Source organism: Salmo salar, chromosome 27 (genome assembly GCF_965601325.2).
Source record: "Salmo salar chromosome 27, fSalSal1, whole genome shotgun sequence".
In the NCBI taxonomy this organism is placed as follows: Eukaryota; Metazoa; Chordata; class Actinopteri; order Salmoniformes; family Salmonidae; genus Salmo; species Salmo salar.
Genome location: NC_138317.1, coordinates 23,541,142 through 23,676,923, shown reverse-complemented (window position 1 = coordinate 23,676,923; position 135,782 = coordinate 23,541,142). Strand labels below are relative to the sequence as shown.

The window sequence follows — 135,782 nt, the reverse complement described above, 5'->3', positions numbered from 1 at the left end:
AGTAACTTTTTAGATTTATGACATGTCACACTTTAATAAGGTAGATCTATGTTCTGACAGCGTTGGCCTCAACACACACATGCACGTTAGTGTTGCGCGGTTCAGCTGTTTGTTAACCTGCAACCGCCCGCAATTGCTAATAACCCATCAACAACCGCACAACTATATGTGATAAAGTGAAAATCTGAGGCCTTCACTCAACCCTCACCCACTAATACAGAACATGTACTGTAGGCTACAGTCAAAGACAGCAAAAACAAAATATTGACATGGGGTGCAGGATTTTTAGTTGTTGCCTGATTTAGATATGTTTCTGATTATGATTTCTGAAATTTGGGTAGGCTATTTGTTAGTCAGCTTCTCTTTGTCATTATATGTTGACCTAGAAGACCAAATAAACCCTTGCACAACAAAATGATGTAATAGGTCAATAGAATGAATACTTCAATCTAATTGATATCGGTCAAGTTTTCTCTGTCAACATCTTTCGCGGAGCAAAGATGTTTAGGGACCGGGGAGAAAACGCAATAATGTAAAAAAAACTGGAAAGATTTTTTGTGCAAAATGTCAAAATGACATCAGCTTGACTGGTTGTAAGAATATATTAGCTATGAAAATGACTCAAAGTGTTTCTGTTAAGATTTCAATTCGGCTTCGTTGCATATTTTGTGGTTGAAATAATATCAGCTTTTATGATGCTGACAGCATCTCAAGATGCAGAAAGAAAGAAATCATATTCCTCCGCTCCTGTTCCCAAGTCCAAATGTAGCCTACATTTGGTGTATCATTTTACTGCAATAAATGCTTAATTCTCCAGGAGTTAATATTAAGGTTATGTGAGAAGTTATAGACCTACAGTCAGTGTCCAGATTTCAGTTTCCATTTAACCCATCTGAACAGTAGGTTACAGTTCCCTTGACGTGCCATAGGCCTATTTGAATTCCATCTTGTGACTGTGGAATTTATATAGCTACTCACAATCATCACATAACATAGGCTGCACTGCTATCATCCTCTTTTACCACTTCACCAAATCTTTTCCCAACATAACTTTTCTGGCCCTCTCTTCTCTTTTTCAACTCTCCTTTAGCAGTTTTTGTCTTATTGACTGAAACTTCGACATTGTCCTTTTTGCCTCCATGGATTGACATGGACTTTTTTTGCAAAAGCATTATTTGGCAGTTTCCTGTGCAGGCAGGGTTGCCAGTTCAAGCAAAAAATTCTTGCCCAATAACTACTCAAACGCTGCCCAAAAGGCCTGACAACTAAACCATTTTCCATAACGTCATCTAGCCAATTAAGAAATAATATCATAGTAACTTGTAATGACATCAAATCAAATCAAATGTTATTGGTCACATACACATTGTTAGCAGAGGTTATTGCGAGTGTAGTGAAATGCTTGTGCTTCTAGTTACGACAGTGCAGAAATATCTAACAAGTAATCTAACAATTCCACAACTACCTAATACACACATACATCTAAGTAAAGTAAAGGAATGGAATAAGAATTTATATATATATAAATATATGGATGAGGAATGACAGAGCGGCATAGGCAAGATGCAATAGATAGTATAAAATATAGTATACACATATGAGGAGTAATGCAAGATATGTAAACATTATTAAAGTGGCATTATGAAAGTAACTAGTAATCTATTTATTAAAGTGGCCAATGATTTCAAGTCTATATGTAGGCAGCAGCCTCTTTGTGTTAGTGATGACTGTTTAACAGTCTGATGGCCTTGAGATAGAAGCTGTTTTTCAGTGTCTCAGTCTCAGCTTTGATGCACCTGTACTGACCTCGCCTTCTGGATGGTAGCGGGGTGAACAGGCAGTGGCTCGGGTGGTTGTTGTCCTTGATGATCTTTTTGGCCTTCTTGTGATATCAGGTGCTGTTGGTGTCCTGGAGGGCAGGTAGTTTGCCCCCGGTGATGCGTTGCGTAGACCGCACCACCCTCTGGAGAGCCTTGCGGTTGTGGGCGATGCAGTTGCAGTACCAGGTGGTGATACAACCCGACAAGGTTGCTCTCAATTGTGCATCTGTAAAGGTTGTGAGGGTTTCAGGTGACAAGCCAAATTTCTTCAGCCTCCTGAGGTTGAAGAGGCGCTGTTGGCGCTGTTGCGCCTTCTTCACCACACTGTCTGTGTGGGTGGACCATTTCAGTTTGTCCGTGATGTGCACGCCGAGGAACTTAAAACTTTCCACCTTCTCCACTGCAGTCCTGTCGATGTGGATAAGGGGGTGCTCCCTCTGCTGTTTCCTGAAGTCCACGATCCTCCTTGTAGGCTGTCTTGTCGTTGTTGGTAATCAAGCCCACTACTGTTGTGTCGTCTGCAAACTAGATGATTGAGTTGGAAGCATGCATGGCGTGCATGACGCAACATCAAGAAAGTCGTGAAGAGGGCCTTTTCCCCTCAGGAGACTGTTCTACATCTGCACCATCGAGAGCATCCTGATGGGTTGCATCACCGCCTGGTATGGCAACTGCTCGGCATCTGACCGTAAGGCACTACAGAGGGTAGTGCGTACAGCCCAGTACATCACTGGGGCCAAGATTCCAGCCATCCAGGACCTATATACTAGGCGGTGTCAGAGGAAGGCCCAAAAAATTGTCAAAGACTCCAGTCACCCAAGTCATAGATTGTTCTCTCTGCTACCGCACGGCAATCGGTACCGGAGTGCAGGGTCTAGATCCAAAAGGCTCTTTAACAGCTTCTACGCCCAAGCCATAAGACTGCTGAACAATTAATCAAATGGCCACCCGGACTATTGCATTGACTCCCCCCCCCCCCACTTTTTTTGCACTGCTGCTACTCGCTGTTTATTATCTATGCATAGTCACTTTACCCCTACCTATTACCTTGACTAACCTGTACACCCGCACATTGACTCAGTACTGGTACCCCCTGTATATACTCATTATTGTTATTTTATTGTGTTACTTTTATTTAGTAAATATTTTCTTAACTCTATTTTCTTAAGTAAGCATTTCACGGTAAGGTCTACACCTGTTGTATTAGGCGCATGTGACAAATACAATTTGATTTGATATTGGCCATATACAGTACCTCAAACCTCTGAGGTGCCTTATTGCTGTTAGAGCAGGAAAATAAATGTTTTGACATACCCATGGTATATGGTCTGATATACCATGGCTGTCAGCCAATCAGCATTCAGTGCTTGAACCACCCAGGTTCTAATTGTAAATAAATCACTTTGCGCATGCGCATAACTATAGATAAATCAGACAGGAGAGTTTGAGTGATGAAAGCTGGACAGTAGATTTTGAAAAATCTGAGCAAGAAACACTTGGATGAACATAAACCACTATTTTAATTGTGTTGATATTATGTGCCAGATGTTAAGACTACAACCTGTTATAAATGGCCCATATGCGAGATTGACTTGTCATTTCAATAGACATTGGCTACAGACTAAAATCTGGGTTTATGATTCAAATAACATTTTACCAGTTTGCTTAGATAAAGGCAGGTAGCCTATAGCCCCTGATAGGCCTACATCTAATTTCAGATAGTCTACAGTAGCCTAGACAATATGTAAACTGAACGATTTAGCAGCTTGCTTGGTTCAAATTAACAGACTCATTTATTCAACATGAAAAGCGAGGCGATTTCGCAATAAGAAGTGCTTGTTTCCCCAATAGCCTGCTGAAATCGGCTACTGAGGATGGGGTCATAATTTAAATCACTGAATGAAATATGAATAATATGTATATTAATTGAATATGCTTGTCAACAACAGCCAGTGTTTATTTGTATTCATTTGTTTTACCTGTAGCCTAATCTGACTACTGTTACCGTCAACTCCGCGTTGCATGGTGCCGAAGAACAGCCCTTAGCCGTGGTATATTGGCCATATACCACACCTCCTCAGGCCTTGTTGCTTAATTAGGCTACTTGATGGCCAACAGAGGCAAACTTATAATTATCCACTTTTAGCCTAATGTCAGTTTCATTGAGGACTTTTCCCCATAAAAAGAACCACGCGAGGGAGTTCCACAACTTCCATTTCCAATGTCCACTCAGGCAGCCCCCGAGACTCAAGAACTGAGCATGCATAAAGCACTTCGCTTGATACAGTTTTCTTTAAGCAGTCAACATTAGAATGCAGTTTAAACCATCTCCAAGGGATTTATGTAATGCGCTCTGGTGCGCCCAAAGTCGTTTTCCAGTGCTTTGTCTCTATTATTTCTTGATGTACATCACTTCTAGCGTATGAACATGTTTAATGGAAAAATATTAGGAAATAGGTGTCTCCATAATGACAATCTAAATAGCCTACCTACAACTGGTAAAAAGTTGTCACAATGTGCGTGTGTGCTGCTCTCTCTCCTCTTGCTCAAGTGACTCAGACAATAACTGTAGTGCTCCCTCACACCCACCCCTCCAGCCCTCCTAACCACTCACTCACTCATCCACTCACACAGCAACAGCTTGCCTCACTGCCTGACAGTCAGCAGCAGGTCACACTGAAATATACACTATCGTTCAAAAGTTCGGAGTCACTTAGAAATGTCCTTGTTTTTGAAAGAAAAGCACATTTTTTGTCCATTAAAATAACATCAAATTGATCAGAAATACAGTGTAGACATTGTTAATGTTGTAAATGACTATTGTAGCTGGAAACAGCAGATTTTTTATGGAATATCTACATAGGCGTACAGAGGCCCATTATCAGCAACCATCACTCCTGTGTTCCAATGGCACGTTGTGTTAGCTAATCCAAGTTTATCATTTTAAAAGGCTAATTGATCATTAGAAAACCCTTTTGCAATTATGTTAGCACAGCTGAAAACTGTCGTTCTGATTAAAGAAGCAATAAAACTGGCCTTCTTTAGACTAGTTGAGTATCTGGAGCATCAGCATTTGTGGGTTTGATTACAGGCTCAAATGGTCCAGAAACAAATAACTTTCTTCTGAAACTCGTCAGTCTATTCTAGTTCTGAGAAGGCTATTCCATGCGAGAAATAGCCAAGAAACTGAAGATCTGGTACAACGCTGTGTACTACTCCCTTCACAGAACAGTGCAAACTGGCTCTAACCAGAAAAGAAAGAGGAGTGGGAGGCCCCGGTGCATAACTGAGCAAGAGGACAAGTACATTAGATGTCTAGTTTGAGAAACAGACGCCTCACAAGTCCTCAACTGGCAGCTTCATTAAATAGTACCCGCAAAACACCAGTCTCAACGTCAACAGTGAAGAGGCGACTCCGGGATGTTGGCCTTCTAGGCAGAGTTGCAAAGAAAAAGCCATATCTTAGACTGGCCAATAAAAATAAAAGTTTAAGATGGGCAAAATAACACAGACACTGGACAGAGGAAGATTGGAAAAAAGTGTTATGGACAGACGAATCTAAGTTTGAGGTGTTGGGATCACAAAGAAGAACATTCGTGAGATGCTGAAAAAATGTAAAGATGCTGGAGGAGTGCTTGACGCCATCTGTCAAGCATGGTGGAGGCAATGTGATGGTGCTTTGGTGGTGGTAAAGTGGGAGATTTGTACAGGGTAAAAGGAATCTTGAAGAAGGAAGGCTATCACCCGATTTTGCAACGCCATGCCATACCCTTTGGACGAAGCTTAATTGGAGCCAATTTCCTCCTACAACAGAACAATGACCCAAAGCACAGCTCCAAACTATGCAATAACTATTTAGGGAAGAAGCAGTCAGCTGGTATTCTGTCAATAATGCAGTGGCCAGCACAGTCACCGGATCTCAACCCTATTGAGCTGTTGTGGGAGCAGCCTGACCGTATGGTACGTAAGAAGTGCCCATCAAGCCAATCCAACTTGTGGGAGGTGCTTCAGGAAGCATGGGGTGAAATCTCCAGATTACCTCAACAAATTGACAACTAGAATGCCAAAGGTCTGCAATGCTGTAATTGCTGCAAATGGAGGATTCTTTGACAAATGCAAAGTTTGAAGGAGACTAAAAAATAAAAAAATCATTGTTTATAACCTTGTCAATATCTTGACTATATTTTCCATTCATTTTGCAAATCATTTCATGTATGTTTTCATGGAAAACAAGGGCATTTCTAAGTGACCCCAAACTTTTGAGCGGTAGCGTATATATTTTTACGTGAAACGCCAATGGCGACCGCCAAAAACCTGAAAACCCACGAACAATATATTATCAACCGCGACATTGTTTTCAAAGTAGCCCAATTTGCCTGGAAATCAGCGAACATGGCAAAACTGTGTGTAGGCTATTTGGCACATGCAATGTTGAGCCCTGAAGTTTAGGCTTATGCACTAATGCCCGATAGTCTAAAATAATGAAAGAAAACGTCAATGTAGCCTGTAGATATAAATTACACAATAATTAAACATTTACAGATTTTTTTAAGGTACAGTGTATTCCGAAAGTATTCAGACCCCTTGACTTTTTCTACATGTTGTTACATTATGGCCTTCTACTGAAATGGATTAAATAGTTTTTTCCCTCACCAATCTACACACAATACCCCATAATGACAAAGCAAAAACGTCTTGCAACAATAACAAAAAAATAACAAAAAAACGAAACACATTTACATAAGTATTCAGACCTTTTACTCAGTACTTTGTTGAAGCATCTTTGGCAGTGATAACAGCCTCAAGTCTTCTTGGGTATGACGCTACAAGCTTGGCAGATCTGTATTTGTTTCTCCCATCCTTCTCTGCAGATCCTCTCAAGCTCTGTCAGGTTGGATGGGGAGCGTCGATGCACAGATATTTTCACGTCTCTACAGAGATGTTTGATCAGGTTCAAGTCCGGGCTCTGGCTGGGCCACTCAAGGACATTCAGAGACTTGTTTCACCGTAGGGATGGTATTGGCCAGGTCATGAGCGGTGCCTGGTTTCCTCCAGACGTGATGCTTGACATTCAGGCCAAAGAGTTCAATCTTGGAGTTCAAACCAGAGAATCTTGTTTCTCATGTTCTGAGAGTCCTTTAGGTGCCTTTTGGAAATTTCCAAGCGGGCTGTCATGTGCCTTGGCCAGGCTTCCGTCTGGCCACGCTACCATAAAGGCCTGATTGGTGAAGTGCTACAGAGATGGTTGTCCTTCTGGAAAGTTCTCCCATCTCCACAGAGGAACTCTGGAGCTCTGTCAGAGACCTTCGGGTTCTTGGTCACCTCCCTGACCAAGGCCCTTCTCCCCCGATTTGCCAGGCGGCCAACTCTAGGAAGAGTCTTGGTGGTTCCAAACTTCTTTAATTTAAGAAGGGGACGTTCAATGCTGTTGGTACCCTTCCCCAGATCTGTGTCTCGACAGAATCCTGTCTCTGAGCTCTATGGACAATTCCTTCGACTTCATGGCTTGTTTTCTGCTCTGACATGCACTGTCAACTGTTGGACCTTATGTAGACAGGTGTTTGCCTGTCAAAATCATGTCCAATCAATTGAATGTACCACAGGTGGACTCCAATCAAGTTGTAGAAACATCTCAAGGATGATCAATGGAAACAGGATGCACCTGAGCTATATTTCAAGTTTCATAGCAAAGGGTCTGAATACTTATGTAAATAAAATGAGCACTTTGTCAGCCTTCCCTGTAGCTCAGTTGGTAGAGCATGGTGTTTGCAACGCCAGGGTTGTGGGTTCGATTCCCACGGGGGGCCAGCACAGAATTTTTTTTAAATGAAATTGTATGAAATGTATGCATTCACTACTGTAAGTCGCTCTGGATAAGAGCGTCTGCTAAATGACTAAAATGTTTTTTTTTAAAAAGTAAAATGTAATTATGGGGTATAGTGTGTAGATTGATGAGAAAAAATCCAGAGGGTGAGTGGGCAAGCGTCTTTGAACAGGGTATGGTAGTAGGTCCCAGACGCACTAGTTTGTGTCATGAACTGCAACGCTGCTGGGTTTTTAACATTTAACATTCAACAGTTTGTGTATCAAGAATGGTCCCCCACCCAAAGAACATCAAGCCAAGTTGACACAATGGAGGCAACATGGGCCAGCATCCACAACTGTGGAACGCTTTCGAGAACTGGGCAGAGTCCATGCCCCGATGAATTGAGGCTGTTCTGAGGGCACAAGGACCCGGGGGGGGGGAGATACTAATTGTACACACACAGACACACACAGGTGCGAGGGTGGACAAAATAAATTTGCATTTTTTTCAAACACCTGAAACAGCATTTTTCTGCAATCTAGAATCAAATCAAATTTATTTATATAGCCCTTCTTACATCAGCTGATATCTCAAAGTGCTGTACAGAAACCCAGCCTAAAACCCCAAACAGCAAGCAATGCAGGTGTAGAAGCACGGTGGCTAGGAAAAACTCCTTAGAAAGGCCAAAACCTAGGAAGAAACCTAGAGAGGAACCAGGCTATGAGGGGTGGCCAGTCCTCTTCTGGCTGTGCCGGGTGGAGATTATAACAGCACATGGCCTAGATGTTCAAATGTTCATAAATGACCAGCATTGTCAAATAATAATAATCATAGTAGTTGTCGAGGGTGCAACAAGTCAGTAACACAAGAGTAAGTGTCAGTTGGCTTTTTCATAGCCGATCTTTGAGAGTATCTCTACCGCTCCTGCTGTCTCTAGAGAGTTGAAAACAGCAGGTCTGGGACAGGTAGCACGTCCGGTGAATAGGTCAGGGTTCCAGCAGGTCTGGGACAACGGGTCTGGGACAGGTAGCACGTCCGGTGAACAGGTCAGGGTTCCATAGCTGCAGGCAGAACAGTTGGAACTGGAGCAGCAGCTCGGCCAGGCGAACTGGGGACAGCAAGGAGTCATCAAGCCAGGTAGTCCTGAGGCATGGTCCTAGGGCTCAGGTCCTCCGAGAGAGAGAAAGAAAGAAAGAGAAAGAGAGAATTAGAGAGAGCATATTTAAATTCACACAGGACACCGGAAAAGACAAGAGAAATACTCCAGATGTGACAGACTGACCCTAGCCCCCCGACACATAAACTACTGCAGCATAAATACTGGAGGCTGAGACAGGAGGGGTCAGGAGACACTGTGGCCCCATCCGATGAAACCCCCGGACAGGGCCAAACAGGTAGGATATAACCCCACCCACTTTGCCAAAGCACAGCCTCCACACCACTGGAGGGATATCTCCAACCACCAACATACCATCCCGGGACAAGGCCGAGTATAGCCCACAAAGATCTCCGCCACGGCACAGCACAAGGGGGGGCGCCAACCCAGACAGGAAGACAACGTCAGTGACTCAACCCACTCAAGTGACGCACCCCTCCCAGGGACGGCATGGAAGAACACCAGTAAGCCAGTGACTCAGCCCCCGTAATAGGGGTAGAGGCAGGGGAAACCGGCCAGGCAGAGACAGCAAGGGCGAACTACACTTAATCATAGGACCTACTGAAGAGATGTGTCTTCAGTAAAGACTTAAAGGTTGAGACTGAGTCTGCGTCTCTCACATGGGTAGGCAGACTATTCCATAAAAATGTAGCTCTATAGGAGAAAGCCCTGCCTCCAGCTGTTTGCTTAGAAATTCTAGGAACAATTAGGAGGGCCCGCGTCTTGTGACCGTAGCGTACGTGTAGGTATGTACGGCAGGACCAAATCGGAAAGATAGGTAGGAGCAAGCCCATGTAATGCTTTGTAGGTTAGCAGTAAAACCTTGAAATCAGCCCTTGCCTTAACAGGAAGCCAGTGTAGGGAGGCTAGCACTGGAGTAATATGATACAATTTTTGGGTTCTAGTCAGGATTCTAGCAGCCGTATTTAGCACTAACTGAAGTTTATTTAGTGCTTTATCCGGGTAGCCGGAAAGTAGAGCATTGCAGTAGTCCAACCTAGAAGTAACAAAGGCATGGATTAATTTTTCTGCGTCATTTTTGGACAGAAAGTTTCTGATTTTTGCAATGTTACGTAGATGGAAAAAAGCTGTCCTTGAAACAGTCTTGATATGTTCTTCAAAAGAGAGATCAGGGTCCAGATTAACGCCGAGGTCCTTCACAGTTTTATTTGAGACGACTGTACAACCATCCAGATTAATTGTCAGATTCAACAGAAGATCTCTTTGTTTCTTGGGACCTAGAACAAGCATCTCTGTTTTGTCCGAGTTTAAGAGTAGAAAGTTTGCAGCCATCCACTTCCTTATGTCTGAGACACAGGCTTCTAGCGAAGGCAATTTTGGGGCTTCACCATGTTTCATTGAAATGTACAGCTGTGTGTCATCCGCATAGCAGTGAAATTTAACATTATGTTTTCGAATGACATCCCCAAGAGGTAAAATATATAGTGAAAACAATAGTGGTCCTAAAACGGAACCTTGAGGAACACCGAAATTTACAGTTGATTTGTCAGAGGACAAACCATTCACAGAGACAAACTGATATCTTTCCGACAGATAAGACCTAAACCAGGCCAGAACTTAGAATCATAATCATTATGTTTAATACTATATAAAAAAATATATATATAATATACCTCTTCAACTGTTTTTTATCTTCCTGACTGTTTTTTTTTTATAAGCAACTAAATATACTTCTCTGCCTCTCTGCTAAAATGTAGGTAAAAAATTGAAAGGAATGTGAGTCTCCTTCAGTACATTTAGTTATTTCTTGCTTTTCTAAAGTCTACCAACCTAGCCAGCAGGCATGCCAGCTAAGATATAGACAAGCTACTCTAACTAGATTAATAGCCTGCAATGGCTTCTTGGTATCTAGTTATGAGGTTGGCAGATTGGAAACCTCTCTGGGCTAGCTAAAGACAACTTCATAAAATTGCTAGTTGGCTAGTAGTATTACATGTTGAGGGGGCACGTGCCCCTGTGTCCCTTATGGGAATGATTTCTCTGCACACACACTCCACCCCAGCAGTATGACTAATATCCAGTCAGTTTGCCCCGGAGATATTACAGTAAAGATTTACTTAAGTGGCTCTGTGACATTTACAAGGAGATTTGAATATTTCTCTCTGCTTTCCTTCCTTCCTTCCTTCCTTCCTTCCTTCCTTCCTTCCTTCCTTCCTTCCTTCCTTCCTTCCTTCCTTCCTTCCTTCCTTCCTTCCTTCCTTCCTTCCTTCTCTCCCTCGCTCTGTACTTTCTCTCTCTCCATCTCTCTGTACTCTCTCTCTCTCTCTTTCTCTCTCTCTCTCGCTCTCTCTCTCTCTCTCTCTCTCTCTCTCTCTTAATTGCTGTGGATAATGCCTAAGATATCATCTCAGTATGGAAGAGGTGCTTGAGTGACCTTTTCCAGGCTTACCGTGTTATGACAGTTTTTCTCCCTCTTTATTGCTCAGTGTCTGTGTGTGTGTGTGTGTGTGTGTGTGTATTTATGTTTGTGCGCGAGTGCGTGCGTGTGTGTGGATAAAGACACTCATTATGAGAGAAACTCCTGAAAAGGTTCCTAACACCATCAAGTCTCCCTCTTCACAAAGCCATGTTAATGACTCTCTCTCTCTCTCTCTCTCACACACACACACACACACACACTCGCACTGGGGAGAATATTAGTCCAACCTTTTCGCCATGCTTGCAGAATTCCATAGAAAGGACGCGAATTAGACCTTTTTTTATCTCAGTTCTAATCTATCTCAGTTTTTATCTATCTCAGTTCCAGTATATTGCTCTGTTTAGAGTTGTGCATCATACTCACACAAAGAGGTTCTGTCCTTTGTGCTACCTGTCAAATTTACGACCTCATAAAAGGTAAATACATTGAGGTACAAGGCCGTCCTGATACAGGCTAATGATAGTCATCCTATTAAAGCTTTATGACAGGAGTAATTCACACAGACAGACTACACAGGACCATCTACACACATACGTGTGTGTGCGTGTGTGTGTGTGTGTTGTGTGTTGTGTGTTGTGTGTGTGTGTGTGTACATGTCTCTTCCAGGGCCACATTCCCTTGCTGCCTTGTCCAGTAATGGGCCTTACATCCAGATGAAGCAGATTCTAAGATACATATACAGTGAGGGAAAAAACGATTTGATCCCCTGCTGATGTTGTACGTTTGCCCACTGACAAAGAAATGATCAGTCTACAAGAAGAAGCACATTAAGGTCCTGGAGTGGCCTAGCCAGTCTCCAGACCTTAATCCCATAGAAAATCTGTGGAGGGAGCTGAAGGTTCGAGTTGCCAAACGTCAGCCTCGAAACCTTGATTACTTGGAGAAGATCTGCAAAGAGGAGTGGGACAAAATCCCTCCTGAGATGTGTGCAAACCTGGTGGCCAACTACAAGAAACGTCTGACCTCTGTGATCGCCAACAAGGGTTTTGCCACCAAGTACTAAGTCATGTTTTGCAGAGGGGTCAAATACTTATTTCCCTCATTAAAATGCAAATCATTTTATAACATTTTTGACATGCGTTTTTCTGGATTTTTTTGTTGTTATTCTGTCTCTCACTGTTCAAATAAACCTATCATTAAAATTATAGACTGATCATTTCTTTGTAAGTAGGCAAACGTACAAAATCAGCAGGGGATCAAATACTTTTTTCCCTCACTGTATATGGTGTTTATCTGTTGTAGCAGGTACTTCTTTAAGCCTCTTACGCAGTTATATGTTTCACAAAAAAGCAACAGGAAAGAAATTGACTTGAGATCTGTAATCCTGACAATGCATTGCCATCGAATATCCAGGCTGTCGCTAAGTACAAACACAAATTGTCGATTGCTTACTTTCAAGGTATGTCAAAATAATATTCAAATGTGTCTGAGCTACCTCTGGAAGAGAACAACATGGCCTAATTCCTTCCCCATAGTAGGCCCAGAGTCAAAGCATATGTTCTATGTCTATTTCTATGGTTGTCTATCTATACTGTACAAAATGTACTGTACACACACACACACACACACACACACACACACACACACACACACACACACACACACACAGAGCAGACGGCCTTCAGGAAGCTGATTGATAAATGCAGGCTGGAGTGTGTGTGTGTGTGTGTGTGTGTGTGTCATTTAGGGAGCACTATCTCCTGCAGGGACATAAAGCAGTCACCTCAGAAAGGACACTGTGCAGCGCGCCCAACCACCAAACACCATCTTTCTCATTCCACCAAGGACAGCAGCATGACTTATGTCACCTCCACTTCCCCTTCTCTTTTCTCTCCACTTCCTCTTCTCTTTTCTCTCCCCTTCCTCTTCTCTTTTCTCTCCACTTCCTCTCCTTTTCTCTTTTCTCGTCTCTCCTTCTTCACTTCTCCTGCCCTAGTGCTTTAGCTTCCCTCAGCAAGAAGGCAACAACGAATCCCAAAGAAACAAACAAGCCTTCATAGTGTACTGCACTGTTCTTACTGTGTAACAACAGTTTCACAATGTTAATGTACCTGCTTGTTTGTGTGCTGTTAAATGGTGCTGAGCAAAAAGCTACCGAGTTATCATGCTAGAGCTCAAAGTGAGTGAGTGCCAATGCCCTCTGCGTCTACACAGCACACAGCCGAGAAATAGGATTTCTATCAGCAGATTGATACTCCTCTCTCTCGGTCTCTGCTCTTGTTATCTTAGTCTACATTTCGCTCTCTTTTCCCTCAGTCTATCTCTTGATATTTCTTCTCTGTATCCTTTCAATAACAGACATATTTTAATTCTCCAAACTACTTTCAACAATTTAAGTTCCTGTCATGACTTCAGCCAAAGTTGATGCCTCTCCTTGTTCGGGTGGTGTTCGGCGGTCGACGTCATCGGTCTTCTAGCCATCGCCGATCCATTTGTCATTTTCCATTTGTTTTGTCTCGTTTTCCCACACACCTGGTTTTCATTTCCCAATTATTGGTCATGTATTTAACCCTCTGTTTCCCCCATGTCTTCGTGTGTGATTGTCATTTGTTCAGGTCGGTATGTTCCGGCTGGTTTGTACCGGCTGCTGTTTATCACCCATGCTTTTTTATTTATTTATTTTATTTCACCTTTATTTAACCAGGTAGGCTAGTTGAGAACAAGTTCTCATTTGCAACTGCGACCTGGCCAAGATAAAGCGTAGCAATTCGACACATACAACAACACAGAGTTACACATGGAATAAACAAAACATACAGTCAATAATACAGTAGAACAAAAGAAAACAAAAAGTCTATTTACAGTGAGTGCAAATGAAGTAGGATAAGAGAGGTAAGGCAATAAATAGGCCATGTTGGCGAAGTAATTACAATATAGCAATTAAACACTGGAATGGTAGATGTGCAGAAGATGAATGTGCAAGATACTGGGGTGCAAAGGAGCAAGATAAATAAATAAATACAGTATGGGGATGAGGTAGGTAGATAGATGGGCTGTTTACAGATGGGCTATGTACAGGTGCAGTGATCTGTGAGCTGCTCTGACAGCTGGTGCTTATAGCTAGTGAGGGAGATATGAGTCTCCAGCTTCAGAGATTATTGTGGCAACCGTTCTTTTTGCACTTTGTAAATTGTTTACTTTGTGCTGTCGAGTAAAGTGCGTTGTTTCACTCATCTCTGCTCTCCTGCTCCTGACTTTATACACCAGCTACACCCACCATCCTGACAGTTCCAGGTTATGCAGCTCTTCTAGGTACGTACTTTAGAGGTTACATTCTTACGTCCATGCTGGAAGAGTCTTGCAAAGGCCAATGGTCTGTTCCTGTAGTTAGCTATACCAAACTATCCACATGAATTCATTCACATAGTTCTAGAACCCGTGTTGCCTTAATACAGCCTTATACTTGTTTCTGTGCATTTCAGAGGCTTACAATGCCTCATTGCCTACAGCGACCCCTATCAGCGGCCCCTATCTGTCCAAGTTCCCTAGTTGACGTATGACTAGTTTAAGGGAGCTATAGTTGTCAGGGCGTGACTAGGGGGTGTTCTAGTCTTTTCTATGTTGGTGCTCTTGGTATGGTTCCCAATTAGAGGCAGCTGATGTTCGTTGTCTCTAATTGGGGATCATACTTAAGTTCTCCATTGTTCCCACCTGGGTTGTGGGATATTGTTTTGTGTTAGTGTGTTGATCACTACGACTTCACGTTCCTTGTATGTTTGTTGTTTTCTTAGTTTCACTTTAATAAAATATGTGGAACTCAAATCACGCTGCGCCTTGGTCTGACCTTTTCTACGAGCGTGACAGAATATCCCACCACAAAAGGACCAAGCAGCGCGCAACAGAGGGAAAAGTGAGTTGGACCTGGGAAGAGATCATGGGAGGATGCGAGACCATTCCTTGGCGGGAGTCGCCAGGAAATCAGGAAGGACAGCGACGATGCCGGGGGCCGCGGCCACAAAAACCCCAAGATTGTTCTTTTTTTTGGGGGGGGGGGGGGGCACGAGGGGTGGTTGGCTGAGCAGCGGAGAGTGCCAGAGCCCGAATGGGAGTCGATGGAGGAGTGCAATGAGGGATACAGGAGAGAAGAGTTAGCGAGGAGTAGGCTACAGCGCAAGCGTGTCTTCAGTCCACTGCCACAGAAACCCCAAGATTCTTTTGGAGGGGGGCACATGGAGCTGGCGGCTGAGCAGAGGGAAGAGCCAGAGACCGTCAGGGAGGCGATGGAGAAGTTGGGGGAGAGAGAGAGGAGAGAGATGTTGGTCAAGTGTGTTCTACTCAACATTTGACCTGAAGAGCCTGTCAGCAGTCTGGTGAAGTCTGTGCCGGTTTCACGCATCTGGCCTCCAGTGCGCCCCCCCAGTCTGGTACGTCCTGTGCCAGCTCTCTGCACCCTCCCTGAAGAGCGTGTCACCAGTCCGGTGCCACCTGTACCGGCTCCACGCACCAGGCCTCCAGTGCGCCTCCCCAGTCCGGTACGTCCTGTGCCAGCTCCCCGCACTCGCCCTGAAGTGTGTGTCACCAGTCCGGTGCCACCTGTACCGGCTCCACGCACCGGGCCTCCAGTGCGCCTCCCCAGCCCGGTACGTCCTGTGCCTGCTCCCTGCACCCTCCCTGAAGTGCGTGTCATCAGTCCGGTGCCACCTGTGCCGGCTCCATGCACCAGGCCTCCAGTGAGCATTCCCAGGCACGGCATCCAGTCCCGCTCCAAGGCCGGAGCCTTCCTCTGCGCCAGTGCCCAGTCCAGGCACGGCGTCCAACCCAGCTCCATGGCCGGAGCCCTCCTCTGCGCCGGTGCCCAGTCCAGGCACGGCATCCAGTACCGCTACAAGGCCGGAGCCTTCCTCTGCGCCGGTGCCCAGTCTAGGCACAGTGTCCAGTCCCATGCCACCTGTGCCGGCTCCATGCACCAGGCCTCCAGTGAGCATTCCCAGGCATGGTGTCCAGTCCCGCTCCCTGGCAGGAGCCTTCCTCTGCACCGGTGCTCAGTCTAGGCACAGTGTCCAGTCCCGCTCCATGGCAGGAGCCTTCCTCTGTGCCGGTGCCCAGTCTGTCCAACCCACGGCGTCCAACCCAGCTCCATGGCCGGAGCCCTCCTCTGCGCCGGTGCCCAGTCCAGCCACGGTGTTCAGCCCGGCGCCATGACCGGATCCGGGGTCTGGGCGGGGACGGCGACGCGCACCGGAGCCGCCACCAACACTAGTCACCCCCCCTACCCTCCCCATTTGGTTTCAGGTTCTGCGGCCAGAGTCCGCACCTTTGGGGGGTGGGGGGTACTGTCACGCCCTGACCATAGAGAGCCCATGGTTCTCTAGGGTGTTGTAGGTCAGGGCATGACTAGGGGGAGTTCTAGTCTTTTCATTTCTATGTTGGTGCTCTTGGTATGGTTCCCAATTAGAGGCAGCTGATGTTTGTTGTCTCTAATTGGGGATCATACTTAAGTTCTCCATTGTTCCCACCTGGGTTGTGGGATATTGTTTTGTGTTAGTGTGTTGAGCACTACGACTTCACGTTTCACTTTAATAAAATATGTGGAAGTCAAATCACGCTGCGCCTTGGTCCGACCTTTTCTACGAGCGTGACAATAGTATGCTGCCATACTGCAGCTATACTAGCCCTTGTGTGTGTGCAGAGTCTCAGAGTCATGACGAGGTTACTCTGTCTCACTTTCATTTTCCTCCTGCCAGCCGTTTGCCTTAGCACTGTTATTAAATCGCCGTGGCAACGTGGGGTTCTAGCTTCTCTCCATGACCTGTCTTTGATAACAGATCTTTTTGCAGTAAATTTCCCCCCGTCTCACACACACACCCTCCCTAATACCATCTGCTGGCCCGACAGTGGCACGCCCACTCACAACCTCTAAAAATAGGCCGTCTGATTGACTTTCGAAGAGAAGGGGGTCCACATCACACCCCCGGCATAAAAACCCTTCAACACTCATACATAATTCAATCTCTCAGGGTGTAGGTTATCTCTGTTTTCACCTCCTTCCCATCCCAAACACTCCACACAAGTCATTTCACTAATTTGGTGCAAATCTAATGAAGCTGGTGTGTGTGTGCGCGTGCGAGTGTGTGCAAGAGAAAGATAGAGAGAGAGAAAAAAGAGAGAGGTAGAAAATATTGAGAGGGTGAAGGAAACTGACAACTTTCTCATTTGAAAATCTCTCCCATGTTGGATGGATGCATGGAGCACATTCCATATAATTGGCTCCTGGCTGCTTGTTTTACAGCCCTACTTCATCACGCTGTGATTGGTCAGGTGCAGATTTATAATTTGCTGATTGGTCAGGTGCTGATTTGAGGGGCGGTGCTTTTCAAAGTTCATGTGGTGGGCTGCAGTATGAGGTATGAGTAGTGTAGGTAGAGATGTTGGACCCTGAGGCATATATTTTAAGTCTGGTTCCACAGATGTTAAAGCTAAGTGGTTGAGTTTCTGTTAGGAGGTGGAGATAGTTATAGAAGAGTTATTGTTTATTTTATTAGGATCCCCATTAGCTGTTGCAAAAGCAGCGTCTACTCTTCCTGAAAAACATGGCATAACACATGCTCACCACAAGCTGCATGTACGCAGGGACAACAGACACCCCCATTGCCACTACAAATAGTTTTAACTACTCTTAAAAGAACAAAAACAGCTTTAGACCTACACTTGAATGTGATTTGATGAGTGTACGAAGAGTAAACGTCATTCCAGTTTCCAATATGTTTGTCACTGTACTCTACTCTCCCTTAACCGACCCTTTTAGACTACTGTGTTGGAAAGGCTGATATTTCAGTGCCCTCCAAAGTGCAACAGAACTTTTTCATATCAATGCAATGATGCTGATAAAACAGCGAGCTCCTTTGAAAAAAGCTGAAGAAATCTATAATAATCCCCTTCTAGCCAGAGCCCATATCTGCACACCAGCTCGGCTCTCTCTGCACATATTTAAAGGTCATCTCTAGATTTACAAGGGAAGGCAATGGTTGTTCCTACATTTCCATGAATTGGCTGATCTGTCAAGGAGGGCTTGTTTATGAGCCGTTTGTTCCTCCTGCTGCTCCTGCCTGCTCCCCATACCGCTCCTGTATCATTCCCGCCACCTCACGCTGCTCCCGGCCGCACCAGCAGAGCTCATTCCATTGGTCGTAAAATACACAATTGCTCTGATTCATCACTGAATTAGTTGGAGCCTGACAGCCCACTGCCAAGCCCAGCCGCAGGGCTGAGGATCGGTGATCCAGGTAGGGCTACAGTCACAAACTATTATTATAATAACTGATTAGCAAAGACTGTCCTGTCAACCCTGGCCTGGGTAGCTAACTCTGGAGTTATGCACTGTGCTGCGACATGCCAGAGTCTATGGTGGGAGTGGGCAGAAGCATAGACCATGCTATACTATACTTAAGCAATAAGGCCTGAGGAGATATGGTATATGGCCAATATACCACAGCTAAGGGCTGTTCTTAAGCACGACGCAACGCGGAGTTCAAGCCCTGAATGCCAATCAGCATTCAGGGCTTAAACCACCCAGTTTATACTACAGTCGTGGCCAAAAGTTTTGAGAATGACACAAATAATAATTTCCACAAAGTTTGCTGCTTCAGTGTCTTTAGATATTTTTGTCAGATGTTACTATGGAATACTGAAGTATAATTACAAGCATTTCATAAGTGTCAAAGGCTTTTATTGACAATTACATGAAGTTGATGCAGAGTCAATATTTGCAGTGTTGACCCTTCTTTTTCAAGACCTCTGCAATCCGCCCTGGCATGCTGTCAATTAACTTGTGGGCCACATCCTGACTGATGGCAGCCCATTCTTGCATAATCAATGCTTGGAGTTTGTCAGAATTTGTGGTTTTTGTTTATCCACCCGCTTCTTGAGGATTGACCACAAGTTCTCAATGGGATTAAGGTCTGGGGAGTTTCCTGGCCATGGATCCAAAATATCGATGTTTTGTTCCCCGAGCCACTTAGTTATCACTTTTGCCTTATGGCAAGGTGCTCCATCATGTTGGAAAAGGCATTGTTTGTCACCAAACTGTTCCTGGATGGTTGGGAGAAGTTGCTCTCGGGGGATGTGTTGGTACCATTCTTTATTCATGGCTGTGTTCTTAGGCAAAATTGTGAGTGAGCCCACTCCCTTGGCTGAGAAGCAACCCCACACATGAAGGGTCTCAGGATGCTTTACTGTTGGTATGACACAGGACTGATGGTAGCGCTCACCTTGTCTTCTCCAGACAAGCTCTTTTCTGGATGCCCCAAACAATCGGAAAGGGGATTCATCAGAGAAAATAACTTTACCCCAGTCCTCAGCAGTCCAATCCCTGTACCTTTAGCAGAATATCAGTCTGTCCCTGATGTTTTTCCTGGCCTTCTTGACACCAGGCCATCCTCCAAAAGTCTTCGCCTCACTGTGCGTGCAGATGCACTCACACCTGCCTGCTGCCATTCCTGAGCAAGCTCTGTACTGGTGGTGCCCTGATCCCACAGCTGAATCAACTTTAGGAGACGGTCCTGGCGCTTGCTGGGGTTTCTTGTGGCAGGGCTAAAATGTAGTGGAAATGTTTTTGGGGGATTCAGTTCATTTGCATGGCAAAGAGGGACTTTGCAATTAATTGCAATTCATCTGATCACTCTTCATAACATTCTGGAGTATATGCAAATTGCCATCATACAAACTGAAGCAGCAGACTTTGTGAAAATTAATATTTGTGTCATTCTCAAAACTTTTGGCCACGACTGTGTACTATACTTGTCATAGGCGTTGAAAGGGACAGACCAAAACGCAGCGGGTATAGTGCTCATCTTCTTTTATTACTTAATAAAGTGAACACTTAAATGATAAACAATAAACTGACAATCAACAGTTCTGCAAGGTATACAGACTATGCAGAAAGCAACCACCCACAAAAACACAGGAAAAAACAGGCTGCCTAAGTATGGCTTCCAATCAGAGAAAACGAAAGACACCTGCCTCTGATTGGAAGCCATACCTGGCCACACATAGAAAAAGAAACATAGAAATGGAAAAGTAGAACCAAAATCCCCTAGACCCAAAAACCCCAAAACACACAAAACAAACACCCCCTGCCACGCCCTGACCATACTACAATTACAAATGACCCCTTTACTGGTCAGGACGTGACAATACATTACTAATAGTATACTATACTATACTAATACCAATACTATACTAAACTTTACTAATACCATACTATATTATACCATACTAGGTAACAATTTACTTGACACCCAGCGTCATAACACGTTATAGCATGGTCATAACCGTGTCAAAATATGTCATATGTCATAGCAACTAGCATTTGGGCGGCAGGTAGCCTAGTGGTTAGAGCATTGGACTAGTAACCGACTCCCCAAGCTGACAAGGTAAAAATCTGTCGTTCTGCCCCTGGACAAGGCTTAACTCACTGTTCCTAGGCCGTCATTGAAAATCTCTTCTCCAAGAGAAAGAGAGAGAATTAGAGGGAGCATACTTAAATTCACACAGGACACCGGATAAAACAGGAGAAATACTCCAGATATAACAGACTGACCATAGCCCCCCGACACATAAACTATTGCAGCATAATTACTGGAGGCTGAGACAGGAGGGATTGGGAGACACTGTGGCCCCGTCCGACTATAACCCCACTCACTTTGCCAAAGCACAGCCCCCATACCACTAGAGGGATATCTTCAATCACCAACTTAATACCCTGAGACAAGGCCTAATACACGCCCTGTATATAGCCTCGCTAATGTTATTTTATTGTGTTACTTTTTATTACATTTTTTACTTTAGTTTATTTAGTAAATATTTTCTAAACTCAATTTTTTTAACTGCATTGTTGGTTAAGGGCTTGTAAGTAAGCATTTCACGGTATGTAGGTGTCATAACCAGCCATAAAGTCTACCTGTAGTATTTGGCGCATGTGACAAATAAAATTTGATTTGACTTCATTTGATGTACAGTACGTGATAGGCCTATCTGGCTTATATGACTATGATGGCCATAATGCTTCTTGACGGTGTCATAAAATGTATTTTCTAAGTCTAAGTAAAGGAAAGTGACACCGCATGGTGCTAATGCTTCATGACAGTGTCATAAAGTGTATTTCTACAAGTTATTTAAAATATCATGAAAAACATGACTGTAAAGAATTCATAACAACAATAACAAAGGAATTAAGAAACAAACTTTCAAACGAAAGTAAACTTCTTTGCAGGGAAAAAACATTTAAATAAATGTGGGTTTTGACACCCTTATGTACAGTATATTAATAATAATACTAATGCTTATAATATACTATACTGTACTGTACTAAAACTATACTATACTGTACTGTACTTTAGCAATACTATATTGTACTTTACCAGTACTATACTATACTAAAACAATACCATACTATTCTTATACTTAAACTATAAGAGGGCAAGGCTTGCAAACATCATATAGTTCTGTATTTTTTCATGATGACAGACCATACACTGGTAACTCATGCCAGGGTAGTCTTCAAGACAGATATTGACTAATTCCATTTGAGGTTAACATTTCAGCACATACTAAATCACACACACTAAGCAGAGCAGGCCCATGTAAATACTTATGTAAACGTGATATTTCAGTTTTGTAGCAAAAACAAAAACAAAAAAAAATGTTTTTGCTTTGTCATTATGGGGTATTGTGTGTAAAGGGGAGAAAAACATTTAATCCATTTTAGAATAAGGCTGTAGAGTAACAAAATGTGGAAAAAGTCAAGGGGTCTGAATACTTTCCGAAGGCACTGTATATTACATTGTGTTGTTACCTACAGAGAGCTGTAACCTACCCTAAGTGGTATCCCTCTGATGAGGATGTAATACAGTCCTGGGTTGCTCCTCCCATCCACCAATACACGTTCTTACCCACACCAAGCTCCACAGAAGCTGACAGTGAAGAAAAACACCCATTTAAGGTGAGAGTGGTTGCCCTGGTGTTGCCGACAGATACGGATGCTTAGCCCTTCTCTCTGTGTATAATATTCGGAAGGGTCATTCTTCTTTACCCTGCGTTTGTTTTTTTACTACCATTCTGCTCTATCTCTCACCTCCAGCTCTGCGGTGTGGCGATAGCGCTAGGTTAAAGGTACGCTAGCTGGTAATTTCTCTCAGTATTCTCATCTTTATCTTGCATTCCTCTGGTCTCTCTCTCTCTCCCTCCATCTACCCCCCTCTCTCTCCCTCCATCTCCCCCTCTCTCTCTTTATCTTCCATTCCTCTGGTTTCTCTCTCCATGAGATGAGCGTGTCCTACACACACCCGTCGGTGTAATCTCCCTAGTGGAGCGCCCCATTTAAATAATTCTTTTTTCAGGATCATCACCCCCTCCTCTCTCTCATAGACACCTCTCTCTCACACAAACACACCTCACACAAACACACCTCACACAAACACACCTCACACAAACACACCTCACACAAACACACCTCACACAAACACACACACACACACACACCACCACCACCACCACCACCACCACCACCACCGTAGGTTGGCTAATACAGCCATTTACACCCTGGATTTTCACTCTCACAGGGCGTTATTCTGACTTAATAAAAATGTCTCCTGTGGACATTTTGAGTAGGTGAGACACGAAAAAGCAGGATCTGAAAACCCTATCAAACCACTATCTGCGGTTTACTGAATTCCGCCTTTGTGTCATCTATCCCAGTCATCATTTCATTACATTCTCTTAATCTGTACTTAGACTGGAGGACAGTAGACAGATACATATGGCAGACAGGTGAAAAAGATACCTGGATTCTTATCCATCATACAGTTTGACACCTGTCTTTCAGTATCATCATGTCCTATTGGCCAGTCGATCATATGACTGGGAAAAGGCTGTCATTACATTGGCTAGTCTGGCACCTGTCTGTCATGGCTGGTAAAAAGCTCACCCTCCTGTTGGCCAGTGTGGCTTCCTCTCTCTCAGCCACACAATGAGGGCCATCAGAGCCTTTCAGTGGATGATTTGGGCTGGAACAAAACGAAAGGCACAGCGAATGCCATGGCATGGCAGTATCCCCCTGCCCCTCCTTCCTGCCAGCTGACAAGCCCCCAACATCCATACAACGTTTCCACAGCATCTCTGCAACGTTAGAGAGCAACCAATGTCATAGAATTGTCATAGTCACACAGCCTTAGGTGAAGTGGCGAGAGAGAAGAAAAGCACTTGAGTATTAAAATGAGCTGGATGGTAGACAGCTGGCTTCAAACCTCCTCCTGATCGCAGGCGAGAGAGAGAAAAGCTTACTTTTGGACAGACTGGCAGACAAATCACATGTCTCTGCACCCTGAACGTCTGAACTGAATAGGATAAGGCTTCATTACCATACGTTTATTACCTCCTATTGAAACAGCTGCTAAAACAAAAGACCAGTTGATTATTTTGTTTGATCATTGTAGCATTCAAGGGTCTGTCTGAAAGGGAGAGAGAACAATGGGATAGGCTCACAGGGGAAGGGGAGGCTGATGTGCATACAAGGCAAGGAGGATGGGAGGAAGGCTCTGACATCCACGGGATCTGCCTGCTGCCTGCCGGACTGTCCAATTGAACACAATGGGCCCACAAGACAGAGACAGACACACACACACACACACACAATAAAGCTGAGACTGTCAGTCCTGTTCCTCCCCTGTCCATCCACTGCCATGGCTACTGTCCCCTGGGAGCATGGACTGACTCATATCTGAGTTTTTCCTGATTCATAAAATACATTTTGACTGATGTGGCAATTGATATTTGATAGGTTTCATATAATTGATAGAGCTGTCTGTGGCCCAGGTATCAATGCAACAGTAGGCTCTGATGGGGGTTACTCAAGCCTTGAAGCAATACAATTAAATCTACAGAAAATATTGGTGGTAATTGTGTTCACTGACAAATTATGTTTATACCAATGTGAACATGTATTAGCATTCTGTCTTCATCTTGTCTCTGAAATACCACCCTTACAAACAAGTAAAACATATCCATGTTACTAAAGCACAGCGTACTAACATAAGCACTTTGTCACTAATTCAGTATTTCAGTAAATCCAGTAGATAAACTCCAAAGAAGCCCATATTTTCCACTTTGGTATACAAGCATGAAAATGGGCACATTTTTCCACGCTTCTATACCAAAGTGATCAATGTTTGAGCTTATCTACTGGACTATCTCAGTGTGAGAATAGACACTAAAGTGAGGAAGTGTGGGTTTAACCTCTGAGCCTGGACTATGTGTCCTGAGTGCTGATTGGTTGGGTGAAGAGGGCTCTGATTGGGGCCAGCTCTCACTAACTAGCCAGTAATTGGGGAGCTGATTGCTCTGAGTGTGAAGATGAAACTAACCTGTCTGCCTGTACTCATCTCTGTCAAGTTTAGTTTGCAACACTTTGTGCAGGTATAATGCTTTATAATTAGTTTTTTTAATGCATTAAAACAGCATCATTATGCATTTTACCTGAAGTATTTAAGTAAAGTGTTAGAGTTCAGTAAATGAAAGTCAGGAGGGTGTTGTTGCCACTTGAATCTCTGTCCGTAGCATTTGTGTGTTGTTGTAATGCAAGTACATTGAGTACATCAACTGATAATGCTACATAGACCTATCATTTACTGTATGACTAATATTGGTAGTAATTGATTTGATCGAACCTCACTGTATTAGCTTTGTTCCATTGGTTCTATATTAGAATGACAGATTAGTATTATTATGCATGAAATATTGGCTTTGAATAATATGGAAACAACAACACTACTAAGACAGACAGAAAACAGAGGATTACAAGAGGCTTTTTGCTCAATAATTTGATTTGAAAAGAAAGAGTCTTACCTTTGTTCCATGTTTCCCAGTAAGGCTGGTGGGAGGTGGAGATTAGCTCAGAGAATGGAGTTTGTCTGAAAGCCGATTAGCCAGAATTGAAACAGGCCCAATTGAGTTCTCTCTCTGTTTAAAAAAAAGGCTGCTTGCTGTGTGTTCAATCAAAAGTAAGAACTCTGAGAAGTCATTCATATCATAATGAATGGCATTCCTACGTTGTGGTCTTATGCTATGTTAATGCCCAGATGACATGCATTACATTGAATATTAGCAGATGTAAATTGCATGCTTAAAAGGAACATGATATTTGTTCCATTCCACTACGTACTATGAATGCATTACATTTTCAGAGACATTTTAAATAAACCATCTTCTACATTTTAAAATCATTTAAATCTCATGGGATCTAGTTCTAAACACCGAATTGCTTTAGTTGACTCTTTTTTGGTCCTACATTGCCACCTAATGGATACAAATAGTACAAACCTTCCTTTTGAATTATTAATATTATTAGATTTTTTATGTAATCCAAAATCCCTTTCGTTGCCTTTAAAACACAAATTCTAATTCCAAATGTTGGAAATTGTAAGGCCTACATAACTTCCCCTTCAATGTGTTGCTTGAATTGTGTGTCTAAACCTGTCAGCGTGTAGTTATGACAGGCCTAAGAGGTACAGCGCACCCCTTGACTTTTCCCACAATTTGTTACGTTACAGCCTTATTCTAAAATTGATTAAATAATCACTTTTCCATCAATCTACATACAATACCCCATAATGACAAAGCAAAAACTGGTTTTTAGAAAATCTTGCAAATGTTGTACAAATAAAAAACTGAAATACCTTATTGACATAAGTATTCAGATCCTTTGCTATGAGACTTGAAATTGAGCTCAGGTGCATCATGTTTCCATTGATCATCCTTGATGTTTCTACAACTTGATTGGAGTCCACCTATGGTAAATTCAATTGGACATGATTTGGAAAGGCACACACTTATCTAAGTTAGATCTCACAGTTGACAGTGCATGTCAGAGCATAAACCAAGCTATGAGGCTGAAGGAATTGTCCGTAGAGCTCCGAGACAGCATTGTGTCGAGGCACAAATCTGGTGAAGTGTACCAAAACATTTCTGCAGCATTGAAGGTCCTCAAGAACACAGTGGCCTCCATCATTCTTAAATGGAAGAAGTTTGGAACCACCAAGACTCTTCCTAGAGCTGGTCGCCCGGCCAAACGGAGTAGTCCGGGGAGAAGGACATTGGTCAGGGAGGTGATCAAGAACCTGATTGTCACTCTGAAAGTGCTCCAGAGTTCCTCTGTGGAGATGGGAGAACCTTCCAGAAGGACAACCATCTCTGCAGAACTCCACCAATCAGGCCTTTATGTTAGAGTGGCCAGATGGAAGCCACTCCTCAGTAAAAGGCACATGACAGCCTGCTTGGAGTTTGCCAGAAGACACCTAAAGGATTCAGACCATGAGAAACAAGATTCTCTGGTCTGATGAAACCAAGATTGAACTCTTTGACCTGATTGCCAAGCATCACGTCTGAAGGAACCTGGCACCGTCCCTGCGGTGAAGCATGGTGGTGGCAGTATCATGCTGTTGGGATATTTTTCAGTGGCAGGGACTTGAGACTAGTCAGGATCGAGGGATAAACGGTGCAAAGTACTGAGAGAACCTTGATGAAAACCTGCTCCAGAGCGCTCAGGACCTCAGACTGGGGCGAAGGTTCACCTTCCAACAGGACAACGACCCTAAGCACACAGCCAAGACAACGCAGGAGTGGCTTCTGGACAAGTCTCTGAATGTCCTTGAGTGGTCCAGCCAGAGCGTGAACCCGATCTAACATCTCTGGAGAGACCTGAAAATAGGTGTGCAGCAACACTCCCCATCCAACCTGACAGAGCTTGAGAGGATCTGCAGAGAAGAATGGGAGAAACTCCCTAAATACAGGTGTGCCAAGCTTGTAGCGTCATACCCAAGAAGACTCAAGGCTGTAATCACTGCCAAAGATGCTTCAACAAAGTACTGAGTAAAGGGTCTGAATACTTATGTGACATATATATTTATAAAAACCTGTTTTTGCTTTGTCTTTATGGGGTATTGTGTGTATAGTGAAAAAAGGATTTAATCAATTTTCGAATAAGGCTGTAATATAACAAAATGTGGAAAAAGTCAAGGGGTCTGAATACTTTCTGAATGCACTGTATATGGTGCCAGATGCAAATCCTTAAGAGAAGCCAGCATCCGTACTCAAAGGACAAAAACTACAATTCTGCGACAATATATGAGGTCAGCTGGTAAATATATACATATATAGACAAAATGTAACGTAACGATATAAGACTTCATTCCTGAGTGTCTTCATTTAAATACTTCAGACTAAATCGACAGGGTTTTTGAAGTTTGGATATATCCAAATATAACTGAACCGTGACCCACTGTCATCCACCATTCTGCATGTTTCAGCCTCCGTAATGTGTTTGATTGAGGCTATTTACAGTCCATGTAACAGTGCTTTTCTGTAGCCTGTACTGAATTGCATGGCACCCTGTACCCTGCTCCTCAGTCACAGTATAAACACTCATATACTCCTCAAGGCCACAGCTATGAAAGAGCTATCTTATGCATGTTTCTCAAAGGGTGGGGTGCCGGGTGGGATTAGAGTAAAGGGGTAAGTGAGACGTCCGGATGGGGGTGTACTTGTTGGCGCTGTGTTCCCAGGAGAGAGACAATAACCTTCCTTCCTTTCCCCTCGCTATGACAGCTAAGTCATGGTCACCCACTAACTAATGGCTGTGGGGCAACATTTATCTTGTCAAGGTTGTACTTTTCACCATAGAGACTCCTAGCAAATTTAAGGCGTTTGATTTTTTTTCATTTTTTTTACGTCAGACACATAAGATACATTCACGCCCTTTGACCTCGGTACCTCTTAAAAGGTGTAGATCACCTCTACCGATATTTGTTCCCCCCTCCACCCTTTTTTTTTTACATCAACCCTTCAGCCATTCACATGCGCCCTCTTCCTCAACCTCTATCAATCAATTCATCAATCAATCAATCCTCAGTCAGGAAAATGTTACACATGCAGTATGTCGTTATTGAGATTCCAGAATCTACCCTGAAGCATACAGGAGATTGTTTGAAGTAAATTCCCACTTTACTGCTGTCGTAGAGAAGGGTGTATCTACAGCTCTGACAGAGAGAGCGAGAAAGGCTGAATGTTGAAGATTTACATCTTACATCAGTTTTACGTCGGAGTCTTACATAGCAAAGCTTAGGGTAGGCTAAGGAAGGCTGCTCTCTTTCGAGAAAGCAGGTGGCGGTCATGTCATCGTTGCCGGAATTTTGATTCTCGTTGTGGTTTACGATATAAAGGCCTCCCACACACACACCAACTTCTACGGTCATGTATGAAGCCGGTGGATGTCTCGTTAAAACGTCATTAAAGGTGGAACAGATTCATTACCAGTTTAAAGGCGAGCACTTGGGGTGGGATGTCACTTTATAGGCTTAAACGTTTTATTCATTCAAAGAACTAAAACAATTAGTGTGTTGTTTCATTTCCAGGCACTCACCATCGGTGCCAGAAAGGTATTTGCTGGAGTACGGGTGCCAGTTGTGGTGTGAAGTACTGTAATGGTTTATTCAGAGTAATGTGTTTGAGATCAAGTGCAATCTCTTCTATAGTGGCCCCTTTCTATCACTAGAGAACACTCTGCTTTTACATAGTGACCCCTCGAAGACGGCTAGATAATATACCGTGCATACAAGTCTTAACCTACCTTGCTGTGAAAAGAAATAAAGGTGTCAGCGTGTGCATTTCCAAAAGGTATGTATATGATATATACTTGTAAAACTTTTGAAATAAGTGGTGTGAGTGGGCCTCATTTGTCATTCACACACAACTCCAGAGGAAGTGCTTTGGTTCTTCTGATAACTTTATTTAAGACACGAGATCTCTACGTTAAAATACTAAATAATCATCAGCCGCGCACGGCCGGTACACAACAATAGGTGTGGCATCGCATCATCAGGTCCAGTCAACTGAGAACAGTGGACAGACTAACAGTAGGCCTAGAAGTACTGTGCACTTGGTGAGCACGCTCATCACCTAGCAACACTCTCCAATAACATCTTGAGCACACACCAAGGGAATCGTGAGCAAAACAGAAGAAACACAAATGCCCTAAAGGTTTCTTAAGAGCCTTTTTACTAGATGTTTCTACATGTTTCCTATGGACTAATCTTGCAACATTGGTTTCTACCTAACACAGATCACATTCTAAGTGTTGTAGTGTGGTTGGTTGCGGTACACAGGAAGATGTTTGCATTCATCTTTATACCGCTGGGGTATTGTTATTGTAACATGTTCCTGACATTTTCTTTCATCTTGTTTCCTCTCAATGGCAGGTCAAAAACAGTCATTGTCCCTTACACCACAGGAGATTGGTGGCACCTTAATTGGGGAGGACAGGCTTGTGGATAATGGCTGGAGTAGAATTAGTGAAATGGTATCAAATACATCAAACACATTGTTTCCAAGTGTTTGATGCCATTCCATTTGCGCCGTTATTATGAGCCCTCCTCCCCTCAGCAGCCTCCTGTGCCTTCCACACTCTCCTCCTTCTATAACTTGGCCCCAATCAATGATGGTCAGAATAACACACAAAGTGGACAGTCACATCAGCAACCAATCCTTTAATTGTGTTTGTGTATGACCTTTGACCCCACAGGTCCAATAAGGAGCAAGCTGATTGGATGAGCTGATGAACACTGATGACTGCTAGCCAAAAGCTATGTGCTCTGGTGACACGATATTCAGCGCTGGTTCGTGTAGATGAATGGCTTTCTCAAACACACTGTTAGGTTTTTCACACTACTGAGCCAAACTGGGCCGAGCTGCGCTGGCCTGGTTACGCATCCATATAGTTGCTGGGAACTAAAATATCCTAGCCAGCATAAGACAGGTCAGCCCTATAGTGTGAATCTGGCTTATGTGCCGATTTGGCTCTACATTGATGAAGATGATGCCAATAATTACATGACATTGTAAAATATTTAAGTTCAGAAAGACATGGACTGAATAAGGACAGTTTACCCATTTTCTTTGAAATCCAATGATGAAACATCTACCAATTCTGCAGATGAACTACACCAACTAGCTCCTCTCTATCCAAACCTGAGGGCATAAATATGAACGTTTGGACATGACTTGATGAGCCTTCTCGACCCCAAAACCAGTTAAAATCTAATGGAATGTCTTATGAATCAATAGTAAAGCATAGTTATGTGGTTTATGTAATATTTAAACCGTTTCAGACTGGATATCACCGGAATGTAACCAATCATATGCTGTTTCTCACTTCATGGTCTTCTTTTATGTGATGTTACTTGCAGGCCAGGACTTCACTAGGACCAGTCAACACAGACTGGCCTGAAGTGGCTACCTGACCTTGACCACAGCACGACGGCAGCAGAGGGTCCGACGACCACACAGAATCGTCAGGCGTTGACAGTCATAGCCGTTATAGACTTCTCTGAAACATTTCAGAACTCGTCTCAACAAGCACAGCCGTTATCTCTCACAGTGGGCCTGGTTTGTTGCTAGTCACTCATAATTGCAACCAAGACACCAAACAACACAGTCAACCTTTAACCTCTGCTGTCAGCCAAGAACAGGTCAAGTCTTGGGACAGCACATCATAACGCCGCGGAATGTCTAGGGGGAATAAAATGTGCCGAATTTCTGGAATGGAATCTGGAATGAGGAAAAAGCTAAGGAAATAGAGTGATCTGTTCTGTTTCAAGGAGGAAATGCAGCCAGAGTCAATCTGTGTCATGGAATATCTGCATATTCCAAATGACTTGAGTTTAGACCCCGTTTGTGATATATACCTGAAGGCCAGACGCAATGGACACTTTCTTCATGTCCATGTCTTTTTCCCTATTCATGCTGTGGGTAATGTCAGAACAGAACACAATTAACACATAAATTAAAGATATTCTCTGGTACTTCTATATAATTTTTAGCCAGTAGTTCCGAAAGTAGAAGTCACAAGCCAAAATTGGTCCCCGAAAATATCTCTGTCTCTCGCTCTCTGGGCCTGCCTCTCTCTGTCTCTCTCTCTCTGTGTCTCTCTCTCTGTGTCCCTCTCAGTCTGTGTGTGGTGTGTGTGTGTGTGTCTCTTTGTGTGTGTCTCTCTCTGTCTCTCTCTGTGTCTCACTCTCCCCCTTTCTGTTTCACTTTCCCTCTCTCTCCCTGTTTCTTTCTCGCTCTGTTTCTCTGTCTCTCTGCGTGTGCGTGCCTCTCTCTGCGTGTGCGTGCCTCTCTCTGCATGTCTCTCTCTCTGTTTCTCTTTCTCTCTCGGTGTGCCTCTCTCTCTGCCTCTCTCTGTGTGTGTGCCTCTCTCTGTGTGTGTTTCTCTCTCTCTGCGTCTCTCTCTCTCTGCGTCTCTCTCTCTCTGCGTCTCTCTCTCTCTGCGTCTCTCTCTCTCTGCGTCTCTCTCTCTCTGCGTCTCTCTCTCTCTGCGTCTCTCTCTCTCTCGTTCCGTCTCTCTGCGTCTCCCTCTGCGTGGCTCTCTCTCCCTCCGCGTGGCTCTCTCTCTGTGTGTGTGCCTCTCTCTGTTAGTGCGTGTTTCTCTCTCTGCGTCTCCCTCTGCGTGGCTCTCTCTCCCTCTGCGTGGCTCTCTCTCCCTCCCTCTGCGTGGCTCTCTCTCCCTCCCTCTGCGTGGCTCTCTCTCCCTCCCTCTGCGTGGCTCTCTCTCCCTCCCTCTGCGTGGCTCTCTCTCCCTCTGCGTGGCTCTCTCTCCCTCTGCGTGGCTCTCTCTCCCTCTGCGTGGCTCTCTCTCCCTCTGCGTGGCTCTCTCTCCCTCTGCGTGGCTCTCTCTCCCTCTGCGTGGCTCTCTCTCTCTTTCCGTCTCTCTGCGTCTCCCTCTCTCTCTCTCTCTCCGTCTCTCTCTCTCTCTTTCCGTCTCCCTCTCTCTCTCTCTCTGTGCGTGTCTCTCTCTCTCTCTCTCTCTCTGTGCGTGTCTCTCTCTCTCTCTCTGTGCGTGTCTCTCTCTCTCTCTCTCTGTGCGTGTCTCTCTCTCTCTCTCTGTGCGTGTCTCTCTCGCTCTCTCTCTGTGCGTGTCTCTCTCTGTGTGTGTCTCTCTCTGTGTGTGTCTCTCTCTCTGTGCGTCTCACTCGCTCTCTCTGCGTGTCTCTCTACCTCTGCGTCTCTCCCTCGCTATGCATGTCTCCCTCTCTGCGTCTCTCTCTCCCGCTCTCTCTTTCTTTGTGTCTCTCTCTCTCTCTCCCTCTGCGTCTCTCTCCCTCTGCGTCTCTCTCCCTCTGCGTCTCTCTCCCTCTGTGTGCGTCACTCTCTCTCTCTCGGTGTGCGTCACTCTCTCTCTCTCGGTGTGCGTCACTCTCTCTCTCGGTGTGCGTCACTCTCTCTCTCGGTGTGCGTCACTCTCTCTCTCGGTGTGCGTCACTCTCTCTCTCGGTGTGCGTCACTCTCTCTCTCGGTGTGCGTCACTCTCTCTCTCGGTGTGCGTCACTCTCTCTCTCTCGGTGTGCGTCACTCTCTCTCTCTCGGTGTGCGTCACTCTCTCTCTCTCGGTGTGCGTCACTCTCTCTCTCTCGGTGTGCGTCACTCTCTCTCTCGGTGTGCGTCACTCTCTCTCTCGGTGTGCGTCACTCTCTCTCTCGGTGTGAGTCACTCTCGCTCTCCCTCTCAGTGTGCGTCACTCTCTCTCGCTCTGCGTCTCTCTCGGTGTGCGTCACTCTCGCTCTCTCTCTCACTCGGCGCGTCACTCTCGCTCTCTCTCTCACTCGGCGCGTCACTCGCTCTCTCTCTCTCTCTCTCTCTGCGTCACTCACTCACTCACTCTCTCTCTCTGCGTCACTCACTCACTCTCTCTCGGCGTGCGTCACTCACTCACTCTCTCTCTCGGCGTGCGTCACTCACTCACTCACTCTCTCTCGGCGTGCGTCACTCACTCACTCACTCGGCGTGCGTCACTCACTCACTCACTCGGCGTGCGTCACTCACTCACTCACCCTCTCTCGGCGTGCGTCACTCACTCACTCACTCACTCTCTCTCGGCGTGCGTCACTCACTCACTCACTCACTCTCTCTCGGCGTGCGTCACTCACTCACTCACTCTCTCTCGGCGTGCGTCACTCACTCACTCACTCTCTCTCGGCGTGCGTCACTCACTCACTCACTCTCTCTCGGCGTGCGTCACTCACTCACTCACTCTCTCTCGGCGTGCGTCACTCACTCACTCACTCACTCTCTCTCGGTGTGCGTCACTCACTCACTCACTCTCTCAGTGTGCGTCACTCACTCACTCACTCTCTCTCGGTGTGCGTCACTCACTCACTCACTCTCGGTGTGCGTCACTCACTCACTCACTCTCGGTGTGCGTCACTCACTCACTCACTCTCGGTGTGCGTCATTCACTCACTCACTCACTCACTCTCTCTCGGTGTGCGTCACTCACTCACTCACTTACTCTCTCTCGGTGTGCGTCACTCACTCACTCACTCACTCTCGGTGTGCGTCACTCACTCACTCACTTACTCTCTCTCGGTGTGCGTCACTCACTCACTCACTCTCTCTCGGTGTGCGTCACTCACTCAGCAGTTATGCCTACCTCAACCTCATTGGATAACGTGGGCAGGCCTCACGCTAGCTGTCACTCAAATGTGAGGGGCTGAAGCTCATTGGCTAGAACTCTAATCGCTATGGGGCTGGCCCAAGTGGGGGGAAATAAGAGAAAATGTTGCTGCAAAGCTTGAAGAAAACAGTCGCTTTCAAACTAGGGATTTCAAGGCTAATTGAGGTTAGACAGTAATTCTGATTGTAGATTATGCATGTATGAACTATACTATTGACACAACCAGCCCAAAGCGGGAGGTTTAAAAAAAATACTTTTAGTCGCCAAAGTACGGGAGCATGTCTTTAATCTTAAACACACTACTGTTTTAAAATGCATGCCCCCCCCCCCACATCCAAAGTGTCTCATTTTCTTCCCATCCACCCAATGACATCATCCAGCATCTCTACTTTTTACATGCTGTTAAAGATCACCATGTCTATCCCTGACAGGAACAGTGCCTTAGGAATACGCTAGGAACATGTGGTAGACTTGTCTTTGTTTTCTCCATTTGTTGTTGTTGTTGCCTGGGACATTGTTGCTAATGCTACGCCATGCAGAGTGTTTAGAGTTCAGCAGAGACAGAGAGAAGAGGAGGTCCTTTAGTGAAGGAAACAGGACCTCAGTGATGCTGATGATACTGGGGGCGTAATAATCATATTATTCAGAAGAAGAAGAACCACGTGTCAGAGGCCAGCTCTGCCCAGGTCTAGCTGATGGCCAGGCAGTCTGTCTGGGGGGCAGTCTCTGGTGGCGAGGTGGGCGTTGGAGTGGCAGCCTCCTCGGGGGTGGGAGCGTCGTCTGTGCTGGTGGAGGTGTGGACCTGAGTGGGGAGGACGCGGCAGAATGCTGACGTCATTGAGCTGGGGCCGGCCTCGGGGTCGTCGTCGGGGTGAGAGGTCACAGAGAGGTGCAGGGCGCCGGGGGTCAGTCTGACAGGGCAGAAGGCAGAGCCGGTGGAGATGAAGTTGACCTTGTTCTTGTCGGGGCAGGAGAAGAGAGGGACTGACGCTGACTGCCTGGAGCTGGACAGACAAAAGGGAAGAGACGGCGTGTTAACTCCTTTCATGACATGTATATACAACTGACCTTCAGTATCAACGACTTTGGTGTGATAAAAGAGATCCTAAAAGATCCCTGGTCTCTTGCTGTGCTTACCTCATTTCCTCAAACACCTTGATCTTCTCACAGCCCTCTGGGGGTTCTCTCTTGAACATGTAGCTGTTGTTGGGTTTAGGAGACGAGGCAAACTTTGGCAGCGGAGAGCTACTGCCACTGTCTGGAGACAGAGAGACAGAGACAATGGTCAGAAAAGGTCAGAAAATAAGATTACAGTCCCCGGACAAGACAGTCCACATTGGAAGTTCAGAGCCTTGCTCAAAGGCACAACGGTAGGATGACCAATGGAGGCCTTGCCCCAGGTCTGAGAGAGCATCCTGACAGTCCTACCTTTATCCCTGTCGTATGGCAGATCGTCGGTGGAGTAAGGGCTGCCCTCATGTGAGCCGGACCCCGGGGGGCAGGCAGGAGAGGGACAGGGGGACAGGCTGGAACTACTGCTGGAGCGGCCGGGGGCAGAGGGGGTCTGTGTGTCCACGCTACGGGTACTGCTGCTGCGCTGCTGTGGGGGGAAGGGGGCTCGTCGCCCGTCTGGTACCTCCAACACCTGGGGGAGGGCGAGGAGTGAAGGAAAAAGAGATGTCTCGTCACTGAGTACGGCAAGTCATTGGATTTCAGGTGACACAGCAGGCGCATGAGTGGTTGTGTGCATGTCTTCTCAGCTCCCTCCAGACACACGAGTTTCAAGTTCCAAGTTGTAATGTCACGTGCACAAGTACAGTGAAATGCCTTTCTTGCAAACTCTAAATGTAGAGAAAATGGTGCGGCACAGTTTCAAGAAAACAGTCACTTTCAAAGTAAGGATTCTGTGGCTAATTGAGTAAAGACAGTAATTCTGCTTATAGATTATATATGAACTACACATTGACACATGCAGCCCATGACAGATGTCTTGCTTAACTGCGAGTGGCCACCGCTAGTATTGTGTGAGAGTGCATATTGTAAATATGTGATTGGATGCATCTACCAGTCCGTCCCCTCACCTTGAGCTCCTCTTTCTCTCCGTTGTTGTCTCTGATGAAGACCTTCTCCAGCTCGTGGTTGATTCCCTCCATGCTGCTGGGTACTCTGGTGATGGAGGACTTGGGCACCGTCATGTTGGACATCTGGGACGACTTAGACATGCAGGACCACTGCAGACATTCAAAAACAAAACCTCAATATTACACATGTAAACAGGGCAGAGTTCTGTTGATTAAGCTTCCCTGGTGTGTTAGGTTTGCACTTTGGGGTCGATTGCCTTGATTCCATTCCGTTCAGCAAGATAAATCACGCATACCCCTAAAGCATGACTAGATACACACACACACACACACACACACACACACACACACACACGTCTGGATGGCAGTATTGTGCCTTACCTGTGCTTGGTTGGACATGGTGTTGATGGTGGTGTTGATAGGCCCCTGTAAAGGAGATGAGCTGTCTTTGTCTCTTTGACACAGAGACGGACGACCTCCCTGCTGCTGCTTACTACCGCCACGCAGCTGCTGCCGGAGCTTGGCTATCTGCTGAGGAGAACAGAGGAGGAAAGGAAGTGGAAAGAGGGACAGGAAAAGAGAGGGAGAGTAAGACAGAGACAAAGAAAAGAGAAAAACACAGAGAAAGAGAGAGAAAGGACCAGTAACATGTTAACAGATGAACCTCTGTCTCATGTAATGTAGCCAATTTAATCTTAGCACGTTTTGACATAACCCCATATATCCACCAGAGGTCCCCATAGCTCAGGGCAGGCAGCTCCCAGTAATGAATGCATCAGATTACATGTATAGCTGGAGCTGTGCAGTCCCTAGGTACATCTAAAAGGAGATAGTCACATTCCTTTCAGACTATCTGGCAGGCTAGTCATCGATCTAATCTCTAAAGGAAGAATCTATGAATCGTAAAAAAACACATCATAAAAAGGCCATTTACAATATAGGTAATGTCTTTCATTTGCATGGTGCTGTTCAAACCTTTGAAAGACCCACAGACTGTGCTAAACTGTGCATCTAACAGAAGAGATGACTGTGTATTGGCTCTGACCAATAAGGACTAAAGGGCTAGAACTCCGGTCCTGTGTGGCTCTAGGTATATCTTTGACCCACATTGATATGTCTTCATAATTCTGCATTCATATTAGCCCACAGAGGGAAGTTTCAATTGCTAAGAGTATTTTGAACTCTCAGACAAGTGGGGGCCTTTTGTGTGTCAGATAGAAGCACAGTACAGTAAAAGCATATCAGATGAATAGTTGTGTGGGGGCCTTTTGTGTGTCTGATAGAAGCACAGTACAGTTAAAAGCATATCAGATGAATAGTTGCTTATGTATCGTAACCCCAGGTGTAAAATAGTAAATAATAACTACTTCTCAGAAAGTATTAAACTGTCATGAGGAGTAAATAATAATTGTAGCCCTCTGAATTCATATTCACAAGGTTGTCCACTATCGGCTTATCTATTTGTTAACTATTAAAATCAGATCCAACAATAATAATATCCAGGGGCTAGATATCCAGGGCCTAAAAACAAAGGTGACATTGTACGTTGATGACATGTTTTCTTTTAAATGCGCAATATTGATCCCTGCACAGCTTCAGAGGATCTAGATCATTTCTCAAACCACTTTGGATTACAAACCGAACTATGATAAAGTGTACCATATTACATATTGGATTACTAAATCATTCAAATTTTACATTGCAGTGTAGTTTACAAATAAAATAGTCTGACGGTTAAGTGGACATACTCGGTATTCATATCCCGAAATAAATTCATTCTCAATACAATACATTTTAATAGAAAGTTAGCAAAAATAGATAAGATCTTGCTACTATGGAAAGGTAAATACTTGTCCATTTGTGGAAAAATCACCGTGATTCATTCTTTAGTCACATCCCAGTTTACGTTTTTACTGATGGCCTGCCTACACCGGACAACTTGTTCATTTCTATTTTATGAGTAAAACAATGTTCCACTTTATTTGGAACGGTAAGTCAGACAAAATTAAAAACGGGCCTATTTATATCATTAATATGAATTCGGAGGGCTACAATTGTTGAATATTAAAGAATTGAACCTCTCACTAAAGGCTTCAGTCATACAAAAGTTATACCTAAATCCAAACGGGTTCTCCAGCAGATTAGTGAGAATGGCTCACCCTCGTGAGAATGGCTCACCCTAGTGAGAATGGCTCACCCTCATTTTCCATTTATTCAAAATACAACCTCTCACTTTTGGTTATTTGAAAATGAAATCTCAAAAATATCACTATTTTTAAAACAAGCCATAGAAAGCTGGTTGCAATTTCAGTTTAATCCACTAGAAAAGACAGAACAAGTATTACTACAAATATTAAAAAGGTTAAAACGCAAATATAATAATTGATTAAAAAAATAACATTTTTGGAGAACAAAACAATATAGTCTTTGTTAATTATATCATACATAGGACTGGGTGAGTGGTCACCAATGCGGCTACCAACAATATATAGAAAAGTCTGCTCTATCCACAATTATAACCAGCTGATTGCAGCATTACTGCAAAAATGGAGGCTAGTGGAAGTTGTCTGTCGGCCCTGCATTAAAGACCAAAATTGCAAATGTATATATATATAAATAGGAACGTATACCAGTTCCATTTAAGGACCAAAACATTGACAGCTGTGCCGTACAGGTTGCAAAATAGTTGGGAAGAGATTTTTGATGTGCAGATCCCATGGCACAGGGTTCATGAACTGATACACAAAACAACACTGGATTCAAAAAACTGAGTTTTTCCATTTTAATTATACAAAATTCTTGCAATCAATAGAATGTTATGTATATGGGGGATACAACCATCCCAACTCTGCAGATTTGGCTGCGAAGTGTTTTGGTACTGCCCATATGTAGCCTGTTTCTGGTTGCAGGTTAAGGAATGGCTGAACAATCACACCGCTGCGCGCTTTTAGTAAAGGTGTTCATCTATTATTTAGAATCTGTTGAAACTATGAGAATAGAAAGGTTCAGAACTTTTGTGAAACATCATGCAGTACCACAGCTGAAAAATATTTGGCAAGTAGAAGAAGTCAAGACGGGATGTTTTTTTTAAGAGATCGATGGGAGGGGTTGAGGGTAGCTGAAGGGTGAGATAGATAGATAGATAGATAGATAGATAGATAGATAGATAGATAGATAGATAGATAGATAGATAGATAGATAGATAGATAGATAGATAGATAGATAGATAGATAGATAGATAGATAGATAGATAGATAGATAGATAGATAGATAGATAGATAGATAGATAGATAGATAGATAGATAGATAGATAGATAGATAGATAGATAGATAGATAGATAGATAGATAGATAGATAGATAGATAGATAGATAGATAGATAGATAGATAGATAGATAGATAGATAGATAGATAGATAGATAGATAGATAGATAGATAGATAGATAGATAGATAGATAGATAGATAGATAGATAGATAGATAGATAGATAGATAGATAGATAGATAGATAGATAGATAGATAGATAGATAGATAGATAGATAGATAGATAGATAGATAGATAGATAGATAGATAGATAGATAGATAGATAGATAGATAGATAGATAGATAGATAGATAGATAGATAGATAGATAGATAGATAGATAGATAGATAGATAGATAGATAGATAGATAGATAGATAGATAGATAGATAGATAGATAGATAGATAGATAGATAGATAGATAGATAGATAGATAGATAGATAGATAGATAGATAGATAGATAGATAGATAGATAGGATACTGTGTCCGTAAAATGTATATAGTATGAATAAACTGGAAGTAGAAGCCTGAGTACTGTTGTCCATTAGTTTACTCCAATTAGGTGAGGGTCAGCAGAAAATAATGAAAGAAAATATATTTTAATGGGGGATTGGAAATGATACAAAAATTACATTGATAGCTTGGTAGCTATGAAATGCTTGCCACATGGTAGCTATTTTATGTATGTAGCATCTCACGACCAGACAGGACAAGCCCAGACATGTTATTGTCCCTGTGCCTTTACACAGAAGTCATTGTAGGCTCAGTCATTGCAGTAATTTTACCATAGCAACACAACACAGGTCCCCTCTTACACCAGAACCACATGCTATTTTCACAATGCATTTACACAAACCGTCCTTCAACTTGTCCTCTTCCACCAAGTCATTTTACTATAGCAACACAAACATCCAGCCTAACAGGTCCTTATCAAAGGAGGCTCTGTCTGAATGGAAAGGCTGATATGTGATCCACTTTCTTTAGCCATAGTGGGCCTGGTGCACTCAATAGTTCGTCAGCTTTCCAGATAACTCAAGAATCAGTAGGCGATAATAGGCACATCACAAATTTCTCTTATGATGCTGGGCCCAAAATAAAGACAGTAATGTAAGAAAAGCCTACATAAACTATAAAACAGTGTTGCTCGACTGCTTTATTCCAGCAACAACATCGCTCCTGAATACACCAACTCAAACACACATACTGAAAACTCACTCAAGCTCTTATGTGCGACTTGTTTCGGGAAACTAGCCATATGTCACGTGTCACTACTTCACAGGAGAGGCATTTTAATGTATTTTTTTATCAAAATGCGTTTTTAGGAGAAACGCCTTATGGAACATGTGAAATTTCATGTGCCTTAAAACTTGTATGTCATCTGTAAATGCAATAAAAATAGTTAATTCACGAGCCCAGTTGGTTTAGCCACGGAAAAAGACAGGAAACATCCTGCTAGCCGTGATTGGCTGAGATAATGGATGGACTGGACATGCCTAGGAGATGAGTTGGAATAGGTCTGTCTATAACATTAGCTGGTCAGTATGTCTAGGTAATCCTTTCTAACGCTGCTTTTTTTTAAACGATATCACGAAGAACTGCAAAAGTGTTGCTCTCCACTTTCTGGAGGACTGAGTTTTTAAATCAGTGGAATGCCCGGTGGAAGCAGAGTGTGATAGCTAAGGAGATGGAGAAAATTCTGCCATTTGATTGCAAATATGCAGAGGGAGTCGAAAAGAGAAAAGCGAAGGCTGTTGTATACCTGTCACTGAATTACATCTTCAAACGAAGGGCAACCATGGCATCCGTGACAGAGAGGGAGAAGTGTTCATCCATGTTCATCCACGAGTAAGAGTCTAGCTAGCTACATTTTCAGATATCATACATTTCTAATTAAACGTATAAATTAAAGTGTACTGTTAGCTAGCTCGCTGGCTCGATCACTAACGTTACGTGTATGACCTGTGTAGTAATATTATTCGTATCTCAGAGCCATTTGCTTTGCTAGTTATAGCCTAATGTTAGCTAGCTAACATTGAACCTAGTTGGTTAGCTATTTGCAGATTCATGCAGGGTAGTAACATTATGAGTTGGGATTATGGTGCATTGTTTAGCTAGCTTGCTGTCTAAAAAGACTCTACTATGTAAGTAAACATTTCACTGTACCGTTTACACCTTCTGTATCCTGTGCATGTGACAAATAAACTTTGATTTTATTTGATAAAGTGTGTGTTTACCAGAGATGGTAATGTGAAGAACATGACCTGCAGCAAAGTCAAGTTAGGATATAACGTTAGGCCAATGAGACAGTGTCCAAGTCCTGAAATCCTCCAGTAGAATGCCCTGCTTTTGTTTCGTAAGCTTTTTTCTATAATTAGCTTGCCATTCATTTATAAACCCACAACAAGATCATTTTTTACTTTACTGTAATAATTAACACAAATTAGCTAAAGTGAAGATGCTGTCAGCTATATGATAAGGTCATTATTTGAACTGGCTAGTCAGCTAACAAGCTAGAAACAAACCAAAACATTGTTAAGAAAGTTGCTTCTAGTTTCCTGGTTTGCGAGATTAACATATACTAAATTCATTTTTAAAACAGGTGGGTTTTAAAAAGTTATGCTATTTTGGACCACTAGGCTGCTGATGTCATGCTGCCTTTAGTTTGTGTTTTTTCATAACGACAACGACAAGTTTGATGTCGGACGACAATAGAATGTTCATGTCTCACTGCGACAAATGTCTACAGATTAACACAGTATAAACCAGTCTTTAGTCTTGAAATCTTTGGTTGTTTACTACACTACCGTACTCACTCTGTATAGCACATGGCCTCACATGTGAATCCTTAAAGAGATGGGTGGGTCTAAGGCTTAAGAGGGTGTGAACGATGTTGATTGGGTGTAGACAAAGAAGAGCTCTCAAGTAGGTGTACCAAAACATTCAAGGACCATTTCCTCAAAAGTGAGGTTACAAGTTTATCAACTTTAAAAGCAGAATTACTTTCCCATTGTTCCTCAAATGCAGTGTATTATAGAGCTAGAAAATGGCCTGAGTCTATACAATGTAAAAAACACATTTTAATTTTGCTACATAAGACCAAATCGAGACAGTCAGTCACATGGTTATTCTTTAAAAGTGCTTTCCTCACCATCTTAAATAAGCATGCCCCATTAAAGTAAAATGTAGAACTAAGCACAGATATAGCCCTTGGTTCACTCCAGACCTGACTGCCCTTGACCAGCACAAAAACATCCTTTGGCGTACTGCATTAGCGTCGAATAGCCCCCGTGATATGAAACTTTTCAGGGAAGTCAGGAACCAATATACACAGGCAGTTAAGAAAGCAAAGGCTAGCTTTTTCAAACACAAATTTGCATCCTGTAGCAAACTCCAAAAAGTTCTGGGACACTGGCACCCCAATGGTGGAACAAGCTCCTTCACGACACCAGGACAGCGGAGTCAATCACCACCTTCCGGAGACACCTGAAACCCCACCTCTTTAAGGAATACCTGGGATAGGATAAAGTAATCCTTCTACCCCCCCCCCCCCCCCCAAAAAAAAACAATATATAGATGTACTATTGTAAAGTGGTTGTTCCACTGGATATCATAAGGTGAATGCACCAATTTGTAAGTCGCTCTGGATAAGAGCGTCTGCTAAATGACGTAAATGTAAGAGCACCTCCTCCCAGCTGCCCACAGCACTGAGGCTAGGAAACACTGTCACCACCGATAAATCTACGATAATCAAGAACTTCAAAAAGCCTTTTTCTACAGCTGGCCATGCTTTCCACCTGGCTACCCCTACCCCAGTCAACAGCTCTGCACCCCCCACAGCAACTTGCCCAAGCCTCCCCCATTTCTCCTTCACCCAAATCCAGATAGCTGATGTTCTGAAAGAGCTGCAAAATCTGGATCCCTACAAATCAGCTGGGCTAGACAATCTGGACCCTCTCTTTCTAAAATTATCTGACGCAATTGTTGGAACCCCTATTACTAGCCCGTTCAACCTCTCTTTCGTATCGTCTGAGATCCCTAAAGATTGGAATGCTGCCACGGTCATTCCCCTCTTCAAAGGGGGAGACACTCTAGACCCAAACTGTTAGACCTATATCTATCCTAACCTGCCTTTCTAAAGTCTTCGAAAGCCAAGTTAACAAACAGATCACAGACCATTTCGAATCGCACTGTACCTTCTCCACTATGCAATCTGGTTTCCGAGCTAGTCATGAGTGCACCTCAGCCACGCTCAAGGTCCTAAACGATATCATAATCGCCATCGATAAAAGACAGTACTGTGCAGCCGTTTTCATTGACCTGGCCAAGGCTTTTGACTCTGTCAATCACCACATTCTTATCGGCAGACTAAACAGCCTTGGTTTCTCAAATGACTGCCTCGCCTGGTTCACCAACTACTTCTCAGAGTTCAGTGTGTCAAAACGGAAGGCCTGTTGTCCGGACATCTGGCAGTCTATGGGGGTGCCACAGGGTTCAATTCTCGGGCCGACTCTTTTCTCTGTATTACATCAATGATGTCGCTCTTGCTGCTGGCGATTCTCTGATCAACCTCTACGCAGACGACACCATTCTGTATACTTCTGGCCGTTCTTGGACACTGTTAACAAACCTCCAGGCGAGCTTCAATGCCATACAACACTCCTTCTGTGGCCTCCAACTGCTCTTAAATGCAAGTAAAACTAAATGCATGCTCTTCAACAGATCGCTGCACGCACCTGCCAACCCGTCTAGCATCACTACTATGGACGGTTCTGACTTAGAATATGTGGACATCTACAAATACCTAGGTGTCTGGTTACACTGTAAACTCTCTTTCCAGACTCACATTAAGCATCTCCAATACAAACTTAAATCTAGAACCGGCTTCCTATTCTTGACTTCGGCGTTGTCATTTTACAAAATAGCCTCCAACACTCTACTCAGCAAATTGGATGTAGTCTTTCACAGTGCCATCCATTTTGTTATCAAAGCCCCATATACTACCACTGCGACCTGTATGCTCTCGTTGGCTGGCCTTCGCTTCATATTCGTCGCCAAACCCAGTGACTCCAGGTCATCTATAGGTCTTTGCTAGGTAAAGTCCTGCATTATCTCAGCTCACTGGTCACCATAGCAACACCCATCTGTAGCACGCGCTCCAGCAGGTATATTTCACTGATCACCCCAAAAGCCAACTCCTCCTTTTCTTCCAGTTCTCTGCTGCCAATGACTGGAACGAATTGCAAAAATCCTGAAGCTGGAGACTTATATCTCCCTCACTAACTTCAAGCATTAGCTGTCAGAGCAGCTTACCAATCATTGCACCTGTACATAGCCCATCTGTAAAATAGCCCACCCAGCTACCTCATCCCCATATTATTATTTATTTATTTATTTGCACCCTAGTATCTCTACTATACACAGTCATCTTCTGCACATCTATCACTCCAGTGTTTAATTGCTAAATTGTAATTATTTCGCCACTACGGCCTATTTATTGCCTTACCTCCCTAATCTTACTACATTTGCACACACTGTATACAGATGTTTCTATTGTGTTATTGACTGTACATTTGTTTATCCCATATGTAACTCTGTGTTGTTTGTGTCGCACTGCTTTGCTCCATCTTGGCCAGGTCGCAGTTGTAAATGAGAATGTGTGTGTGAGAGAGTTAAGACATTCAGCTAGGCTGGGCAGCACTTTACACAGGGTTGAAAGTAGAGCAAGTACATCCTCTATAATGCTGAGGAAATAACAACACAAGAGTTAAGTGAGGAAGTGTTGGTAAATAATGAGGTCTACAAGATTAGGATTATGGTCGCTTAACAACCCTGGGATCTAGAGGTTATATAGGCCTACAAACAATCACGGTGTAACTGAAGGGGACCTCAACCCCTCTGCACTACAGCTCCAAGCTCCATTACCGTTACTAAGGAACATGCCTGAGCACTACTATTTTAACTGTTCTCCCTGCTGCTAAACTAGGGAGGGAGAGGGAGAGCGCGAGAGAGAGCCCGCTATAGGCAGACCTGGCTCTCAAGAGAGAAACAGGCTGTGCACACTGCCCACAAAATGAGGTGGAAACTGAGCTGCACTTCCTAACCTCCTGCCAAATGTATGACCATACCAGAGACACATATTTCCCTCAGATTACACAGACCCACAAAGAATTAAAAAACAAATCCAATTTTAATAAACTCCCATATCTACTGGGTGAAATACCACAGTGTGCCATCACAGCAGCAAGATTTGTGACCTGTTACCACAAGAAAAGGGCAACCAGTGAAGAACAAACACCATTGTAAATACAACCCATATTTCTGTTTATTTATTTTCCCTTTTGTACTTTAACCATTTGCACATCAGCAGTTCCTTTGAAACTTTTGTGAGTGTAATGTTTACTCTTAAATTTGTATTTCACTTTTGTTTATCTATTTCACTTGCTTTGGCAATGTAAACATATATGTTTACCATGCCAATAAAGCCCTTTGAATTGTAGAGAGAGAGAGGAAGAAACAGAGAGGCAGAACGAGAAAGAATGAGAGAAAGAGGCTGAAAGAGAGAGAGGAATCTGAGGTCTGCCTGGCTATCTTTTCTGTCAATAAATTGCCTGCTGGGTTATGGCTGGGTTATGGCTGGGCTGGCGGTTGGTTTCTGGTTAGTTGCGAGTGAGATAAACAGTGTTATCTGCCTCCTCCCTGCCTGTGGCCGTATAGCACCAGGGTGGAGCGGAGAGGGGATGATAAGACAACGACCGCCCGCCCCGGCACTACGTCTCTGACCCCCAGCATTAGAACAGAGAAGCCCTGAGCATGCGGACGTCATACAGGAAGTTATATATAGAAGGTGGCGAGAGGGAGAGGGCATGTCACGGCATGTCACGACATTCTAGTCGTCATGTCAACTTCAAGTCATCTCAACCTGGCAGAATCTACGTCTCAACCTGGCAGAATCTACGTCTGGGTTAAAGGAGGATGACAGCAGTGAAACTGACGCACAGTGTGCTAGGATAACAGATTACATCAGTTTTACATGGAGGCCTACTGTACAGTATGGTGTCATTGCTGATCTGATAACACCTTGATCCAATCGTCATTAGGAAAGTGCTGCAAGTTGTGTTTTCTTACAAAAGGTTAGGGTTTCTAATGACGTTTTAGTGTGGTGTGTGTGTGTGTGTGTGTGTGTGTCGTGCATGCATACACAAGCGTGAGTGAGTGTGTACCTCTTTGAGCTGGTCGGCGCTGCCCCAAGAAGCAGAGCGCTGGTGTGTGCTCCTCCTCTCTCCTGCTTCTTCACTCCAACATCCAGGTGTCTGAAAACAACAAGGAAACAACCAATAATATCATTATCTAATTACCAACCTCATATTCTCATCAGCTATGTCATTCATCGTGATCCTCATGTAGGGAATAAAAGTCTGCAGCCTGGGAGAGGGGCCTTTGACCCCAGCCTAAGCAGTGCACTACTTTGCCATTTCAGATTTGCCGTTGCGACACAAAACCTCAGACAGTTATGTGAACTTGGTCTCTCTACCATGCAGTAGTGGCAGGTTTGACATGGATGCTTTGCTGTGCATACATCATGTATAACGAGATCTAAAATGGAGCTTCAACTAGCCGTGAGTGCTCTGTTGTGTGTCAGAGCACAACAGAAAAAGGAGAGGCCTCTAAATGCTGCAGGCTCAGCTAAAGCTACTGTGATGAATAAGTGATGTCAACTGGAGAGAGAGAGATAAAGTAGCCCTCGCTTCGTCCCTTGGTTACCCCTGGTCTGCTACTGGAGCTGAGAGAGAAGGAGGAGGAGAAAGACAGAAGGAGGAAGACAAGCGCAAAAGGAAATGAGAATAAAGTAAATCAAATTTTCCTGGTCGCGTACAAATATGTTATCGCGGGTGCAGAGAAATGCTTCTGTTTTTAACTCTAACAGAGCAGTGACACCTAACACTAGACACAAATCCCCCAAATAACAAGAAAGAAATATCAGAACGAGCACTGTCAGAGTCTGGAATACACAGTTGAAGTCGGAAGTTTACATACACTTATGTTGGAGTCATTAAAACTCGTTTTTCAACCACTCCACAAATGTCTTGTTAACAAACTATAGTTTTGGCAAGTCGGTTAGGACATCTACTTTGTGCATGACACAAGTAATTTTTCTAACAATTGTTTACAGACCGATTATTTCACTTATAATTCACTGTATCACAATTCCAGTGGGTCAGAAGTTTACATACACTAAGTTGACTGTGCCTTTAAACAGCTTGGAAAATTCCAGAAAATAATGTCATGGCTTTAGAAGCTCCTGATAGGCTAATTGACATCATTTGAGTCAATTGGAGGTGTACCTGTGGATGTATTTCAAGGCATACCTTCAAACTCAGTGCCTCTTGGCTTGACATCATGGGAAAAATCAAAAGAAATCAGCCAGGACCTCAGAAAAAACAATTGTAGACCTCCACAAGTCTGGTTAATCCTTGGGAGCAACTTCCAAACGCCTGAAGGTACCACGTACAACAATAGTACGCAAGTATAAACACCATGGGACCACGCAGCCATCATACCGCTCAGGAAGGAGACTCATTCTGTCTCCTAGAGATGAACGTACTTTGGTGCGAAAAGTGCAAATCAATCCCAGAACAACAGCAAAGGACATTGTGAAGATGCTGGAAGAAACAGGTACAAAAGTATCTATATCCACAGTAAAACAAGTCCTATATCGACATAACCTGAAAGGCCACTCAGCAAGGAAGAAGCCACTGCTCCAAAACCGCCATAAAAAAAGCCAGACTACGGTTTGCAACTGCACATGGGGGCAAAGATCGTACTTTTTGGAGAAACGTCTTCTGGTCTGATGAAACAAAAATAGAACTGTTTGGCCATAATGACCATCTTTATGTTCGGAGGAAAAAGGCGAAGGCTTGCAAGCCGAAGAACACCATCCCAACTGTGTAGCATGGGGGTGACAGTATCATGTTGTGGGGGTGCTTTGCTGCAGGAGGGACTAGTGCACTTCACAAAATAGATAGCATCATGAGGCAGGAAAATTATGTGGAGAAGCAACATCTCAAGACATCAGTTAGGGTTTTAAAGCTTGGTCGCAAATGGCTCTTCCAAATGGACAATGACCCCAAGCATACTTCCAAAGTTGTGACAAAATGTCTTAAGGAAAACAAAGTCAAGGTATTGGAGTGGCCATCACAAAGCCCTGACTACAATCCTACAAAAAATTTGTGGCAGAATTGAAAAAGCGTGTGTGAGCAAGGAGGCCTACAAACCTGACTCAGTTACACCAGCTCTGTCAAGAGGGATGGGCCAAAATTGTGGAAGGCTACCCGAAACGTTTGACCCAAGTTAAACAATTTTAAATGCAATGCTACCAAATACTAATTGAGTGCATGTAAACTTCTGACCCACTGGGAATGTGATGAAAGAAATAAAAGCTGAAATAAATCATTCTCTCTTCTATTATTCTGACATTTCACATTGTTAAAAAAAAGTGGTGATCCTAACTGACCTAAAACAGGGAATTTAGACTAGGATTAAATGTCAGGAATTGTGAAAAACTGAGTTTAAATGTATTTGGCTAAGGAGTATGTAAACTTCCAACTTCAACTGTATGTATGTATGTATGTATGTATGTATGTATGTATGTATGTATGTATGTATGTATGTATGTATGTATGTATGTATGTATGTATGTATGTATGTATGTATGTATGTATGCATGCATGCATGTATATAAGTGATGCACCGATCGATAGATATCTATACACACACACACACACACACAGTAGTGTGTGCAAAGCTGTCATCAAGGCAAAGAGTGGCTACTTAGAAAAATATAAAATATATTTTGATTTGATTAACACTTTTTTGGTTACTACATGATTCCATGTGTTATTTCATAATTTTGATGTCTTCATTCTACAAAGTAGAAAATAGTAAAAATAAAGAAAAACCCTTGAATGAGTAGGTGTGTCCAAATCTTTGTCTGGTACTGTATATATATAATTTTTTTTTTTTGTTGTTGCTCGTAAAAGTTGGAGGGCCAAATAAAACCACCCACGGGCCAACAGCGGGGAATCCTGGTCTAGAGTGTCGACGATAGGTGGAGGTGATATGATCCTTAACCATCTCCCAAAGCGCTTCATGATAACAGAAGTGGGTTCCACGGGGCGACAGTCATTTAGTTCAGTTACCTTGGCTTTCTTGGGTACAGGAAAAATGGTGGACATATTGAAGCAAGTGTGGACAACAGACTGGGATATGGAGAGATAGAATATGTCTGTAAACCCTCCAGCCAGCTGGGATGCACATGCTCTGAGGACGCAGCCTGGGATGCTGTCTGAGCGGCATCCGCTTAAAATGCCTTACATCGCCACAGAGAGTGAGAGCTCGCAGTCCTCGTGAGTGGCGGTGGCCCGCGTTGGCGGCTCTGTTTTTCTCGAAGCAGGGAAAGGTGTTTAGTTTGTCCGGGAGAAGGACTGTGTCCGCAATGTGGCTGGCTTTTCCTTCATAATACGTGATTGTCTGGAGTCCCTGCCACATTTTTTAAAATTTTATTTTAACTTGATTTAAATAGGCAAGTCAGTGCAGAACAAATTCCTATTTACAATGACGACCTACCCCGACCAAACCAGGACAACGCTGGGCCAATTGGGAATCCCATAGGGCGGCTCACAATCACGGCCGGATGTGATGCAGCCTGGATTTGAACCTGGGACTGTAGTGACGCCTCTTGCACTGAGATGCAGTGCCTTAGACCGCTGGGCCACCCATGTCCATGTTCCCAGTCACCTTGTTGTGGTTAAATGCGGTGGTTCACGCTTTCAGTTTTGCGGCAATCCACAGTTTTTGGTTTGGGTAAGTTGTAATTGTCAGTGGAAACAACATCCTTTATGCACATCCTAACTGTCACAGTGTAAACAACATCTTTTATGCACACCGAGTCAATGTATATGTTGATACTATTCTCAGAGATAACTCAGACCATTTCCTAGTCCGCGTGATTAAAACAATCTTGAAGTATAGATTCCGATTGGTCAGACCAACATTGAACAGTCCTTGCCACGGGTACTTCCTGATTAAGTTTCTGCCTATAGAGGGGAGGAGCAAAATTGAGGTGTGATCTGATTTGCCGACGGGAGGGCGGGGGAGGATCTTATAGCCGTCCCAGAAGGGGGAGTAGCAATGGTCAAGAGTGCTCGATACGCATGTAGCACAGGAGATATGTTAATACACTATATATACACACACACACAAAAGTAGGTGGACACCCCTTCAAATTAGTGGATCTGGCTATTTCAGACACACCCCTTGCTGATAGGTGTATAAAATCGAGCAAACAGCCATGCAATCTCCATAGCAAATATTGGCAGAAGAATGGCCTTACTGAAGAACTCAGTGACTTTTAACATGGTACCGTCATAGGATGCCACTTTTCCAGTTTGTCAAATTTCGGCCCTGCTAGAGCTGCCCGGTCAACTCTAAGTGCTGTTATTGTGAAGTGGAAAGGTGCAACAACGGCTTAGCCGCAAAGCGGTAGGCCACACAAGCACACAGAACGGGACCGCAGAGCGCTGAAATGCGTAAAAATCATCTGTCCTCGGCTGCAACACTCACTACCGAGTTTCAAACTGCCTCCGGAAGCAACGTCAGCACAACAACTGTTTGTCGGGAGCTTCATGAAATGGATTATCATGGCCGAGCAGCCGCACACAAGCCTAAGATCACCATGCGCAATGCCAAGCGTCGGCTGGAGTGGTGTCAAGCTTGCCGCCATTGGACACTGGAGCAGTGGAAACGCGTTCTCTGGAGTGATGAATCACACTTAACAATCTGGACGAATCTGGGTTTGGCGGATGCCAGGCCTAATCGCCCAACATCAGTGCCCGACCTCACTAATGCTCGTGGCTGAATGGAAGCAAGTCCCCGCAGCAATGTTCCAACATCTAGTGGAATGTCTTCCCAGAAGGGGGGGGACCAAATCCATATTAATGCCAATGATTTTGGAATGAGATGTATGTAAAACAGAGTATGTTATAGTCCCTGATGTCTCTCTGGAATGAGATCCTCACCCTGACCTTGTCTATTGTCCAGGGACTAAACGTTAGAGAGTCATATACTTGGAAGCGGTGGATGGTATGCACGCCTCCTGCGTCTGAATAGGAGCCCACTCCTCTTCTGGAGCAGCCCCCGGGATGAATGGAACTGCCTCGGGGAGTTCAAACAAAGGATCCAATTCAGGGAAGTCAAATTTGTGATGAGTGACCACGGATGTAATATCCAAAAGTTATTTTCAGATGCATGTAATAATGCAAGAAATGTTCTGAGCAAATAATGTAAGAAATAACAGAAGCTATAAACAGGGCGAACATGTCAGGCAGCGCCATATTGTACATTGCCGGGGTATTTCAACACATGGCAGGCATCAGACAGGAATTAAATGGAGTGTGTGCTGTGATAAAGAATAGGCCAACTCTGTGTGTCTGCTTGAGAGAGGGCAAAGAGAGATAATAAAGAGAGAGAGAAAGGGAATAAAGAGAGAGAGAGAAAATAAAATCCCAAGTTCAAGAACATTGGGAAACAACGGCTCTCCAAAATGTTTTTTTTTTGTGAGTAGAATACTTTTTATTTTCTGCAGTTATGCCTTCATCACAGCATCTGTGTATATATACTGTAAGGGCCAATGGAAGTGCTAGGCCAAAGCTGTAGCCAGAAGCGGTAGTAAATATTGTAAAATGGTGAGTTCTTCTGTGGAGACATCACATTGTTGTCTTCTGTAACCAGTTCAACACCATCACCAAGCCAGGCAGGAAACAGAGAGAGACAGCTTTGAACATAGCCTTTTTCATCTCCTCTTTAAAGAGAAGAGTACACACACACACACACACACACACACACACACACACACACACACACACCATATCCTCTCCTCTTACAGTGGTCCATGTGTGACCGCATACCGTTCCCTGCCCTGCATGTGTTCGGTAAATGAACAAACACTCCAAAGGAAATTCCAGTTTTTCCGTTGGTTAGGGTTTGGACCGTTCGGCATATGAAAAGTGTCCTTATGGCACAAGCCATAAACCTTTTTCCGATGCTGAGGACGAGAGCAGGTCCGTACTGCACATGTGGATATGTCAGATTTTTCTATGCATGTGGACAAAGGAGAAGTGGAATGGACGGGCTGATTCATATAGTAAACCGGCTGCCAGGTTGACTCCACAGTAATATGGTTTTTGAGATGATCTAGAAATGTGGCTATTGGCCGGGCTGAGGAGGTTATTAGGCCCCGGTTGCCAAGCAGTGCAGTAAAACAGAATGTAGGAGGTCATCAGGGGCTGACACTGTCATGGTTCATGTGGGGTCGAATGACATTATGAAGGGCAGCTCAGAACAGCTGAAGATGGATTATAAAGAACTGATTGGGCCACTACTTGACACCAACAAACGGCCCATAATAGCTGGCCCTCTGCCCTCCCTAAATTGTGCCATTGAACATTGTAGCAGACTTTTAGCTCTCCATAACTGGCTACGAGACTATTGCAGCTCTGTTGACAATTTTGATACCGTCTGGAAACAAAGCTCGTATTATAAAAAGGAGGATGGGCTCCACCCAAATCATTTGGGTTCCTGGATCCTTTCACAGGATTATAAGGCTGTGTTGAGACAATGACTTAACAATGACCCAAGTGCAGCTTATTTAATCCCTACCATCATGTCGCTGAGTTGTCATGATGCTTCAGCAAATATACATTATCCCAGGGGTTTGGAACTGTTTGCACTGAGGTGGTGTGCCCCAGCAGGAAGTCCACTGTGGGCAGCTCACCCTGTACTAACATAAAATAACCCGAGCATGTCTACCTCTGTTTTTCTTGCTTTACTGGAAAGCTTAGCAATCAAGAATCCCAGAAAAGTGTAAAAAATAAATAAATCCCATGTTAGCAAATGTAGCTTAAAAAACAAGGTTCCTGAAATTACGAATTTTTTCTAACAGATTACATTTATATTCTGACAATCTCTGAAACTCACTTAGATAATATTTTTGATACATGGTTATAAGATCTACAGAAAAGACAGAAATGCCAAAGGTGGAGGTGTGGCTGTTTATATTCAGAACCACATTCCTGTAAAGCTTAGCGAGGATCTCATGTTAAATACTGTTGAAGTAATATGGCTACAGGTTCATCTGCCTCACCCATTCTGGTGGGAAGCTGTTATAGATCACCAAGTGCTAACAGTCAGTATCTGGATATCATGTGAAATGCTTGATAATGTATGTGATATCAATAGACGGGTATATTTTCTGGGTGATTTGACAGGCTGCTCACTCAAGAAAAAGCTTCAAACTGTAACTAGTGCCTGCAACCTGGTTCAGGTTATCAATCAACCTACCAAGGTAGTTACAAACAGCACAGGAATTAAATCATCAACATGTATTGATCATATCTTTACTAATGCTGCAGAAATGTGTTTGAAAACAGTATTCAAATCCATCAGATGGATGTAGTGATCACAATATAGTAGCAATATCTAGGAAACCAAAGTTCCAAAGTCTGGGCCTAATATAGTGTATAAGAGCTCATACAATACATTTTGTGCAATTCCTATGTTGTTGATGTAAAGAATATTTGTTGGTCCGTGGTGTGTAATGAGGAGCAACCAGACGCTGCACTTGACACATTTATGAAATTGCTTATCTCAGTTACTAATAAGCATGCACCCATTAACTAAATTACTGTAAAAACTGTTATATCCCTATGAATTGATGAGGAATTGAAAAACTATGGTAGAGAGGGATGAAGCAAAATAAATGGGAAATAGGTCTGGCTGTACAACCGATTGGCAAACGTACTGCAAATTGAGAAATCATGTGATTAAACTCAATAAAAAGAAGAAACTACACTATTACTCAAAGATAAATGACAAAGAATGATAGTAAAAAGCTTTGGAGTAACTTAAATGAAATTTTGGGCAAAAAGGCAAACTCTGCTCCATCATTCATTGAATCAGATGGCTCACTCATTACAAAACCCATTGATATTGCCAACTACATTAATGATTTTTTCATTGGCAAGATTAGCAAAATTAACAAACGCTGACAGTACACATCCAAGTATATCTGACTAAATTATGAAAGACAAGCATTGTTTTTTTTTATTCTGTAAAGTAAGTGTGGAAGAGGTGAAATGTTTTGTTGTTGTCTATCAACAATGACAAGCCACCGGGGTCTGACAAATTACTGAGGATAATAGTGTATTATACTACCACTCCTATTTGCCATATCTTCAATTTAAGCCTACTGGACAGTGTATGCCCTCAGGCCTGGAGGGAAGCCAAAGTTATCCCCCTACCTAAGGATAGTAAAGGCCCCTTTACTGGCTCAAACAGTTGACCAATAAGCCTGTTACCAACAATTTGTAAACTTTTGGGAAAAAATTGTGTTTGACCAGATACATCGCTATTTCACAATAAACAAATTGACAGACTTTCAGCATGCTTTATAGGGAAGGACATTCAACAAGCACAGCACTTACAGAAATGACTGATGATTGGCTGAGAGATATTGATGATAAAAAGATTGTGGGGGCTGTTTTGTTAGACTTCAGTGCGGCTTTTGACATTATCAATCATAGTCTGTTGCTGGAAAAACGTATGTGTTATGGCTTTACACCCCCTGCTATACTGTGGATAAAGAGTTACCTGTCTAACAGAACACAGAGGGTGTTGTTTAATGGAAGCCTCTCCAACAAAATTCAGATAGAATCAGGAATTCCCCAGGGCAGCTGTCTAGGTCCCTTACTTTTTAAAATCTTTACTAACGTCATGCCACTGGCTTTGCGTAAAACCAGTGTGTCTATGTATGCGGATGACTCAACACTTTGCACGTCAGCTACCACAGCTACTGAAATGACTGCAACAAAGAGCTGCAGTTAATTTCAGAATGGGTGGCAAGGAATAAGTTAGTCCTAAATATTTCAAAAACTAAAAGCATTGTATTTGGAACAAATCATTCACTAAACCTCAACTAAATGTTGTAATGAATAATGTGGTAATTGCTTGGAGTAACCTTGGATTGTAAAGTGTCATGGTCAAAACACATTGATACAACAGTAGCTAGGATGGGGAGAAGTCTGTCCATAATAAAGCGCTAATCTGCATTCTTAACAGCACTATCAACAAAGCAGGTCCTACAGGTCCTAGTGACACCTGGACTACTGTTCAATCGTGTGGTCAGGTGCCACAAAGAGACACTTATGAAAATTGCAATTGGCTCAGAACAGGGCAGCACGCCTGGCCCTTGGATATACACAGAGAGCTAACATTAATAATATGCATGTCAATCTCTCCTGGTTCAAAGTGGAGGAGAGATTGACTTCATCATTACTTGTATTTGTGAGAGGTATTGTCATGTTGAATGCACTGAGCTGTCTGTTTGAACTACTTGCACACAGCTCAGACACTCATGCATACCCCACAAGACGTGCCACAAGAGGTCTCTTCACAGTCCCCAAGTCCAGAACAGACTATAGGAGGTGCACAGTACTACATAGAGCCATGATTACATGGAACTCTATTCCACATCAGGTAACTCATGCAGGCAGTAAAATTAGATTTTGTAAAAACTGATAAAAATACACCTTATGGACCAGCGGGGACTGTGAAGCAACACAAACATAGGCACAGACACATGCATACAAACGCGCTATACACACACACAGACTTTGTGTTGTGGATATGTGGTAGTAGAGTAGGGCCTGAGGGCACACACGTATTAATATGTTGTGAAATCTGTTGTGAATGTATTGTAATGTTTTTTTTTTAAATGTATAACTGCCTCAATTTTGCTGGACCCAAGGAAGAGTAGCTGCTGCCTTGACAGCAGTTAAATTGGGAACCATAATAAAATACAAATAATGGGATGTCATCTCTGACTGGCACCGGCTGCGGTGGTGTCATAACCCTGCTAGCTCGCTCTCACTGAGACTGGCTACTGCACACAGTGGTGTAAAGTACTTAAGTAAAACAACTTTAAAGTACTACTTCAGTAGTGTTTGGGGCTATCAGTACTTTACTATTTATATTTTTTACAACTTTTATTTTACTACAATCCTTAAATCAATATTGTACTTTTTACTCCATACATTTTCCCCGACACCCAAAAGTACTCGTTATATTTAGAATGCTTAGCAGGAGAGGAAAATGGTCCAATTCACACGCTTATAATTAGAACATCCCTGGTCATCCCTACTGCTTCTGATCTAGCGGACTCACTAAACACATATGCTTCATTTGTAAATGAAGAGTGTTGGAGTGTGCCCCTGGCCAAATCTACCCCTTTAAATGACCAGTTTGAGGGATCCAGAATATTGGGCTGCCACTGTACAATCATGTTCAATGCAGAAAGCAGAATGTCCATTAAAAGGCCTTTTTGTCCAGTTGGGAAGTAGGTTTAACCTAGGTCAGTGAAACTGGCCCAGTACACTACCTAGCCTGCACAATCAATCTTCCACACACTTCTACTTATTGCTCTCAGTATAATCTTAGTGCTATGTGTTTGGGCATGTCTGTCATAACCTGAAAGGATGGTGTGGGTGTTGCAGGTCACAGCAGTATACAGAATAGGACCAGGAAGAAGAGAGGGGAGGAGGAAGAAAATTCCAGTTCACAGACACAATGGCTGAAAATTACAGAATAGAACAAGGAAAGGGTGAGGAGGGGAAGAAGGAGAAAGAAAAGCAGGAGGAGGAGAAAGACATGGAGGAGGAAGGGAAAATTCCAGCTACAGCTGGACTGGCAGCAACATCGTTCTGTACAAACAGTTGACTTAATCTGACAAGCAGAAGCCATGTGTCACTCAGACAGACAGGAGCTCACATGTTCTCCACAATGGCACCTTTGTGCTTCCATGACACCTAGGGCCTACTTGGTCAATACAAAAAAGCCAGGCATTTAATACAGTGAGCCAGGCTGGTTAATCTATAGTAAGGCTAGACAGGCCCGCAGATGTGTAGGTTGTAAATGTCAAAGTGACTGGCGGAAACAGGGTGTGTAGACCTGAGAAAGAGGGCAACAGAGGCTAACTCATATCTGTGTGGGTAAGTGAATCAGTGACTGAGTACTGTACAATCTGGATTGCCACCAGTAACTTGAAAGAGCCCACTTCCCTATGGTGATGCAGCACAGTACTCAGCCATTTCATTTGATCAAATTTGTTGCTGAGAATTCTCCAGCCAGCTAATAGCCTAACCACAGATCAAGAAACATTATGGTCTAAATGTTCAAATCCTGTTGATGCAGGATTATTTTGCTGTGACAAGATAAGTAAAATTAAGATCGTACATCTGTAGCACCTGTCCTTCACCTCAGTATACTAGTTCAAAACAAGCATGCTTTGCAGCAAACCAGAGCTATCAATAAACCAGAGCTATCAATAAACCAGAGCTATCAATAAACCAGAGCTATCAATAAACCAGAGCTATCAATAAACCAGAGCTAATCAGAGCTATCAAACCAAAGCTATCAATAAACCAGAGCTGACAATAAACCAGAGCTAACCAGAGCTAACAATAAACCAGAGCTAATCAGAGCTATCAAACCAAAGCTATCAATAAACCAGAGCTAACAATAAACCAGAGCAATCAATAAACCAGAGCTATCAATTACCAGAGCTAATCAGAGCTAACCAGAGCTATCAATTACCAGAGCTAATCAGAGCTAACCAGAGCTATCAATAAACCAGAGCAATCAATAAACCAGAGCTAAATCAGAGCTAACCAGAGCTATCAATAAACCAGAGCAATCAATAAACCAGAGCAATCAATAAACCAGAGCTAAATCAGAGCTAACAATAAACCAGAGCTAACCAGAGCTATCAATAAACCAGAGCTAACCTAAGCTATCAATTACCAGAGCTAATCAGAGCTAACCAGAGCTATCAATAAACCAGAGCAATCAATAAACCAGAGCTAAATCAGAGCTAACCAGAGCTATCAATAAACCAGAGCAATCAATAAACCAGAGCTAAATCAGAGCTAACAATAAACCAGAGCTAACCAGAGCTATCAATAAACCAGAGCTAACCTAAGCTATCAATTACCAGAGCTAATCAGAGCTAACCAGAGCTATCAATAAACCAGAGCAATCAATAAACCAGAGCAATCAATAAACCAGAGATAAATCAGAGCTATCAATAAACCAGAGCTATCAATAAACCACAATAAACCAGAGCTAATCAGAGCTATCAATAAACCACAGCTAACCAGAGCTATCAATAAACCAGAGCAATCAATTACCAGAGCTAATCAGAGCTAACCAGAGCTATCAATAAACCAGAGCAATCAATAAACCAGAGCTAAATCAGAGCTAACCAGAGCTATCAATAAACCAGAGCAATCAATAAACCAGAGCTAAATCAGAGCTAACAATAAACCAGAGCTAACCAGAGCTATCAATAAACCAGAGCTAACCTAAGCTATCAATTACCAGAGCTAATCAGAGCTAACCAGAGCTATCAATAAACCAGAGCAATCAATAAACCAGAGATAAATCAGAGCTATCAATAAACCAGAGCTATCAATAAACCACAATAAACCAGAGCTAATCAGAGCTATCAATAAACCACAGCTAACCAGAGCTATCAATAAACCAGAGCAATCAATAAACCAGAGCTAAATCAGAGCTATCAATAAACCAGAGCTAAATCAGAGCTATCAATAAACCAGAGCTAAATCAGAGCTATCAATAAACCAGAGCTAAATCAGAGCTATCAATAAACCAGAGCTAAATCAGAGCTATCAATAAACCAGAGCTAAATCAGAGCTATCAATAAACCAGAGCTATCACTAAACCAGAGCTAATCAGAGCTAACCTAAGCTATCAATTACCAGAGCTAATCAGAGCTAACCAGAGCTATCAATAAACCAGAGCAATCAATAAACCAGAGCTAAATCAGAGCTATCAATAAACCAGAGCTATCAATAAACCAGAGTTAATCAGAGCTATCAATAAACCACAATAAACCAGAGCTAATCAGAGCTATCAATAAACCAGAGCTAATCAGAGCTATCAATAAACCAGAGCTAATCAGAGCTATCAATAAACCAGAGCTAATCAGAGCTATCAATAAACCAGAGCTAATCAGAGCTATCAATAAACCAGAGCTAATCAGAGCTATCAATAAACCAGAGCTAAATCAGAGCTATCAATAAACCAGAGCTAAATCAGAGCTATCAATAAACCAGAGCTAAATCAGAGCTATCAATAAACCAGAGCTAAATCAGAGCTATCAATAAACCAGAGCTAATCAGAGCTATCAATAAACCACAGCTAACCTAAGCTATCAATTACCAGAGCTAATCAGAGCTAACCAGAGCTATCAATAAACCAGAGCAATCAATAAACCAGAGCTAAATCAGAGCTATCAATAAACCAGAGCTATCAATAAACCAGAGCTAATCAGAGCTATCAATAAACCACAGCTAACCAGAGCTATCAATAAACCAGAGCAATCAATAAACCAGAGCTAAATCAGAGCTATCAATAAACCAGAGCTAAATCAGAGCTATCAGTAAACCAGAGCTAAATCAGAGCTATCAATAAACCAGAGCTAAATCAGAGTTATCAATAAACCAGAGCTAAATCAGAGCTATCAATAAACCAGAGCTAATCAGAGCTATCAATTACCAGAGCTAATCAGAGCTAACCAGAGCTATCAATAAACCAGAGCAATCAATAAACCAGAGCTAAATCAGAGCTATCAATAAACCAGAGCTATCAATAAACCACAATAAACCAGAGCTAATCAGAGCTATCAATAAACCAGAGCTATCAATAAACCAGAGCTATCAATAAACCAGAGCTATCAATAAACCAGAGCTAAATCAGAGCTATCAATAAACCAGAGCTAAATCAGAGCTATCAATAAACCAGAGCTAAATCAGAGCTATCAATAAACCAGAGCTAAATCAGAGCTATCAATAAACCAGAGCTAAATCAGAGCTATCAATAAACCAGAGCTAATCAGAGCTATCAATAAACCAGAGCTAACCTAAGCTATCAATTACCAGAGCTAATCAGAGCTAACCAGAGCTATCAATAAACCAGAGCAATCAATAAACCAGAGCTAAATCAGAGCTATCAATAAACCAGAGCTATCAATAAACCACAATAAACCAGAGCTAATCAGAGCTATCAATAAACCACAGCTAACCAGAGCTATCAATAAACCAGAGCAATCAATAAACCAGAGCTAAATCAGAGCTATCAATAAACCAGAGCTATCAATAAACCAGAGCTAAATCAGAGCTATCAATAAACCAGAGCTAAATCAGAGCTATCAATAAACCAGAGCTAAATCAGAGCAATCAATAAACCAGAGCTAAATCAGAGCTATCAATAAACCAGAGCTAAATCAGAGCTATCAGTAAACCAGAGCTAAATCAGAGCTATCAATAAACCAGAGCTAAATCAGAGCTATCAATAAACCAGAGCTAATCAGAGCTATCAATAAACCACAGCTAACCAGAGCTATCAATAAACCAGAGCAATCAATAAACCAGAGCTAAATCAGAGCTATCAATAAACCAGAGCTATCAATAAACCAGAGCTAAATCAGAGCTATCAATAAACCAGAGCTAAATCAGAGCTATCAATAAACCAGAGCTAAATCAGAGCAATCAATAAACCAGAGCTAAATCAGAGCTATCAATAAACCAGAGCTAAATCAGAGCTATCAGTAAACCAGAGCTAAATCAGAGCTATCAATAAACCAGAGCTAATCAGAGCTATCAATTACCAGAGCTAACCAGAGCTATCAATAAACCAGAGCAATCAATAAACCAGAGCTAAATCAGAGCTATCAATAAACCAGAGCTAAATCAGAGCTATCAATAAACCAGAGCTAAATCAGAGCAATCAATAAACCAGAGCTAAATCAGAGCTATCAATAAACCAGAGCTAAATCAGAGCTATCAATAAACCAGAGCTAACCAGAGCTATCAATAAACCAGAGCTAAATCAGAGCCATCAATAAACCAGAGCTAAACCAGAGCTATCAATAAACCAAAACTAACTAGAGCTAACAATAAACCAGAGCTAACAAGAGCTAACAATAAACCAGAGCTAACAAGAGCTAACAATAAACCAGAGCTAACCAGAGCTAACAATAAACCAGAGCTAACCAGAGCCATCAATACATCTAGTTTCTTCTAGCTGGAATATCATCAGTTCTTTCTTGTTGAATAAATGCCACTTGTATTCATCTCTGTAGGAGGACCGAACAAAGCGTGACACATGAAGGGTAGGGGGACAGGAAGTGAGGAAGCCCCTACCCGAGTGGATTTCTCTTTAATGCACAAAGCATAGTGTACATTCATTAATTCATTCAATCTCAGCGGGGGGGACCCGATAAAACATGAAACATAGGGGACAGGAAGTGAGGGGACAGGAAGTGAGGGGGCACCTACCTGAGTGGATTTATCTTTCATGCACGAGGGGTAGTGCACATGGTGGTCGCGAGGCCACTGGCCAGTGAGGTAGGGGCCGGTGATGGTACCCAGGGAGGAAGTCCGCCGGATGGCTCCTGAGTTACGCACCTGCTGCTGGGGTTTGGACCTCTCTACTGGAGTGGGAAGAGACATTTTAATTGAGGAGGTTCTCAAAAGGCTATGCCTGACCTAGTCCAATACTTTGTGTTAATAATATATTAACAACTGATCAGATTACTATGCCAATCCACCTTCACATTCTGTACAGTCACGAGCAACCCCCACAATCTCTTCTCTAGAGGCAATATGTGAGGATGCAGACTGAGACAACGTCATGGTGTTGTTTTCAGAGACTGCAGGTTGACTTGGTTACCCTTGGAGCAGCCGAGAGCAGCCCAGCCTGTCCTCCCTCACAGTGAGGCAAAACCTGATAAAAATACCTCACACATACCCGAGGATCTGGGTCAAGGGTTGTGTGTTTGTTCTAGCAACACTCTCTGGTGTGTGTGTGTGTGCGCATGAGATAGAAACAACCATATTTACACCCTCCTAACCCTGTGGCTTTGTATGGGGCTAGAATTTTCAAAAGCAAAAGGCTTCAACTCACTAGGTGCTAGTTAATATATAAGGCATTTAGCAAAGTTGACCAAACAGGCCAGGTTTCTAAGAACAACATTCCAGTATGAAATGAAACAGATTTGTGCTGTGTACCGTAACACCTCTGATTTATAGAGGACTTGATCTATGCTGAAGTTTCTCATAACTAGGAAGTATTGAGTAAATGTTAATATTTTTTTCCTGCGCTACAAAACCTCAATGTATGGCTATGATCGCAGGATTTGAGTGAAGTATTTCACGTTTTTCCAAAAGACCCTAGGACAGCAGTGGTGTCCTCAAGCATACTAGGTGGACTTAGGGCAGCGGGCCCCCTTACCCTGCCCCTGATGTGACTGACAAGCCCTGTTTAGTGGGATCAAAGCCCACTGACAAAGGCACTGGGCAGGGTCACCTGGGGCAAATCCACTGGATTACAGGTAAACACTACTACATTCTCAGAGAACTAATAATAAGGCCTTGGATGTGATCTGACACAGTGTCAAGCAGCAGTTTGCCGACCTGACACAGCTGAGGTCTGAAGAAGAACAGGAAGTAAGAAAGAGGAAATAATATGCTGAGCTCTTTTTGAAAGATGCTGCTTGTGTTTTATCTCAGAAAGCTAAGTCAGCATGTCTGGCTTGAAGTCTTTTTCAGACTAAACACAAAAGCTCTGGGAAGCTTTGGAATTGTTGCATTTTAACACTAGGGCTACAAAATGTATCTAATTCACATTCAAAAATCACAATATTGATGTGTAATATCCATTTCGCAAGAAACCCATATAACATGCAATATTTTGAAACTCCACTCAGCCGTGTGCAAAGTCCATTTTTAATGATACCCAAATCTTAGAATACCGTAGTACCGTTTTATATGATGCGACCAAATTTCTCAGATCTAAAAGAACCAGCTGACGCCTCTTATAAAATGTTTATAAAGTCAGTTGTTTATACATTGTTAAAAATTTAAGCAACAGCAACTAATCTCTTGTACAGCGCATTCGGAAAGTATTCAGACCTTTTGACATTTTCTATTTTGTTACATTACAGCCTTATCCTAAAATGGATTAAATCGTTTTCCCCCTCAATCTACACACAATACCCCATAATGACAACGCAAAAACAGGTTAATAGAAAAATAAAAAACCTGAAATATCACATTTACATAAGTATTCAGACCCTTTACTCAGAACTTTGTTGAAGCACCTTTAGCAGCGATTACAGCCTCGAGTCTTTATAGGTATGACGCTACAAGCTTGGCACACCTGTATTTGGGGAGTTTCTCCCATTCTTCTCTGCAGATCCTCTCAAGCTCTGTCAGTTTGGATGGGGAACGTCGCTGCACAGCGATTTTCAGGTCTCTCCAGAGATGTTCGATCGGGTTCAAGTCCAGGCTCTGGCTGGTCCACTCAAGGACATTCAGAGATATGTCCCAAAGCTTCTCCTGCTTGGCTGTGTGCTTAGGGCTGTTGTCCTGTTGGAAGATGAATCTTCGCCACAGTCTAAGGTCCTGAGCAGGTTTTCATCAAAGGATCTCTGTCCTTTTCTCCATTCATCTTTCCCTCGATCTTGACTTGTCTCCCAATCCCTGCCTCTGAACTTCCCCACAGCATGATGCTGCCACCGTAGGGATGGTGCCAGGTTTCCTCCAGACGTGACGCTTGGCATTCAGGCCAAAGAGTTCAATTTCAGTTTCACCAGACCAGAGAATCTTGTTTCTCATGGTCTGAGGGTCCTTTAGGTGCCTTTTGGCAAACTCCAAGTGGGCTGTCAGGTGACTTTTACTGAGGAGTGGCTTCCTTTTGGCCACTCTACCATAAAGGCCTGAATGGTGGAGTGCTGCAGAGATGGTTGTCCTTCTGGAAGGTGCTCCCATCACCACAGAGGAACTCTGGATCTCTGTCAGTGACCATCGGGTTCTTGGTCACCTCCCTGACCAAGGCCGTTCTCCCCCGATTGCTCGGTTTGGCCAGGCAGCCAGCTCTAGGAAGAGTCTTGGTGGTTCCAAACTTCTTCCATTTAAGAATGATGGAGGCCACTGTGTTCTTGGTTTTCACTCTGACATACACTGTCAACTGTGGGACCTTATATAGACAGGTGTGTGCCTTTCCAAATCATGTCCAATCAATTGAATTTACCACAGGTGGACTCCAATCAAGTTGTAGAAACAAATCAAGGATGATCAATAGAAACAGGATGCAACTGAGCAAAACGTTGAGGCTTATAGCAACGGGTCTGAATACTTATGTAAATAAGATTTTTTTTTCTTGACTTTTTTTTATACATGTGCAAAAACAAATGTTGCTTTGTCATTATGGGGTATTGTGCATAGATTGATGAGGGAAAAAAATGTATTCAAATCCATTTTAGAATAAGGCTGTAACGTAACAAAATGTGGAGATAAAAAGTATTCAGACCCCTTCCCTAAATGTGCCGGTCCAATGTCCACTTCACTTTTATGCACATATCACTTGGCAGCTGTAATAGGCCAGATGTATCCCCTACCAGCTATCACTCACCTGCTTCTCATCTGCTACTCAAATCAAAGTTTATTTGTCACGTGCGCCAAATACAACAGGTGTAGACCTTACAGTGAAATGCTTACTTACAGGCTCTAACCAACAGTGCAATTTAAAAAAAAAAAGTATTAGGTGAACAATAGGTAAGTAAAGAAATAAAAACAACAGTAAAAAGACAGTGAAAAATAACAGTAGAGAGGCTATATACAGACACCAGTTAGTCAGGCTGATTGAGGTAGTATGTACATGTAGGTATGGTTAAAGTGACTATGCATATATGATAAACAGAGAGTAGCAGTAGCATAAAAGGGTTGGTGGGTGGTGGGACACAATGCAGAAAGCCCGGGTAGCCATTTGATTACTTGTTCAGGAGTCTTATGGCTTGGGGGTAAAAACTGCTGAGAAGCCTTTTGGTCCTTGACTTGGTGCTCCGGTACCGCTTGTCATGCGGTAGTAGAGTAAACAGTCTATGACTGGGATGGGTGGGTTCATTGACAATTTTTAGGGCCTTCCTCTGACACCGCCTGGTATAGAGGTCCTGGATGGCAGGCAGCTTAGCCCCAGTGATGTACTGGGCCGTACGCACTACCCTCTGTAGTGCCTTGCGGTCAGAGGCTGAGCAGTTGCCGTACCAGGCAGTGATGCAACCAGTTAGGATACTTTTCCTGCACATCTATTCCTCCATCCCTCACCTGCTTCTCTCCTTCCACTCCTCCTGCATATCTATTCCTCCACTCACCTGCTTCTCTCCTTCCACTCTTCATGCATACCTATATCAGTTTTTAAATCAGAATTGAACCGTGATGGCGAGTGGGGTTGCAGTCCCTGATGAGTCTTCTGTTACATTTTGTACATTTGATACATTGGAGCAGAGTTTGATAAAATGTATTTCCTCACTGGTATACGAACACAGGGTAGTCTGAGTAGGCTTTACAACAGGCATGTTTGTAGCTTTACAGCAAAGAAAACAACTTGCCTAGTTAAAAACGATTTTTAAAAATGACTCATATGACAAAAACTACCTTTTTTCTTCCATTTAATATAATTTCACAAACCATGTCACGAGTTGTTTTAAATTAATCCCAGGTCACTATTTATTGGTTTTAGAGGTCGGCCGATTATGATTTTTCAACGCCGATGCCGATTATTGGAGGGCCCCCCCCCCCCAAAAAAAGCCGATGCCGATTAAATCGGCCGATTTTTTTTATTTGTAATAATGACAATTACAACAATACTGAATGAACACTTATTTTAACTTAATATAATAGATAAATACTATCAATTTAGCCTCAAATAAATAATGAAACATGTTCAATTTGAAAGTAAAAGTGCAATATGTGCCATGTAAAAAAGCTAACGTTTAAGTTCCTTGCTCAGAACATGAGAACATATGAAAGCTGGTGGTTCCTTTTAAAATGAGTCTTCAATATTCCCAGGTAAGAAGTTTTAGGTTGTAGTTATTGTAGGAATTATAGGACTCCTCTCTCTCTCTCTCTCTCTCTCTATACGATTTGTATTTCATATACCTTTGACTATTGGATGTTCTTATAGGCACTTTAGTATTGCCAGTGTAACAGTATAGCTTCCGTCCCTCTCCTCGCTCGAACCAGGAACACATCGACAACAGCCACCCTTGAAGCAGCATTACCCATGCAGAGCAAAGGGAACAACTACTCCAAGTCTCAGAGCAAGTGACGTTTGAAACGCTATTAGTGCGCACCCCACTAACTAGCTAGCCATTTCACATCAGTTACACCAGCCAAATCTTGGGGGTTGAAGTCAAAAACAGAGCAATGCTTGAGGAATTGCGAAGAGCTGCTGGCAAACGCACAAAGGTGCTGTTTGAATGAATGCTTACGAGCCTGCTGGCGCCTACCATTGCTCAGTCAGACTGCTCTATCAAATATCAAATCATAGACTTAATTATAACATAATAACACACAGAAATACGAACCTTTGGTCATTAATATGGTCGAATCCGGAAACTATCATTTCGAAAAACGAAACGTTTATTATTTCAGTGAAATACGGAAATTCCGTATTTTATCTAACAAGTGGCATCCCTAAGTCTAAATATTCCTGTTACATTGCACAACCTTCAATGTTATGTCATAATTATGTACAATTCTGGCAAATTAATTACGGCCTTTGTTAGGAATAAATGGACTTCACACAGTTGGCAATGAGCCAGGCGGCCCAAACTGCTGCATATACCCTGACTGCTTGCACGGAACGCAAGAGAAGTGACACAACGTCACTTCCCTAGTTATAAGAAATTCATGTTAGCAGGCTATATTAACTAAATATGCAGGTTTAAAAATATACACTTGTGTATTGATTTTAAAGAAAGGCATTGATGTTTATGGTTAGATACGTTGGTGCAACAGTGCTTTTTTTGCAAATGCTCTTGTTAAATCATCACCCGTTTGTCGAAGTAGGCTGTGATTCGATGAGAAATTAACAGGCACCGCATCGATTATATGCAACGCAGGACACGTTAGATAACTACACATGGTTGATGATATTACTAGTTTAACTAGTGATTATGTTAAGATTGATAGTTTTTTATAAGATAAGTTTAATGCTAGCTAGCAACTTACCTTGGCTTCTTGCTGCCCTCACGTTACAGGTAGTCAGCCTGCCACGCAGGCTCCTCGTGGAGTGCAATGTAAGGCAGGTTGTTAGAGCGTTGGACTAGTAACCGGAAGGTTGCAAAAACGAATCCCCGAGGTGACAAGGTAAAAATCTGATGTTCTGCCCCTGAACAAGTCAGTTAACCCCTGTTCCTAGGCCGTCATTGAAAATAAGAATGTGTTTTTAATCTGACTTGCCTAGTTAAATAAAGGTGTAATTTTTGAAAAATAAATAGGCAAATCAGTGTCCAAAAATACCGATTACCGATTGTTATAAAAACTTGAAATCGACCCTAATTAATCGGCCATTCCGATTAATCGGTCGACCTCTAATTGGTTTAATAACAAACAACGTTGTTCAGTCATTTTACCTAGCTAGCTAACAACCTGGTAACTTGACAATAGGAAAAAGGGTCTGCTTCACTACATATGCTTCAAAGGTAGGATTCATATAGACCTAATGTAGGCCTGAACTATATCAAACATCTATCTCTTTCTGGTGCTCCTTCAATTCTGTTTGGTGCCTAACCTTCTTAAAGTTGGGAGCAGTGTGTATGTGTTTGTGGGAGAGAGAGAGAGTATGGTGTGTGTGTGTGTGTGTGTTTATGAGAGTGAGGGAGACCGAGAGAATCTGTGAGGAAAGGTGGTAGAGTGTGTGTGTGCTTACTGAAGAGAAAATAATGTTTCATGCAGTGTTTTCCCCTTACTGCCAAAATGAGATGCAGATCATTCTGCATGTACAGTATATTCCTTCCTCCAGCCAGATCACAGGTAGGCCTTTGCAAATAGGAGCAAATCAGACATTCTATGCAGTATCTATTATACAGTGTAAAGTTAAATTCTATATGTGTTGTACTGAGTATATATATATATATATATATTGAGTGTGAATATCAGTAACAGGTTTTGTGTAGCACATGTGCATAACATTTAGAAAACAGGAACAAACGTCGGTGGGACAGGGCAAACAGGACACTAGGCCATTCAGAATTTTGGTATCGCGATACTACTCGGTATCGTGATACTTGACCTGGTATCATTAGAAAAATGTTGGTATCGTGACAACACTACTTCCAAAGGGTTCTCCAATGTGGACAGCTGGTCTTCCTCACACCATTATATATATATATATATATATATATAAAAAAAAATTTTTTTACACACACACACACACACACACATACATATAGATGCAGGGACCGGTTTGGGTTTTTACTTTACCTTCTATAACGGTTTGTTAAATGTGATATGCCGTGTGTAACGTCCATGTGTATAGTTTACTCTGCTACTTGAGTCATCCCTCTCCGCTCTCTCCATGCTGCTTTCCACACAGACCTAGCTCCGCCCCCGTCACTCAAGCAGCGCATTTGTTGTTGCTTGACCACGAGACACTTTCGTTCAGTCTGCATGGTCAATGCAGCACATGCAACAATGTTGATGACAACGATGTTGTTTCCACTTTGACCTTAATATAAATCCACAAGCGTTCTATAATTACGATATTAGTTTGTCTTTCTTACATCTGCAAACAGCTAGTTTGTATTTTCTTAGCAAGTTAAGCTAAATCGTATTAGCCACTAATGCTAATATGTAGTTAGCTAACTAGCTGATAAAAGTAGTGAGTCAGAGCAAACGTAGCTAGCTAATACAGCCTGATACCAGTGCTGGTGGAAGCCTAAATCAACATGTTGTTTGTGAAACCATATCTTATAAATCAAACAGGAATAGGCAAAGCATGAATAAAGATTTAATGTAGCCAAAGACTATAGGGTCCCCTAGGAAACACTGAACATCACTTTGGTTCCTACCCTGTCACAAAAACTCATCCATGGCATTTTCCTTTGTTGGTATTTATTATTATTATAAATATTCTAACTATAGAATAAACATTATATTTCCATATGTTCACCCAAGTGTTTTGCTCTAAATCGCAATTGCAACATTTGGTTAAAAATAAGGCCTAGTATTTTTGCCCATATCGTGGCAGTGAGGAAATGATCTCAAATTTGTGCAGGAAATGCAGAAATTGATGGAAATTATTTTATTTTAGGTTGAAGTTGAATTGAACAGTATAAAACAATCAGAATGGAATAAGACCCATTTAAATAATTTAGAATAAATATGTGTGTGTGTGTTGCCACCCTAGGATCACGCACTACTCATAAAGCAAATGTAGAACTTGTATTAATCAAAAACATTAAATACCGTCACTTTTATAAAAAATAAAATAAAAAAACATATTTTGATATTTTGGCCATATCGCCCAGCATCTACTAGTAGGCCCACAACATTAGGTCTACTGGACAGGTCTCTTCTACTCCTATAGGCCCACAACATTAGGTCTACTGGACAGGTCTCTTCTACTCCTATAGGCCCACAACATTAGGTCTACTGGACAGGTCTCTTCTACTCCTATAGGCCCACAACATTAGGTCTACTGGACAGGTCTCTTCTACTCCTATAGGCCCACAACATTAGGTCTACTGGACAGGTCTCTTCTACTCCTATAGGCCCACAACATTAGGTCTACTGGACAGGCCTCTTCTACTCCTACAGGCCTACAGCGTTAGGTGTCTGCCTCCTGGCACAGACACATTTCCCTCAGTTTTTCCCCAGGTTCCTGAGACCAGATGAGAGTGAGATGAGCATGACTCTGCCAGGAGCTGTCCCAGAGCAGACCACTGGCACCATCACAGCACGTTGCTTGCATGTGTCTTTTTGTGTGTGTATAAACATGAGTTTGTATGTGAACTGGAGAATTTAATGAAGGAAAGAGAGCCAACCAGACTGAATGATGATCTCACGATAGAAACGTAGTCAAATCTGTTTGGTTCCCATGCTAGGCCAACCTGCAGTCAGTTTTAAAAATAATAGTTAACAGTGCTGGAAAATATAGAACACGATACTATATAAAATTGGCCTACTTTAAGTAATAATTTCAAATAAAATACAGTGCTAATCAGGGTCTACAACTAATGAAGCCATGACAGTTACAAAGACTGTTCTAAGCCCAACATACTTTCTCCCCAGGCCATAGGCTAACACCTACAGTAACAACACAAACTGCCATAACATAGCCTTTGACACACACATAAATGCACAGTGCAACCTTCCAGTTAACCCTAAGCTGCTTAACAATGGTGAGGCATGGACCAACTATGGATCAAATACACACAAAATGATTTAGATGAAGGTGATCGATGGCAATTACCAAGGGAACAAACAGAGAAAGGACCAGTGTTGACTGACAGAGAAACTCTCCCACATCACACCAGAACAACGTTTGACGGAACACCTTACATATGGAACACCTATCCTAACAGGAACATGCCACAGGTTTAGGCCTAGTTACATATGTGACAGAAACAACAGCTAAACCATGTAATAACCATCAGTCTCAGGTCATTTAATAACCCTAATATGGTTATGGCCTCCATTTCTATAGCACATTGACTACAGCATGACCATTCACAGGTTTACATTATGTGACCACTAACATAATACTGTGACTAAAACAACAACTAACCTAAACATTGAATGATTCAATGAAACTGGCCCAGATAACTTTTCAAATAGAGGTTTGATGATACTTGGAAATGATTGCCGATCTCTGGCCTATACATACAAACAAACTATAAAATCAGTAGCTCTGGATAAGAACTTCAGATGAACTACTATTTTGGAAAGAGAACTTCCTGCCTCTACATTGAGAGCTCCCGTCATCATGCCATCAAAAGATAAAGAAAAACACATATTGCCATTTTGGAACAAATGCCCTGTGTGCATATGCTTTCCGGCAATTTCAATGATTTACAGCCAGACCAAAAATTCTAAATGGAAAGAATAAGTTGAAATAGCCTAACATTTGGGTCTGGTTGCAGATACAAGCTTCTCTAGCCAAGCTGTAGGCTTAGCCGTTGATGTAGAAGCTAGGGGACACTTATTTGACAGTTGTGACAGAAAAGTATGGGATGATTCATAATGATAGTTCTTAAATAATGGTGTAGATGAAATCACTCTCACTGTGCATCCGAACAGCGTTGAAAGATTTACAAAGGGGGTTAATAATATAATAATACATGCCACTTAGCAGACCCTGTTATCCAAAGCCACCTGCAGTAGTGTGTGAATATATTTTGAGTGTGTGCAAGTGATCCCTGCAGGAATTTAACCCACAGTCTTTGTGTTGCCAGAGTTTGAATGCACAGCATTCACACAAGATACACAATCCCTCTCCATCTGCACAAGCAACTCATTCATTCAATCCCTTACTATTTAAAGGCAACATGGACCTGTATTGGAGTTTGGGAGAAAGACCGGTTGTGTTCACTGTTCAAGGTGATGAGGTCACCTATTAATCAGTCATAATAGCGCTCTCATTAAGTGTGGCTGACAGTTCAGCACAGGGTCACACAAGGAATGTCACTAGCAGAACAGGCTCTTTGCATGACAGATCCCTACGGAGCTGTCCAAAAGTAGTACACCAGGTGCCATTTTGGAAGCCTGCGGCTCTGGTCAAAAGTAGTGCACTAGCTTAATATAGGACGTAGCTCACAGATTTGCAGTATGGATACTTTCATCAGGAAGCAGATGGTTGTTGTGGTGTTGTTGTTGTGTTCCATTTAATGCCAAGCCTATTACAGGAAGCTGCCTTGACTCTGTTTTACAGCTTCACGAGAGCATAGTGGACTGGCTAATTAACTGATGCGTCACACACACACACACTCACTTTTCAGCGTAGTTTACAATCCTCTCTCTCTGAAGTTATACCTGGAGAGAGTTCACAATGACTGCAAGTGTAGTTAATGACTTCAAGTGTCAAAAGGAACATAGATTAGATAACACCTACGCAAACATATTCACTGTCCCATTGTTCATAACTTGACATGAGGGGACATTTTCTCGGGCACAGAACCGCCCCACCTGAAGATAAAACAGTTCAATTTTCACCATTAAAGCCATTCATGCCAGAGTAACGTAATCTAAATCACTCCCAGCCTGCAGTCCTCCATAAGCCTGCTTTACAAGCAATATGCTTAAAGACCTGTAACCATAACGGCACAACTTTACAGCTTCACCACTTCTCGTCTCACGAATCCTCCTTTTGTACAACAAGAGATTGATTCTTCTATACATAATGGGATATGAGCCCAGATTACATATGCTATGGAAATGCAAGCAGCAGATGTACTCTGCAGAACACCCCGCTCAAAATCAATGCTTCAACAGAATGCCCCTGTAGCAATGAGAGTTAGGCCGGTCTCTACTCCAACAAACAACTGACAGATTGTCAGCCACCTTCAAACAGATGGTTTTAAACACCTTCCGGTTATTTCTGGTTGATATAAGCTAGATTTCAGCTAAAGGTGATTTGTTAATAGGGCCTTTTGAGTCACGATGAATGAGAATGTTGTGGGACCATCACTCTACAGGGGTTCACCAAGTCTAAGGTTCTGAGAGATGACGTCGCCTTCATCATGCTTAAAGTTGCACTATGCAGTAATTGCTCCACCATTTCCTGGTTGGTAAACATCTAGTTTGCTTAATTTCAGTTTATGTAACAAAATAAGCTATTATAGTGTAGAAAATCATTGTACCATCTAAACAGCTGTGAAGTATATTTTCCATAAGCAAAAATATTGTTGTTTCAGCTGTTTGAAGCTGATGTACAAAACAGACACAAAAACTAAACTTAAACGGGAAGCATATAAATAACGCACATTGAACAGATCTACCGCTTCTTAGACTTGCTTTCAAGTAGAATGACAGCTCTATAACTTCTATGTGAATTTGGTCAGTCGCCCCAAAAAGTTACATATTGCCACTTTAAAAGGTAATTAATGTGATGGAATGTCAGAATATGTCACCATGGCCTGAACAGCTGAACACTTTCAGCTGCAACCAACCAGAGTGTGAGCAGGAAGGAATGAATAGCCTGTCTCCTAACAGACCTGCCTGTCTCCTAACAGACCTGCCTGTCTCCTAACAGACCTGCCTGTTACCCATTATCAAACAAACACCATTTATGCACAGACTAGTGCATGCTGCATAACCAACACACACAGGACCCAAGGCACTACCTCAATGCTAACATAGGAACAGGATAGTGTTAATAGAGGAGTACTAATGACTGCATAGCCCAGCATACTAACACAGAGGACATTCATATTATCAAATGACTTGTACTATTTCATGTGGTTGTCACTTGTCATTCTTTGGAGGAGACTAGAGCCTACATGTTTGTCCTGACCTCGAATTCAAAATGACTACAGTACAGACGACAAACTGTTACATCTGAGAAGTCTAGCCTTCAGAATATCATATGCTTTCTATGAGATTGTAGGATAAGACGGCTCGTTTTGGGGGGCTTTTCCATTCTGTGCGCTGCAATGCAGAATGGGATTCAACCCAAGTCATGGGGTCACCTGTCCAATGCCCTGCACCTAAAATGTGCAGAACATCTGTGGTCACCAGTGACTTCTCCATATTGCATCCATCATCTCTGGCTTGACACAGAGAAAGGTCAAGGGTCAAGGCTTTCTAGGGGGTCTGGATCATGGTATCCCATTGTCAAAGCAGTAGTACTACCAGCAGGCAGTACTACTAGACCTGCAGAATTTGCATTGCACACCTGGGTACTGTAGTCATATTGGGGTCTCCTATTTTGAAAGAGGGTGAATATAGACAGCATATTGTGGACCTGGTAGCTAGTGAAATGCATTGGAATACCCTGTCTCTACCTCTTCTAGAATCCATGCAATCATAAGTGCTGGGAAAGAATAGCACTCCAAAATAGCATTTCACCTCTTAGATGGATGTATTTATCTGTCAAATATAGTACATTGTACTCTCCTGTAAGGTGTCAAATAACAGTGCAGCTTTAGAAAAACGTATTTGCAACGAGCAGGAGCAGCACTTGCAATAAAATTATCGTGTTTACGTCTCGAAATGCACTCGCTCCTGCTAGGCCTCAGTGTTGCCATAAGCGAACGACCTTCCCTCAACTACGTAATTCTTTCCATTCCTTAGCGCCGGCAAACAAGCGTACATTTGACAAAATACCTAAATAAATGGACTGTCACACTAATCATGATTGGTATTTAGTTAATCATTTTAACATGTCCAATAAGTATGTGGTTGCCGTTGCCAGTATTCTAGAAATGTAACCCGTATTGAGCTTAACAGGCGCGCGCTGGCCTGCAGGTACAGTAACTGCATCATCACCATATTAATATAATAGCCACGGAGACATACATCGAAAGCCCAAAGCAATTGTTTTAAAATTAAACAGTTAATATGCATGTCTGCTTTCGAAGTATCCCCTCGATGCCAATTCATTATTTGAACATGACAGCATTTGGCTACTGGGTCCATAATCATTCATACGACACACGCAATAAATTACAGCATTTTCAGGGTTAGGTATGTTATTTGCTATATCTGGATTGGCTTATAAACACACAATGTTGAGCAAAATAATGTTTGCGTGCTAGTGATGCTGATGCGTCTAACAGAGACCCCCGATCTGACCGAATTAGCTTGCTAGTTATAGGAACATATTGCATATTTAGCTTTGGAAGCAATAAATTATGGACAAGCGGGTACTACTGCACCTTTGAAAACAGGCGAGTTCGGACACTGCTCAGGTGAACTCTTGCTGTCCGGCGGCGATCGTCTTTGCCTTGCGACCAGCCTGCCCTCCACTGAGCCGTTTCGAACCGAATTCGCGAGCAGCAGCTGCGTCGGACTGCCAGGACTGTTGCAACCGGACGTCGATGTCGGTCCTGTATTGTTCGCGACTGTGAACGAAGAGGAGCAGGAGCGGGTTGGGCTGTGCTGACTTCCACGCAAGAGCTGGTACGGCACCGTGGCACGAATAGGCTGCAACCGGATCGTGGTGGTGTTGCAGTTGCTGCAGCCGGCTGGAGAGATAGTTGGAGAGCCGTCACCGCTGCGCTTGACCCTCTTTTGCTGTTGTTGGGTTGAATTGGTTGCTGATGATGCTGTCGACATGATGTTGACTGCCACAGTGCAACTCTTCCAGTTGAAAAACTTGCCAAAATTACAAAGTAAAGTCTTGAATAAAACTCAAGTTACCGGAAAGTATTTTCGTTGGCTTGCTCAAGTATATAAATGTGACATAAAGCAAGTTGGTAATTTCCCCCCAAAAAAGTTATCTGGAACATTTGTTTTTGTAAAAGTCTAGTTGAACGTAAACTGCTTAGCTACCTATATTTTTCGCACTTTTTCTGCTACTTGTCATTTTTGAAGTGTTCTAACAAGTATGGATTAAACGTCTTCATATTGAACAAAAACGACTTAAACCACGAACTTTACTTATAAACGCGCAATCACAACATAGCTAGCTAGTTTTGTCTCAATGTTGTCTGTCTTTCCTGTGTTCCTCCTCCTCTGTCAAAACTACTGGCTGACGGAGCAGGGCGTGGCAAAAATCACTCACTGGAAAGCTCTGATTGGTCATTATAATACTGTAAGGTCGAGGTCATTGGTCAAATTCTAAGCATCCACCAATCGATTCATTGAAGTTTGCTGAAGATTCAACGTAGACTGCTCTCGAGATAGCATAAAAAAATCAATGTATTTAACCTTTAACTAGGCAAGTCAGTTAATTAAGAACAAATTCTTATTTACAATGACGGCCTACCCCGGATAAGCCCTAACCACCCTTGGTCAATTGTGCGCAGCCCTATGGGACTCCCAATCACGGCCGGTTGTGGTACAGCCCGGAATCGAACCAGGGTCTGTAGTGACACCTCTAGCACTGAGATGCAGTACCTTAGACCGCCCTGAGTGGCGCGGAGTTAAATTGATGTGAAGTTAAATCTCAGAGAAATGGGTTGTGCAAAATATTCAGTAAAAAAAAGAAAGGTTGTCTGGGTTTCTGTTAACAACTTCACTGTTGCCCTAATGTCGAGTGAAAAACAACTGGGAACTCTGAAAAATGAGGTCAAATCATGAAGTCAGTGATTTTCAAGCCTGAAAGTCAGAGCTCTAGAAAGACGCAGAGTTCCCGAGTTCGATGACCAATCAAATCCATTTTTCTTGACGCGGCTTTAGACCAGTCATCGTCATGGCATTGACAAGTTTGAGTAAATTGAAACAACCACTACACAGTTTAAAGTTTAAACTATTGTATCTAGATCCTTCCTAAAAATCCACATATTGCTGTTCAAACACATCTATTACAGATTTACAAAGTAGTAAACCTGCACCATATGTATTTTCCCTACCAACAAGACAAGAATCATCACAAGTTTACATATTTTTTTAATAGTCTGCTTTTGTACAAATTTGATCAAGTTCTTTCACCCACATTCAAACAAATAAGATTATGTATAGCTGATTCACAATCAAATGCATATACAATTAAAACACAAAGAGGATACACAACCAAAATAAAGGCATTGGACAAGGACTGAAAAGGAAGTAAAGCTGAAGACAGGGATCAGAATAATGGGGTGTAAAACTTGGCAGATATACCACAAGGTAAAATGGTTTGCTTTTTAAGTGGCATTCAAACTTCTTCAGAGGTAGGCACATTTTCAAAGTATGCACAACTGCATGTTCAGAGGTTTACCGGATGTACTATTGCATGTAACATCCTCCATAACTCTTAATATCAATTTGAAGTTACAGTACTTGCAGTGTTGGGGAGTAGTGAAGTACTGTACATGTAGTTCAACTAGTGATTTAATTACATTTTTGCAGTAGCTTGGTGGTAGTTGAACTAAATTCAAATCAAGGTAGTGTTTTCAGTAGCTAAGTACCTTTTTGCCATTTAGTGGTGTGGCAAACTACTGGAACTACGTTCTACTACACTTTTTCCAAAAATAAAATATGGGTGAAATAGGCAATCATCTCCTTTCTTTTTCAGCGTCAGACCTCCCAAATTCTCACTTGAATTTTGTTGTTGTTGTGATTCATTGGATAAATGACATATTTTAACATCTGACTACAGAGTGATCTGTTCTTGAAAATTGTTGTCTATGGCATTTCAGATTTACATATGATAAAGGACTTTGGATGTAGTGAACTACCTCAAAATAAACTTTAGTTAAATATATAGTTTAAGCGTAACTTAACTTCTTCCAGTGTGAAGTAAACTATATTTTCAAAGTAGATTCCCCAACACTGAGTACATGATACCAGGATAACGTGTAAATACTTGGTTGATGGTCAGGTACTAGCATTATGAAAACAGAAGCAGGTAAGTAGGGCAGATAGCATGTAAAACATATACCTGCTAACCCAATATGACATATAGTGCATTCTGAAAGTATTCAGACCCCTTCACTTACGTTACAGTCTTACTCTAAAATGGATCAAATGCATTTTTCCCCCTCCTCAATCTACACACACTACCCCATAATGTCAAAGCAAAACAGGTTTAGACATTTGTGCAAAATTATAAAAACTTAAACAGAAATACCTTATTTACATAAGTATTCAGACCCTTTGCTATGAGATTTGAAATTTAGCTCTGGTGCATCCTGTTTCCTTTTATCATCCTCGAGATGTTTCTACAACTTGATTGGAGTCCATCTGTGGTCAATTCAATTGATTGGACATGATTTGGAATGGCACACACCTGTCTATATAAGGTCCCACAGTTAACAGTGCATGTCAGAGCAAAAACCAAGCCATGAGGTCGAAGGAACTGTCTATGGAACTCCAAGACATTATTGTGTTGAGGCACAGATCTGGGGAAGAGTACCAAAAAATGTCTGCAGCATTGAAAATCCCCAAGAACACAGTGGCCTCCATCATTCTTAAATGGAAGAAGTTTGGAATTAACCAAGAAACTCTTCCTAGAGCTGACCGCCTGGCCAAAATGAGCAATCGGGGATAAGGGCCTTAGTCAGGGAGGTGACCAAGAACCCGATGGTCACCCTGACAGAGCTCCATAGTTCTTCTATGGAGATGGGAGAACCTTCCAGAAGGACAACCATCTCTGCAGCACTCCACCAATCAGGCCTTTATAGTGGAGTGGCCAAAAGGAAGCCAATCCTCAGTAAAAAAAAAAAAGGCATATGACAGCCTGCTTGGAGTTTGCCAAAAGGCACGTTAAGAACTCTCAGACCATGAGAAACAAGATTCTCTGGTCTGATGAAAGCAACTCTTTTGCCTGAATGCCAAGCATCAAGTCTGGAAGAAACCTGGGACCATCCCTACAGTGAAGCATGGTGGTGGCAGCATCATGCTGTGGGGATGTTTTGCAGCTGGAGGGACTGGGAGACTAGTCAGGATCGAGAGAATGATAAACAGAGCAAAGTACAGAGAGATCCTTCATGAAAACCTGCTCCAGAGTGCTCAGGACCTCAGACTGAGGTGAAGGTTCACCTTCCAACAGGACAACAACCCTAATCACACAGCCAAGACAACGCAGGAGTGGCTTCGGGACAAGTGTCTGAATGTCCTTGAGTGACCCAGCCAGAGCCCAGACTTGAACCTGATCGAGCATCTCAGGAGAAGCCTGAAAATATCTGTGCAGTGATGCTCCCCATCCAACCTGACACAGCTTGAGGATCTGCAGAGAATGTGAGAAAATCCCCAAATACAGGTGTGCCAAGCTTGTAGCGTCAAACCCAAGAAGACTTGAGGCTGTAATCACCACCAAAGGTGCTTCAACAAAGTTGTGAGTAAAAGGTCTGAAGACTTATGTAAATGTGATCAGTTTTTCATCATGGGTTATTGTGTGTAGATTGAGGGGGGAAAAACTATTGAATTACTTTTAGAATATGGCTGTAACGTAACAAAATGTGGAAAAAGTCAAGGGGTCTGAATACTTTCCGAATGCACTGTATTTCCTATGTACCAGCTACTACTAATAAAAACATAGTACTCGTGCTTTTACATGTCAACCATCTTTAGGGAAACCCCTCAGTTAAAAATGACAAGATAAATGAAAACATTGTATTGTTAATAGCAAACATGCACAACAACCACACCGTAACTAAACCCACCAAAATACATCCAAGTAAACCAAACAAACTAAGTTACTCAAACCCCTCCCAAAATACAAAGTAAACAACTGTAGCCTTCCACGCCAGTGAATCCCCCACCCCCAAAAATGCAATGTTAGGTCAGTGATTGAATTACAAAGAGAGGAAGAGGCCTGGGGAAATCCACAGTATCGTTTATCACACAGATATAAATACACTTGGTTTCCAAGTATACACAGCAAAGGATTGTCCAGAAAGGGTAAATCCCAAATATTTCATAATGTATGCAGTAGTAAGGCCACGATTACACATGCAGCCCAATTCAGATTTTCTTGCACAATTATTGGCAAAAGAACTGATCAAATAAAATAATAATTTGGCTGCGTGTGTAAATGCAGCCTCTATGGATGATTTCACATGTGGAATACCACAACATTGCACTGATAATAACAGCAACTTATGAGCCATCTTTTCAGGTTCTTGAGTGGTTGTCTTAGGAGTTAACTCATAAGGAGTTTACTTAAAATTAGTCCTAAAAAGTATTTTAACTAAATATAATTGGCATTTTCTTGCCCTCTCACATTTGTACAGCAGTCAGAGGCAACTGAACGCATGCGTTCACAAGATAATTTGTTCACCAGTGTGCAATGAATGCAGTATACGTGACAGGATACCATGAAATACTGTCAAATCTAAACTGTGCCATGAAGACTGGGGGGGAAACGTGGTTTGTTCAGAATAAATAACAATAAATACAACGTTTGGGAAGTTACAACACATGATGCGTTCATTAGAGCCATGCTGATGATGATCAAGAGAAAGGCCACATAAGAGTCACCATATCGAGTGAGTCCTAATAATACATGTTGAAAAATAGGGGATATATATTCTAACATTTTAAAATAGGTCATCAAAAAGCTACATAGTTCCTCTATAGAAATGCTTATGCTACACAAATGTTTTTTTCAAATGTCTTGTTAAAGCGTTCTTAACTTCATTTGCAAAAGTGAGGACAGCAGAGAAAGAAAACAAAATCGTAACCAGATAAAGAATATAATGCGTGTAATTTCCTTTAAGATTTGAAAACTATCTGAAATCTGTCTCATCTGTACATTAGTGCAAACCCAAAGGTCAATCAGTGACTTCTAAACTAACAGCAACAACAGGTGAATCTACAGACCCAGACACTGTTGAAATGAAAACACAAAGCTATGATGAAGCATGCCAATCAGACATGAAGCTAGCGCTCTTCTGATACACACAGTTCTGAAAACAGTGAACCAGCACTACTATGACATGCACATCAGAAAGTGATTCGCCTTGATCTAGTAGTCTACAATCTTAATGGTGGAACTCTGCGTACCCATCTACCTACATACTGTGTGTAACCTACATCACTGCCAGCAGGTGCAGTTCTGACCCCACCTGACTCACACCTGTTTTCTAACTCTGTTCATCACCAGAACCAGGTTTACCATTAATTATAGTACTACCATTCTCAGACAGAGCCTATAGAACTGAAACTAGAACTGAATGGTAACGAGCCAAGACAGTCCAAGGTAGTGTTCAGTAGGGCAAACGTAGCTAAACACTTTGGAAAGAAAAACAAACATGTGCCTTTCTTATTGGACAAGCCCAGGTAGTCCCGCCTTGTTTCAGTACATTTATCTGTTTACTGCCCAATGAACACGACCCAGGGTTGACATAGGGCTGGTATTGGAAGGGAGATTGAAAGATCAAAAGGTCAGCGGTCATAGTCAGCAAGTAGACCATCTACAGGTCAATGGTCACCGAGCACAGAGTTCTCCAGGGTGAAGTCGTAGGTGAAGGAGGCCAGGTTGTGGTGGATGTCTTGGGGGGACATCAGCATCTCAGAGAAGAGGGGGAACCCAGGACCCCCTGTCTGCATGGCCAGGACATGGGGGGCCAGGGTGAATGGGACATCTCCTAGTAGCTCTGGGAGAGACGGGGCTGCCTCCACTATGGGCGCGGGGGGCTTCCACATAGGCCCTGGTGATGGGGCGATCACTGAAGGTGGAGCAGGGGCTGGAGAGTGGTGGGCCTGGGTAGGTGTCGTACTGGAGGACTAAGGAGAAGAGGTGAGAAAATATCCACCTTCAGACATTGCATTTAGAAACAAGTGTAGGCTACACAATAAAAAAGGAACACTTAACCTGGCTAACTTTTTTCAAACATGAAAACAGAGTGATGCCGATGAGGTTTCAGAACTGGGCAACGTCCACGGAAGGAAGTCACTAGGGTGCTGTCCCAAACCGTAACCTTAGCAACTCAACTAGTGTACCAGTAAGTGTACTACTAAACACAAGCAAGCATCACACAATACAATTATTCTTGCCTGTCTACCATGATATTAAAATCGGCCTACTATTTGTACTCTTCAATTGACTTATTCGATTCAAAAGGATTTGGTGTAGACATAAAGTACTAGATTGGAGACTTAAGCAGTGCTTCGGGCCTTGGAATAAAAGCTTAAATGCAGAGAAGATGTTACAGGAAATGGCTTATTCCTCTTAAATTAAGAGAGCATTCGGTTGGGACGTAACCACGGAAACATCCTTAAAGGAATGAGTGTTTGTTCTCTCAAACACGGTGGTGACGAGGACTCACCTGGGAGCATGATCAGCAAGCAATGTGTGGTGCTTTCCTTTTTCATGACTTCTAGCACTTAACAGAAAGTAACGCTACATCTTAACCACTGTGTAATAACCAATACAAAATGCTGTAGGTAGTGGTCCTGCCATCTGGCCCTCCTTATTTTTCATATATTGCCCATAACACAGGTGAGTGTGTGAAGCAGGACAGGTTTATATTGGTGGAGGTAGGAGTTTGTACATCATGTAGGTGAAAGGTGCGCAACATGGGGGCAAAAGCACTGTAGATAACTCATTGAATGGGAGCCAAGCTGCAGTGCCATGTCACCATATGCAGCTTACGCTTCAACACACACACACACACACACACACACACACACACACACACACACACACACACACACACACACACACACACACAGCTGCCATTGACATATTGGCCTTGATTAAACCCATAATAATGACCACAGGCGACGTCAAGGACTAGTAGGACCAACCAGATGAGACAGAGAACTAGCAGCAACACAATAGAGCTTTTCTACAGCCGCCATATGTCCAGACTTCAGTCCAGACTTCAGTCCAGACTTCAGTCCAGACTTCAGTCCAGACCCAGTGTAGCAGGCATGGAGCGTGCTGAATGGTAGTGGCATGTGATGGTCCTCAAGTCTCTGTGTGTGTGTGTGTGTGTGTGTGCAGGATCACACCCATGCCACTCAGCATCTGTCACCAACACAGCAGCAGCAGACTGTAGACAGACTATATGATGGGAGGATGAGCCAGTCAGTTAGTCTCACTGCTGTCTGTCTAAGTCTACAACAGTTGTGTTTCCTGGTACTGAGGACAGCATTTGAGAGACGAACCACTTCGTAGTTTTGAGTAACATCACCCAGGTTGGGTCCTAAATGACACTCCATTGGCCTTTCTCCTACATAGTGTTGTAGTTTAGACCAGAGCCCATAAAGAGTGTTATACTGCATGTTCTGCAGAGCACTGCCCCCTGGTTATAAAAGACAATCACCTTTGATGGTTGCACAATAACGTTACATGATGGTTTGCCGATGTTAGCGTTCTGGATCTTCTTCCTCTGTTCTTCCACAGTTTCTCCTGGAGAGGAAAAAAAATGAAAGAATCTTTCATTATACACCACGGGCCTAGGCCTGGATTCTTCATCAACGTACACGAGACCCACTACAAGCCCCATCTACAATGGCCTACTTGCCCTGTGGTCTTCAGAACAGAAGTCATTAGTATTTTTTTCCCTCTTCGGGAAAAGCAGGTCAGTTGGGTGATTAGATGTGGTTTAACGAGTGGAGTGGCATTCTGATCACATAATGGATTACACAGCATTAACACAGTTAGTAACACAGTAATACTGTTCCACAGAGCACTATGTGGACCAGAGCATGCCTACAGCTCTCTGGTGTAACCAAGCCTGTGTTCCCAACCCCATTCCTCTCTCTGATGTAGCCTAGCCTGTGTTCCCAACCCCATTCCTCTCTCTGGTGTAACCTAGCCTGTGTTCCCAACCCCATTCCTCTCTCTGGTGTAGCCTAGCCTGTGTTCCCAACCCCATTCCTCTCTCTGGTGTAGCCTAGCCTGTGTTCCCAACCCCATTCCTCTCTCTGGTGTAACCTAGCCTGTGTTCCCAACCCCATTCCTCTCTCTGATGTAGCCTAGCCTGTGTTCCCAACCCCATTCCTCTCTCTGGTGTAACCTAGCCTGTGTTCCCAACCCCATTCCTCTCTCTGGTGTAACCTAGCCTGTGTTCCCAACCCCATTCCTCTCTCTGGTGTAACCTAGCCTGTGTTCCCAACCCCATTCCTCTCTCTGGTGTAACCTAGCCTGTGTTCCCAACCCCATTCCTCTCTCTGGTGTAGCCTAGCCTGTGTTCCCAACCCCATTCCTCTTGCATCATGTCATCTGGGGGACAACTATTGGACCTTAGTAACTAGACTAATTAACTGCACATTGTCAATGTCCTCTCCTCCCTCGCTCACTCACTCACTCCTTCGTCTCCTCTGTAACCATTGCCATCTCCACTCCTCTTCTCCCTTTCCTCTGGGACTGAACTCTTTCTGCAGCATGACGTCATCCTCCCTGATCTCACCAGATTCCTTTGATCTGAGCTCAGTGTCTCCAGTCACCCAATGTCTCTCTGTATAGAGGGTAAATGATCTCCATGAAAGGGACCGGAGGCCCAGAGCCCCATGATAAAACAGAGGTTGCGTTACTCTGCACAGGATCGATATGGGATCTGTCAGCTTACTCTAGTCTAGTAGTACAATGTCCATCAGCTTCAGTAACCTCAAATTCAGATTATTTTTTATTTAAAAAGATGCACTATGCAGAAATCATTTCCTGGTAGCTAAAATTCTAAATGGTTCACTTAATTTCAGTTTGTGACAAAACAAGCACGTATTGTGTAGAGAATAATTGTACCACCTAAACCGCTGTGAAATATATTTTCCATAACCAAAAATATTGTATTTTCTTTTAGCGGTTTGAAGCTTGTGTACAAAACCTAATGTAAAAGACACAAAAACTGAACTTAAAAACGGAAGCACAGAAATACTGGACATAGAACAGATCTACAGTTATTTAGACTTGCTTTCAATGAGAATGACAGATCTATAACTTACATTGTGCATGTGAATTTTATCAGGTTGCCCAAAAAGTTCTACATATTGCAGCTTTAAAATCTGTTTAAATAAAAATATTTTGTCTTGTCTTACTTTGCTATTATCATTTTCATATTTCCATCAATGTTTGAGGCATATAAGTATGCAACATTAATTCATTCTATTTAAAGCTTTGATTTGCCCCCTTTAGTCCAACAGGTACAAAAAAGTAACTTACAAAAGTAAGTTCCCACAATTTCATCACAAGATTTAGCCCACATTTCCATCCACATCTGTGAATGAATTCTTGGCATGGTAGGTATTGTTCACCTCCAGAGCAAGTCCTCTAGGATAACAGGGGCACCTAAATAATGCCATGTAAAGTAAGCCTAGCCTGTGTTCTCCTCGTTATGTGTCGTCAGCATTGTACATGCATGGCCTTGTTTCTGGGCTCAGTCAGTTAGACAGAGGCCCCTCCTTCCTGTTCTCTCAGTCAGTAACACACAGAGCATGCATCCGTCATCTGCTCAATAGCGTGCAGGAGTTTATCCCTCCCAATCACTAAATCCTTCAGGAGGAGAGGGAGATAACCAGGAAAAAAAGCAAGAAAATACACACACACACACACACACACACACACACACACCTCTGCTTGATGATACAGAGGACAGGTCATGTCAGTTGTACTTGTAAGGCTGCATGTTTTCACATTCACCATCGTGAAAAGACTGTGTTTGGATAACTGCAAGTGAACCTGGACTAGCAAACGTGTGTACACTACTGTTCAAAAGTTCGGGGTCACTTAGAAATGTCCTTGTTTTTGAAAGAAAAGCAAATTTTTTGTCCATTAAAATAACATCAAATTGATCATAAATACAGTGTGGACATTGTTAATGTTGTAAATGACTATTGTAGCTGGAAACGGCTGATTTTTAATGGAATATCTACATTGGCGTACAGAGGCCCATTATCAGCAACTGTCACTCCTGTGTTCCAATGGCACGTTGTGTTAGCGAATCCAAGTTTATCATTTTAAAAGCCTAATTGATCATTAGGAAACCCTTTTGCAATTATGTTAGCACAGCTGAAAACTGTCGTTCTGATTAAAGAAGCAAAACTGGCCTTCTTTAGACTAGTTGAGTATCTGGAGCAACAGCATTTGTGGGTTCGAATACAGGATCAAAATGGCCAGAAACAAAGGACTTTCTTCTGAAACTCGACAGTCTATTCTTGTTCTGAGAAATGAAGGCTATTCCATGTGAGAAATAGCCAAGAACTGAAGATCTCGTACAACGCTGTGTACTACTCCCTTCACAGAACAGAGCAAACTGGCTCTAGAAAGAGGAGTAGGAGGGCCTCGGTGCACAACTGAGCAAGAGGACAAGTACATTAGTGTCTAGTTTGAGAAACAGACTGGCAGCTTCATTAAATAGTACCTGCAAAACACCAGTCTCAACGTCAACAGTGAAGAGGCAACTCCGGGACACTGGCCTTCTAGGCAGAGTTGCAAAGAAAAAGTCATCTCAGACTGGCCAATAAAAATAAAAGATTAAGATGGGCAAAACACAGACACTGGACAAAAAAAGATTGTAAAAAAGTGTTATGGACAGACGAATCTAAGTTTGAGGTGTTCGGATCACAAAGAAGAACATGGAGGGGTACTTGACGCCATCTGTCAAGCATGGTGGAGGCAAAGTGATGGTCTAGGGGTGCTGTGGTGGTGGTAAAGTGGGAGATTTTTATAGGGTTAAAGGGATCTTGAAGAAGGAAGGCTTTCACTCCATTTTGCAACGCCATGCCATACGCTGTGGACGGCACTTAATTGGAGCCAATTTCCTCCTACAACATGACAATGACCCAAAGCACAGCTCCAAACTATGCAAGAACTATTTAGGGAAGAAGCAGTCAGCTGGTATTCTGCCTATAATGGAGTAGCCAGCACAGTCACCGATCTCAACCCTATTGAGCTGTTGTGGGAGATGCTTGACCATATGGTACGTAAGAAGAGCCCATCAAGCCAATCCAACTTGTGGGAGGTGCTTCAGGAAGCATGGGGTGAAATCTCTTCAGATTACTTCAACAAATTGACAACTAGAATGCCAACTAGACTGCTGCAAATGGAGGATTCTTTGACGAAAGCAAAGTTTGAAGGACACAATTACTTTTTCAATTAAAAATAATTATTTATAACCTTGTCAACGTCTTGACTATAACTAATTTCATGTATGTTTTCATGGAAAACAAGGACATTTCTAAGTGACCCCAAACTTTTGAACGGTAGTGTGTGTGTGTATATATATATATTTTAATGTTTAAAATAAAATGTCAGGTCAGGAGAGAGGCCTAAGGTTCTGGCTTGGATCATGTGCTGATCAAGTGAAGAGGAATGAAAAGGAGCTCATTACATTCCGCATCGACCTGCTCTGTGCAGTGTGGATCTTGTCAATGACATCACGTTATGTCATGATTCGTGCTGGAGTTGTGTGACCTGCTCAGAGCGTGGACATTGTCAATGACATGCAGCTTGTCAGGCTAGCAGGCTTCTCGTAAACATCTTTGCCAGTGCAGAACAAACCAGCTCTATTAATGCTGGACACTGTTAGTAGCCTCACATTTATTTCACAATCTTCTGGTAATGACCAGTGATCAATTACTAAAACACTTATGAACTCGCATGCATGATGCACACATGCACACCACACCCATCCTTGCATTACCTGCAATGACTTTAGGACTCCCTGGAAAACAATGGCAATTGTTACTGAGTGGACTACTATCCTGGCTAAATAAAGACATCAGACATGGAAAAGCAATATCTGAGGACAAATGTTAAAATGAATGTGGTGTGGGGGTGTAGGCCTTTGAACACGATGTTAGTGAAAGAGACTCCTTGTAGACACTGACAGCCATCCAAATACAAGTGAGGCTATTGTCTGTCTGCCGGCTGGGTTAAGAGCCTGTGAGAGAGGGAGATGGGCTCCCAGAAGAGGCACAGGCAGCTGCTCATGACTTCAGCAGTCAACCAGCACTACTCCTCAAGAGTGTCAGCTGCAGGCAGGTGCACACACACACACTTTGAGGGACTGAAGGCCCTAGACTTGGATCACAGAGATGACTTCATGACTTCAGAGATAAAACAAATCCTTTCTTATTGGATTCCATCTGACGGAATGGAGGCGAAAATATGAGGTGTTACAAATTAACAGCTTAGACTGGGGAGAGATTTGCCTGATGTAGGATACAAAGCTTGTCAAAGGACATTATTGTAATAGCTAATTTACTAATCTTCTGAGGTAAAATGAGATTCGACTCCATGACCCCCCTGACAAATGTGAGCCATCACTCCATCTAGCATCAGGGGTGGACTCTGCAGATTGTTTTCCCTTAAAGCCCCCATGCAGTCTTTATAAATGTTATTTTTAAATCGTCACTGTGTGTCTAATATAATTACTGTGTGTTAATTTAATGAAAATAACACCCCCCCCCCAAAAAAGTCTTCTTTTTATCATTTATTTTGCCATTGAAATGCTCAGTCTGATCATGTGTGTGTGTTGACACAAATGTGTATATTTTTACATCCAAAAAAACTCTTTCACTAAAAGGGCATTGTCATTTTCACAATTTCAGAGTGTTATTTCGACCTTATGGTGTTGAAATATCATTAAGAAAATTGAAAATATTATTTTTTTCACTGCACTGCCTTGCTCCTTCTTGCTCTTTCCCCAATAGGAGTTCTCTTGGTCTGAATAACTAAATGTGGATGGAGGCGAGAAGGGCCACAGAAGATCAGGCTGTCAGCCACCCAGTTCCCTGCCCACTGGGATTTTCCACTGGCTCTCTCCCACAGCCCTGCCCTGGCCCCAACATACTCAACCGGCAGGCCGCTGGCTGGGGAAGTGAAAGGGTAGTGGAGTGGCACATGATATGCCCCCTGTCATATGGACACAGACTGAGCCCCACAGATCAGCTTTGTAAGAACATCTGTTCCCTTTGGTCTGGAGCCATCAGTAGCAGGAATGCTCGAAAAGTGGAAAGAGGCTGTGGTGCAGATGTCAAATGTAATGGCAGCTTTCAGGGAAACACGTAGCTACACTTTACAGTTTATACAGTAAAAACTATTTAAAATTATATATTTTTAAATCCTCACAGAAAATGATCTTCGAATATTCATTCAATGCAACGGGACAAACTAGCCTAACTGTACCTAAATTGAAAGCCACTACCCCAACTCTGACTGAAGCATAGTCCTACATTGTTCGATTTGCGCACTGTAACAACTCCTATCAACGTCGATTACACCCAGAGTAAATCTATGAATTCAGTTTTGGTGATTTGCTTTTTAAACTCACTGGTTTCATCAGCTATCTGACTGATCCCTCCTTACAAAACACACTCTCTCTCTCATCATTGGCATCTTTAAATCAGAGAATGTGATTAAACAGAGCACAGTCATTGGGTTTACACTAAAACATCTGTGAGCTCAGTCAAACTCTTTCGCCTTTATCTGGGAAGAAACGCTGGCTCTGAGGCTGGCTCTCTTCTGTCTGCCAAGAGAAACATACAACTCCTGACCATCTGTGTCTACTGCTTCACCAAAAGCCATACCTGGTTTCAAATACTATTTGAAATCACTTTAACTACTTTTGGCGTTAGTTTCAGCCTGCCTGGAGTGCCAGATGAACAGTGTTTGCACTTTTGCGACTACTTTATTGGTTCCATAGTGCCAGGCAAGTGCAATCAAGCCCAGCTAAAGTATTTGAAATTATTTTGAGTACTATTTGAACCCAGGTCCACCAGCAGTGCTCCCAGTCAAAGCCATGGGATAAAGAGCCAATTACACTGCACTTTCCTGGTATAGGAAAGAGGGAGGAGGGAGATTCCTGACTAACAATAACATTTTTATTATTTTGGACTTACAATTTGAAAACGTACCAAAGGAGGTCGTTTCTGCCTTGGACCTTTAAAATTGGCAGGATTTATCGTCATAAAACAAGTAGCAATCCTATATTATCGTTTTGAACTTCATGATAAACATATGCTAATTTGTTATGACTTATTACCACACCCATGAGCACGAGGAAACTTATTTTTTGCGCAACTCTTTATTTTCATTTCAGGTTCATTTCAGCCTCAAGGAAGTGGTGAAAGACATTATTCAATGCTGGTGACAATGCTGGTGACAAACTTAAAACTACATGTGGACTTTTTAAGCTTATAGTATTTACTATAAGTAGAGGTAGAGGTTCAGGATTTAGTCTTGTTGACTAAAATGATTAATAGAAATGTAAAAAATAACAAGATAAACTAAAAAATATAGACCAATGTTATTGACTGAATGTGTACAGTGCTTTGAAACATTTAAAAATCAATTTTATAATACAGTTGCACTGGACATGTCATTGTGTGCAACTTGACACACAACCCCCACAGCATTGTTCTGGGTGATATCAATAGGCAACCAGGAGAGGCTTGGTCATTTAATTATGAAACAAGATTGGTACAACCAGTAGAGCATTGTGGAATCCACACATTTCATGGATTCAGTAACAAATCACAGCATTACTTTATGTGTGTGTGTTCTGCCCAACTTGTTACATGTTCGGTAAATGTGGTAGTTTCAGAACTGAGCTGAGCCTACTGAGCAATAGGACGACCTGAAACGTCAAGTTCTGTTGAACACCTAGACGTTGAGTATCTAGTCAGCAGGTTGACGTTTGATTATTTGTTTCTCACCTATTATCACGAACCCATCTGTACTGCCCTCTGACGATGACTTCTTGGAAGAGTCTTTATTGCGATGTCCGAAAAAACTGAACATACTGACTCCTTACTGGGTCTGCAAAGGCGAGAAAAAACAAACGTTAGCAAGCATATGGCAACATCATCACGGCACTTGGAATGAGAAAATGCATAAAGAAATCATGTTGTGTTTACCTTTTGTTATGTAGAACGTAGAAGTGTGCCTGAAAGTTGATCACATATCGCAATATCATAACTGAATACAAGTGAAATTGACTTTCAGTTTGATTTCTTTTAACTTCCGAACTATCGAATGTCACGTATGCTCTACTAGCTAAATGTTCGTTAGTGTCTAGCTGGTTAGCTAGGTTTTCGTCAAACCAAAACAAATTACTTACCCTACCAGTCTTTCTTTTCGTTAAAAAGTAGAGTAAAGTAACATATACAATTTTGTTGTTAGATTATCTATTCAATTTCGTGTAGTTAGCCATTGACCAGTGTGTTGTTGCTGTTGTCTTATCTGTTTCCGGTCATTCCTGTTCTGTAAATGGTCCGTTTAGAAACAATGTCGAGAACAATTTTATTCTAATCAGTTTTATAATGATTGTACCGCAATCTGTGGCTTTGAATCTGGTGTTTTTTATTATACTCCACTTTAAAATATTGAACTTTTATTTATATGAAATTATCCGTTCATGTGACGTTTGAATATTAATATGAGGAACGATAGTTAATATAAGCTTCGGTCGGGGGAAAGAATGTAGCATAGAACAACGAGGAAACGTCGTCGTAACAAAGTATTTCCCGCGCTATCGCTTGCTTGTTTTACACAATCGTAGCTAGAATTTCAAGTTGTGCTCTGCAAAATCTATCGAAATGGCAGTTTTCGAGTCACCAAAACCAAGAATAAACTATTCTATGCTGTCTCAATATATCAGCAGACCGATTTGCTTTGTTGGACGTGTTGAGAAGGTAATATGTTAGTGTTTTTATTGGGTCTAACGTTAGTTCAGCACTAGAAATTGGATGGCAGTCTTGACGAAAGGGTCGTGGTACACAGCCAGAAATGGCAATGGAATTCGCTACTTTTATAACTAACTAGCAAGTTAGCATGACTAAATCGCAATTCATTGTTTGTCGTCTATGACAGGTCCATCCAACAGGAAAATCATTCACTCTTTCGGATGGAGAAGGGAAGTCTGCATCAGTGGAACTTAACGAGCCCGTGAGTACAGTTGCAAGACGTAACCAACTAACTACAGTAGACTGGTTGAACAGTAGCTATCTTCTAGGAATTAGGAATGAAAAGATCTGACAATGACAACATGACATCACTAAACTGAAAGTGAACATTTGTACTTGAGAATCAAAGGCATATGGCTATTAGTGCATTGTTTCTCTTTCCCAGCTTGATGAGGAGCTGAGTGGGGTGGTGGAGGTGGTTGGTGTAGTGTCCAACAAAGGGGCAATAATGGCCTCTGCATACAACATGCTCAGAGAAGACCAAGGCATTCCTTTCGGTAAGTATGTCATCTCTCCTATGCAAACAGGAATTTTTTCTCGAAGGTACACTCTGCAAAATTACATCATTATACACAGCAGAGTGACTTCCTGCAACAAAATCAAAAAAATATGCTTTCTTGCCAATGTGGGCAGTGCAGCATACCTCAAGGGAGAGCACAGATTTGGGAGAAACAGTAGTGGTAGTCATATTTGAATTCTTGTTGATGATGTTGCCCCACGGCGGGATGATATTGCTGAGTGTATTTTTCAACTTGCCAAAGACTGTTTAGCTGGTCTGACCTCTTAGGTTTTTTTTTACAGATCTATGTTTTTTACATATTTGTTTATTTTTCCTTTCCAGACCTGGAGCTGTACAATGAAGCCCTGAAAGTCATCCATGAATACCCCCAGCACTATCCATTTGAATTATCCACCAGTGGATGAGCACTATCCAAATATTCATTCAGATCATTGTCAATGTGAACCTCAATTGACTTGTTGCCTTGTTAAAAAAAAAATATATATATATATATATATCTATCAGTTCTAAATAGATATGTATAGTTTTTTTCTATTTCTTTGTTTTGAAAATTAAAGCCTTTAACTTGTCTGTGTTTAGTAATTTCTTCATAAATAAACCCAAAATGACCTATGATACAGAGTTTGAGATTATTAGCATCAACTGAACTGTGCTTTATTGACATCTCAACTCAACCAAGTTACTTTCTCAGTATAATTGATATAAACTGTATTTCAAATCTGAATTGAAATGGCTGTGTTATAGTACCCTCTGTTGGTACAAATGTTCAACACAAGCTACTGTACTGCTGTAACCACACTTCTCTACCCTGCCACCAAGTGGTGAGGTAGGAACTAAAATAAGCTTCAGCAACACACTTATCAGCAAAAAGTGAAGTTTCCCCACACACAATAAACTGAATGTTAACTTTCAAGACTTTGTGTTGCTTTTCTTTTATTGTATCACAGGAATGTATTCATGGGTGGAGTTGGGATTGTGTTCCTCACATTGTTTTGACAAACGCTCTCTAAATATTATGACATCTATGAATGGTTTGCATTCTTGACTTAATCTGAGGTACACAATTAACAGTGAACATCACTAGTGTAATATTCAAACTAATGTTCTCATCTGTAGAAGCTGCACAGACTATGTGCTTTTCTCAAAGGAGTTTCATTTCTCAATCGAGTCATATGGAAGACCTATTTTTGGGGCTGTAGTGGAGCGGGTTGGAGAACTTCAAGTTCCTCAGTGTCCACATCACTGAGGATCTATCATGGTCCACACACCAACACAATCATGAAGAGGGCATGACAATGCTTCTTCCCCCTCAGGAGGCTGAAAAGATGTGTCATGGGGCCTGAGATAAGATCTGTCATGGGGCCTCAGATAAGATCTGCCATGGGGCCTCAGATAAGTTCTGTCATGGGGCCTCAGATATTCAAAAAGTTAATACAGCTGGACCATTGACAGAATCTTGACTGGCTGCATCACCGCTTGGTATGACAACTGCTTGGCATCCGACCACAAGGCACTACAGAGGATAGTGGGTACGGCCCAGTACGTCACTGGGGCTGTACTCCCTGCCAACCAGGACCACTCTGCTAGGCGTGGTCAGAGGAAGGGCATACAAATTGTCAGCCACCAGCCACCCAAGTCACAGACTGTTCTCTCTGCTACCGCACGGCAAGCGGTACCGATGTACCAAATCTCAAACCAACAGGACCCTGAACAGCTTCTAACCCCAAATCCTAAGACTGCTAAATAGTTAGTTAAATAGTTAACCAAATAGCTACCCAGACTTTCTGCATTGACGCTTTTTGCACTAACTTTTTTGACTTATTACATACGCTGTTGCTACTGTTTATTATCTATCCTAGTCACTTTATTCCTAGTTATATGTACATATCTACCTCAAATACTTTGTGCCCCTGCACATCGACTCGGTACTGGTACCCCATGTATAGCCAGGTTATTGTTACTCATTGCATATTTATTATACATTTTATTATTACGTGTTATTACATCTTTATGTGTAAGCCATCATTGTAAATACAAATTTGTTCTTAACTGACTTGCCTAGTTAAATAAAGGTTAAATAAAAAATAAAGATATTTTATAGGAAAGGGTCTATTTCTCTATTTTCTCTCTCTGCATTGTTGGGAAGGACCCATAAGTAAGCGTTTCACTGTTAGCCTACACCTGTTGTTTACGGAGCATGTGACAAATAAAATTGTATTTGATTTTGAAATGAAAAATAAATAAAATATTTCTTAATGGCACAAGAGCTGTAATGATTGTCTGATAGTGGTACTATTATTCGATATGTTGCTTGCTATATTCTTCTTCTTGATGGGTGGGAAAGGAGAAGAGTAGCCTAGGGGAAGGCAGGACAGCTGCATATTATGGCATATTCAGACATACTGTAGATACATACAAGATTGTTAAGTTGCTAGCCTATCACCTTCACTAGATATCACATCTCCCAATCAGAGACAGTCTGTCAGAGAGAGGGATAGAGAGACTCTGACTAACTCTTTTTTATAATAGTTTGCATACCAAGGCAGACATTTCTTCAATTAACTTCATGTTGCTCTTTTTCATGAATGTAACGACTCTCCATCATACAATATGAACTATGTTCAAAACAACCTCTTTCCCAGTTTCACATATCTATCCCAGCATGCCTATCAGGTACCCATCTAAAAGGTCTGATACAACCACATGAAGCACTCAAATCAGTCAAAGTTGAAGCTGAAAACTGCCACATGTTTAACAAATGATCCAAGTATGGCGGGTTCAGGAAAACTACATACCCGCAGGCCACTCATGTATGAGCACCCAAGGGCATAAAACGGTTATTCCTGAGTTCTGCTTGCTGCTGCAGATACATCTAACACTTTGAAGTCACGTTTCGTACATTTTGAGCACTTCTTTTTTATTAAACTGAACACCCACAGTTCAGGCCGGCCAAATTTAGTTTTACAGTTTTAATACCAAGCCTCGTTGGTGCTTGTACACAAGCTGCAAGGCAAATGCTGTAAAAAAGGGAAAAGGTCACACACCAGCTTCTCTGCAGCTTCACATCTCCCTAAATAACAGGCCTTTTGGAATTCATCTAGTTCAATACCATGGATGCCACTGCAAGTCCTATCAAGGGCTTATTCATTAGAACATTTAGAATTTTGCAGATAGAACACAGCACATTTAGAATGTTGCAGATAATACATGGAACATTTAGACTTGCAGATAGAACATGGCACATTTAGAAGGTTGCAGAAGGAACACAGACCTTTAGAATGTTTCCGATAGAACATGGAACCTTTAGAATGTTTCCGATAGAACATGGAACCTTAAGAATGTGTCTGATAGAACATGGAACGATTAGAATGTTGCCATATTTATATCCGCAGCAACGCTCTGACCATTGGACCGTGTTGAACAGCACACCCCCATATCTAGTCATAACACTATTTGGTGTTTTGGCCTCACGGATGACAGACCGTGCTAACTCCAAACTGATGGAAAGACAAGACAACCTGTGTTAGAGTCTCTCCATCAGAGCCTGCCGCTTCCGTGGAGTTGTTTTCTATATGGTCTAATGTTGTTTGTCTTTCATTATCTCAGTCGCATGTTTAGTTGCTGCACCAGGAGAGATGGCAGGAAGCCGCCCTCCAAACTCCCTGGCCGGTGGTGGCGGGGCTGGCATCGGTCCTGCCGCCAGGCTCTGTTGGTTTAACAGCCTGGCCCAGACACCCAGCCTGAGCCCAGACACTGACCCAGTACCCACTCACACAGTGCCAGAGCATGGCTTTCACAGCACCACACTGAATAATAATAACACTACATGCCACTGAGCAGACACTTCCATCCAAATCGACTTACAGCACAGTACAGTGCATACATTTTTTGTAAGTGTAGGCCTTTGTAATCCCTGTGGGAATTGAAGCCACAACCTTGGATTTAGCTAGTGTCCTGCTCTTACCAACAGAGCAACACAGGACTTCCATTCCAGCCAGGCAGTTATCAAGGAACATTCCTTCAACATTCTCGGAAGCAGAACCTTTTGACAGGCATGTTCTGTGGTTTGACATCTTTATAGTCTACTGTGCCGTGACACAGGGTTAGTAGTGCCTGGAAGGAAAAGCATCATGATCCCTGTCACATAGTGTAGATGTAGATCACTTCCCCCCTCCAGCTAGTGAGCACCCTCCTAGGCACCCTTCAACTAGGGAACTAGGGAAGTTTATGGCCGATTCCTTAGGAGGACATTTTAAGTGTGAAATACAAATATTTTAGGCTACTAATGCAACTAACTCCTGTGTCCTATTGTGAATATAGGTTGGTAATTGGAGCATTTTAACAGTTCGTAATGTAGTTTAGACTGTGTTTGATAATATGTCATGAAGTTTGCACTCTTGGGTTCCTGTGATAGTGAGTGACCTTGATGAAGTCGCTCGGTGTTTTTGTTACATCTTCAGAAAACACATTGTGTCAACATCTGTAGTCTTTCTGGCCTGTTGCACCAACCTGACATATCTCACGTGAAGGTTGCTAACCTTTTCAGCTAGAGCAACCCCTCTTTCTCAGGCACTTTTGATTTACGTCGTCTAGAATTGCCATAAAAACCCTGTCGGTCATGTCTCTGTACTGTGAGTTATAGGAAGGAGACAGGTACAATGAGGATGTTTCTTTCATATTGCAGACATCCAGATGAGGTCTGGTACTTGCTATTCCATGAACTTGTGGGGTTGCTGCTTGGAGTGGGTCCAAGATGTAACTCAATGGTCATTGGTCAATGATGTTTTCCTCCTATTCCTTTCCTTTAACAGATAATTCACTCCATCCCTACGCTCTTAGAAAAAAAGGTGCTGTCTAGAACCTAAAAGTGTTATTTGGCTGTCCCCATAGGAGAACCTTTTGAAGAACTATTTTTGTTTCCAGATAGAACCCTTTTGGTGTAAATCGCTGACCTACATGTACTCCAGACCTAGGTCAAAATTGTGACTGGAACTCTTGAAATGCACATTGCTTACTTGGTTTGACCAACATACAAGGTGGGCTGAGTTTGCACTTTTGGGATTATTACACTGGTTTCATTGTAGGCTAGCCTACCGGTCAAGCTAAATCAAGTGCACCTCAGGTTTTTTTAAGGATTTGACTTATATTTGATCCAGGTCTACAGTACTCATGTGTTTTACCCCATAAGTCATATTTAGTGCCATATTGGCCCTGTTGAGTTTTAGTAGCATGTCGGTGAGGGTTGGTATTTGACTCAGTGGATCATTGTAGAAACTCAGTCACTCTGAACATTGAACCATGCATTGATTGCTGGATGAGTAAGTACTCACATTAAAATCTTCAAAGATGGAGTAGTAAAACCCTTCCGGGGGGTTGGAGGGGGGGGGGGGGGGTGTCTGTGGGTTCAATAAGACTCAATCGCCTACAGCTATGAATATAAACATATACAGTAGTCCCACCAAGGTTATTTATTTGATTGTGACACGTTAATAACATTAGAGGTTGGGTGGAAAGGATGTTGAAGGTTGATAGGCCACAATATGGTTTATGCATAGGGCCTATCAATAAATATTATAGACCAATAGTTGGCATGAATGATGACTGAGAAAACAAGGTGGTGTGACTGACCTCAATATTGTAGAGTGAGAAAAAAATGATTTACTTTTGATGTTATCAATATGAAAAATGTGCAATAACCTAAACTCCTTTTTTCCCATCAATCTGATAATAATCAGCCCTGTAGCTTTATAAAATACTGGTAAAGGGAGGCATCCCCGTGCTGTTTGACAACAGTGCGATGATAGGTGCGCTTCATAAATATTCAGTGTTCCCAGTGCAGCCCCCTCGTGCAGGTTTGAATCGATTCGAGCGGGTTGATCACCGTTATTCTCTCTTGCTTTAGAACTAAACCGGGGATAAAAACTCGCCCACCGGATTATGTAATTGAGACCAAATGAGCGGACTATTACTGTGATCGATTGTATTTAAATGAGAATCAAGGTAAAGTTTAATTGATTTGAAACGATGTTACGTAACACATTCGTGTCAAGTGTAAGCTATTGAACATGTAGAGAGAATATTGTTGTAGACAATCCAATGACAATCGCATTTGTTTGCATATTGTATTCCAGAATGAAATGTATTTATTGTTTTGGATAAATAGTGATAATAATGATGAGTTCGGTTTTGTGTGCGCTTTTAAATCAATCAATCCGTTGATTTGATAGCATTAACCTGTTCTCTGAATAATTTTCAGGAATTATTCATTTATAATCACACATTTACAAGGAAATATTTGCAGCTAAATATTATGAATAAGGCTGGGACAAATTCCAATTCAAATAACTCGATTAAAATGAAATTCATGAAGCAAAAAAATATTTTGTAACTAAATGGGAACATTTTCTGAAGAAAAAAAATGTCTGACCATATCCTGCACATTACTGCTATAAAGGCAAAAAGTAACTGGCAATAACTTTGGTAAAAGAAACAGATGACCTCACACAGAGAACAGTGGTTCTGGTTCCCTGGGTAGTCATTATGATGTTACAGCTGCAGCTATTCCCTCACTGGAGGCTTCATGTACAACCTGCTCCCTTTGCTTGCTAACAAACTATGATATCACATTAGCCCAAATTGATCTGTCGTCATTTAAAATTGTATTATGGTGTTGCCGCCCTCTAGTGTGTACAGAATTCATAGCACTCTTCTGTGACTAGGCGTGTGTCAGTGTGTGTGTCGTGTGTGTCTGTCTGTGTGTCTGTGTGTGTGTGCTGTGTGTGTGCTGAATTAGGAGAAGGTGTCTCAAACTCATGTTTGGTTGGTTCCAGGCTGAGCTGCTGGAAAAGAGGTGAAGATGAGGAAGGTTGTGGAGCTGTTGCTCCTTGTGTTGGTACTAACACACACAGCCAGGGGTCAGGGCAGGAGGAGGAAGGGCCAGAGAGACGACAACCAGGTCCTCCAAAATGAAGGGAAAAGTAAGTGGCTTTCATTAATTCATTAATTCATTAATTAATCAATTTATTCATTCATTCATGTATTCATTCACTCACCTGCAATCCTCTCCACCCTGTCTCTCTTTCCATCCTCTCTCTCTCCCCCCTCCCCAATAGTTCTGATCTGCCCCGTGGAGATCATGTTCATCCTGGACAGCTCAGAGAAGGCCAAGTTGCTGCTGTTTGAGAAGCAGAAAGACTTCGTCCTGCGTTTCAGCACGCGGCTCATGCAGATCCAGGCAGCAGGTTGGAGACTGAGGTTGAGGCTGGCTGCACTGCAGTACAGCAGGTTGGTACTGTAGAGGTTAGAGGGATGAGGCTGACTGTGCTGCAGTACAGCAGGTTGGTACTGTAGAGGTTAGAGGGATGAGGCTGACCGTGCTGCAGTACAGCAGGTTGGTACTGTAGAGGTTAGAGGGATGAGGCTGACCGTGCTGCAGTACAGCAGGTTGGTACTGTAGAGGTTAGCGAGATGAGGCTGACCGTGCTGCAGTACAGCAGGTTGGTACTGTAGAGGTTAGAGGGATGAGGCTGACCGTGCTGCAGTACAGCAGGTTGGTACTGTAGAGGTTAGAGGGATGAGGCTGACCGTGCTGCAGTACAGCAGGTTGGTACTGTAGAGGTTAGAGGGATGAGGCTGACTGTGCTGCAGTACAGCAGGTTGGTACTGTAGAGGTTAGAGGGATGAGGCTGACCGTGCTGCAGTACAGCAGGTTGGTACTGTAGAGGTTAGAGGGATGAGGCTGACCGTGCTGCAGTACAGCAGGTTGGTACTGTAGAGGTTAGAGGGATGAGGCTGACCGTGCTGCAGTACAGCAGGTTGGTACTGTAGAGGTTAGAGGGATGAGGCTGACCGTGCTGCAGTACAGCAGGTTGGTACTGTAGAGGTTAGAGAGATGAGGCTGACCGTGCTGCAGTACAGCAGGTTGGTACTGTAGAGGTTAGAGAGATGAGGCTGACCGTGCTGCAGTACAGCAGGTTGGTACTGTAGAGGTTAGAGGGATGAGGCTGACCGCGCTGCAGTACAGCAGGTTGGTACTGTAGAGGTTAGAGGGATGAGGCTGACCGTGCTGCAGTACAGCAGGTTGGTACTGTAGAGGTTAGAGGGATGAGGCTGACAGCGCTGCAGTACAGCAGGTTGGTACTGTAGAGGTTAGAGGGATGAGGCTGACCGTGCTGCAGTACAGCAGGTTGGTACTGTAGAGGTTAGAGGGATGAGGCTGACCGTGCTGCAGTACAGCAGGTTGGTACTGTAGAGGTTAGAGGGATGAGGCTGACCGTGCTGCAGTACAGCAGGTTGGTACTGTAGAGGTTAGAGGGATGAGGCTGACTGTGCTGCAGTACAGCAGGTTGGTACTGTAGAGGTTAGAGGGATGAGGCTGACCGTGCTGCAGTACAGCAGGTTGGTACTGTAGAGGTTAGAGAGATGAGGCTGACCGTGCTGCAGTACAGCAGGTTGGTACTGTAGAGGTTAGAGGGATGAGGCTGACTGTGTTGCAGTACAGCAGGTTGGTACTGTAGAGGTTAGAGAGATGAGGCTGACTGTGCTGCAGTACAGCAGGTTGGTACTGTAGAGGTTAGAGGGATGAGGCTGACTGTGCTGCAGTACAGCAGGTTGGTACTGTAGAGGTTAGAGGGATGAGGCTGACTGTGCTGCAGTACAGCAGGTTGGTACTGTAGAGGTTAGAGAGATGAGGCTGACTGTGCTGCAGTACAGCAGGTTGGTACTGTAGAGGTTAGAGAGATGAGGCTGACCGTGCTGCAGTACAGCAGGTTGGTACTGTAGAGGTTAGAGGGATGAGGCTGACCGTGCTGCAGTACAGCAGGTTGGTACTGTAGAGGTTAGAGAGATGAGGCTGACTGTGCTGCAGTACAGCAGGTTGGTACTGTAGAGGTTAGAGAGATGAGGCTGACTGTGCTGCAGTACAGCAGGTTGGTACTGTAGAGGTTAGAGGGATGAGGCTGACCGTGCTGCAGTACAGCAGGTTGGTACTGTAGAGGTTAGAGGGATGAGGCTGACCGTGCTGCAGTACAGCAGGTTGGTACTGTAGAGGTTAGAGGGATGAGGCTGACCGTGCTGCAGTACAGCCTTGTGCCCTCGAGCAAGGCACCTAACTCTAACTGCTCTCCATCTTCTTCTTCTTTTTCTTCTCCTCCTAGTTCTGTTTCTCTGGAGCACAACTTCCGGGACTGGCAGGATGTGGATGTGTTCCAGAGCAGAGTGGCGTCCATGGCCTACATCGGACACGGAACCTACTCAGCCTTCGCCATCACTAACGCTACACAGGTCTGCATATCATTATCTAGTAGCGCTTTATTTGGATTGTCCCTTGCAGATGGTTGATGGCTGTTAAACTAACTATCCACTAAACCTAACCCTAGTCCTAGCCCCAAGCCAATAGGGTTGCATATGAAAGTTTGTTGATAGTTGGATTGTCCATAGAGGACTATCCAAAAAAAAGTCAACCCAATTGAGAACAAAGTGCACCACACCAAAAAACAAGTATTAGACCCAATACCAAAGTACAATCAAATGATTATAACACCCAGATGTTTAGCCGTGAGACAGCGGCCAACAGCCTGAGGGTGATGTTGCTGATGACTGACGGCGTGGACCATCCCCGTAGCCCCAGTGCTGTGACCGCCGCGTCCGAGGCCAAGAACCACAACATTCGTCTGTTCACCATCGGGCTGTCGGGTCTACCCAGGGATATGCCCACCAATGCCAGGTTACGTTCCATCGCCAGCGCCCCGCCACAGCAGCACGTCCTCAGCCTTACAGACAACCTGCTGGAGGATAAACTCTTCAGAGAACTGGTGAGTGGTAGTGGGAGTGAGCTGTCCTCAAGGATGCCAACATGTCTTGAGATTCCCATACAATTCTAGATGTTTATGTTTTCCTTCACCCCCTAAATCCCAATTCAGTTGGGCTCATGCAGTCAGTTACCTGACCAGGATTGCAATTACTCAATTTAAACATGTACATTACTGAGCACCTAAGTGTGAGCTATCAAAATATAAAGCGCTGTTATTTCTTCTTTTTTAGAGCGCGCTTGTCAACACAGGGGTAAGTATGTGCCTTTTTCTGGTAACCATCCATTTGGAATGTAAAGATGACTATCTCTGAGGTGTATACTCAAATGTTGCTTCTCTTGGTTCCAGTGCCCACAGCCGAAGTCCTGTCTGTGTGATAAAGGAGAAAGAGGTCCCCCTGGAAGCCCAGTGAGTCCACTTCTGTCTCATCGTCTAACCCATTCTTGTTTTTGCTCAAAAGCACCCTCTAGTAGCCAGTGCATACCATACGCTATAACTCTTCTTCAGTTTTCATTTTGTTGTCCTCTTCTGTCTTTTGTCAATTCATTCAATTCAGGAAGTACACTGACATTTTAATTCCAATTTTGGTCATTGAAAAGCACTGACTGGTTTGATGAATTGACCTCATGTGTCCAGGTTGATGTGTCCAGGTTGACAGTGGTTTACTCTGCAGTACAGAGGAGCAGTAGTCCTCAGACAGGCCTGTGTTATTGCTGGCATGTTCACCAGTTGGACAACCATGGGCTGTAACCCCCCTACATATCATTTTGTATGCAACCAGGGGCTTTTCCAGTCATAGCCCCCCTGTCTCTAACCCCCCCTAACTACTCAACGCCCCTGTAACACCCCTGAATACTCATAGCAGGTGCTCATAGCAGGGGCATCTGGCCTCATTGTGAATAGGATGAGGTGTATCTGGCCTCTGTGTATACAAGAGTGGTCCTGGGCATCACATCAAAGAGTAGGAAGTGTTTCCCACACTGCAAGTGTAGCAGGCCTGTACTGTGAGAGGGGTCGAAGGGTCATGGCGTAAAATAAAAGAATAGCGTAGTGGGACTTTGTGTGTTTTGACTAGCAGGCCTTTTGAAGAGAGGCTTTAGGCTGGAAGCAGTGGTCAAGGATAGGAGATTAGGTGTGGGCAAACACACAGGGAGGGGATGAGCATTAGGGTGTTAGGGAGTTGACTGAGGCTAAACGTCACAGAGGCCCCTGACACTATTGAGTTAACTGAGGCTAAACGTCACAGAGGCCCCTGACACTATTGAGTTAACTGAGGCTAAACGTCACAGAGGCCCCTGACACTATTGAGTTAACTGAGGCTAAACGTCACAGAGGCCCCTGACACTATTGAGTTAACTGAGGCTAAACGTCACAGAGGCCCGTGACACTATTGAGTTAACTGAGGCTAAACGTCACAGAGGCCCCTGACACTATTGAGTTAACTGAGGCTAAACGTCACAGAGGCCCCTGACACTATTGAGTTAACTGAGGCTAAACGTCACAGAGGCCCCTGACACTATTGAGTTAACTGAGGCTAAACGTCACAGAGGCCCCTGACACTATTGAGTTAACTGAGGCTAAACGTCACAGAGGCCCCTGACACTATTGAGTTAACTGAGGCTAAACGTCACAGAGGCCCCTGACACTATTGAGTTAACTGAGGCTAAACGTCACAGAGGCCCCTGACACTATTGAGTTAACTGAGGCTAAACGTCACAGAGGCCCCTGACACTATTGAGTTAACTGAGGCTAAACGTCACAGAGGCCCCTGACACTTATGAGTTAACTGAGGCTAAACGTCACAGAGGCCCGTGACACTATTGAGTTAACTGAGGCTAAACGTCACAGAGGCCCCTGACACTATTGAGTTAACTGAGGCTAAACGTCACAGAGGCCCCTGACACTATTGAGTTAACTGAGGCTAAACGTCACAGAGGCCCCTGACACTATTGAGTTAACTGAGGCTAAACGTCACAGAGGCCCCTGACACTATTGAGTTAACTGAGGCTAAACGTCACAGAGGCCCCTGACACTATTGAGTTAACTGAGGCTAAACGTCACAGAGGCCCCTGACACTATTGAGTTAACTGAGGCTAAACGGCACAGAGGCCCCTGACACTATTGAGTTAACTGAGGCTAAACGTCACAGAGGCCCCTGACACTATTGAGTTAACTGAGGCTAAACGTCACAGAGGCCCCTGACACTATTGAGTTAACTGAGGCTAAACGTCACAGAGGCCCGTGACACTATTGAGTTAACTGAGGCTAAACGGCACAGAGGCCCGTGACAATATTGAGTTATTTGAAGCTATACGGCACAGAGGCCCCTGACACTATTGAGTTGACTGAGGTTGTATATGCTACCACTTAAGGTTTGAGGCTGATAATACATAGAGAGGTCACAGGAAGAGCATAGACAGGGACACGCACCGAACGACCACGGTCACCTACTGTACGCACAAATCTACACACACCATGGGGATGTTATGGGAACAACCAGGGATGAAGAAGGGCCCCAAAAAGTCACATTCTGGCCAACGATCTGTCCATTCTTTCCTCTGATGGAACGATCTCTCCATTCCTTTGAAATCTGCAGGGGAAATCAGCCCAGCCTGGATCTGACGGTACTCCCGGTCCAAAAGGATTTCATGTAAGTTCTTCGTTTTGTCCTGAGATAATCCCACCATGTTCATTTGTAGTGACAGAAAGAATGCAGTGTTTTTATATACGTTGATGTTTGTTGGAATGTTTTTATATACGTTGATGTTTGTTGGAATGTTTTTATATACGTTGATGTTTGTTGGAATGTTTTTATATATGTTGATGTTTGTTGGAATGTTTTTATATATGTTGATGTTTGTTGGAATGTTTTTATATACGTTGATGTTTGTTGGAATGTTTTTATATACGTTGATGTTTGTTGGAATGTTTTTATATACGTTGATGTTTGTTGGAATGTTTTTATATATGTTGATGTTTGTTGGAATGTTTTTGTTTATGTTGATGTTTGTTGGAATGTTTTTATATACGTTGATGTTTGTTGGAATGTTTTTATATACGTTGATGTTTGTTGGAATGTTTTTATATATGTTGATGTTTGTTGGAATGTTTTTATATATGTTGATGTTTGTTGGAATGTTTTTATATATGTTGATGTTTGTTGGAATGTTTTTATATGTGTTGATGTTTGTTGGAATGTTTTTATATATGTTGATGTTTGTTGGAATGTTTTTATATATGTTGATGTTTGTTGGAATGTTTTTATATGTGTTGATGTTTGTTGGAATGTTTTTATATACGTTGATGTTTGTTGGAATGTTTTTGTTTATGTTGATGTTTGTTGGAATGTTTTTATATGTGTTGATGTTTGTTGGAATGTTTTTATATACGTTGATGTTTGTTGGAATGTTTTTATATACGTTGATGTTTGTTGGAATGTTTTTATATGTGTTGATGTTTGTTGGAATGTTTTTATATACGTTGATGTTTGTTGGAATGTTTTTGTTTATGTTGATGTTTGTTGGAATGTTTTTATATATGTTGATGTTTGTTGGAATGTTTTTATATATGTTGATGTTTGTTGGAATGTTTTTATATACGTTGATGTTTGTTGGAATGTTTTTATATGTGTTGATGTTTGTTGGAATGTTTTTATATATGTTGATGTTTGTTGGAATGTTTTTATATACGTTGATGTTTGTTGGAATGTTTTTATATATGTTGATGTTTGTTGGAATGTTTTTATATATGTTGATGTTTGTTGGAATGTTTTTATATATGTTGATGTTTGTTGGAATGTTTTTATATATGTTGATGTTTGTTGGAATGTTTTTATATATGTTGATGTTTGTTGGAATGTTTTTATATGTGTTGATGTTTGTTGGAATGTTTTTATATGTGTTGATGTTTGTTGGAATGTTTTTATATATGTTGATGTTTGTTGGAATGTTTTTATATACGTTGATGTTTGTTGGAATGTTTTTATATATGTTGATGTTTGTTGGAATGTTTTTATATGTGTTGATGTTTGTTGGAATGTTTTTATATACGTTGATGTTTGTTGGAATGTTTTTATATGTGTTGATGTTCGTTGGAATGTTTTTATATATGTTGATGTTTGTTGGAATGTTTTTATATATGTTGATGTTTGTTGGAATGTTTTTATATACGTTGATGTTTGTTGGAATGTTTTTATATATGTTGATGTTCGTTGGAATGTTTTTGTTTATGTTGATGTTCGTTGGAATGTTTTTATATATGTTGATGTTTGTTGGAATGTTTTTGTTTATGTTGATGTTCGTTGGAATGTTTTTATATGTGTTGATGTTTGTTGGAATGTTTTTATATATGTTGATGTTTGTTGGAATGTTTTTATATATGTTGATGTTTGTTGGAATGTTTTTGTTTATGTTGATGTTCGTTGGAATGTTTTTATATGTGTTGATGTTCGTTGGAATATTTTTATATATGTTGATGTTCGTTGGAATGTTTTTATATACATTGATGGATATATGGATGCATTCACTGTCTGGTCTCTGGTGTCACTGTAGGGGGAACCTGGCATCAACGGAAGGCCTGGGATGGAGGGTATCGAGGTACTGTAGCATAGATGACTAAACCAATCTATACTGGTATATTGTTGACTTATAACTGATGTATAGATTTTTATTGAGATCTCTCCTGTTGTTTTAGGGTCGGCCCGGCACTAGAGGGGAAAAGGTGAGATACCAGTACTACTTGGTGTCCGTAAATGAATTGTGCAAAGATAATTGACCCATGATGGATTAGATACTGAATCATAGTGAAACAGCTGGTCAAGATCCCCATTCTACCCTGACAACAAACAGTAGATTGTAGTGTTTGTTCTACACTACATGCTAGCTAGATAACATCAGTTTTAATCAGTACCCTGGCCCTCTGGCACGCCACGGTTTAAAACGCTCAGCAGTCTTCTCTGATTATAATGTTTTCCAGGGGGAAAGAGGCGAGTGTGGCGTCCCCGGGATGAAGGGAGATCAAGTAGGTTTTTTCTGAATGACTCTCTCCGCTCTCTCCATGCCTCTGCTCTGTTCATTGTAAATGGCTGTCCCCCCACTAACTACTGCTCAGTGCATTCGGATGAATTGCTGACTAAGGATTAACTGCATTGTGAAGAGATAGCTATACGCTAGACTCAACAGCTTGCAAGCTTGTAACTGGGAATGAGAGTTGCACATGTCCTTTTAAAGTTTTTGTGACTTTTGGCTGCAACCTCAATAGGCTGTTATGTCCCTCTTCCCCGCCTTACTGTGACCTGTTCCCACAGGGGCCAGACGGACCTCCAGGCCCTCGGGGACCCAGAGGAGAGCAGGTGACTCAATATAATATAATACAACTTTATTGTCCATATGTTACAGCGAACAATATGGTCAATATGGTGGTGGCATGGCCATTTTGGAGACATGCAGATCAATGTTTTTTCCCAGAGGCCTCAGACAATGTTTGTTTAGTTGTTGATACAGACTTGGGGCCCTACAAAATAGATCAAAATAGATAGCCAAGTCCCAGGGATAAGTCAAAGTCATTATGTCTGTACTGCTTGTGAAACAAAAAGAACTCAACTTCATATGGATTCTTTCTAACCCACTTTAGCACTGTACAGGGAAAATATTATATTTGACTTACCCTGGAAACTAGAGGAGGCTGGTGGGATGAGCTACAGGAAGACGGCTAATTGTAATGCATGGAATGGAATCCATGGAATGGAGTCAAACGTGTTTTCCGTATGTGTGATGTGTTTGACTCCATTGCAATATTCCATTGCAGCCATTACCATGATCCCGTCCTCCTATAGCTCTCCGCACCAGCCTCCTCTGCTGGAAACAGTAAAACAACTAGGTTTAATTGAATAAGGCCCTGAGTATCTTTAGAATCCAGTATATGTACTCGCACGTGTTCATAATGAATGTCTTGAATTTACGTACTGAGGAGAAATCCCCGTGGCTTTATACATTTGGAAGAATCCCACTCCTCATACAACACTGCCCATTCATACCTGTGTGTGAATGAGTGAGTGGTCAAACTGAACGATTCCTGTGTCTACACCCCTACATCCGACCCTCCACCGGAACCATCAGTATCTCATGGAGATGCACACTGAGTATGAAGCTCTTCTCCCAGTCTGCACTTATGGAATGTGAGTCCTGGCTTAGTCCTTATCCCGTCATAATGGAGCCTATCTAAAGCAGTCAATCCAAGCCTGCGGTTTATTATCTCCCACCAGACTATTGTCCTGCAGGATTAGTGTTTCGGCACGTTATCCACCCCCTTTAATTCCTCCTTAAACGCTTTTCATGCCCCTCCAGCGTTAGCATGACAATAGCAGTCCATCACCTGAATACCCTGGTGGTTTTTAGATAAAAAAATGTAGTCCTGGTCCTAGATCATGTTCCCATGGGGACTAGGGAGTACCTATGCAAATAATTGTAGAATTAAGGAGGATGAGGCTAGTGGAAACATCATTTGATTGAGCACACCCTGACCCTCCAAACTATACATGATCTGTTTGCCATACCATAACAGTGACCAGAGAATGTGTAACTAAAGCTTACTTTGGTTTAACTCACACATCGCTGCTCACACGCATTTCCAATTACAAAATAAGCTTGGGGGGGATGGGTTCTATCCAGGAAAAACTCAAAGCCCTGTGAATTTAGTCTACTGCAGATTATTTAAATTCAGGCATTGACCGAGGTGTTTTCTTGTCTCTGTTGCAGGGTCTTAGTGGAGGCCCTGGGGACCAGGGCCCTGAAGGACTTGTAGGACCCAAAGTAAGGATGACGTTAAACTTCCAATACCTCCAGAAATGTTCCTGATAAAAATACAGCTAAAATGTATTGAGAAAGTTGGGGTAAGGTGAATGATGCCCCTCTCTTTCCCAGGGTGACCGTGGACCTGGTGGAGTGACAGGACCTCCAGGGGATACTGGCATCGGCTTTCCTGGACCTAAAGTTAGTTTAGATATTCTTTATTTTTGGAGGTGTTACTTCTGCCTGTTTTCTGTCATGCAATCTCTCTAGTGATCTCTCTAGTAATCCTTCTAATGATCTTTCAGACTCTAATCCTAATTTCTCCGGTATCCCAGGGCAATAAGGGAAACCAGGGAAGGCCTGGACCCACCGGTCCCATGGGTATGGGTGATCCAGGACTGCCGGTAAGTTTACAATATTCGTTACGTGTTATGGCTAGATACAGTTGATATCGGAAGTTTGCATACACCTTAGCCAAATACATTTAAACTCAGTTTTTCACAATTCCTGACATTTAATCCTAATAACAATTCCCTGTCTTAGGTCAGTTAGGATCAGCACTTTATTTTAAGAATGTGAAATGTCAGAATAATAGAAGAGGGAATGATGTATTTTAGTTTTTATTTCTTTCATCACATTCCCAGTGGGTCAGAAGTTTATATACACTCAATTAGTATTTGGTAGCATTGCCTTTAAATTGTTTAACTTGGGTCAAACGTTTCGGGTAGCCTTCCACAAGCTTCCCACAATAAGTTGGGTGAATTTTGGTCCATTCCTCCTGACTGAGCTGGTGTAACTGAGTCAGGTTTGTAGGCCTCCTTGCTCACACACGCTTTTTCAGTTCTGCCCACAAATTTTCTATGGGATTGAGGTCAGGGCTTTGTGATGGCCACACCTTGACTTTGTTGTCCTTAAGCCATTTTGCCACAACTTCGGAAGTATGCTTGGGCTCATTGTTCATTTGCAAGACCCTTTTGCGACCAAGCTTTAAACTTCCTGACTTATGTCTTGATATGTTGCTTCAATATATCCACATACTTTTCCTTGCTAATGATGCCATCTATTTTGTGAAGTGTACCAGTCCCTCCTGCAGCAAAGCACCCCCACAACATTCTGCTGCCACCCCCGTGCTTCACGTTTGGGATGGTGTTCTTCGGCTTGCAAGCCTCCCCCTTTTTCCTCCAAACATAACGATGGTCATTATGGCCAAACAGTTATATTTTTGTTTCATCAGACCAGAGGACATTTCTCCAAAAAGTACGATCTTTGTCCCCATGTGCAGTTGCAAACCGTAGTCTGGCTTTTTTATGGTGGTTTTGGAGCAGTGGCTTCTTCCTTGCTGAGCGGCCTTTCAGGTTATGTCGATATAGGACTTGTTTTACTGTGGATATAGATACTTTGGTATCTGTTTCCTCCAGCATCTTCACAGGGTCCTTTGTTGTTGTTCTGGGATTGATTTGCATTTCTCACACCAAAGTACATTCATCTCTAGGAGACAGAACGCGTCTCCTTCCTGATCAGTATGACGGCTGCGTGGTCCCATGGTGTTTATACTTGCATACTATTGTTTGTACAGATGAACGTGGTACCTTCAGGCGTTTGGAAATTGCACCCAAGGATGAACCAGACTTGTGGAGGTCTACAATTTTTAATCTGAGGTCTTGGTTGATTTCTTTTGATTTTCCCATGATGTCAAGCAAAGAGGCACTGAGTTTGAAGGTAGGCCTTGAAATACATCCACAGGTACACCTCCAATTGACTCAAATGATGTCAATTAGCCTATCAGAAGCTTCTAAAGCATGACATCATTTTCTGGAATTTTCCAAGCTGTTTAAAGGCACAGTCAACTTAGTGTATGTACATTTCTGACCCACTGGAATTGTGATACAGTGAATTATAAGGGAAATAATCTGTCTGTAAACAATTGTTGGAAAAATTACTAGTGTCATGCACAAAGTAGATGTCCTAACCGACTTGCCAAAACTATAGTTTGTTAACAAGAAATTTGTGGAGTGGTTGAAAAACAAGTTTTAATGACTCCAACCTAAGTGTATGTAAACTTCGTACTTCAACTGTATGTAAGGGCCGACGCCAGACAGGAGAAGCAGGTACGGGTAGTCAGACATTTATTCGGGAACAGACATAGAACAAGACAGGAACAGCGTCAGAACATGGGTATACGGACATATGACAAACAATGCAGCAGCGGGGAACAGAGCTGGGGAACTGACAAATATAGGGGAGGTAATAAACAGGCGATTGAGTGAGTCCAGGTGAGTCCAATATCGCTGAAGCGCGTGACGAGAGAAGGCAGGTGTGCGGAATGCAGGGCAGCCTGGTGCCCACGAGCGCCAGGGGGAAAGATCGGGAGCAGGTGTGACACAACCCCTCCTCTAGGGGCGCCACCCGGTGTCCCACCTGGGCGAGCCGGCTGGGCAAACCGGCTTGGGGTAAACTCCCCGCGAACCGGAAGGGGTGTGGGAGACTGGCGAACAGACATAGAACACGACAGGAACAGAGTCAGAACATGGGTAACACGGACATATAACAATCAATTCCGAAGCAGGGAACAGAGCTTTGGAACAAACAGATATAGAGAAGGTAATCACACAAGTAATTGAGTCCACATGAGTCCAATGATCGCTGATGCGCGCGACGGGGGGAAGGCAGGTGTTCGTACTGATGGTGGCTTGAGTGCCCTCGAGCGCCAGGGGGAGGAAGAGCGGGAGCAGGCATGACAAGATATCTTTCTTACGTCAATGCTTGCTTGACATATCCCTCTACAACAAAGCTTTCTTGGTGTCCAACAAGCTTTCTCTACCCTTAACCTTGTTCTGAACACCTCCAAAACAAAGGTCATGTGGTTTGGTAAGAAGAATGCACCTCCTCCCACAGGTATGATTACTACCTCTGAGGGTTTAGAGCTTGAGATAGTCACCTCATAAAAGTATTTGGGAGTATGGCTAGATGGTACACTGTCCTTCTCTCAGCACATATCAAAGCTGCAGGCTAAAGTTAAATCTAGACTTGGTTTCCTCTATCGTAATCGCTCCTCTTTCACCCCAGCTGCCAAACTAACCCTGATTCAGATGACCATCCTACCCATGCTAGATTACGGAGACATAATTTAAAGATCGGCAGGTAAGGGTGCTCTCGAGCGGCTAGATGTTCCTTACCATATGGCCATCAGATTTGCCACCAATGCTCCTTATAGGACACATCACTGTATTCTATACTCCTCTGTAAACTGGTCATCTCTGTATACCCGTCGCAAGACCCACTGGTTGATGCTTATTTATAAAACCCTCTTAGGCCTCACTCCCCCCTATCTGATATACCTACTGCAGCCCTCATCCTCCACATACAACATCCATTCTGCTATTCACATTCTGTTAAAGTTCCCCAAAGCACACACTTCCCTGGGTCACTCTTCTTTTCAGTTCGCTGCAGCTAGCGACTGGAACGAGCTGCAACAAACACTCAAACTGGACAGTTTTATCTCAATCTCTTCATTCAAAGACTCAATCATGGACACACTTACTGACAGTTATGGCTGCTTTGTGTGATGTATTGTTGTCTCTACCTTCTTACCCTTTGTGCTGTTGTCTGTGCCCAGTAATGTTTGTACCATGTTTTGTGCTGCTACCATGTTGTGTTGCCACCATGTTGTTGTTATGTTGTGTTGCTACCATGCTGTGTTGCTATGTTGTTGTCTTAGCTCTCTCTTTATGTAGTGTTGTGTTGTCTCTCTTGTTATGATGTGTGTTTTGTCCTTTTGGTAGGCCATCATTGTAAATAAGAATTTGTTCTTAACTGACTTGCCTAGTTAAATAAAGTTTAAATAAAAATAAAAATACAATTGTAGAATTACCCTGCAGTGTGTCAAGATATCCACTAGGTGGAGACATATTGTTAATAATTGAGCTTTGCTCTTTGCTGATGGATATAAGTAATTTTTATCCTCTTTATTATGTCTACTAGGGTCCAATTGGTCCTCCAGGGGTTCAGGGAACACAAGGGTTCCCAGGAGAGGGTCTACAAGGGCCTAAGGTGAGACACCGTCACAAGCTGTTCATACCACTGAATAGTCTAGCTTGGATATGTTCTGTATGTGTAGGCTATAGTGTGCTGTACGTGAGATATGACATGTAGGAATTACATATCTTCCTTATTTATACAGTAAAGTGTGTACCTAGCTAATGGCGCAGGGTGTATTATGTGTTTCAGGGTGACAGGGGTTACGAGGGTCCTAAGGGCACCCGCGGCACCCCGGGTTCAGGGTTCAAAGGTGACAAGGTATGTTGGCCCTAACCCTGACCCTAAACCATCAAAATTGTCTCTCTGATGCCAAGAGGGGGGCCTTTTAAATGTTAATTCCCAGGGGCCGAGACTTGGTAAGTCCGGCCATGCACTTCAGAAGCACTGTGTTCTGGTATTATGACAGGGTCCTTGATGAAGTTGCAATCATAAAAGGGGCCCAGAAGCAAAAAAAACTAAATTTGGGAACCCCTGCACTAAGGGACTACCGCTTATCCCCTGATCCCTTTAACCTCTGACCTCCAGGGAAACACAGGAGCTCCAGGTTTGCCAGGATTGGTGGGTTTTCCAGGTGCAGGGATCCAAGGAGAAAAGGCAGGCCTATTAAATTATTCCATTGTTTCCACTGTGTTCCACTATTTTAATTTGTATCCAACTGACATTCTGGTTTGTTTTATCACTCAATTATAACTAAACTGACTAATCTCTGTCCCTCTCTCTCCTTGCAGGGAGACAGTGGTCCATCTGGATCTCCCGGCCCTCGAGGGCCACCAGGGCTGGGAATAGTCGGCCCAAAGGTGGGTGGAACTAAATATAGTGGTGGGTGACATGGTACATTGCCCCCTTTCTCAAATCCAGACCATGAGGTCCGTAGTACTGCTGGTTTTCATTCTTCACCTCTAATCAGGGACTGATCCAGTTGTCTTCTCCACAGGGTGACCAGGGCTTCCCAGGAGAGCACGGACCACAGGGAGAGAGAGGAGTCGGGGAGCCAGGGTCAAAGGTGAGTTGATGGCAAAGGTCCCCAATGAAACATATAACACCAGATATTATAAACATTCACTGTATGTACAGCTGAGATGAGCAGGTGTTGAATGTGGAGGTGAGTGTCTGGTCTTTGGTCGTCTCCAGGGTGAACCAGGACCTGACGGATCTTCTGGGATACCTGGTATACCCGGGGAAGATGGAGCGGTCGGACCTAAGGTAAGCAAGGGGTCAAAGGAGGTCAAAGTTCATTTAGAGGTCAAAGTTCATTGGGCCCCATTGTATATTTACTAGAGTGTAAAGTCAGGAATGATTTGCTCTAAAGTTTAAGTAATTTTTATTCGTCCAACTGCTTTAAAATGCACACGCAAACGCACAGAGCACAGACATTTGAAATAGTTCATTTGCTAACTGGTTCATTGTCTGCATTTTTGTATTCTCCTTGGTGTCTTGAACCAGGGTGAGATTGGTTTGCCAGGACTGCGAGGGACAGAGGGTGAGCCTGGGAAAGGAATTCCTGGAGAAAAGGTAGAGTTCTTTTTTTTTTAAAGTTTTGGATCTAGAATGTTTACCCAGACAACCACCCACAGTCCTATAGAAACCTTTGGTACTGTAGTGCTGGCTTACCTGCATACACCTACATTAAACACAGGATTACCTGCGTCCAGTATAGGAGTGTGACCGATTATTAAACTCCACCTTAAGCAATACAGGAGAGGACATCCTGAATGGTCAACCTTCAAAGTACAGGATGGACAAATATTGCGCTGGGCCTTACACAATTGAATTGAGTAAGTTTACCGGGTCAAAGGGAGGGTGTGACAACAGAGAAATCGGCATCATTACCGCCATATTAAACATGCCGTATAGACCAGGCTGGATGAATAAACATTTACTAAACATTTTCACAAAGAATACAACTAGACTCCCTGACCGGTGCTTCACCTTTGAAAAGCAATTCCAAGCAATATTATACATCAAAATACAATAAGATATGAAGGCACCGGCATTGGAAACGGAAGCGCGAACACAGTATTGGTGCATTCCAGAGAATCCTTACAGTGTCAGCATCCCAAATAGCACCCTATTCCCTATATAGTGCACTAATTTAGACCATAGCTCTATGGTATGCACAACATAGGTTGGTACATACTTTCCCTGTCTTTGTGTCTACATTTATTTTTTGAATTATTTCACTTGTGTGTTTGTCTACAGGGTGATCGAGGTGACCGGGGGGTGAGGGGACTACCAGGATCGCCAGGGCCCGTGGGACCTGCAGGAGCCAAGGTATGTTAAAGCCACACTTCTTAGTTTGTGCATACCCTTAAAAAGTGGTCCCCTGCACTCTCATCGAACAAGGTGTAATTTCGAAATTTGGTTGCGCATCAGCAATCAGTCAATTAGCCCATGTCAGCTTACATTTTTTAGATTGGTAAGTTAGTCTAGTGGCCAGATATCTAAACTTGTAGAATGCATGGTCAAATTACCCCCATTCATCATCAGTTATCATACTAAAAACTGCAAACATTTGTCTCCACCCTATGGCAAAAATTTGTAGAATTGCAGGAAATTAGCTGTAAAACTGCACATTTATCTTTCCTCCCCATGGCAAAATGTGTAGAATTGCCGCAAACTTGCTTTAAAATAGCAACATTTTCTCTAGGTCCCATGGCAAAATGTGTTTTTTTGTGGACACCATCCCCATCATCCCTGCTGTAGTTAGATATGTTAGGGAATGTCATGGTTCAAGTTACATGAATGGAATGCTGCTTGGAATTCTTCAACTTCATGTTCAGTCTGGGTGGTATTCTGACTTGAGATCTTCACACATTTTTAAGCAAGTCTCCCATTGACATCAAGGAAGTCTGAGTTGTACATATCTCAACACTCAATCAGGCCCTCTATGCAAACGCTTGCCCAAATTCCAAATATGTGCTCTGTTTCCTCAACGGGTCCCAGAAACATTGACAAGAAGCCAGCAACCATTGTATTCCATCACTACATTTTACAGCCTGGTGTCATAGACTAGACGTAACATAGTAAATGTAAATCCGGGGACACTCAAATTAGTATGATATGTTATGTTTGGTATGGTTCAGAAGACAGAAGGTCACTTAAAGCAAAAATGAAAGGAGGATGGTTGGTCGTAGTGGATTGGTCAGTGTATAACGAGAACATCTATCAACCCAAAGGTTGCGTGTTCGAATCTCATTTAGCGTTTTAGCTTATTAGCAACTTTTCAACTGCTTACTACATTTTAGCTACTTTGCAGTTACTTACGTAACCCTTCCCCTAACCCTAGCTTTAACCCTTTTAACTAACCCTAACCTTAACCCTTTAGCCTAACTCCTAACCTTAACCCCTAACTCCTCGCCTAGCTAATGCTAGCCAGCTAGCTAACGTTATCGTTAGCCACCTAGCCACCCAGCTAACGTTAACCACAACAAATTGGAATTTGTAACATATCATAGGAATTGTTTGTCGGAACATATCATACTAAATGGATGATGGACAACCACAAATTAATACATACCATACGAAACGTAACATATCGTACTATACCGAACAAAAATATAAATAAAGTGTTGGTCCCATGTTTCATGAGCTGAAATTAAAGTTCTCAGAAATGTTCCATATGCACAAAAAGCTTCTTTCTCTCAAATTTTGTAAGTTGTTTACTTTGTTTACTAGGTAAAGCCCCGCATTATCTCAGTTCACTGGTCACCATAGTAACACCCACCTGTAGCACGCGCTCCAGTAGGTACATTGCACTGGTCATCCCCAAAGCCAATACTTTCTTTGGCCGCCTTTTCTTCCAGTTCTCTGCTACCAATGACTTGAACGAATTTCAAAAATCTCTGAAGCTGGAGTCTTATATGTCCGTCTCTAACTTTAAGCATCAGCTGTCTGAGCAGCTTACTGATCACTGCACATGTACACAGCCAATCTGTAAATAGCACACCCGACTACCTCATCCCCATATTATTACTTACCCTCTTGCTCTTTTGCACCCCAGTATCTCTACTTGCACATCAGCATCTGCACATGTATCACTCCAGTATTAATGCTAAATTGTAATTATTTTCGCCTCTAGGGCTTATTTATTGCCTACCTCCCTACTCTTCCTCATTTGCACACACTGTACATAGATTTTCTATTTTTCTTTTCTATTGTGTTATTGACTGTATGTTTGTTTATGTGTAACTCTGTGTTGTTGTTTTTGTCGCACTGCTTTGCTTTATCTTGGCCAGGTCGCAGTAGTAAATGAGAACGGGTTCTCAACTGGCCTACCTGGTTAAATAAAGGTGAAATAAAAATAAATTATAAAATTACATCGCTGTAGTGATCAGTTCTCCTTTGCCAAGATAATCCATCCACCTGACAGGTGTTGCATATCAATAAGCTGATTAAAAGGCATGATCATTACACAGTTGCACCTTGTTCTGAGGACAATAAAATGACACTAAAATGTTCAGTTTTCACACAACACAATGCCACAGATGTCTCAAGTTTTTAGTGAGCGTGCAATTAGCATGCTGACTGCAGGAATGTCCACCAGTGTTATTGCCAGAGAATTTAATGTTAATTTCTCTACTATAAGCCACTTCCAACGTCGTTTTAGAGAATTTGGCAGTACGTCCAACTGGCCTAACAAACGCAGAACATGTTTGTAACCACGCCAGCCCAGGACCTCCACATCCGACTTCTTCACATGTGGGATCGTCAGAGACCAGCCACCCAGACAGCTGATGAAACTGAGGAGTATTTCTGTCTGTAATAAAGCCCTTTTGTGGGGAAAAACTGATTATGATTGTCTGGGCCTCGCTCCACATTGGGTGCACCCCTGCCCATTCATGTGAAATCCATAGATTAGGGCCTAATTTATTTATTTAAATTGACTGATTTCCTTATATGAACTCTAAGTCAGTAAAATCGTTGAAATTGTTGCATGTTGCATTTATATTTTTGTTCAGTGTATCTGGGATGTCTCGGATTTACGTACAAAATAATATGAAATACTCTCAGACCAGGTTGCATTTTAGTGTCATCAATTCGCATCAAGTCACTTCAATACAGTGCAGTTTGTTTTACTATCAGTGTTTGCCTTCATGGCATAATTCTCAGATTTCAAAGCACACAGGCAGCAGGTATCCTAGTGGTTAGAGTGTTGGGCCAGTAACCGAAAGGTTGCAAGATCGAATCCCTGAGCTGACAAGGTAAAAATCTGTCGTTCTGCCCCTGAACAAGGCAATTAACCCACTGTTCCTAGACCATCATTGAAAATAAGAATTTGTTATTAACAGACTTTCCTAGTTAAATAAAGATTAAAAAAAATACGTATTGCTTACTACTTTATTGGGGCTGTTGTGTGATATTGTTTGATTAAAGATAAAGAAGACAGATTAACAATATGCTTTATAATGACACCAGTAAGCTCTCCCACCCATAACTGTATTTTACATCTCTTTTAGGCTATGAGAGGTATTTTTTAACCAGATATTTATAATGACAATATCAGTAAACTCCCATTAAGCTCTTTTACAGTAGATTTGGCTCATAATATGAGATGTGGCTTTTGACTGCTTGTTCAACATATCAGAGGAACAGGTTGTGTGTGTTTGCTCTAGTTACCTGGCTATTGTTTGTTTGTCATCCATGAGGTTCATGGTGTCATGTATCTCACGTCTCTGTTCTTCTGTTCAGGGAGAGCCTGGCAGTTTTGGAATGATGGGTCTACCAGGTCCTCCTGGCAGGGGCCTACCTGGGTCAAAGGTCAGTGGTAAACACACAGGTGTATGGACACACACACACACACACACACACACACACACACACACACACACACACACACACACACACACACACACACACACACACACACACACACACACACACACACACACACACACACACCATAGTGTCTTAAAAATATCAGCTCTTGACCTGGGTTGGAAACCATGGTCCCCTGCGCGCCATAAGCCTGGTAAACTAAAGCCTAGCCAGTAGCTCTAGGAACTAATTCAAGTCTTCAGGTCTCAGATAAAGTGACTACTGAGTAACACACCCATGCATTTAATGCTCTGTCATACACAGCACTAAAACCCTATTGTCCACAGGGCGACCTTGGACCAGTGGGGCAGTCTGGGCCTGTAGGAGACCCTGGAGTGGGCATCGCTGGGCTGAAGGTAACCTCAACGGACAGCTAGAACATAGCCTAGCTTTATTACATTATTGCCAAGGTTTTGGCAGCAAGCTAGTACTGCAATGACACATTTTTCTGTGTGTGTGTTTCTCTCCTGTTCAGGGTGAGAGGGGGAACCCTGGACCTGTTGGACCACCAGGGTTGAAGGGAGACGGCTACACAGGACCTCAGGTAGGACTATTGATGTTGCTAGTTATTTAAAAACCCTAGTCTAGTTCGCCAGCCCTGTATCTTTGCACCGCTCCCTAAAAGCCTGGCAAGCCAAGCTATCAAAATACGAATGGCAACATTAATGGATTCAAAATAAGAAAAGCCTTTGAATATCTGAAGTTACTTGCAGATGTGTGGGAAATATTATAAATATATATTTATAAACTGCACACTCTGTTTGCCAGTATCACTTGTTTATTAAGTTACATAGGATCCTCATAGCCTTCATAAGAGATTTAGTATGCACTGAAAATGAAAACGCAACACATGAACCCAGTCTTGTTCTTGTTGATAAACAGGGCCTCCCAGGGTTGCCAGGGCAACCAGGAGAGTTGGGACCTGAAGGGAAAGGATTACCTGGCCCTAAGGTAAGCACTGAACTTAGCTTATACACACAATGTTAACTCTAATCCTTCACACAATAAATCACGGTTTTACATGCACGGTTTTACATACATACTCTCTCTCTCGCATGAGTGTATATACTGCACTGTATGTGTACAATGAAACATTAATTCATATTATGTTTGTGTTTCAGGGAGAAAGAGGTTCATCAGGACTTCCAGGGCCAACAGGACCTCCTGGCATTGGTCTGCTGGGACTTAAGGTCAGTGATGACTGGTAACACAGGATTAGTCCAGAAACAGCCTGTATCAAGTTACTCCTACCCCCTTGCCCCCACCCTTTACCCCCTAACACCTAACCCCTAGCCTAGCCCCTACCCCCGGCATAGATCCTTCATCTGCTGTAGATCTTCTTGTACACACCTTTTGTCAACATCTCTTGTTTCTTTTCAATGCCAGTTTCTTTAAAAAAAATTGTAATGTGGAACTGAACTAATGTTTGTGTGTTTGCAGGGTTCTGTGGGTCAGCCAGGTCCACCTGGTCTGTCAGGAATCCCAGGAGAGGGCATCCAGGGGCCCAAGGTAGGGCCTCATTATCACACTGGACTGGCTTGGTAGGGCCTGCGATAATGATCATAATGATGATAATGGTGTGATATTTATATCATAACACAAGGCGAGACCCAGATGCAGACACAGGAGGCAGATGGTTGGAGTCTTACAATGTTTATTCATCCAAAAGGAGTAGACAAGAGAATGGTCGTGGACAGGCAAAAGGTCAAAACCAGATCAGAGTCCAGAAGGAGTGGCAGACAGATTCGTGGTCAAGGCAGGCAGAAAGGTCAGGCAGGCGGATACAGAATCCAGAAACAGGCAAGGGTCAAAACCGGGAGGACTAGAAAAAGGAGAATAGCAAAAAGCAGTAGAACGGGGAAACCGCTGGTTGACTTGGAAAACATACAAGACGAACTGGCACAGAGAGACAGGAAACACAGGGATAAATACACTGGGGAAAATAATCGACACCTGGAGGGGGTGGAGACAATCACAGGGACAGGTGAAAACAGATCAGGGCATGACAATTTATTGGATACTTATGTCATAGTGACAATATATCAACTGCAATTCTAATTAAATGCCAATGTAATTATAGTGCAGTATGTCATTCATGGTGCCAGAAACAAAAGACTGTGCTATGTTCAAGTGGGGAACTACAGGTAATAGGGCGTTGGGCCACCACGCGCCACCAGAACAGCTTCAATGCACCTTGGCATAGATTCTATACGTGTCTGGAACTCTATTGGAGGGATGCAACACCATTCTTCCACAATAAATTCAATTTTGTTGATGATAGTGAAAAAACGCTCTCTGATGTGCAGCTTCAGAATCTCCCATAACCATTCAATTGGGTTGAGATCTGGTGACTGGCACACACCCTTTAACCCCCCCCTATGCTTCTTCTAGCCATGGTAGCCAAGACAATGGGCAACTGTACATATTTATACATGACCCTAAGCATGATTGGATGTTTTAATTGCTTAATTAACTCAGGAACCACACCTGTGTGGAAGCACTTGCTTTCAATATACTTTTACTCAAGTGTTTATTTTATTTTGGCAGCTACCTGTATGTTTAGAGGGAAATTGGTTTTGGTACTATCAATCTGACATGTGGCACAATTTTCTGTGTGCTGCTGTATACAGTATTGTGAGCTGTTTTAACATTAGCAATGATTAATCATACTAATCATTAGTCTTGTATTTTTTCGACATTCAGGGAGAGCCTGGGTTCGAGGGGCCAAAGGGCCCCCGGGGGCCTCCAGGGGACGGCTTTCCAGGAGAAAAGGTAGAAACTTAACCAATGTTTTATCCCTGCAGGAATTGAACCAACAACTTGAGCCACACAGGACTGTAACTGCCAAACACACACAGACCGGTTCAATGCCAACATGGACACACACAACCATTTGCTGTTCACTATAAATGTTCTTGTTGATGTTCTTAACAATACTGATGTCATATTACTGTACACAGGGAGACATGGGGATTCTTGGAGACCGTGGGAAGAAAGGAGACAAGGGAGAATTTGGAGAGCCAGGATCTATAGGACCCATGGTATGATAGTCTTCTGGTCCCATCATGGTTATAAAATAACGTATTTCATGGTTCATTTATATGTTGATCGCTAACCTGTGTTCAAACTTGCAGGGGAAATCTGGTGAGAAGGGGGATCCTGGCTTGACAGTGAGTAGAGCACAAAATCCATACTGTTTCATAATGGCACCTTTGTTATGTCTCTCAACCCTATTTTAATATATTAATGTTTTCCTCTTCCACCCACAGAGAGAGGAAGTCATCAAAATTATCAGGGAAAGTTGTGGTGAGTTAAAACAGCTCATTGACTATACATATCTACAGAACATAAACACCATTGTTAAAGTGTTAGCCAACATTTATTATTTCTAAGGAACTGTCACGGCTTTCTTCGTCGGAGGACGATATAGCGAAATCGTCGTCTGAAAAGGTGGACCAATATGCAGCAGAGTTGGTGTTCATTTTCTTAATTTATTAACGAACGTTGAACACGAAAAAAACAAGAAAACAATAAGCACGACAAATGACAGTTTTGCAGGCTAACAAAACACGCAATGCAAAAACAATCTCCCACAAATACAAGACAAACACACCCAACTAATATAGGACTTCCAATCAAAGGCAACACCAAACAGCTGCCTTCAATTGGAAGTCCACCCCAATTAACTCAACATAGAAACACACTCACTAGACTACACATAGAAATACATAAACATAGACCATAACTCAAAACCCGGAAATAATAAATCAAACGCCCTCCTAACTAACACACCACCCTGAACCACATAAAACAAATACCCTCTGCCACGTCCTGACCAAACTACAATAACAATTAACCCTTATACTGGCCAGGACGTGACAGGAACTGTGCACAGAGTGCACGGGCAATTGTTACTATTGCTGGACAATCCTTTGCTAAATAGATAAACATGAATAAATCAAATGTGCTTCTGTTTGCTCTTTGGGTTCTAGTCCAGGTTGCTGAAAACACTTTGTGATAACTGCGGATGTAAAAATGACTTTTTAAATACATTTGATTGATTGATATAGAGACAGTCTATGTTTATGTTCTCAGGCTGTGGTGTGAAGTGCAGAGAGAGTCCTCTGGAGTTGGTGTTTGTGATTGACAGCTCAGAGAGTGTTGGACCGGAGAACTTCGAGGTGGTCAAGGACTTTGTGAACACCCTGATTGACCGTGTGTCTGTGAACCGCGAGGCCAGCAGGATTGGTGTGGTCCTCTACAGTCATGTGGACATAGTGGTGGTCAGTCTGACGCAGCAGTCCAGCCAGAACGACATCAAGGTCAGTAGTATTGAAGCAGATGAGTACCTTTCACAGACTGGGTTCGAATCCCGGGTCTCCTGCATGTCACAACTGTATTAGCCCTCTGAGCTAAAGCCTAGATATGCTTGAAGCAGATCTGTGTTTATTCTGCTGTATCCTTTTTCTGTCTGATGTTAATTACACTCACTCTTTCATCCCCTGGTATGTCTATCTATCTGTCTGTCTGTCTGTCTTCTGCTGTCTGTCTGTCTGTCTGTCTGTCTGTCTGTCTGTCTGTCTGTCTGTCTGTCTGTCTGTCTGTCTGTCTGTCTGTCTGTCTGTCTGTCTGTCTGTCTGTCTGTCTGTCTGTCTGTCTGTGTAATTTCTCTCAGGCTGCGGTGAGGAAGATGCCGTACCTGGGTGAGGGCACCTTTACGGGTAGTGCCATTGGGAGAGCCAACCAGCTGTTCCAGGCCTCGCGGCCCGGTGTTCGTAAAGTTGCCGTGGTACTAACAGACGGGCAGGCAGACCGGCGTGACGCAGTGCAGCCTGAGGACGCCGCCAGGGAGGCCCACACCGCCGGCATTGAGATGTTTGTCATCGGGGTGGTGAATAAGAAAGACCCGCTCTACGCAGAGTTCCAATCTGAGATGATCGCTATCGCCTCTGACCCAGACGAGGAACACATGTATCTGATCGAAGACTTCATGACGCTGCCCAGTATGTGGTTCTAGATGAAGTTCAAGACTCTAGAGAACGTTTTAGACTCTAGATGAAGTTTAAGACTCTAGGGGAAGTTTAAGACTCTAGGGGAAGTTTAAGACTCTAGGGGAAGACTCTAGGGGAAGTTTAAGACTCTAGGGGAAGTTTAAGACTCTAGGGGAAGACTCTAGGGGAAGTTTAAGACTCTAGGGGAAGTTCAAGACTCTAGGGGAAGTTCAAGACTCTAGATGAAGTTCAAGACTCTAGATAAAGTTCAAGACTCTAGATGACGTTCAAGACTAGATGACGTTCAAGACTCTAGATGACGTTCAAGACTCTAGATGAAGTGCTAGACTCTAGATGAAGTGCTAGACTCTAGATGAAGTGCTAGACTCTAGATAAAGTGCTAGACTCTAGATGAAGTGCTAGACTCTAGGTGAAGTTCAAGACTCTAGATGAAGTTCAAGACTCTAGATGAAGTGCTAGACTCTAGATGAAGTGCTAGACTCTAGATGAAATTCTAGACTCTAGATAAAGTGCTAGACTCTAGATGAAGTGCTAGACTCTAGGTGAAGTTCAAGACTCTAGATGAAGTTCAAGACTCTAGATGAAGTGCAAGACTCTAGGTGAAATTCAAGACTCTAGGTGAAGTTCAAGACTCTAGGTGAAGTTCAAGACTCTAGGTGAAGTTCAAGACTAGATGAAGTGCTGGACTCTAGATGAAGTGCTGGACTCTAGGTGAAGTTCAAGACTCTAGGTGAAGTTCAAGACTCTAGATGAAGTTCAAGACTCTAGATGAAGTGCAAGACTCTAGATGAAGTTCAAGACTCTAGATGAAGTTCAAGACTCTAGGTGAAGTTCAAGACTCTAGATGAAGTTCAAAACTCTAGGTGAAGTTCAAGACTCTAGGTGAAGTTCAAGACTCTAGATGAAGTTCAAGACTCTAGATGAAGTTCAAGACTCTAGGTGAAGTTCAAGACTCTAGGTGAAGTTCAAGACTCTAGGTGAAGTTCAAGACTCTAGATGAAGTTCAAGACTCTAGGTGAAGTTCAAGACTCTAGATGAAGTTCAAGACTCTAGGTGAAGTTCAAGACTCTAGGTGAAGTTCAAGACTCTAGGTGAAGTTCAAGACTCTAGATGAAGTTCAAGACTCTAGATGAAGTTCAAGACTCTAGATAAAGTGCTAGACTCTAGATGAGGTTCAAGACTCTAGGTGAAGTTCAAGACTCTAGATGAAGTGCTAGACTCTAGATAAGGTGCTAGACTCTAAATAAAATGCTAGACTAGATAAAATGCTAGACTAGATAAAGTGCTAGACTCTAGATAAAGTGCTAGACTCTGCCTAGTATATGGTTCTAGTTCGGTTTTATTTACATCCACAGTCATAGCAGTCAATACAAAATGAAATCCATCTAAATGGCATCGGCCTATCTAAATACATATGCTTAAATTGATAAAAGAACAGACAACAGATCTATTCTAACAACTCTACTGAAGAGCCCCATTAAGGGGTTTGTGAAGGAGATATCTTGATTTCTGTAGATCGGCACGGAACAGTGCCAAAATTGCTTTATAACAATAACGTGATAATACTATTACTTCTTTATTTAAAATTGAAGTATTTGAGTATAAACAAACAGTGTGAAAATGCATTGCACAAAACGCTGTCACTATAGTTGCACGTAGTTGTAATGTCTTTAAGTGTTATAGATCATGTTTCATCACATCCCAACTATGCTCACTGCATGGCCTGTTTAAAAATTACATTTGGGAAAATGTCACCCTTAATCGTGATGCCTGCCATCACTGCCATAAGATACTTTAAAGAACGGATGCCTTTAAAAAGCAACAAATCCATTTGAAAATGTCCTGTGTCAACGATATAAGTCAGAAACAGTTATTCTAGTGTCAAAATTGATTACAAAGTCAAAATAGGATCATTTGGGTCATAAAGTCAGTCTCGTCTAAAATGGAGCATAGACAGTGAGACAGACCTGCCCAGCAGCTCCGACTTTGTTAACATAAGACAACATGTCACACATTTAACTTGAGAAATACTGCACCAAACACCTTCGTTAGATGTAAAATTGTGCAACTAAAACATCCTCGGCAAAAAATTCAAAATGCATTACAGATTTCTTGAGTTACTGTATCTTAGCTTCATTCTGCGGATTTTGAGGAGGGCTTCCACGTATAAAGTGTTTTATGGGGGACAAACATCATTAACCAAATGAAGAATCGGTCAGAAAACACACCTCCAAGACTGAAATCGCATTTTTCTAATGAGCAACAGAAAAACACACGTGCCAATCGACGTGTTCAGTCGCTCTTTAAAGTTTAAACCAAAGGTTATATACATAACCGAGTGGTGGAGTTCCTGTACACTAGCTAGAGAAACAGGCCAGTGACATTCTATTATGACTGGTGATGATTGATGTTCTATGTTTTGAAACTCCCTGGATGACTATTTAATCCTTTAATAGCTTGAAATTAACTTGAGGTTGATTACAGTCTTTTAAACTGTCTGTCTTGGCACAGCCCTGGAGAGAACGCTGCTCAGCCAGATCTGTGAGCACAACGATGGAACCCTCTTCATCCCCAACCCCATGCCCACCCTTGAGGTTTACAGAGAAGTCCCAGACAGGGGGGGCATACCCGACTTTGAGGACGATTACAGAAGAGTAAGAGAAAACACTTTTAGGACTTACGGAGTGAACTTACTAAGACACTTAAGACGAACAAATGGACAAGTTTAGTAGACATTACAAACAATGGCCAAAACCACATGAAAGTAGACATTTCACATTATCATACCAATACCAATACACAAATTACACTCTAACGAACTATGTATTACACTCTAATAAACTACACTCTAACAAACTACACGCTAATAAACTACACTCTAACAAACTACATAGGGCTGTAAATAGCTGCATAAGACTCTACCATCCAGTCTGTTACCATGACTGCTGCAGTGATCACTATGTCTGGAATGCGTAGTCATTTGATATTTCTTCCTCTGTGTATTTCTCCCTCTCCAGCCTGGACCACCAATATTTGAGACCGAGAGCCCTCCCTCCTCACGGGCCCCAGAATCCCCTGGCTTCAACGAGAACGAAATCGACACTGGCAAGACGACATCGGTCTTCGAGGTACCCCTGAACAAGCTCCCAGACATCATGACAGCAGCATCAGGGGGCCAAGGAGGAAAGCAGCAACCCCCTGTTATCTCTATGGTGGGACCCCAGACCCCCCAGACACCCACCAACTGGCAGTACATCCCCAAGACCACCCAGCTTCTGCCAGACATCTTTGTACCAGGTGAGTCTCTTTTTTGAATGACCATTTGAGAAATTACATTATGGAGGATACATCTCGAACTGTACAAACAATTAATTGGGAAACATTTCCTCATTACTCCTTTGAAATGTTTTATCTATGGTATTTATTTATCCTTTATTTAACTAGGAAAGTCAGTTAAGAACAAATTCTTATTTACAATGACGGCCTAGGAAGAGTGCCTTCTTCAGGGGCAGAACGACAGATTTTTACCTTGTCAGCTCGGGGATTCGGTCTAGCAACCTTTGGTTTACTAGTCCAACGCTCTAACCACTAGGCTACCTGCCGCCCCTGGTAGACTCAGATCTGTTTACTTGTTCAGGGTATGTCAAAATGTTACAAAACCAGTTGTCACATCTTCAACAAACAGACGTATTAACCCGTTTGTCTCTCTGTTAGTCCATGGTGTTGAAGTATAAAGTCCTATAAGCATTTATAAAACAAGTGTAATGCTTTATAACTTGTTATTAGGATGAAGAAGCCTTTTTAAAGTCTTACAAAAACCGAAGAGAAGAGACGAGAAGAGAATCATTAGATCATTTACTGTCCATATGTAGTTTTTGTTGGTGGCAGCTTCCGGAATGGCTGAAGAACTGCAACATATACCTGGAGCTAATTCTGCAAATAGCACTGCTGGGTGATTTAAAAAGTCATAGTCAATCGATCAATAATATAATAATACTCTTAGCAAAAATGTTTTTTTCATTTAGAATCAGAACTTTCCTGAAACATCACAGAAGAGTTGAAAAATATATGACAAATAGAAATCATAACCGGATGGTGTTCAGAGATAGTTGGGAGGGTTGAGTGGAGCTGAAGGCTGGGACTAAAAACAAACAAAAGATAACTATTGTAAAATATACTGTGTCCGTAAAATGTATTTAGTGTGTATAATCTGGAAGGAGAAGCCTAAGAGTTGTTGTCCATTAGTTTACTCCAATTAGGGGAGGGATGGTAGTGTTAGGGGAAAATAATAAAGGAAAAAAATATATATATGGGCGATTGGAAATGATGCAGACGATTACATTGATGGAAGCTACAATCTATCGGCAATATTAAAGCTGATCTACCCCCTAAAAATAAATAAATAAATTAAAAAGTATTACAAAAACCTCTTGTCTGTTCCAGTGGTGGGGTGCAGACAGCCGTTGGACCCTGGGCCGTGTCGTCAGTATGTGGTCAGGTGGTACTACGACCCGGAAGCCAACTCCTGCGCCCAGTTCTGGTACGGAGGTTGCCAGGGTAACGGAAACCAGTTTGAGTCGGAGGCCGGGTGCAGGAGCGTTTGCGTCCGCACGTAACAGACAGTTGTGCTTTGTTTAAAGAGAGAAGGGCTGTGTGCAAATTCCCCAATGATAATGTCAGAGGGATGCACTGAGGACATGGGCTCATATCTATCTATGGCTGCGTCCCAATTCTCCTGAGGATGGGGAGTGTGTAAGTGCATACTTCGCAGAACGGTGGAGAATCGGGACATAGGCTTTCTATCACTTACAGTTCGACCAAAGCTCAGGCGAACGACAGCACTGCTACACTGATGCTCCCAAGAGGACCTGTATACTGTCTCTTTATTTCTGGTATGTTCTTTATGTAGTCTGTGAACCACCCCCTGTACTGTACAAATGTTCAACCTGTTTACATTTTGTATATTTCCACACACTATTGTTTTTACCCATTGTGTTGCTTCAAATAACTGTCCAATAAAAAGACACCTTAATAACTTCCAAACCATAAACCCTGTGATCTGAACAGATTCTCACAGGTCAGGATTCTCATGACATAAAATGACATATCTACTGTATGTGTGTGCTGTATTTAGTCCAGTTCTATTTCAGTTTCATCTTTCGCTAACAAACTGAATGTAATATATCGTGCTAGACCTCCAGAAATCTGTAGAAGACATAAAATAGATACTTCTATTTTCATATAAACAAACTACCATGTTAACCTTTCTTTTACTGTAAGTTGTAAAAAAATGAACACTTGACTGTAAAATATATTTTTGTTTAATATTGTACAACAAAAGCAAAGAAGGAAATGTGAAGCTCACACAACAGAATAAACATGTTTGTTTTAATAACTATATAATAAAATAAAACATATGGAGCGCTTAAATCATAAGCACTTTCAGCTACAATAAGTATCATATGTACTTTTGAATGACATAAACAGGGGAAATGATTGACACTTGTCAGTATTACAAACCTACACGTAAAGGCACAGTCTGGAAGATTCCCTGCTTCTCAAATCAAATTTCATTAATGATATACAATAAATAGCAAATGCCTTATGAGCTTAGTACAACTGTCTCACCCTTTCACAACAACTCTAGAACTTTATTTTTAATATAGTTGTTGTCATTTGAGTCTTTGTAAACAAACAATGTATAGTTTCAAAATATGTTTAAAACTACCGTGTCGATGAATTTGAGTGGTTACATTTCCCCAGTCTCATCGCTCAGCATACCATAACAAAGTGGCAGGGTCAGCTGTTGTTTCTGGCATTTAAACATTACACGGTAATACATACTTTCTTCAGTGCAGTAGTCTGTCTGTGTTATCTCTGTGTTTGGCAGAGACAGGTATGATGGTGTTACTCTTACTTTCAGTTGCTGCAGAATCAGGCTTGTACCTGTACTGGTATCCATAGGGCCGTAGATTATAGGTGAGGTATTCCAGCGTGTACATCTGTACATTGTGGATGTAGTGAAATGATATGGTGTGATCTGAACAACATTCTGGGCCCTGGGAGAAAGAAAGGCTGTATTAAGCCTGTATAAAACTTTATACGCTGAACAAAAATATAAACGCAACATGCAACAATTTCAAAGATTTTACTGAGTTACAATTCATATAAGGAAATCAGTCAATTGGAATAAATAAATTAAGCCCTAATGTATGGATTTCACTTGACTGGTGTTGGATTCGGTGTGAAACTTTGAACATTGTTATACTCAGAATTATAGGAACATTAGTTACAAAAGAGACATGAGGGGTGCCATAATGAAGCTTGGGAGGTGCTGAGTGCAGGGAAGACAATCGCATGTGGCAGTACTGATAAGGGGAGAAACCATTGAAGGCTCATATCACTTAGCTCCCTGCTTAGCAAGAATGATGTTATGTTTAGCGATAAGGAGGAGACTCCACCCAAAGTGGGGTATGAATACTACCACGGGGTAAGCCATGTCTGTGTCTGAATTACAGCAGTATCGACCCTTTGGGAAGAATTAAACTTGGTTAAGCTTCTCTGGTGTCCGTGGAGTCATTAACTCTTAAAGATCAGAACCTAACACTGGGAATAGAGATATCCATATGTTGGTCACTGATACCCGAATAAAAGTAGGAGAGTGGATCAGAAAACCAGTCAGTATCTTGTATGACCACCGTTAGCCTCATGCAGCGCAACACAGGTCATTCACATAGAGTTGATCAGGTTGTTGATTGTGGCCTGTGGAATGTTGTCCCACTCCTCTTCAATGGCTGTGCGAAGTTGTTGGATATTGGCGGGAAGTGGAACACGCTGTCGTACATGTCAGTCGATCCAGAGCATCCCAAACACGCTCAATGGGTGACATGTCTGGTGAGTATGCAGGCCCTGGAAGAACTGGGACATTTTCAGCTTCCAGGAATTGTGTACAGATTCTTGCGACATGGGACTGTACATTATCATGCTGAAACATGAGGTGATGGCGGCGGATAAATGGCACGACAATTGGCCTCAGGATCTCGTCACGGTATCTCTGTGCATTTAAACTGACATCAATAAAATGCAATTATGTTCGTTGTCCATAGCTTATGCCTGCCCATACCATAACCCCACCATAGGGCACTCTGTTCAAAACGATGACACGACACCATACACGCTGTCTGCCATCTGCCAGGTACAGTTGAAACTGGGGTTCATCCGGGAAGAGCACACTTCTCCAGCATGCCAGTGGTCATTGAAGGTGAGCACTTATCCACTGAAGTCGGTTACGACGCCGAACTGCAGTCAGGTCAAGACCCTGGTGAGAACGACAGGCATGCAGATGAGCTTCCCTGAGACGGTTTCTGACAGTTTGTGAAGAAATTCTTTGGTTGTGCAAACCAATAGTTTCATCAGCTATCCGTGTGGCTGGTCTCAGACGATCCTGCAGGTGAAGAAGCCGGATATGGTGGTCCTGGGCTGGCGTGGTTACTTGTGGTCTGCGGTTGTGAGGCCGGTTAGACGTACTGCCAAATTCTCTAAAACGGAGTTGGAGGCGGCATATGGTAGAGAAATTAACATTAAATTATCTGGCAACAGCTCTGGTGGATATTCCTGCAGTCAGCATGCCAATTGCACGCTCCATCAAAACTTGTGGCATCTGTGGCATTGTGTTGTGTAACTGCACATTTTAGAGTTCACTTTTATAGTCCCCAGCACAAGGTGCAACTGTGTAATGATCATGCTATTTAATCATCTTCTTGATATGCCACACCTGTCATTTGGATGGTTAATCTTGGCAAATGAGAAATGCTCACTAACGTAAGCCAAGATTTGTGCAAGGCTACTTATTTGTAATAAGTACAAAGCCATGAGTAAATCTATGAGTAAAGATTTACTTTAGCTAGTCAGTCATAACACTGTGAATGCCAAACCCTAAGCACCTATGACAACTCTCCTATAATACATATGATTGAGAGAGCATCACAACCACCCAGAGAGTTGAGAATAGAATAGAATGATATGAGTGTACTTGATGTAAGTGAACAGTTGATTAGTGGTAGGGTATGCTTACCTCTCTGGGTTTGTAGTAGTCGTACAAGAGAAACCAAGGCCGTTTTCTGGGTGGCTTTTTGATCAGGTACTTGTCTGGTGGGTAGGGATGAAACGTCTGCCTTCCCTTCACATCTCTGGAGTCTCCCGGCTCCACACCCATTGTCTCCATACACTTCCCCAGAGCCATGTCTTCTATGATGGAAAAGTGGGTACATTTTGCCATGTCGAATCCCTCGATGAACCTTCTAACGGCTTCTTTACTGAGGACATAGCCGGCTCCACCGCTCATGTAACCCTGGTGGACGAACGGGCGGAACCTTCGCCCAAAGTACACAGGCTTCTCCGGGTCCTGTTTGGACAAGATGTAGCGGAGGTTTTCGATGACCACGAACGTGTCATCATCAGCTTTGAGGACCCAGTCGTAGTCATTGCGGTGATGTTGGTAGATGTACTGGAAGGCTCTGATGGTCTTCCAGTAGAGCTGGTCTCGTCCCTCGGTTACGTTGAGCCCCACTGTGGGGAAATCTGTCTCCACTGAACTCATGTAGAGGATTTTGTTGCATCGGTTGGCCCAGGTGGCCCGGATGTGTTTGGTTCTAGACTCCAGGTTCTTAGGCCCAGTCATGATCCAACATAGCAGACGCACCTTCTGGGACAGGTTGGCTGCAACACTCCTGTCCTCATCTGGAAGAGATCATTTAAAGATAATTAATGAAAATTGTGGTAATTTAGCACAGTGGTTCCCAAACTGAGAGGACGCCCCCCCTCCTCCCGAACTGAGTCCGGCTTTCAACTTACTTTTTAAAGTTGTAATAGTAGAATGCACAAGGTGCAATTGCGAAATTGAGTAGTTTTCCTCAGTAGGTGGATTGTTTGGGGTCAATTCTGTTTCAATTTCAGTCAATTCAGGGAGTACAATTAAATTCCAACTCCAATTCCAAATATCTTCCAATGCTTTTCAGTTAGGACACTTTTTTATTGGAATTGGTATTTTGTTAACTTTCTGAATTGACTGGAATTGAAATGGAATTGACCCAAACCCTGATATGTGTCCTCTATGTGGGAATCAAACACCTAGTGTTTCCAGCACTGTGCTCTCTAACCCACTGGCCTCTTAGAACCACAATGCTTTCAGGAGTAATAGATGTTTTAAGATTCACTCACACACATCCAATACAACTCCAGGGTAACAAAAAAATGCTTACGACTTAAGGCTGGATTGCACTTACACTGAGTGTACAAAACATTAAGAACACCTTCCTATTATTGAGTTGCACCCCCACAATGTAGCGTAGATTTCACATACAAACGTTATACTGTACCTCCGAATTCAGAATCAAATATGCTTCCCAAAAATATCATAGTCGCTGTGGTAGAACGTTTATTTTGATTGGCAATTTTCTGTATTTCTCAGAGTGCCATCAGGTAGCCTGATTTCAAATCAAATCAAATCGTATTAGTAACATGCACCGAATACAATGAAATGCTTACTTACAAGCCTCTAACCAACAATGCAGTTTAAAAATAGACAATAACAACAGCGAGACTATATACAGGGGGTACTGGTACAGAGTCAATGTGCTGGGTCACCAGTTAGTTGAGGTAATATGTACATGTAAGTAGAGTTATTAAAGTGACTATGCATGGATAATAACAGAGAGTAGAAGCAGTGTAAAGGGGGGGGGCAACACAAATAGTCTGGGTAGCCATTTGATTAGATGTTCAGGAGTCTTATGGCTTGAGGGTAGAAGCTGTTTAGAAGCCTCTTGGACATAGACTTGGCACTCCGGTACCACTAGCCATGCAGTAGCAGAGAGAACAGTCTATGACTAGGGTGGCTGGAGTCTTTGACAATTTTTAGGGCCTTCCTCTGACACCACCTGGTATAGAGGTCCTGGATTGCAGGAAGCTTGGCCCCAGTGATGTACTGGGCCATACACACTACCCTCTGTAGTGACGTGCAGTCAGATGCTGAGCAGTTGACATACCAGGCAGTGATGCAACCAGTCAGGATGCTCTCAATGGTGCAGCTGTACAACCTTTTGAGGATTACATTTAAGTCATTTAGCAGACACTCTTATCCAGAGCAACTTACAGTAGTGAATGCATACATTTCATACATTTTTCTCCATACTCCATACTGGTCATCGGTGGGAATTGAACCCACAACCCTGGCGTTGCAAACACCATGCTCTACCAACTGAGCCACACGAGACCTTAGGACCCATGCCAAATCTTTTCAGTCTCCTGAGGGGGAATAGGTTTTGTTGTGCCCTCTTCACGACTGTCTTAGTGTGCTTGGACCATGTTAGTTTGTTGGTGATGTGGACACCAAGGAACTTGAAGCTCTCAACCTGCTCCACTACAGCCCCATTGATGAGAATGGGGGCGTGCTCAGTCCTCCTTTTCCTGTAGTCCACAATCATGTCCTTTGTCTTGATCACGTTGAGGGAGAGATTGTTGTCCTGGCACCACACGGCCAGATCTCTGACCTCCTCCCTATAGGCTGCCTCGTCATTGTCGGTGATCAGGCCTACCACTGTTGTGTCATTGGCAAACTTAATGATGGTGTTGGAGTCGTGCCTGGCCATGCAGTCATGGGTGAACAGGGAGTACAGGAGAGGACTGAGCACGCACTCCTGAGGGGCCCCTGTGTTGAGGATCAGCGTGGTGGATGTGTTGTTACCTATCCTTACCACCTGGGGGCAGCCCGTCAGGAAGTCCAGGATCCAGTTGCAGAGAGAGGTCTTTAGTCCCAGGGTCCTTAGCTTATTGATGAGCTTTGAGGGCACTATGGTGTTGAATGTTGATCTGTAGTCAATGAGTAGCATTCTCACATAGGTGTTCCTTTTGTCCAGGTGGGAAAGGGCAGTGTGGAGTGCAATAGCGATTGCATCATCTGTGGATTTGTTAGGGCAGTATGCAAATTGGAGTGGGTCTAGGGTTTCTGGGATAATGGTGTTGATGTGAGCCATGACCAGCCTTTCAAAGCACTTCATGGCTACAGATGTGAATTTAAGCAGATTACCTTAGTGTTCTTGGGCACAGGGACTATGGACGGTCTGCTTAAAACATGTTGGTATTACAGACTCGGACAGGGAGAGGTTGAAAATGTCAGCGAAGACACTTGCCAGTTGGTCAGGGCATGCTCGGGGGTACACGTCCTGGTAATCCGTCTGGCCCTGCGGCCTTGTGAATGTTGACCTGTTTAAAGGTCTTACTCACATTGGCTGCGGAGAGCGTGATCACACAGTCGTCTAGAACAGCTGGTGCTCTCATGCATGTTTCAGTGTTATTTGCCTCGAAAGCGAGCATAGAAGTAGTTTAGCTCGTCTTCTAGGCTTGTGTCACTGGGCAGCTCTCGTCTGTGCTTCCCTTTGTAGTCTGTAATGGATGCAAGCCCTGTCACATCTGACGAGCTTCGGAGCTGGAGTAGTACGATTCGATCTTAGTCCTGTATTGACACTTTGCCTGTTTGATGGTTCGTCGGAGGGCATAGCGGGATTTCTTATAAGCTTCCGGGTTAGAGTCCCGCTCCTTGAAAGCGGCAGCTCTAGCCTTTAGCTCAGTGCGGATGTTGCCTGTAATCCACGGCTTCTGGTTGGGGTTTGTACGTACAGTCTCTGTGGGGACGACATCATCGATGCACTTATTGATGAAGCCAATGACTGATGTGGTGTACTTCTCAATGCCATAGGAAGAATCCCGGAACATATTCCAGTCTGTGCTAGGAAAACAGTCCTGTAGCACAGCATCTGCTACGTCTGACCACTTTTTTATTGAGTCATTGGTACTTCCTGCTTTAATTTTAGCTTGTAAGCAGGAATCAGGAGGATAGAATTACGGTCAGATTTGCCAAATAGAGAGTGAGGGAGAGCTTTGTATGCGTCTCTGTGTGTGGAGTAAAGGTGGTCTAGAGTTTTTTCCCTCTGGTTGCACATTCAACATGCTGATAGAAATTTGGTAAAACAGATTTAAGTTTCCCTGCATTAAAGTCCCCGGCCACAAGGAGCACCGGCCTCTGGATGAGCGTTTTCCTGTTTGCTTACGGCGGAATACAGCTCATTGAGTGCAGTCTTAGTGCCAGCATCGGTCTGTGGTGGTATGTAGACAGCTACTAAAAATACAGATGAAAACTCTCTAGGTAGATAGTGTGGTCTACAGCTTATCATGAGATACTCTACCTCAGGGGAGCAAAATCTCGAGACTTCCTTAGATATCGTGCACCAGCTGTTGTTTACATATATGCATAGGCCCCCCGCTCATTGTCTTACCAGACACCGCTGTTCTATCCTGCCGATACAATGTATAACCAGCCAGCTGTATGTTGATAATATCGTCGTTCAGCCACGACTCCATGAAGCATAAGATATTACAGTTTTTATGTAACCGTATAAGGGATCATAGCTTTCACCTAGATTCACAAAGTCAGTTTGTCATTGAAAGAGCAGGA

The 135,782-nt window shown here is 42.7% G+C and overlaps 5 protein-coding genes across 9 annotated transcripts; 2 read left to right on the top strand and 3 right to left on the bottom strand.

The window, feature by feature from the left end:
* Positions 1–33,989: 33,989 nt before the first annotated feature.
* On the bottom strand, positions 33,990–75,747 carry glci1 (Glucocorticoid-induced transcript 1 protein). Of its 4 annotated transcripts, none has more exons than XM_014177850.1 (8): positions 74,952–75,747; positions 61,570–61,724; positions 46,324–46,413; positions 36,183–36,332; positions 35,802–35,951; positions 35,149–35,365; positions 34,858–34,978; positions 33,990–34,724 (listed from the first exon to the last, which is right to left on the bottom strand). In XM_014177850.1, exons 1-8 carry the CDS (start codon positions 75,349–75,351, stop codon positions 34,409–34,411), a joined length of 1,599 nt encoding a protein of 532 aa, XP_014033325.1. In that variant the 5' UTR covers positions 75,352–75,747; the 3' UTR covers positions 33,990–34,408. The 4 variants fall into 4 exon arrangements, with proteins under 4 accessions (XP_014033325.1, XP_045565145.1, XP_045565146.1 ...); XM_045709189.1 differs by having other exon boundaries at positions 61,570–61,721; XM_045709190.1 differs by having other exon boundaries at positions 36,183–36,329; positions 61,570–61,721.
* An 862-nt stretch (positions 75,748–76,609) lies between these two features.
* LOC106588684 (UBAP1-MVB12-associated (UMA) domain containing 1) lies at positions 76,610–90,821 on the bottom strand. 2 transcript variants are annotated; one of them, XM_014177917.3, is made up of 6 exons: positions 90,669–90,821; positions 90,466–90,494; positions 90,265–90,367; positions 87,249–87,269; positions 82,932–83,017; positions 76,610–81,387 (listed from the first exon to the last, which is right to left on the bottom strand). In XM_014177917.3, exons 3-6 carry the CDS (start codon positions 90,347–90,349, stop codon positions 81,082–81,084), a joined length of 498 nt encoding a protein of 165 aa, XP_014033392.1. In that variant the 5' UTR covers positions 90,350–90,367; positions 90,466–90,494; positions 90,669–90,821; the 3' UTR covers positions 76,610–81,081. The 2 variants fall into 2 exon arrangements, with proteins under 2 accessions (XP_014033392.1, XP_014033394.1); XM_014177919.3 differs by lacking the exon at positions 87,249–87,269 and having other exon boundaries at positions 90,669–90,820.
* Positions 90,822–91,003: 182 nt separating this feature from the next.
* LOC106588685 (replication protein A 14 kDa subunit) lies at positions 91,004–92,726 on the top strand. The gene is made up of 4 exons (XM_014177920.3): positions 91,004–91,242; positions 91,421–91,495; positions 91,679–91,790; positions 92,135–92,726. Exons 1-4 carry the CDS (start codon positions 91,147–91,149, stop codon positions 92,215–92,217), a joined length of 366 nt encoding a protein of 121 aa, XP_014033395.1. The 5' UTR covers positions 91,004–91,146; the 3' UTR covers positions 92,218–92,726.
* A 4,880-nt stretch (positions 92,727–97,606) lies between these two features.
* col28a1a (collagen, type XXVIII, alpha 1a) lies at positions 97,607–128,317 on the top strand. The gene is made up of 38 exons (XM_014177914.3): positions 97,607–97,813; positions 98,644–98,790; positions 98,926–99,097; positions 100,969–101,095; positions 101,359–101,625; positions 101,855–101,875; positions 101,971–102,030; positions 104,219–104,272; positions 106,173–106,217; positions 106,315–106,341; positions 106,597–106,641; positions 106,928–106,972; positions 108,378–108,431; positions 108,543–108,611; positions 108,746–108,814; positions 112,392–112,460; positions 112,638–112,706; positions 112,974–113,042; positions 113,177–113,245; positions 113,383–113,451; positions 113,580–113,651; positions 113,892–113,960; positions 114,648–114,719; positions 118,137–118,205; positions 118,550–118,618; positions 118,738–118,806; positions 119,145–119,213; positions 119,384–119,452; positions 119,703–119,771; positions 120,966–121,034; positions 121,223–121,303; positions 121,397–121,432; positions 121,532–121,568; positions 122,358–122,584; positions 122,938–123,265; positions 125,786–125,928; positions 126,292–126,571; positions 127,718–128,317. Exons 2-38 carry the CDS (start codon positions 98,670–98,672, stop codon positions 127,888–127,890), a joined length of 3,522 nt encoding a protein of 1,173 aa, XP_014033389.2. The 5' UTR covers positions 97,607–97,813; positions 98,644–98,669; the 3' UTR covers positions 127,891–128,317.
* A 35-nt stretch (positions 128,318–128,352) lies between these two features.
* Positions 128,353–132,007, bottom strand: LOC106588683 (glycoprotein-N-acetylgalactosamine 3-beta-galactosyltransferase 1-like). Its single transcript, XM_014177915.3, has 2 exons — positions 131,349–132,007; positions 128,353–129,333 (listed from the first exon to the last, which is right to left on the bottom strand). The coding sequence occupies exons 1-2, from the start codon at positions 131,952–131,954 to the stop codon at positions 129,124–129,126; spliced, it is 816 nt and encodes a 271-aa protein (XP_014033390.2). The 5' UTR covers positions 131,955–132,007; the 3' UTR covers positions 128,353–129,123.
* Between the last annotated feature and the right edge of the window lie 3,775 nt (positions 132,008–135,782).

Bases quoted from the DNA above. Each gene is read 5' to 3' on its own strand.
- glci1 (XM_014177850.1), bottom strand. From the start codon at position 75,351: ATGTCGACAGCATCATCAGCAACCAATTCAACCCAACAACAGCAAAAG. The intron at 46,414-61,569 runs GTAGGTGCCCCC...TGTTGTTTTCAG, and splicing joins TGAAAGATAAATCCACTCAG to ACACCTGGATGTTGGAGTGA. The intron at 34,979-35,148 runs GTAGGACTGTCA...CTCTGTCTCCAG, and splicing joins GCCATACGACAGGGATAAAG to ACAGTGGCAGTAGCTCTCCG.
- LOC106588684 (XM_014177917.3), bottom strand. From the start codon at position 90,349: ATGTTCAGTTTTTTCGGACATCGCAATAAAGACTCTTCCAAGAAGTCA. The intron at 87,270-90,264 runs GTGAGAAACAAA...ATTGTTTTCCAG, and splicing joins AGATGGGTTCGTGATAATAG to GGAGTCCTAAAGTCATTGCA. The intron at 83,018-87,248 runs GTAATGCAAGGA...TTTCCTCTCCAG, and splicing joins GAGTCCTAAAGTCATTGCAG to GAGAAACTGTGGAAGAACAG.
- LOC106588685 (XM_014177920.3), top strand. From the start codon at position 91,147: ATGGCAGTTTTCGAGTCACCAAAACCAAGAATAAACTATTCTATGCTG. The intron at 91,496-91,678 runs GTGAGTACAGTT...TCTCTTTCCCAG, and splicing joins CAGTGGAACTTAACGAGCCC to CTTGATGAGGAGCTGAGTGG. The intron at 91,791-92,134 runs GTAAGTATGTCA...TTTCCTTTCCAG, and splicing joins AGACCAAGGCATTCCTTTCG to ACCTGGAGCTGTACAATGAA.
- col28a1a (XM_014177914.3), top strand. From the start codon at position 98,670: ATGAGGAAGGTTGTGGAGCTGTTGCTCCTTGTGTTGGTACTAACACAC. The intron at 102,031-104,218 runs GTGAGTCCACTT...TGAAATCTGCAG, and splicing joins GAGGTCCCCCTGGAAGCCCA to GGGAAATCAGCCCAGCCTGG. The intron at 122,585-122,937 runs GTCAGTAGTATT...AATTTCTCTCAG, and splicing joins CCAGCCAGAACGACATCAAG to GCTGCGGTGAGGAAGATGCC.
- LOC106588683 (XM_014177915.3), bottom strand. From the start codon at position 131,954: ATGACTGGGCCTAAGAACCTGGAGTCTAGAACCAAACACATCCGGGCC. The intron at 129,334-131,348 runs GTAAGCATACCC...TCTTTCTCCCAG, and splicing joins ACTACTACAAACCCAGAGAG to GGCCCAGAATGTTGTTCAGA.